This window comes from Somniosus microcephalus, chromosome 2 (genome assembly GCF_052327205.1).
Source record: "Somniosus microcephalus isolate GS21.2 chromosome 2, FLI_Smic_1.0, whole genome shotgun sequence".
NCBI classification, from domain to species: Eukaryota; Metazoa; Chordata; class Chondrichthyes; order Squaliformes; family Somniosidae; genus Somniosus; species Somniosus microcephalus.
The window spans coordinates 55,259,284-55,403,462 of NC_140988.1; positions in this window are offsets into that span (position 1 = coordinate 55,259,284).

Sequence of the window (144,179 nt, forward strand, 5' to 3'; positions counted from 1 at the left end):
AGCAGCGACGGGGGACCCAATTGAGATCATTATCAGATAGTTTACAGGCACTTAAGAGCCTTTTTTCACTTACTTTTTAAATTTCACTGCATGGCCGGGAACCACATCTGTCAACCTGAGGCGGGAGTTGCATGGCCATTGCTCCAGCTGATTACTTGACAGCATCAAATGTTCAGTGAAAGCTCCCACCTGACAGATGATCACTTTCCTCAGGCAGAAGCTGTTGCTCAGTCTATTTCCAGCATGGATTCTGCAGGCTTCATGTTTTTCCCTCAAAGTCTCCATCCAGTGTCACCTGATTGGAAGAACTCTCTCACAATTGCTTCTGTCATCTGTACTTCACCTGCCATCTATTCCATCAACATGGGTGCCATTTATACTGTCTCACCTTGGTCCTCAGAATCCCACCACGATCAGCCCCAACACCAGCAGCACCAGGCACACCAGCAGCACCAACAAAAACACCAACCTTGTCTGCAATCATCTGATAATGTAGATAGAGAGATAGGGATGGGTGGACATGCAAGGTATGTTGGTGTGAGTAAGGATGTGCAGGAGTAGGGTAGGGAAGGCAGAGTGATGGGGAAGTGATGAGAGGCACAGCAGGATGCAGTTGCGTGTAGCTTTGTACTAACATTTCCTGATCTAATGAGATCATTGAAACGTTTGCGGCATTGCACCCAGGTCCTCCTGAACACATCCCTGCTTGTGACCTCCTCTGCAATCTGCAACCAGGCTGTCTTGGTCTCCTGGGGGGGTCTCTTCCGCCCATTGGAAGGGAAGAGGACCTCCCTGCGTACTCTGAATCCCTCCGTAAGCATATGGAGGGGGTCATCGGAGAACCTGGGTGAAGCCCTCTGCCTCTGGGCAGTCATTGTCAGTGTTTGCAGCACTCCAATGCTGTAGTGCACTGACAGCACTATGATAGATTAAACTTCAAATATAATGTGGCCATGGTCCCTTTAAGGATCCTGGCTGAAAACACGTCATGAATGCCATCACCAGACCCGCTCTATCTCATTGGGCCGGGTAACGCGCTGCGTAGGCTTAATAGGCCCCATTTAGGGAAGTTCATTTTCAACAGCGGGATGGGGCCAGCAGTGGGGTCACGACCCGCCATGGACACCGGCCACACCAGACCCGCCCAGGTAGGCAAAATTCCAGCCTTTATCTCAGTTTACTCATTGATAACGCAACAATATATATCTCTCATTTTGCTGTATATTGAAATTGCTACCTGCTCATTATAGTAAAAGGGTGTACACTAACTTTCCATTGTTTAGCTGATAGAAGCAATGGAATATAAAGCAAAGGAAACATGCTCCAGTCACAAGAGCTTAATCCCTGCAAAGTGATTATTTGAGGAGGGACTAATTCATTAATTTTTTTCCTGAAATTTTCCCAAAGCCAATTGCCTTCCCTGATGCAGGTGTCAAGTTTGAAGACCCACTCCCGGGTTTTTTTTTATAACTGGCCACTAAGAAGTATGTGAGAAAGGGCCCAGGGTTTTTGGCCATGTGATTTTACTTTCCACTCTATGGCCACTGTCTCGACAGTTCATCATGGTGACTCTGTTGATATCAGGAACTCATTGTGCCGGGACTCATGGGCGTTCCAACATGTTACCTTATTGGGCTGTCTCTTCCACAAACAACAATTTAATTTATATAGTGCCTTTAATGTGAGGAATATCCCAAGGTGCATCACAGATGGGCATAGGAAATGAAAAGGGACAGCAAGCTAGGAAGTGAGAGATTAGAAAAGATGACAGAAAGCTTGGTTGAAGAGATGATTTTCAAAGGTGGAGTTCCATGGAGGGAATTCCAGAGAGTAGGACCAAAGTTCCACCACTGAGGTTGGGGTGAAGGAAGAGGCATGGATAAAAATCCAGAATCAGAGGAATGGATTGTTCAGGAGGTGCTATGAGACTGGAAGAGCCTAAAGAGGTAGGGTGGGGCATGATCATAAAAGGGTTTATAAACAAAAATGAGGATTTTAAATTTAATGCATTGGGACACAGAGCCAATAATGGTCAACAAGGATGGGTGATGGACAAATGAAATTTAGTGTGGGGCAGTATGCAAGCAGCAGAGTTTATGGAGGGAGGAGGATGGGAGACCTGCAAGTGGGTCATTGGAATAGTCCAGTCTACACATGACAAAGGCATATATAAAAGTTTCAGAGTTGTTTTACCCATTCTCTCAACACTGAATATTGGGATATGGTTTCACAGGCATCTGTGACACTCCAGTACTATGCGCTGGTAATTTCGGGTACAGCAAGATTTTGGTGGAGTGAGAAAGTTTATTTTATTTATTGAGAGTGTTGTGGCCTGTGATTTAGTCCACATTAAGGCTGGGATTTCGCCAGCCATGGTGAGTCCGGTGTGGCCGGACTAGGCAGCGGACTCAAACCCCGCTCCCGTCATTATCCCACCTCCTCCTGGTGATTTTGCCCTGATTGGGCTTGTTAAACCCGCCCTGCGAGGTTCCCAGCCAATTAAAAGGAAACGGGTCTGATGACGTCTTCTGATGACGCATCATCAGCCGGTTTCCTTAAAGGGACCATGTCCGCATCCATTTTGACAGTTGTGCTGTCAGTGTTCTACAGCATTGAGCTGCTGCAAACACTGACAAGCACTGTACAGAGGTGCACGGCTGCACCCAGGCTCTCCCATGACTCCCTCCATATACTTATGGAGGGTGTCACAGCACACAGGGGGGTTCTCTTCCCTTCCAATGGGCGGAAGGCACCTCCTCAGGAGATCAACACAGCCTGGTTGCATATTGCACAGGAGGGCACAAACAGGGATGTCATCAGGAGGACCAGGCTGCAGTGGCACAAACCTTTCAATGATCACAGTAGATCACGAAACAGTACTGCAAAGCCACACTCAACTTCATCCTCCTGTGCCACTCATCACATCCCCATCACCCTGCCTTCCCTACCCTACCCCTACACATCCTTACTCACACCAACTTACCTTGCACCTCCACCCATCCCTCTCTGTCTACATTATCATTCCCCCATTTCACTAGCCACCCCTCACACTCACCCTCATCCTAGTCCAATTATACCAACTAACAACACACAAGGGTAGGCACTTGGGTGTTATAGCCAAAGTTAGTGTAAACTTTCTGTAATGTGTTGTTAAGCATTGAAATCCTAATTGTCATCACGGTGCTATTTATGTTTAATGTTAATGTTATTTGTACTGGACTCATGGGAGCTTGCAAGATCACATTTCGTTGTTCATGTACTTGTGCATTGTACAATGACAATAAAGTTGAATTATTATTATTATTATTATATTTGCCTTATTGGACTGATCTGTGTGCACCTTTGAAAGTGTCTTAGTGAGTTCCAGTGAATGGTGAGATATAATGTCCTCCCCTCCCCCACCCCAATGGTGATGAGTGTGAAAGGAATGGCTTGGACATTGTAGGGATGCTTTATGGTGCTGGTGTGGGGTGGTGCCAACCTGGTGCATCATGTGGCAGCTGGGGTGTGCAGCATCAAATTAAGTAAATCTGGACATTGTGAGGCCATTGCTGGCGTCCTGGGCAGCAATGTGCACAGGTGATGATGCCCTGTGTCCAGTGCAGCATCAGTTGATTGCAGAGAAGGTTGGTGTTGTTGTTGGTGCTGCTGGTGTGCCTGGTGCTGCTGGTGTTGGGGCTGACAATGTTGGGGTTCTGAGGACAAAGGTGAGATTTTTTCATGGGCACCGATGCTGATGGAATAGATGGCAGGTGAAGTTGAGATGACAGAAGTAATCTGTCAATGGTAAGGTAGGTTGTTCCAAGAAAGTGACAGTGGATAGAGAGATTAGTCCAAACACTTCAAAAGTGCATAAAGCTCAAATTATTAATGCTCCAGCTTCTAAGATTGGGAAGTGAACAGCTGTGAAATGGTGGGTTTTAGACCACTTCTTCAGCTTTCACTTATTCATAGCAATCCACAGTCATTGAGAACCCGACATACACAGGGCATCATCACCCTTGCACATTGCTGCCCTGGACGCCAGCGATGGCCTCACCATGTCCAGATTTACTTCACTTGGCGTTGTACAACCTGGCACCACCCCACATATGATAGCCACTCTCCGGGAACCTTGTTGAAAACCTGGTAAAATGGAAAGTACATGGAAAATGGTTCTTAACTACCTTTTAATAAGCTTTTAACTATCTAAATTGGCTGACCCACTGCTTGGTGTCGAGTCTATTCAGGGATGACTGACCCGATACTTGGGAAACTGACAAGGAGGTGGGTTTACAGTGGCAAAATCGTGGCCTAAGTGTTGAGGTCTGTAATGATCAGTAGCATGTCATTCTAGAATGGCACACTAGGTGGAGCTGTATGTATATAAGAGTGGGCTACCCACGATGCACTAGACTACCCACAAGGCAGTAGTCAAGATGGATGCCTGTACACTAGTCCACATGGCAGAATAAATGACTAGCTCTAAGCTAGCTGTTCATAATGAAAACGTCTATTTATTTATGAACATAACATAGTACCAGGATTGGTAAAATCTGCTGAATATTGTGAAATGCGACATGGAGACTTTGAAGCCACCGGAGGGTTTGAAACTCACGGGGAATGTTGACTGCAATTGGCAGACTTTCAAACAACAATTCGAACTCTACATTGCTGCCATCGGGTTCGGTACGAAGCCAGACGCAAAGAAAATAGCGTTGTTGCTCACGGTTGCAGGCCCACAGGCGATAGAGGTATTTAATACATTTGTATTTGATCAAGAGGAGGACAGAGAAAAGATGGACGATGTGCTAAAGAAATTTGATACACATTGTTCTCCCAAAAAGAACGAGACCTATGAGAGGTACGTGTTCCGTTCACGGCAGCAGAATGAGACTTTTGATAGTTTTATGACCGATCTGAAACTGAAAGCACAGACATGTAATTTCTCTGAACTGAAATCATCCATGATTCGTTCCCAGATTGTGTTTGGTATTCATGATAAAAAGGTCAGGGAACGTCTGTTGAGAGAAACCGAACTAACATTGGAGAATGCTGTGAAAATATGCCAAGCCAGTGAGCTAGCTCAAAAGCACGCAAAGACTTTCAGTGAAATTAAAAATAATGCGACTGTAGTGAATGACTGTGCTGCTGTCGGTGCTGTGTCCTATAAAGGGAAGAAACATGGGCAGAACAGAAATGCAAAGCAATCGGAGGAAGGAATTTTAAATTGGAAACGCTGTGGTTGCAAACACCAGTCACGACAATGCCCAGCGTTTGGAAAAATGTGCACAAAATGTTATGGAAAGAATCACTTTGCCAAACAATGCTTTTCAAAAGTAAAAACAAAGAAAGGGCAACAAGTCAATGTGATTGAGGACCCTGATTTAAGTGAGACATTTTTTGTACGAATGGTGTCATGTGACAATATAGAAAAGGATACAGAAAATGTGCAGCCCTCAGGAATGGACAATGCTGAACATAAAGTTAATGCAGTAAAAGAGGACAAATGGATGATCCCACTGCAGGTAAATGGAGCATTAGTTACATTGAAACTAGACACTGGGGCAAAAGCAAACTTAATCAGTATGAGTGACATCAAAAATATGAAAGAAAAGCCCAAAATACAGAAAAAGTCAGTACTACTGAAGAACTATAATGGACAGAAAATAGATAGCTTAGGTGTATGCAGACTTAAAGTGACAGTCAAAGACAAAGTGCATCATCTCACGTTTTCTGTTGTGGCTGAAGGACTTGATTCACTACTAGGTGACAAAGCTTGTGAGGACTTAGAACTGGTCAAGAGAATCTACTGCATAAACTGAGCCATAAGCAGACCAGATGACTCAATGGATTCTGTAGTGAGTAATTTCCAGGATGTGTTCAAAGGATTTGGAGTTCTACCATTCACTTACAAGATCCAGCTAAAGGAGGATGCTCAGCCAGTGGTACATGCTCCATGGAGAGTTCCAGCACCCCTGCATGACCGGCTCAAGAAAGAACTGGACAGAATGACCACACTAGGAGTCATCAGGAAAGTCGAAGAGCCAACAGACTGGGTTAACTCCATGGTATGTGTAAAGAAAAAGAACAATGATCTAAGAATATGCATGGATCCAAAGAACTTAAATGCAAACATAAAACGTGAACACTACCAGTTTCTCAAGCGAGAAGAAATCACCAGTGAAATGTCAGGTGTCAGATACTTCACAAAGCTCGATGCCTCACAAGGATTTTGGCAACTAAAACTGGATGAAGAGAGTACCAAATACTGTACCTTCAACACACCATTTGGCAGGTATTGTTTCCTCAGAATGCCTTTCGGGATAATATCTGCATCTGAAATCTTTCATAGAGCGATGGAACACATAATTGAAGGTCTGGAAGGAGTTTGGGTCTATGTTGATGACATCATCATCTGGGGCTCCACACTGAAAGAACTAAAGTGCTACAGAGCATAAGCCGGAATAGACTGAAGCTCAACAAAGCCAAGTGTCAGTTTGGCGTCCAGGAAGTCACTTTCCTAGGAGATAATCTATCTGGTAAAGGAATAGAGCCAGATATGGAAAAAGTAAACGCCATACTCAACATGCCCTGACCCACTGACAAAAAAGGAGTGCTACGCATCATGGGGATGATAAACTTCATTGGAACGTTCATTCCTAACTTGTCAGCCAAGACAACCTGTCTGCGAGACCTGCTACATAAAACAAATGAGTTTGCATGGACAGAAAGACATGAACAAGAGTGGATGAACCTCAAAGCAGTGCTGACAACCACACCAGCACTCACCTTCTTTGACCCAACAAAGAGAATCAAAGTGTCAACGGATGCATCAAAAGATGGCCTAGGCGCGGTCTTGCTACAAGCAGAGGGTGAAGATTGGAAGCCTGTTGCCTATGCCTCCAGGTCTATGACTGCTTCTGAGTGTCGATACACCCAGATTGAAAAGGAATGTCTAGGCTTGGTAGTTGGACTAGAAAAGTTTCATGGCTACATATATGGACTTCCCACCTTCACAGTTGAGACAGACCACTGCCCACTGGTTGCCATCATAAAAAAAAATCTGAATGAGATGTCTCCAAGGATTCAACGACTCATGATGAAGCTGCAAAGATATGACTTTGAACTGATCTACACACCAGGCAAACACATAGTGTTAGCAGATGCACTATCCCGAGCACCCACAATGAGTCATGTGAGCTCTACTGAAGAAGACATGGATGTTCATGTGAGTATGGTCACTGCTGCGCTGCCCGTGTCAGACACGAAATCAAAGCAAATAGCAGAAGAAACAGTAAAAGATACAGTATTACAAACAGTAATAGAGAACATTCATCATGGTTGGCCAAAAGTTTCCTGTCCAAAGTACTTTCACATCAGGTCAGAGTTAAGTGTCGCAAGTGGACTATTACTAAAACAGAACAGAATAGTCATTCCACAGGCTCTACATCGAGACATGCTCAAAAGGATTCATGAGGGACACCTCGGAATTGAAAAATGCAAAAGGAGAGCAAGAGACACTGTTTATTGGCCTGGCATAAATAAGGACATTGAGAACATGATAGGCATATGTGAGACATGTCAGAAACACCAAAACACAAGAAACTATCCAAGAGCAAATCGATGACAATGCTGCAACTGAATCTTGTGACTCACCACCAGAACAATCTAACACAAACACACATACAGACTCTCATGAAAACACATCAGACTTACCCGTGCTGAGAAGATCCACACGTGAAGTAAAAAAAGCCTGATAGACTTAATCTTTGAGTACAAAGAAAACTATATTGAAAATGTATTGACGGTTGTGAAGATGTTCATGTCGTTATGATTGATTGATATTGATTGATATTGATTTTGTTTAACCTCAAAGAAAGGGGGAGGTAATGATCAGTAACATGTCATTCTAGAATGGTACACTAGGTGGAGCTGTATATATATAAGAGTGGGCTACCCACAATGCACTAGGCTACCCTCAAGGCAGTAGTCAAGATGGATGCCTGTACACTAGTCCACATGGCTGAATAAATGACTAGCTCTAAGCTAGCTGTTCATAATGAAAACGTCTATTTATTTATGAACATAACAAGGTCCTTTTTGGGAGTTTGCTTGTTTGTCTTTTCCCCTCTATGTAGAACTTTGTAGGGTAAGAGTTCTGGTCACTGCTAAATTTCTTAAGGAGGTGGAAGACTTGAAATATTTGGTAGATTTTGATGTTTTCCTTGGTAGGTCTGCAAGTAATTCACTTTCCCCCATAGTGCATCTAGTTCATGTAACAATACTGTTAATAATAACTACATTTTTGTTTTGAATCTCAGATTCTCAACAGTTCACTTTTTTTAGCTTGTTGGTTGTCAACTCCACTGTGAGCCGTATCAGTAGTGTGTTGTGCGGAGGAAAGTTCTTCAGTAAAACAGTTGGCTGTTTTCCAGGAGCTAAGGTTAAATATGTAGATAGTTTGATGAAGAAAGAAAGTAAAGGAATTGATACATTGGTTTATGTGTAGGTACCCATGATATACTGGTTTTATCACACTCCTGTGCAGCGCATTAGGATGTTTTATTTTGTTAAAGGCGCTATATAAATACAAGTTGTTGTTGTCGGTTAGGAAATCTATCCACTTAAAGGACAATTATCATAGAATGATCAGTAAATTTAAGCATAAAGGAGCTATGGTTGTGGCCTGTTTTTCTGCTGGTTGTTGAAGCTTGTGAAAAAGGAACAGCAGGGTCATTGGTTTGAATGAATGGCTCACGACATTGAGTAGAAAAAGAAAACCTGTTGTCTGTTGATAACTAGAGGATATTTTCTGGGGTGGATAAATTATTCAGGAAGCATGGGGTTTATTTGAATCTGCGGGGGGCAAAAAGACCAAATGAGAATGTGAAAAGTACCATTGGGAAGCATTTAAACTGGTTGTGGAAAGAGAAAAACAGTTCGACCTGAAACTAACCTAAAAACGTACGTATTCCACCATGTATAAAAGGTTCAATTGTCAGGAAAATATGGACAAGCATAAAAACAGCTGAGGATAAATAAAGCTGGTATTAGGAATTCTAAAATGGCATCAAACAAAGGCGAGTAGACAACTGCAGTAGGGATGGCAAGGCTTTTTTGAGTTATGGTAGGTCAAAAAACAATTAAAGACTGCATTGGCTCTTTGACAGATTTAATAGTGTAGGTTAGATATGAAGATAAAGGGATAGTAATGAGTTAATTAGAAGCCTTTCACCAGTATTCATTTTTGAAGGCAATATGTTACAGGGTAGATGTGCAGCTAAAATTGCTTCAATAGAAACATCGAAACATAGAAACATAGAAGATAGGAGCAGGAGTAGGCCATTCGGCCCTTTGAGCCTGCTCCGCCATTCAATGAGATCATGGCTGATCATCCAAATTCAGTACCCTGTCCCTGCCTTCTCCCCATATCCCTTGATCCCTTTAGCCTTAAGAAATATATCCAAACTCTTTCTTGAATATATTTAATGAACTGGCCTCCACCGCCCTCTGTGGCAGAGAATTCCACAGGTTCACCACTCTCTGGGTGAAGAAATTCCTCCTCATTTCAGTCCTAAATGGCTTACCCCTTATCCTTAGACTATGACCCCTGGTTCTGGACTCCCCGGCCATCAGAAACATCTTTCCTGCATCTAGTCTGTCCAGGCCTGACAGAATTTTATAGGTTTCAATGAGATCCCCTCTCAATCTTCTAAACTCCAGTGAGTATAAGCCCAATCGACCCAATCTCTCCTCATACATCATTCCTGCCATCCCAGGTATCAGCCTGGTGAATCTTCGCTGCACTCCTTCCATGGCAAGAACGTCCTTCCTCAGGTAAGGCGACCAAAACTGCACACAGTACTCAAGGTGCGGTCTCACCAAGGCCCTGTACAACTGTAGCAAGACATCCTTGTTCCTGTACTCGAACCCTCTTGCTACGAAGGCCAACACACCATTTGCCTTCTTAACTGCCTGCTGCACCTGCATGCTTACCTTCAGCGACTGGTGTACAAGAACACCCAGGTCTCTTTGCACTTCCCCTTCTCCCAATCTATTGCCATTCCAATAATAATCTGCCTTCCTGTTTTTGAAACCAAAGTGGATAACCTCACATTTATCCACATTATAGTGCATTTGCCATGTTTCTGCCCAATCACCCAACCTGTCCAAATCGTACTGGAGTTTCACGACATCCTCCTCACAGCATACCCTCCCACCCAGCTTTGTGTCATCTGCAAATTTGGAGATATTACATCCAATTCCCTCGTCCAGATCATTAATATATATTGTGAACAGCTGGGGTCCTAGGACCGATCCTTGTGGTACCCCACTAGTCACTGCCTGCCACTCGGAAAATGACCCGTTTATTCCAAATCTTTGCTTTCTGTCCGCCAACCAGTTCTCTATCCAAGTCAATACCTTGCCCCCAATCCCATGTGCCTTAATTTTGCATGCTAATCTCTTATGCGGGACCTTATCGAAAGCCTTCTGAAAGTCCAAATACACCACATCCACTGGTTCTCCCTTATCTATTTTACCAGTTACATCCTCAAAAAATTCTAGTAGATTAGTCAAGCATGATTTACCTTTTGTAAATCCATGTTGACTTTGTCCGATCCTGTCACTGCTTTCCAAGTGCTCTGCTATTACATCTTTTATAATGGACTCGAGCATTTTCCCCACTACCGATGTCAGGCTTACCGGTCTGACCACTTTTTCTCGACCACCTTTTTTGAATAGTGGGGTAACATTAGCTACCCTCCAATCCATGGGTACTGTTCCAGAGTCTATCGAGTTCTGTAAGATGACCAGCAATGCATCTACGATTTCTAGGGCCACTTCCTTAAGTACCCTGGGATGTAGATTATCAGGCCCTGGGGATGTATCGGCCTTCAGTCCCATCAATTTTCCTAACACCATTTCCCTACAAATACTGATTTCTTTCAGTTCCACCCTTTCATCAGAACCTATGTTCCCCGGCATCTCTGGGAGGTTATTTGTGTCCTCCTTTGTGAAGACAGAACCAAAATATGTATTTAGTTGGTCTGCCATTTCTTTGTTCCGCATTATAAATTCCCCTGATTCTGACTGCAAGCAATAGAAGCTACTGTAGAAATAATTTTAGCTATTAAAGTACTTGAAGCTAGTGATGTTGCAAGATCCAGTACCATTTATTCCAGAGTGTTAAGGGAAATGAGGGAGGTCATATGTGAGCTATTGGCTTATATATTTAACAGCTCATTGAGATCTGGGTTAGTTCCCATAGAACACTGTCAGACCACAGTCAAATTACTATGTATCTTAAAAAGATAGAATCAACCAACACAGAAACACAACCTAGTAAGCTGTACAACACCAAAAAATCGTACAGATGGGCCAAAAACAGCACGGAAAAATACCAGAAAGCAATTAGCATTGAATCAATTCAAGCTCTATTGGACACATTTCTGGATAACATATACACTCACAATAAAGAAGGCGTAAACCGGGCAGTGAATAACCTAAACAATATTTTTGATAATTTGGCAACAAGGTCAAACTTGAAAGCTCGCAAGAACAAACCCAAAACAAAAAACTATGAAAAATGGTTTGACCCAGATTGCCATAACATGAGGAAAAAACTTAGAAAAATATCAAACCAAAAACACAGACAGCCAGAAAACGAGGAATTACGCCTTACTTATTGTCAGACACTAACACAATACAGAAACACACTCAGAACCAAAAAAGAGCAGTATATTAAGAATACACTCAGCTCCATTGAGGAATCCATTGATTCCAATTGTTTCTGGGACAACTGGAATACATTACACAAAAAACAACATGACGAATTGGCCATTCAAAATGGAGACACATGGGAAAACCACTTTGAAAAATTATACCAGAAAAACACACTAAGGCCAGAGCAACACCAAATATGCAAAAAACTGGAAAAGCTCGAAATGGCCATAAAAGATAACCAAAACCCGCTAGACTCCATAATAACAGAAAAAGAACTAGTTGAAAAACTCAAGGACCTGCGACCAGGAAAAGCTTGCGGTGCAGACGGCATACTAAGCGAGATGATTAAACACACAGACGATAAAATGAAACTGGCTATCCTAAAGCTCTTCAACTTGGTTCTGAGTGTCGGTTACTTCCCTGATATCTGGAACAAAGGACTCATAACGCCCATATACAAAAGTGGGGACAAAGTCAACCCAAATAACTATCGAGGCATCTGTGTAAACAGTAACCTGGGGAAGGTATTCTGTAGTATCATAAACAAAAGACTTATAAACTTCCTTGAGGAGCACAATGTCTTGAGTAAAAGCCAAATTGGATTCCTGCCAAACTATAGAACATCAGATCATATCTTCACCCTACAGACCCTAATTGACAAACACGTTCATCAAAACAAAAGCAAAATCTACGCATGCTTTATAGATTTCCAGAAGGCTTTCGATTCCATCTGGCACGACGGTTTATTCCTGAAACTTATCGAAAGCAGGGTAGGGGGAAAAACATATGATGTAATTAAATCAATGTATACAAACAACAAATGTGCAGTTAAAATTGGAGACAAACAAACAAAATACTTACCATAGGGGCGTGGGGTGACGCAGGGCTCGCCCATCTCACTGACACTCTTTAATATTTACATAAAGAATTGGCAAAACTATTTGAACAATCTACAGCACCCGGCCTCACCCTATATGAATCCAAGGTTAAATTCCTCCTCTATGCAGATGACCTGGTTCTGCTGTCACCAACAAAGGAGGGTCTACAGCAGAACCGGGATCTGCTGGAGTCGTTCTGCCAGACCTGGGCCCTGACAATAAATCCCCAAAAAACCAAAGTCCTTGTGTTCCAGCAAAGATCCAGACATCAGGGACCCAAAATAAATTTCACACTAGGAACAACCAAAATTGAACAAACCACTAACTACACATACTTGGGCTTAAAAATCAGTTCTATGGGAAATTTTCATCTGGCTGTGAATGAACTGAAAGAGAAAGCAAGAAGGGTTTTCTATGCCATTAAAAAATCAATCCAAATAGAAATCCCAATTAGCATTTGGCTCAAAATTTTTAAATCAGTAATTGAACCAATTGCACTCTATAGCAGTGAGGTGTGGGGACCGCTAACACAACAAGAATTTGCAAAATGGGACAAACACCCAATTGAGATCCTACATGCAGAATTCTGTAAAAGTATCCTCCGGACTCAAAGGAAAACCGTAAACAATGCATGCAGGGCAGAACTAGGCCAATATCCATTAATAATCACTATCCAAAAAAGAGCCACCAAATTTTGGAAACACCTAGAAATGAGCAACCCCCAATGCTATCATTACGAAGCCCTGAAATGCCAAGAGAGGGCCATAAAGAAGAATACCCTCAGTCAACTAGTCCTGGGACTCAGTGAAGTAACTACTAACAATAACCAGCCCCAGGACAGTGACAGCGTAACACAAAGAATTCGACCCAACACAATCGTCGCTAAGCAAAAGGAAAAATATCTGTCATATTGGACAGAAACAACAAAAACCCAAAGCAAACTCAATTGCTACTTGGCCCTAAACAGACAATACAACATGGCTGATTACCTGACCATGGTAAAGGATAGCAAACTGAGAAAAACCTTGACAATGTACAGACTTAGTGAACATAGCCTGGCGATCGAAAAAGGTAGACACAGGCAGACCCGGCTACCAAGAGAGGACAGGATATGCTCTCACTGCAGTCAGGGAGTGGTGGAGACAGAGATGCACTTCCTCACAGCTTGTAGAAAATATCAGGGCATAAGGGAGAATTTCTACCCAAAATTCACAAAAATATGCCCGGAATTCAGAAATTTGAATGACGACCAAAAACTCCCATACCTACTAGGGGAAGAGAGAAATTGTGTAACCTTAGCGGCACACTATGTTACTGCTTGCCATAAACAGAGGGACAACCACTAAATATAAGAAAAGAGTATATACAAATTATATGAATGTATATTTATACACTCAGTGATATATCTGTTTATACACTGTATGGATAGATCTGTATTTTTGTGTACAACCATGAATGTTTTTCGATGCTTTGGCAACATAAGATGTACCTTGTCATGCCAATAAAGCGATTTGAATTGAATTGAATTGATTGGAGAGAGGCTCATGTGGTGCCATTATTTCAGGGGAAGAAATTGGACCCTAGTAAATATCAGCCTGTACGTTTGACATTGGTTGTAGGAAGCTGTTGGAAAGCATGATACTGGATGTGATTTATGATCACTTGGAGAGTGTGGCAGTTATTAGGGATTCTTAGGATAGGGTTTTAGGAAATGCATGTCCTGCCTCACTAATCCAATTGAGGTCTTTGAGGAAATAACAAGAATGGTGGATGAAGATAGTCTGGTTAATGTTGCATACCTTGATTTACAAAAGAGCATTTGATAAAGTTGAAGGCTATTAAAAAAATTGGATCACATTGCATTATAGGAAACATATTATGTTGCATAAGTAGCTGGTTGAAATCACTTAAGCAAAGCATTGTTATTAATGGGAATTAATCTTATGGGGACCTAGCAGCAAGTTGAGTTCCACATGGCTCTGTATTGAGAATGTTGCTATTTACCATTTTTGTGAATTATTTCAAGAAGGGCGTAAATGGAACCAATCTTAAGTTTGCTGAGCACATTAAATTGTGCACAGGAATTAGTGTATTTCAGACCCAATTAATAGGTTGCAGGCTGATTTAGATAAGTTAGGTGAATGGTTTTGTGTGGTAATGCCATTTAAAGTGTTGGAAAACTCCATGCATGTTTTACAATGCTGGAGTATTGTTAAAGGATCAAGAAAGAGATAAGGGGGTAATAGCTGATCACTTGTCAAAGGTGCACGAGCAATGTGAGGTGACTATAGGAAAAACAAATAGGATTTTGTCAAGTATAATATGAAGAATACTATATTTAGGCTCATATGGCTCTGCTACGTTCATACTTAAAAGTGTGTCCAGTTTGGGTAGCTGCAATTAGTGAAGGATAATCGAGGCTTTGGAACAGTAAGCTGTGAAGAGGACACAAGGAGCCTGCAAAGGGATATAAACAGGTTAAGTGAGTGGGCAATAAGGTGGCAGATGGACTGTAATGTGCGGAAATGTGAGGTTATTCACTTTGGTGGGAAAAATAAAAAACAGAATATTTTTAAATGGTGAGAAACTATTAAATGTTGGTGTTCAGAGAGACTTAGGTGTCCTCGTATAGGAAACACAGAAAGTTATCATGCAGGTACAGCAAGTAATTAGGAAGGCAAATGGCATGTTGGCCTTAATTGCAAGGGGTTGGAGTACAAGAGTAAGGAAGTCTTCCTACAATTGTACAGGGCTTTTGTGAGACCACACCTGGAGTACTGTGCACAGTTTTGGTCTCCTTATCTAAGAAAGGACACACTTCCCTTAGAGCCGGTGCATGAAGGTTCATTAGATTAATCCCTGGGTTGAGAGGGTTGTCCTATGAGGAGAGATTTTTAAAAATTCATTTATGGGATGTGGGCGTTGCTGGCAAGGCCAGCATTTATTGCCCATTCCTAATTGCCCTTCAGAATGTGGTGGTGAGCCGCCTTCATGAAACGCTGCAGTCCGTGTGGTGAAGGTACTCCCACAGTGCTGTTGGGGAGTGAGTTCCAGGTTTTTGACCCAGCGACGATGAAGGATCGGCGATATACTTCTAAGTCAGGATGGTGTGTGACTTAGAGGGGAACTTGGAGGTGGTGGTATTTGTAATGTATATACCTTTAAGGGGGGGAACTATCTTTTACAGCTCATGTATACTGCAGTACCGGCAGTGAGCACACCTGTATATAACACTGAGTAGTAATCTGTACAGATCAGTTCCCGTGTGAGCCACGTTGAGTAAACACCTGTTGTACCGTTCTCCTGCAGTCTGTGTCTTATTATACATAGACACAACATTGGCGACAAGGCAAGTTCGAACCTACCTGCAACTCTGCATCACCTCCCGGGGATTCGTTCCTGGAGATCAGTGGATTGGAGGTCAAGGCCAGAGACTCGGGCGTCGACCATGGGCAACCGCCCAGTCATCCAGCAGAGACTCGAGGATTGCGGGGGAGGCTGTCGAGACCCAGGCTTGGCTTTCCAGTCGAGGTGGTCCAGCGAAACGGGCTGGGAACAGGTAGTGCGCAGACCCTTCCTGGACAGCGGTGGGCTAGAGCCCGAGCGAGCGGCACAGCAAAGGGCCGAGCAGTGTCGACGGGGAGAGAGAGGGCAGAGCGCACAGGGCGCAGCCAGTGTTCATGGGCCGAGCAGCGTCGAAGAGAGGGAGAGAGAGACACGCAGAAACCCGTGGGGCACCGCCATTGCCATGAGGACCGCCGAGAGCGGCGTTGGCAGCAGCGCAGGAGAAGCGTGCGAAACCTACAGGGCGCCGCCATTGCCACGAGAACCGCCGGGAGCGGCGTTGGCAGCAGCGGGGGAGGAAAGAAAGCGCGGGAGACGCCATTTTAAGCCATTGGGAGACGCCATTTTAAACCACACCCAAAATGCCGAAGAGTGGCAGTATCACCGCATTTGACAATGAAGTCAAAGATTGGACTGCATATGTCGAACGAATAGAGGTATACTGCAAGGCAAATGAGGTGTCAGATGACAAGAAAGCGTCGGTATTGTTAAATTTAATGGGTGCAAAGACGTATGGTTTATTACGAAATCTAGTAACCCCAACGAAGCCAATGGAAAAGAGTTTTGAAGACATAGTAACGATACTACAGGAACATTTAAACCCCACACTGCTGCTGATAGCAGAAAGATTCAAGTTTCACAAACGGAACCAGCATAAGGATGAAAGCAATGCTGATTATTTAACAGAACTGCACAAACTATCAAAAAACTGCCAGTTCGGAGCGGGACTGGCAGATACCTTAAGGGACAAGTTTGTGTGTGGGCTTCAAAGTGAAGGAACCCAGAAACGGCTTTTATCTGAAAAGGACCTTACGCTGGAAAAGGCTTTCAGCATTGCGGTATCATATGAAGCAGCAGCACGGGGCACTGCAGAGATACAACAGGGACCGCAAGAATATGGCACAAACAAAATGTCATATGGAACAGAGAAGTGCTATCGCTGCGGCAGAACAACACATGACCAGAATGATTGCTGATTCAAAGACAAAGTGTGCAGACAGTGTGGAAAAGTAGGACACATAGCACGAGTCTGCAGGTCGGGAAAGAAAACCAGCAATAAGAAACATACCAAAGAGAAGTACAAGAAGGCACATAAGACGACGGAGAATAGTTCAGACGAACAAAAGAGTGATAACGACTCCGAAAGCAGGGAACTGAGTTGTCTGAAACTACATAATGTGATCACAACGGAGGATCACCGAACCATTTGGGTCACTCTCAAGATAGCAGGAGTCCAGGTAAAGATGGAATTGGACACAGGATCAGCCCTAACAGTCATAAACCGACGGGACTATGAGCGGCTATTCTCACACATACCCTTGAGAGGCACAAAAATTATTTTGAAGACGTAAACGGGGCAAAAAGTCTACCCCAAAGGAAAAATAAGGGTGACCGTTATATATAACGGTAAGGAAACACCAGAACTAGACCTGTATGTATTGCAAGATGGAGGACCACCATTACTGGGGCGTGAATGGATCCGGAAAATACAACTGGATTGGCATTCCATACAGGCACTGACTGTGGCTGACAAAAAGGATGACGATGTCACACCTGGGCGACTGTCAAAGATCCTAACTGACACGAAAGAAGTGTTCCAGCAAGGACTCGGAACACTGCGGCAGCTTTAGCGAAATGGCGTTTGCTTCCATGCTGTGCTCTTCTTATGTGAAAACATTCACAAAAACGGGGTCACCAATGTAGGAATTAACGAATTCCAACGAATAACAGAGATCGACACAAGAAAACAACTAAACAGGTCTTTACTCAACGGAGATGCCACGAGGACTGCCTGGGCAGCCCCGTGGTTTGCGACATGACGTCATCGCGTTTGCCCGCGTTTTCCCGCGCTCTTAAAGGGGCCACGCCCCGTACATGCAAACTCTATATACAAAACACAGTAATGCCTAACACAATGGTACAGGTTTAAGCTGGTGTTAGAACATTGTTAAAGAGAATTATATACAGTTAGCCAGAGTCATTCAGTGGTTCTGCCACACATGCCTCTTTTATGGGCCAGAACTTTGCTCAAGGTGAGAGAATCTGAAACTTGGTTAGGATTGTTTTACTTCAATACTGAGTTTGTGTGCACAAGACCGAAGCTGCAAAGTTAAACAATAGACAAAGGTCAGTACTGCTTTAAATTGATCCTTTTAGGCAGAAGTGGCATTTGATACGGATTTGCAGATGTATTTTATTTATGGGTGTCTTTTAAACTTAAAGTAATTGAGGGTGATTTCTGAGACTGTTTACATTTCTGGAGTACAAAAATGGAAAAGGCAGTGCAAACCAAAATATTTTTGACTTTTCCTTATTTCTCAGCATTGTTACAAATACTGTAGTGTAATTGCAAATGACTTAAACTTGTAACTTGATACGGCAACAGATACTTAATGCAGTGGGGTAGCTATTAAAAAGGTATTAACAGTATGAAGATGTCATTCAACACTGCACATCCTCCCATCCATTATTTTGTTTATAATATATCCAGGTCATTTTTCACATTTCAAAACAAGTACACCGACACTGCATTGGGGTGAGCTGAATACACAGATGAGCAGAATAAAGAGAGTGTGAGGACAGAGTTCTGGAAAAGAGTTACACCCAAAGCACTAACTTACTGATCTGCTTTGCTCTGATCTTCATTTCTAGCAGTAACTGTTTTTAATGAGCGTATGACAGTAGAAATGGAAAAATACACAGACACCTGAGATGACAAATGCAAAGCACAGAGGGGCTGAAATTGGGCTCTGTAGCACCCGTTTTTTGGGCGCTCCGAAGCCTCTTAAATTACCAAAATTGCATCCACGACGCGTGCACACACTTCCGATGGGAAGTGCGCTAGACGCCATATTTATAAAGGGGTTTGCGCGTGCGCACACCTAACGATCGCCGGCAGCATGCAGACCAGGCAGATCATGATGTCAATCAGCGTGTAATGCTGATTTGACAGCAGTGCTGCCATTTTGGAGTGTCACGCTGCAGCCTATGCACTCTCTTAACATCGCACAGCTGAACACGCATTCAACGGCATGAAGGACCCCCCACAGGTGCTATTTAAAGGGATCATCAACTACTTTCAGGTTAGTTGCTGGATTAGTTCTTCTGGCTGTTGCTGCAATTCTATGCATTTTGGGTGCTTTTCCATACTTCTTTAAAGTTTCAAGAGTCTGCAGGGAGTGGTCTAGTTGGTGCTGAAGTACTTTTTTGGTGACTTAAAAGTTTGTACACAAACCAGTTGCTTCCAGACATAGGTGGTCTATTACGGCTTCATCTTGGCATTGAATATGACGGGGAGAATAAGCAGAGGCCATGCAGAGGAGGACAAGCTGCTAGAAGAGGGAGGTGGGGAGAAGGGCTCTCAGCAATGCCCCTTCCTGTAATGGCCAGCACTGTCTCCCCATGGCGTGCCTCTTCCCACCCCTCCTCCACCCCTGTTAATGCCTGCTGCCTCCTGTTGTGCACCACCTTCTCCTGCAAGAAAGAGGGAAGTGTGTCAGTGAGTGATGTGCAATATGTTTGGGTGGTGTGGCTGTCATAGTTGAATAGCTGGAAGTGTGTGCAAGCTGTGAGATGTAGGTGTGAGGCTTGCAACAATGCTAAGTATGTGAGGATGAGGTAAAGCAGATGAATGTTAGGTATGAGTCCTGATTGATAGAGATTGTTGGTAGGTGAGTGGTGGGGATGTAGTGAATTGAGCAATGGATGAGGTTAGTGGTGCAGTTGGTAGGATATGGCATTTGTAGATTCACTCACTGACCTTGAAAAGTCATGTGAGATCATTAAACCTCTCCCTGCACTGCATTCAGGTCCTTGGGGATACACTCCTAGCATTGACCTCCACCGTTATCTGTTGCCACTGCCTTCGCAGCATGTGTCTGGAGGGCCTCCAGCTCCCCTGAGGATACAGGACATCTCTCCTTCTTTCCAGCTCTTCCACCAAGACCTCCAGCGCAGTGTCCGAAAATCTTGGTGCTCACTCTCTCCCATGGTCAGCCGTTGTTGAATCTTTCACAGCACAATATTCAGAATGATCTTAGCACCACCAGCAGCCACAATGCACCTCCCCTTTAAGTGGTGCAGGCTAGCTTTAAGTAGTTCTAGGCACTCATGATATTGGGCCCCTGTTCATGCATGCAGCCAATCAACAGCACGGAGAGCACTGGCTGCACGCAACAATGATGGAAATGAACAGACAGCACAAAGTTGGTGTTCTGCCTGCAGAGCAATCAACGGACGTGGGTTAATCATGCATCGCAATCCCTGTGCCTGTTTTTGGGGGTTATCCAATTTAACCCCCAGAGTTTTGTGTTTTCTTTTATAGATTACAGTCTTGTGGTAAATCTGTTAGTATTGAGTCTTGCAAAAATGGAATGAATATATGATATGGCAAATGCAAAACTATAACAGACACACGGGGTTGATTTTGTACTTTCATCACAGTGGCAGTGGGACTGCTAGGGGGTGAAATTCATTATTGCCCAGGAACGGGTGTTAACTTCTGAAAAGTTTGAGATTTAGCGCCAGGTGCTAATGACTCTCGCTGCACGCAAAATTCAGTGTCATCGCTCAAAGAAAGGATGGGAGCGCTAAATCAAGCACGAATGATCTAGCTCAGTAGCATTAGAGTCAAAGTGCTAAGCAATTTCAGGTGCAGTCTAATCGCTAGTCATCATTGCCACAGGCTCTTTCCAGTTCTTAAAGGGGAGGTTCAATCATGCTGCAGAACCCCATTCTCAACATTGCTGGTTCTGCAGCTGTCTCAGCAACAGCAGAAGGCCAAGGAGAAGGAACCAGACCACTGAAGGAGGTGTCATTATGGCAAATCATGGCCCAGGGAGAGAGCTCGCAGATCCTGCGACCAAGCATTGGAGGCATTGGTCTTCGCTGTGGAGAGACTGAGGGCAATGCTGTACCCAACAAGTGGCAGGAGGCCCTCACCGCAAGTCTTCCATGCCATGTGGAGGGAGGTAGCAGGTTTCATAGGAACACAGGAACAGAAGTAGACCATTCAGCCCCTTGAGCCTGTTCCACCATTCGATGAGGTCATGGCTGAGCTGCGACCTAACTCCATATACCTGCCTTTGGCCCATATCCCTTAATATCTTTGGTTAACAAAAAGCTATCAATCTCTGATTTAAAATTAACAATTGATCTAGCATCTGTTGCCATCTGCGGAAGAGAGTTCCAAACTTCTACCACCCACTGTGTGTAGAAGTGTTCCCTAATTTCACTCCTGAAAGGTCTGGCTCTACTTTTTAGACAATATCCCCTAGTCTTAGAATCCCCAACCAGCAGAAATAGTTTCTCTCTATCTACCCTATTTGTTTCCCTTAATACCATGAAAACTTCAATCAGATCACCCCTTAACCTTCTAAATTCTATGGAATACAACCCTAATTTGTGTAATACAAAAGCAAAATACTGCGGATGCTGGAAATCTGAAATAACAACAGAAAATGCTGGAAACACTCAGCAGGTCAGGCAGCATCGAAGAGAGAGAAACAGAGTCAACGTTTCGAGTCGAGGACCCTTCGTCAGGACTGGAAAAGGTTAGAGAAGAGAGATTTTTAAGCAGAGGCAGGGAGGAGGGGAGGAAAGAACAAAGGGAAGGTCTGTGATAGGCTGGAAGGCAGGAGAGATTGACTGCCAAAAGGGATGATGGTTCAAGGCAAAAAGAGAGGTAATGGGACAAGTTAAGAAACAAAAGATGACTCTAGATGAGGTGTAAATGACAATGGCAGAATCATCAACAGCTACCATGTGAGAAAACAAGGTGAAAAAAATATAGGGGCCGAGGTTATAGGCTGAAATTGGTGAACTCCATGTTCAGTCCAGAAGGCTGTAAAGTGCCTAATTGAAAGATGAGGTGCTGTTCCTCGAGCTTACGTTAAGCTTCTTTGGAACAGTGTAAGAGGCTGAGGACAGAGAGATCAGAGTGAAAGTGGAGCGGAGAATTAAAGTGACAGGCGACTGGAAGCTCGGGGTCACGCTTGCGGACTGAACGGAGGTGTTCCGCAAAGCAGCCATCCATTCTGTGTTTGGTCTCCCCAATGTAGAAGAGACTGCATTGTGAGCAGCGAATACAGTATACTAAATTGTAAGAAGTACAAGTAAATCACTGTTTCACCTGGAAGGAATGTTTGGGGCCCTGGACAGTGAGAAGGGAGGAGAAAAAAGGGCAGGTGTTGCATCTCCTGTGCTTGCACGGAAAGGTGCCGGGCAAAGGGGAAGGGGTGTTGGGGGTGATAGAGGAGTGGGCCAGAGTGTCGCGGAGGGAGCGGTCCCTTTGGAATGCTGAAAGTTGGGGGGAGGGGAAGATGTCTTTGGTGGTGGGATCACGCTGGAGGTGGCGGAAATGGCGCAGGATGATCCGTTGAATGTGGTGGCTGGTGGGGTGAAAGGTGAGGACAAGGGGAACCTTATCGTGGTTCCGGGAGGAAGGGGAAGGTGTGAGAGCAGAAGTGCGGGAAGTGGAACGAACACGGTTGAGGGCCATGTCAACCACGGTAGAGGGGAATCCTCGGTTGAGGAAAAAGGAAGACATACTGGTATGGAAGGTGGCATTGTCAGAGCAGATGCAGCGGAGATGGAGAAATTGAGAGAATGGAATTGAATCCTTACAGGAATTGGGGTGGGAGGAAGTGAAGTCCAGGTAGCTGTGGGAGTCAGTGGGCTTATAGTGGATGTTGGTCGATAGCCTATCCCCAGAAATGGAGACAGACAAGCTGAGGAATGGGAAGGGAAGAGTTGGAGATGGACCATGTGAAGGTGAGGGAAGGGTGGAAATTGGAAGCAAAGTGAATGAAATTTTCTCGTTCAACACCTGCCCTTTTACCTCCTCCCTTCCCACTGTCCAGGGCTCCAAACACTCCTTCCAGGTGAAAAAGTACTTCTCGCAATCTAGTGTACTGTATTCGCTGCTCACAATGCGGTCTCCTCTACACTGGGGAGATCAAACGCAGATTGGGTGACCGCTTTGCGGAACACCTCCGTTCAGTCCGCAAGCGTGACCCCAAGCTTCCGGTCGCCTGTCACTTTAATTCTTCGCTCCACTCCCACTCTGATCTCTACGTCCTCGGCCTCTTATACTGTTCCAATAATGCTTAACGTAAGCTTGAGGAACAGCACCTCAGCATTCGATTAGGCACTTTACAGCCTTCCGGACTTAACAGCGAGTTCACCAATTTCAGACTATACCTCGGCCCCTATATTTTTTTCCCTTTGTTTTCTCACATGGCAGCTGTTGATGATTCTGCCATCGCCATTCACACCTCATCTAGAGTCACCTTTTGTTTCTTAACTTGCCCCATTACCTCTCTTTTTGCCGTTCACCATCATCTCTTTTGTCAGCCAATCTCTCCTGCCTTCCAGCCTATCACAAACCTTCCCTTTGTTCTTTCCTCCCCTCCTTCCTGCCTCTGCTTAAAAATCTCTCTTTAACCTTTTCCAGTTCTGACGAAGGGTCCTCGACCCAAAATGTTGACCCTGTTTCTCTCTCCTTGATGCTGCCTGACCTGCTGAGTGTTTCCAGCATTTTCTGTTGTTATTCCTAATTTGTGTAATCTCTCCTCGTAACTTAACCCTTGAAGACCGGGTATTATTCTGGTAAACCTACGCTGCACTCCCTCCAAGGCCAATATATCCTTCCTGAGGTGTGGTGCCCAGAACTGCTCACAGTACTCCAGGTGTGGTCTAACCAGGGTTTTGTATAGTTGCAGCATAACTTCTGCCCCCTTGTATTCTAGTCCTCTGGATATAAAGGCCAGCATTCCATTAGCCTTTTTGATTATTTTCTGTACCTGTTCATGACATTTTAATGATCTATGTACCTGAACCCACAAGTCTCTTTGGACATCCACTGTTTTCAGCTTTTCACCATTTAGAAAGTACCCTGTTCTATCCTTTTTAGGTCCAAAGTGGATGACCTCGCATTTGCTTACATTGAAATACATTTGCCACAGTTTTGCCCATTCACTTAATCTATCTGTATCCCTTTGTAATTTTATGCTTTCATCTACACTGCCTACAATGCCGCCTATCTTTGTGTCATTGGCAAATTTGGATATATGACTTTCTATGCTATCATCTAAGTCATTAATAAATATTGTGAATAGTTGAGGCCCCAACACAGGTCCCTGCGGAACACCACTAATCATATCCTGCTAATTCAACCAATTTCCTAACCAGGTCAGTAATTTGCCCTCAACTCCATGGGCTTCTACCTTAGATAATAGTCTCTTATGTGGAACTTTATCAAATGCCTTCTGGAAGTTCATATAAATAACATCCATAGACATTCCCCTGTCCACTACTTTAGTCACCTCTTCAAAAAATTCAATCAGGTTTGTCAGGCATGACCTACCTTTCACAAATCCATGCTGGCACTTTCTGATCATCTGAAAATTTTCAAGGTGTTCAGTCACCCTATCCTTAATTATAGACTCTAGCAATTTCCTGACAACAAATGTTAAGCTAACTGATCTATAATTCCCTGGCTTCCCTCTCGCCATTCTTAAAAAGTGGAGTGACGTGCACAATTTTCCAATCTAAAGTGACGGTTCCTGAATCTAGAGGACTTTGGAAGATTATAGTTAGGGCATCTGCAATGTGCTCACCTACTTCCTTTAAAACCCTGGGATGGAAACCATCTGGCCCTGGGGATTTGTCACTCTTTAGTGCCATTATTTTCTTTATTACTGTTGTTTTACCTATGTTAATTTTATTGAGTCTCTGTCTTCGAATTAATATTAGTTTCTTTGGGATTTCCGGCATGCTACCCTCTTTTTCTACTGTAAATACTGACACAAAGTCATAATTCAACATGTCCACCATTTCCCCATTGTCATTGACCATATCACCACTTTCAGTGTTTAAGGGGCCAACATTGCTCCTGACCAGCCTCTTTTTCCTAATGTAACTGTAAAAATTCTTCGTATTGATTTTGATATCCCTTGCGAGTTTCCTTTCATACTCCCTTTTTGTAGCTTACTATCTGTTTTGTGACCCTTTGCTGTTCTTTGTATCTTTCCCATTCACCAGGATCTGTGCTATTTTTTGCATTTTTTAAATGCCCTTTCCTTTAGTTTTATGCTGCCCCGAACCTCTTTAGTTGTCCATGGCTGTTTTTTTAGCAAGTAGAGCTCTTGCCCCTAATGTGTGTAAACTGGTTCTGTATCACCTTAAATTATTTTTCAAACATCTCCCACTGATCTTCTGTTGTTTTACCCATTAACAGATTTGCCCAGTTTACTGTGGCCAGTCTCTGTCTCATCCCATTAAAGTTGGCCTTACCTAAATCTAGAATCTCAGTAGCTGTTTCATGTTTCTCCCTTTCAAATGCTATGTTGAACTCGAGCATATTATGATCACTATTGGAAACATGTTCACGCACTGTTAGGCTATTAACTAAATCTGGCTCATTACTCATTGCTAAATCTAATATGCCTTGCCCCCTTGTTGCCTCTCGGACATACTGTTGTAGAAAACTATCCCGGACACACTCAAGAAATTCACTACCCTCTGACAGGTACTAGTCTGCTTTTCCCAATCTATATGAAAGTTAAAATCCCCCATTAAAACCACTCTGCCTTTATTACACGCTTGTTTAATCTCTGCATTTAATCTCTCCAGGGACTTGAGCACATAAAGCTAGGCTGACACTCTAGTGCAGTACTGAGGGAGTGCTGCACTGTCGGAGGTGCCGTCTTTCGGATGAGATGTTAAACCGATGCCCCGTCTGCTCTTTCAGGTGGACGTAAAAGATCCCATGGCACTGTTTCGAAGAAGAACAGGGGAGTTATCCCCACTGTCCTGGCCAATATTTATCCCTCAACCAACAAAACAAAACAGATTATTTGGTCATTATCACATTGCTGTTTGTGAGAGCTTGCTGTGTGCAAATTGGCTGCCGCGTTTCCTACATTACAACAGTGACTCCACTTCAAAAGTACTTCATTGGCTGTAAAACGCTTTGAGATGTCCGGTGGTCATGAAAGGCGCTATATAAATGCAAGTCTTTCTTTCTTTCTTTGCATTTAAACATTCTAGCACTTAAGAGCTGCAACCAGCCGGCCTATACACAAATCCCACTACAGTATTAGATCCTTTCCTATTTCTTAATTCAACCTATAAGGTCACCACTGGCTGCTTACCTCTCTTTCAATCATCTCTTATCATTGAAGTGATTTCATCCCTAATCACTAAGATTACTCCTCCTCCTTTGCCATTTTCCCTATCTGTCCTGTAGACCTTATAACCTGGTATATTTAGTTCCCAGTCCTGACTGTCTTGCAGCCATGACTCAGTAACGGCTACCATGTCATACCCTCCAATTTGAATTTATGCCTGCAGTTCATTCAATTTATTCCTTATATTCAGTGCGTTTTTATAAAGAACCTTATTTGGGCCACACACCCTGGCCTGTCCTTCAACTCTGATGCTTTATTCACTTGTTTCTTATTTCTCTCTCCTGGTTTAATCGCTTTACATCTTTTAGTATTCTCTTTATCTGTAGTGCCTAAAGTATAATTTCTGACTGCTACTCTACTCTCACCTTTCGTTTGTTTTTGAACTACTATTTGTACTATTTGTATTGCAATTTCCCCCTGAGCCCTCCCCCCCCATTTACTAGTTTCATTCCTTATGACCGCCCTATTTATCCTTTCTGCTAGGCCCCTTGTCCCAGACTGGTTCAGGTGGAGCCCATCCCAACGGTACAGTTCCTTACTGTCCCAATACTGGTACCAGTGCCCCATGAAATGGAACCCCTCTTTCCCACACCACTCCTTCAGCCATGTGTTTATTTCCCTGATCAGCTTATCCCTATGCCAATTTGCACGTGGCTGAGGTAATAATCCAAAGATTATAAACCTTGAGGTCCTGTTCTTTAATTTAGCTCCTAGTTCCTGGTACTCCCAAAGAGGACCTCTTGCCTACTCTTCCCTATGTTGTTGGTCCCAACATGGACCACAATGACTGGATCCTCCCCCTCCCTCTCCAATATCCTTTCAAGCTGATTCTAGATGTCCCTCACCCTGGCACCAGGTAAGCAACATATCATGTGAGACTCTCGATCTTGCTTACAAAGGATGCTATCTGTCTCCCTAATTATAGAATCCCCATCAACTACCACATTGCACTTCCTCTCCTCCTCCTCCTCCACCCCCCCCCCGCCCCCCCGCCCAAGGACAGCCTTCTGCTCCAAAATGCCATGGTCGGCATTCTAGGATCAGTTTCTGTGGATCTTCGTACCCTTTCTTACCTGGGTTCCCCTTACTCTGCATATTATCGTTCACACCAAACTCATTCTCATCCTGAACCTCTCGACGAGGTGTGACCAAATTCTGCAGAAAACTGTCCAGATACTCTTCCCCTCCCTTATGTATCAGAGTGTCTCCAACTCGCACTCCAGCAGAATGACTCTGAGGTTCAAGATGGAGACATCTCCTGCAGATGTGTTTGCTCGGGCCAGTCTCGCTGTCCACAAACTCCCACATACTGCAGTCCAGACACACAACCTGCACAGCCATGTCTTAGTCTAACCTTATTTTATTTATTTAATTAGTTCATGTCTTTATTCAACGATTATATATAGTTGTATTAATTAATTTAACTAGTTAAGTTATAAATTTAATAAACTACGTTATAGTTTCCCGCTCCTAGTTTAAACTGCTGTCCCAGCTTAGAGAGAAAAAACGCTAATACTCACCAACCAATCACCTACCTACTGTCCTATGACGTCACTCCTTGGTTTTTGTTGCTGCTGAAATCGTCGGAGGTGCTGCCGCCACTCAGGTCCGCGCTGTCCTCTCCTCTGCTGTTTTAAATCTTGCCGCCTCCTTCAGTGCTGCTGCCCGTCTCGGGTAGCACTGTGGTCCCCGGGACCCACACACAGTGCAGGAAGAAATTTAACAACCTCACTCGGGTGGTCAGGGTGAGTCAATGCTTCAACAAATGCTACATACCACCGTCTGAACTGTTATGTCCGTGTATCTTAATGTTGTGTCCTTCAATAATCAGACAACAGACTGCAGGGAACGATTCAACAGGTGTTTACTGAATGAGGGTTACTCTAGAACTAACTCTACAGATCACTACTCCGGGTTTATATACAGGTGTGGTCACTGCCGGTACTACAGTATACAGGAGCTGTAAAAAGTAGTTCTCTCCCTTAAGGTATATATACATTGCATACATTACAATTCCTCCCCTTTTAGATTAACAGTACCATAATACTCATTTAACAATTAACATTTTTAATATACAATGTTATATGAAAATAGTCCATTCATATATTCAGTCTCTGGGGAGGCTTCCTGATTCTTTCTGGATAACGCCTTTCCCGAGTGTCTCACTCTTGGTGCGGAGGCGATTCTAGCACCCTGTCGTCAGTTGATTCATCAGCTTCCAATGCTATTGTTTCTGAGGTAGATGCGACCCGTACGTCGGGTTCCTCACCAGGTACGTATGGCCGAGACATGGGGTTGACTCGTTCCTGTGACTTTAGGATCCGGTCAGCATGGCATCTCACAATGTTCTCCCCAACATCCACTGTGTACATTAGTGGCCCCTGCCGTGTGCATATCGTTCCTGGTTGCCATTTCTCTGTTCGGTAGTCGTGGGCCAAGACTGGTTGCCCTACATTGAAGCTCCTTGTCGGCTTCTCATTGATGTGCTGGAATTGCTTACTCTCAACATCTCTTCGTACATTTGGTCTGTGCAAATCCAGACGAGATCTCAACCTTCGGTTAAAGAACATCATGGCCGGGGTCTGGTTGGTGACTGCATGTGTCGCATTTCTTAGGCTAACAGGAAATTGTCCACCTTATGCTGCAGTGGAATGTCGTCATCGCACATGGCCTTTATTGCTTTTTTAAAGGTTTGTACTAACCTCTCAGCCAATCCATTTGTGGCTGGATGGTACGGGGCGGATGTGTAATGCCTTACCCCATTCCTTTTCATAAATCTTCGAAACTCTTCGGACACAAACTGTGGTCCGTTATCAGAGCAAATCTGCTCTGGCAAGCCGTTCCTGGCAAAAATGGTCCGTAGGACTGCAATAGTTTTCTCCGTGGTGGTGGAGGGCATTTTGATCACCTCAGGCCATTTCGAGTGCGCATCCACGGCTATTAAAAACATTGAGTCCCTGAATGGACCAGCAAAATCAATATGCACCCGTTGCCATGGAGATGAGGGCCACTCCCATGGGTGTAGAGGGGCATGTGGTGGTGCATTTTGGACCTTCTGGCATCCTGAGCAGCTCTTTGTCAGGTCCTCGATTTGCTGATCGATCCCTGGCCACCACACATAAGCCCTAGCAAGGCTTTTCATTTTCACCCCTCCCAGATGACCTTCGTGAAGCTCATTGAGCACTCTCTCCCTTAACTTGGGTGGAATTACCACTCGGGGTCCACACATGAAGGTCCCCTGGCATACTGACAGCTGTTCTCTTCTGGATGAGAATGCTGGCAACAGTGAGTCGCCATGTGCTGGCCATCCCTTCACCGTCAAATCACATAACCGAGGCAGTGTCGGGTCATTTCGGGTCTCCTTCTCTATACCAGCGTTAGTTACTGGCAAGCATTCAATTATAGTCGAATGAAATATTTTGACAGGATCCACTGCTGGTGCTTCCTCCGCAGTAGGCAGTGGCAGGCGTGATAGCCCATCAGCGTTTCCATGCTGTTTCGTGCCCTTATACTCGATTTCATATTGGTGCGCCCCTAGAAAAAGGGACCATCTTTGTAGCCGTTGCGCAGTCATCACCGGAACGCCCTTCTTTGGATTAAAGATGGAGACAAGTGGTTGGTGGTCAGTCAGCAAGGTGAATTTCTGCCCGTGCAGATAGTGATTGAACTTTTTCACTCCCCACGCTAGGCTGAGGGCCTCCCTGTCAATCTGGGCGTAGTTACGCTTGGCTGAGGTTAGTGATCGTGACGCAAAGGCTATTGGCCTCTCTGAGCTGTCCGAGAATTTGTGCGACAGCACCGCTCCAATGCCGTAGGGTGAAGCATCACATGCCAACCGAATTGGTAATGCCGGGTTGTAATGGGCCAATACCTCTTTCGATGTGATTAGTGTTTTGCTCTTCTGGAAAGCTCGTCTACATTCGTCACTCCACTTACATGGCACCCCAGTTTGCAGTAGGGTGTTCAGTGGGTGTAGTATTGTAGACAAATTTGGCAAGAACTTATGGTAGTAGTTTACCAGCCCGAGGAACGACCTCAGTTGTGATACATTTTCCGGTGCTGGAGCCTTGACTACTGCCTCAATCTTCTCTGGGGACTTATGTAACCCCTCTTTATTGATAACGTGGCCACAATACGAGGTCTGTTTTCTAAAAAACTCGCATTTGGGGCGGTTAGCTCGGAGCCCATATTCCTGCAATCTAGTGAGCACCTGCTCCAGGTTGGCAAGTTGATCACCGTCATTTTCGCCCGTGACCAGGATGTTGTCCAAATAACACTGGGTCCCTGGGATCCCTTGCAGGACTTGTTCCATTGCCCTCTGCCAAACAGCCGGAGCTGATGCTACCCCGAATACCAGCCGGTTGTATTGGTAGAGACCTTTATAGGTGTTGATTGTGAGGTATTTTTTTGATGCTTCTTCTCCCTCCATTTGCAGATACGCCTGGGCCAGATCAATCTTAGTGAAGCGTTTCCCTCCAGATAGCTAGGTGAAAATATCTTCAATCCGCGGAAGTGGATATTGTACGGTGTGAAGGAGCGGGTTCACTGTTATCTTAAAGACCCACAGATGCGAACATTCCTTGGTTCCCCAGGCGTGCTGCTCAACGACTTTTTCATCACAGGGATGATGGGTGTAGCCTACTTGCTCCAGTCTACCTTGGACAGTACACCTGAACGTTCCAGACTCTCCAGCTCTGCTTCGACGGCTGGGCGGATCGCATAAGGTGGCCTTAAAAAATTTTGGGCTTGCGTTTTCTTCAATTTTAATCATCGCTGTCATGCCTTTTAGTGTCCCGAGTCCTTGCTGGAACACTTCTTTCGCGTCAGTTAGGATCTTTGACAGTCGCCCAGGTGTGACGTCGTCATCCTTTTTGTTAGCCACAGTCAGTGCCTGTATGGAATGCCAATCTAGCTGTATCTTCCGGATCCATTCACGTCCTAGTAGTGGTGGTCCTCCATCTGGCAATACATATAGGTCCATTTTTGGTGTTTCCTTGCCGTTATATATAACGTTCACCCTTATTTTTCCTTTGGGGTAGACTTTTTGCCCCGTGTATGTCTTCAAGACAATCTTTGTATCTCTCAAGGGTATATGTGAGAATAGCTGCTTGTAGTCCCTTCGGTTTATGACTGTTAGGGCTGATCCTGTGTCCAATTCCATTTTCACTTGGACTCCTGCTATCTTGAGCGTGACCCAGGTAGTTTGGTGATCCTCCATTTTGATCACATTATGTAGTTTCAGACAACCCAGCTCCTTGCTTCCCGAGTCTGTATCACTCTTCTGTTCGTCTGAACTACTCTCCGTCACCTTATGTACCTTCTTGTACTTCTCCTGTGGAGATTTCTTGCTGCTGGTTTTCTTTCCCGACCTGCAGACCCTTGCTATGTGTCCTACTTTTCCACACTGTCTGCACACTTTGTCCTTGAACCAGCAATCATTATGGTCGTGTGTTGTTCTGCCGCAGCGACAGCACTTCACTGTTCCGTATGCCATTTCATTTGTGCCATATTCTTGTGGTCTCCATTGTATCTCTGCAGCGCCCCATGCTGCTGCTTCATGTGATACTGCAATGCTTAAAGCCTTGTCCAGCGTAAGATCCTTTTCTGATAGAAGCCGTTTCTGGGTTCCTTCACTTTGAAGCCCACACACAAACTTGTCCCTTAAAGTATCTGCTAGTCCCATTCCAAACTGGCAGTGTTTCGATAGCTTGCGCAGTTCCGTTAAATACTCAGCATTACTTTCATCTTTATGCTGGTTCCTTTTGTGAAACTTAAATCTTTCGGCTATCAGCAGTGGTGTGGGGTTTAAGTGGTCCTGTAGGATTGACACTATGTTTTCAAAATCCTTTTCCACTGGCTTCTCTGGGGTTACTAGGTTTCGCAGTAAGCCATACGTTTTTGCACCCATTGAATTCAACAATACCAGCGCTTTCTTGTCATCTGGCACTTCATTCGCCTTGCAGTATACTTCTATGCGTTTGACATATGTCGTCCAATCTTCGGCTTCATTGTCGAATGCTGTGATACTGCCACTCTTCGGCATTTTTGGGTGTGGTTAGGCTGGCTTAAATTGGCGTCTCCCGCGCTTTCCTTTCTTCCCCGCTGCGGCTTAAAATGGCGTCTCCCGTGCTGCTGCCAACGCTGCTCTCGGCGGTCCTCATGGCAAATGGCGTCGCCCTGTGGGTTTCGTGCACTGCTCCTGCACTGCTGCCAACGCCGCTCTCTGCGGTCCTCATGGCAATGGCAGCGCCTCGCGTTTTCCTGCGCTCCTCTCTCCCCCGTTGACGCTACTTGGCCCTTGAACACCGGCTGCACTCTGCTCTCTCTCGTCTCTCTCCCCCATTGACGCCGCTCGGTCCTGAACACCGGCTGCGCCCTGTGCGTTCTGCCCTCTCTCTCTCCCCCGTCGATGCTGCTTGGCCTTTTTCTGTCCGGGAAGGGTCTGCGCAATACCTGTTGCCAGCCCATTTCGCTGGACCACCGTGACTGGAAAGCCAAGCCTGGCTCTCGACAGCCTCCCCTGCGATGCTCAAATCTCCACTGGATGACTGGGCGGTTGCCCGTGGTCGACGCCCGTGCTTCTGGACTCGACCTTCTTCCACTGTTCTCCAGGAGTGAATCCCTGGGAGGTGATGCAGAGTTGCAGGTAGGTTCGAATCTGCCTCATTGCCAATGTTATGTCCATGTATCTTAATGTTGTGTCCTTCAATAATCAGACAACAGACTGCAGGGAACGATTCAACAGGTGTTTACTGAATGAGGGTTACTCTAGAACTAATTGTACAGATCACTATTCAGGGTTTATATACAGGTGTGGTCACTGCCAGTACTACAGTATACAGGAGCTGTAAAAAGTAGTTCTCTCCCATACATTACATGAACCACAGTCTGCACACACTGCCCAACGCAGCACACCCCCAACACTCACCCACCAACAATCTCTACCTACCAACACTCACACCCACATCTCACACCTTTCACACAATGACAGCTATTCCACTGTGGCAGGCACATCTCCCAAACACATTGCTCCACACTCACTCACATGCTTTCCTCTCTCTTGCAGGCCAAGCTCACTCACAACAGGAGGGAGTAGGAGCACACAGGTGGGGGACAACCTGACACCCAACCACTTTCTGAGCTGGAGGAAAAAGTGCTGCTAATCATTGGGCGCCAGGTGATGGGCGCCATGGCCACTGGCAATGTTGACCCCCTTGGGGACAACAGTATGTTCCTCCCTACTCCTTCTTCTCACATCCCACTTCCCCCTCACCCCACAAGCCTTTCGCACTTTCCAGCTAATCATGTTGTATGCATGCATTTCTCCCTTCCTGCTCCCTCCCCTACCTTAGCCCAACTCTTGTGCCTTTATGCTTTCAGATAATGAGCAAGCACCTGAGCAGCCTGTCCCTGAGGGCACCGCAGAGAGCGAGGCGGGAAAAGAGGAGGAGGAAGAAGATACCGCGTCATTGCATGTCTCACCCACAGATACCAGCTCCAATACTGGCACAACGCATTCTTTAGAGGCTAGTATAGTAGCGGGATCTACACAGGGTGATGCACTGGGGACGAGCAGGCTGCAGCAAGGCCAGGGGGAATGGGTAGCTTGGGGGCCAGCTCCCCGGAGGGTGAGTTCGCACGTGAGTTCTGCTGCACAGGACTCAGATGTGGACCTCGATGGCGAGGCCTTTAGAAGAAGGGTGATGGGCATGCATGCGGAGATCATAGGTGCAATGGGAAGGGTGCCTGAAAGCCTCTCAGCAATGGTAAGGAGCGTGGAGGAGTCCACCTCCAACATTGCACAAGGCTCTGCGCACACCATGGAGCCCATCATTTCCAGTCTGCACAGGATGGTAGACTCCCAGAGAGACCGTGGCGACCCAGTCCTCATGCCGCGTGTGATGGGTGATGTTGCAGCTTCCATTGCAGCACAGGTGGAAGCCACACAACGTCTTAGTGCTGTAATGCAGTCTAAGCTTGGTGCCATCGATTCTCAAACTGCCCTCATGCAGTCTCAGCTTGATGCCACGCAAGCTCTGACTGCTGCCATCGTGGCTAGGTTGACCACCATTCACCGGGGCATTCACTGTGTCACAGCAGGCCAGCAATCTGTGCTCCAGCAGATTGCTTGGGATGCTGAGGTGCTGCTCTGAGGGATTGGCAGTGGGTCAGTGGAGCAGGAAGCTGCTGTCCTCTCTCAGGATGACAGCATTCCTGCTCCCATCACTGGCACTCCGCCACTGCCCTTGTCGCTGCCTGTCATCCAGCCAGCCCAGACTACTGCCGTCCATGCTGAGGTGGTGCAGTCTACAGCCTGGCCTTCCAGGCCCAGAGCTGATCGAGGGCGTCCTGCAAGGCCATCTGAAGTCTCCCACACGGACACTCAGCAGCCTTTCACCCGCCGTGCTGCAGCCACTGAGCCAATACTTTGTAGGAGCACTAGAGTAGGCAAACGCACTATAACACGAGGCACTAGGGGATTGCACAAGGGTAAATAGCTAATATTTTTGTTGTAAATATGTGTTCACTGATTATTGATAAATTTATTTATTGGCTTTGGATGATTTTGTGGTGTTTCTCATTTCAGCTTTGTGCTGTGATATGGCCTGCGACAGGGATGGAATGATGGAGATGTGGTGAGCAACGGGGATCTGTGGTTTAATTTATTGGAACCGCAGTCTGATAAGTCGCCCTTCCAGAAGGCCGATTGAATGGCTGTCTCCTTCCTCGCTCCTGTTCCTCCTCCTTCTCCTCCTCCTCCTCTCCCTCTTCCTCCTCCTGAGGTGGTCCTGCAATCCCTGGTGGTCCTCACGATGGCCAATTGTGGAGCATGCAGCAGACCATGATGAAATGGGACACCCGCTCCGGCGAGTACTGGAGGGCTCCTCCCGAGAGGTCAAGGCAGTGGAACCATTGCTTGAGCGCCCCAATGGTCTGCTCGATGATGTTCCTGGTGGCAGCATGGCTCTCATTATATGAGTGCTGAGCACGAGTGCTGGGGTTGCAGAGGTGAGCCATGAGCCAGGTGGAGAGCGGATAGCCCTTGTCTCTGACCAGCCACCCTCGAGCTTGATGTGACGGCTGGAAGATTGCTGGCACACCGGTCTGGTGCAGGATGAAGGCATCGTGGCTGCTGTCAGGATAGTGGACATTGACATTGAGGATTCACTGTCTATTTTCGCACACCAACTGCACATTAAGTGCAGTTGCGGAAGGTCTCAGGATTGTTATGCGGTGCCCACAAAGCCACGTGGATGCAGTCCATGGTGCCCTGCACCATGGGGAATCCCTCTAATCCTGGCAAAGCCACATGCACGTTCGTCCTGCTTCTCTCTGGTAATGGGGAAGGAAATGTAGTCTCTTCTCCTACAGTAGAGAGCCTCTGTGACCTCTCGGATGCAGCGATGGATGGCGAACTATGAGATGTTCACTATATCTCCTGTTGCAGATTGGAAGGAATGGCTGGTGAAGAAATTGAGGGCAATGGTGACCTTGACTGCCACTGAGTGAGCCGTGGGCGCCCTGATCTGAGGCTCGAAGTCTGGTTGCAGGAGATGGCAGAGTTCAGTGACCACCTCCTTGCTGAAGTGAAGCCTTCCAATACAATTCTCGTCACTTAATTGGAGGTAGGAAAAGTGCTCTCGGAATACCCTCAGAGGGCAAGGCCTCCTGTTGAGAGCCTTGATGGCCCTCCTCCTCCCTCTGGCCACATGTTCCAATCTTTCTCGCTGCCTGCGCTCCTACTGCCATAGATCCTGGAGGGCGAGGTCGACTGCCAGTACAGCCCCCATTAATGTAATCAAGTGTAGCACTTTTGAAATTTTGTCAGAATAAATGGAACAAATTTTTAGTAGCTACAACATGGCTGATGCTAAAGAACCTTTAAATAACTGAATTCAACTCTTGCACAATCACAAACTCACCAGGAAGCAGTGAAACAGCACGAACCTGCCAGCTGCGACTGATCCCTTTAAATAGCGCCCCTGGAGCTGCCATCCGCCTCCTTCACGCCTCCTCTTCCTGTTGTTGTTGGGGTGAGGTGCTAAGACAGGGGGCGCTAATCAATTTGGCAGATCGGGTGCTGAGTGAGCGTTGCATGCTCACTGACGTCATGATCTGCCTGGCGCTAAAGGCCCAGACAGTAACTATTAGTGATGAAGCTAAGGGGTGACTGGATTTGGTGTGCGGCGCTGGGTTTGCCTTGCCCCGGCGCTACTTCATTAGCGCCCCATTAGAACCCCTGTCAGGCACTAACGGGAGGCGCTAACTAACCAAATTTCTCCCCCCTGGTTTTTTGCATGCTGCTGTAGGGTTCTCAAAATTCCCACATTCCCCAAAAGTTATGGATAAAGGGACCCTGTATGGACAAGTTATTAAAAAGGGTACCCAAAATGGCTTCTGTAACCTCGTGACCAAAACCGACAGGGTTTTAAAAGCAAGTCCCTGCAAAAGGCAGGCCCTGAAACGAAACCTAACATGCATGAATCTGTAAAAGACTTTGTGAAGCCAGACAGCTAGGCAAACACAGAATATGCATTCTTCATCTTGGAACAGATCAAGTCAGAATGGGCCTAATCTCGAGGCCATTAAGTTTTTGCATACATAATCGGTAACAGATCAACGTGGCCACCGAGCCAGGAAAACCCAATTAAGTTTCATAAATAACAAACAGCCAGGATATCAAAGCCATTAAACACAGAGACAACCACCCCAGAAGTCATTAAAGTAAATGACTGTAATCATTTTAGACGAGCCCGCCAAAAGTTAGACAAAGAACTGACCTGATTTGGCGCGCAGATAAGGGGTGAAGAACCGGGTATAATTGTATGCCCACCGGTAGCCAAGCTGTCCTCTCTTGGCTCTTGCCTCCTGCCTCTCGCTCTTGCTGCATGCCTTGTTGCGGGCTCCCTCCCCGTGCTGCTCGACACCAAGGACGCCCATTACCACACCGGGGGCAAAACGCGGGAGAAGAACGAGACCCGAATCGAAAATGCACAGGACATATTGTCAGGGTTTGGGGAGCCACGAGGCCGTGATCTCCGGGTAAGGTAGGTTCTGGACCCAAGTGCAGAAACCAGGCTAAAGGCAGGTATACAATCTTAAGGAACCGTACTTTATTCATTACTTAACTAGATTCACACATAACTAGGTTCATACCAGGAACACAACAATATACATAGAACTCGAGATAGGAACACCACATCATACATAGAACTAGAAAGAAGAACAATATACATAGAATTCAAGGCAAGTTACAAAAACGACTAGTCAAGAATAAGAACTCAGGACAGCTTCCATGAGGCATCATACTTGTCCAAACTGAGCTGGGATAAGCTTACCACAGGCACAACCAGCTTTGCCGAGACGAGACTCGAGACAAGCTATCACGAGGGGCTGCTGCCGGGTAACAGGCTTCTCAAGAGCTCAAGACAAGCGCCAGCATGGCAACACGCCAGTCCAGACCTTATCAAGACTACGAACAACAAGAACACAAAGTTAGTTACATCTTAAATACAGAACTCGAGAATACATCTTAAACCCAAAGCTCGAGAATACATCTTAAACACAAAGCTCGAGAATACATCCTAAACACAAAGCTCGAGAATACATCCTAAACACAAAGCTCGAGAGAACCATGGCACCCAACTAGTTAAAGTCAGGAGCCACAGAGCAATGGCTAGTCCCTAGTGAGGACTGAGCACAGAGTGAAACAACCATAGAACTTATATACACACAAGAAAACCAGGTGAAACCCATGAACAGCTAACAGGCCGTTTAAGAATTAACACAGGAAGCTAAGGAACAATTAACAAAGGGCTAGAGTCAAAACAAGTGAAGGTGCCATCTAAAGGCCACAGAAGGAACTGACTGGCACCCTCACACATATGGGGCCACAAACGAACAAGGCGAGATGAGACGAGACGAGAAAAACGGTAAAACCGGTAAAGGCGGAGAAGGGCAGCGGAAAGACGCGTTGGGGGGAGGGGGGCAAACGACCTAGTTATCAGCTGGCGTTTGATGCATGGACAGTGAAATCAAGACAAACGGCCTAGTTATAAGCTGGCGTTTGATGAATAAGTTGGCGTTTGAAGCATGGATAGCAAAGTCAATTAATGAATAAGTTGGCGTTTGAAGCTTGGGTAGTAATATCAAATCGACGGTAAAAGCCGCCAACCAAACCCCAACCGCAACAAAACCGTCGGCGGCCAAGTCAGAAGAAGAAAACCCATCGCGACAAAGTACCCAACGAAGACGTTACCGGAGGAAAAGGAGGATGCTTCGCACAAACAACTCCATCACCGCGCCCTGTGACCACGTGACGATGGCGAACCCCAAAGGACAACAAGAGTGAACCCCAAAACCACCACCAGTTAAATCAACAGGTTTTGAATTGGTGAGCATGAATTCCTGGCCCCTTGTAGCTTAATCTAGTTAGGTATTGGGGGTGGGATAAGGATAAGGGGATTTTTAATGTATTTGTTTCCCTCAATGTGCCATGTGTTCCCCATTCCCAAATAAGTGTAACTTTATATGCATGTAAATTATTCCAGTAATTCTCAGTATTGTATTTTATTCAGCCTTTTAATAAAATTTACGGTTTTGTTGCACCAAACCACTTGTCTACTCGATTTTCTGTATCGCCGCCTGTACCTAAGTCCGGTGTCTAGAACCCAGGGGTGTGGGAGCGATTCGAACGCTCAGAGGCAGTCAGGGGCAGAGCTGACTGGGCGCACGCCACCCCCTACACTGTGCTTGCTTAAAGCTGACCTCCTACCATAAAACAAGGTCAGCTAATTAGTATAATCCTGCAGCACTCTCTGTGCACATTGGATGATGTGATGTAAGTACACTGTGTTCAGTGAATGGGAAATCCTGTACCAGCAGCTCATAAAGGGATGCTGATGTCTCTTAAAGCAGGAGTAAGAAATGGTTTCACCAATTGAAAGGAAGTGAATGGCATTGCTAAAAGATACAGTTTTGAAGGAAATTTTTTATAACTGTACCTCTGTAGCGCACTCCTTCAAATTTTCAGACAGAGCCAAAAGCCATTTGGATTCTGTAAAGTGCCTTGGGACGTTTACTACGTTAAAGGCGCTATGTAAATGCAAGATACAGTTTAGGAAGTCCTGCTGCAGGCTGTCTGCTGCAGAACAATATCCTTATTTGGAGTGAAGGGACATAAGAACATATAAATATACAAAACTGGCAGGAAGGAAAAGCCCATTTGGTCCATCATGATCAGACACCCCTGCCCAACACCAAACCTAGGACTTTTTCAGTCTTTATGGCTCAATACCCACAGCCATTTGAGTTGTATTTTTACTAGCATTTGTGCATCTATCTAAAGATGTATGTTGGCTCTTGTACTCAAAGGATTATTTAATCTGCTCTAAATAGGTTGAAGGGAAACTGTTAGGACCATAAAAGCTGGATAAATAAAGCATTCCTAATTAATCAACCGCAACAACTTGCATTTATATAGCGCCTTTAACATAGTAAACGTCCCATGGCACTTTACAGAATCCAAATGGCTTTTGGCTCTGTCTGAAAATTTGAAGGAGTGCGCTACAGAGGTATAGTTATAAAAAATTTCCTTCAAAATTTTGGGCACTTTTTTGGCATTATATCCACCATAAACCTTTCAGCTGGCTGCTAATGTGTTTGAGTAGAACTGATCATGTTCCTGGGTTCTACAGCATAACTTGCCCTTGAGTTCAGTGTTAATTAGGAATAACTTCAGTCTAAAATTGCAATGAGGCAGAGTTTGGGAAACAGAAAACTCACTGGTGACCTGGGAGTGCTTGGTGTTGACGCTAGTGTGAAGTGGAAAAGTGTCCATTTCAGATTTATCGTATTATTAAGGCACCATAAAGAAAGAAAATACCCCTGCTCAGAACCTTGACACATTATTGAGAGATAAGCTAGCTGGAGTCAATTGTAGGGGTTTGATATCAAACAGATAATACTGTACTAGTGGTCTTAATATATAGTGGGAAAATACTGTAAAATAATTTTAAAATCTTACTTAGGTCAGAGGGATTTCGGTCCTAATATTATCTGAAGATTAATGTAACATCTTTTGGAATAATTTTTGGGGGAGAAATTCGGTTACGCCCCGTAATTTCTCGGGAGGCGCTATCATCGCCCCCACCGGGTGATAACCCTTTTGCGCCCCGTTAACGTCCCCTGAAGTCGCTAAAGCTGGGCGCAAATGAGGCAAATTTTGCTCCCTGTGTCACTTTGTCCTTATTTCTATGTAATACCTTGCCACCACAATCTTTATATATTCAGAATAAAGGATAAGTAGGAGGATGTCATCTCCAGATGTTTTGACGGCATCAGAAACCACAAGTTCTTCAATTATCTCCAGAACATGTACAGCTTTTAAATATGACATTTTATAATATAGCAAAGTACCGCAATGTGTTGCTTACTGTGGCTATGAGACAGAAGGAGTAATTGTATGAGTTTATGATTCACATTGAAGTGAACAGTCAGAAAATCGTGGGCTGCACATTCTTGAATGTCAGATACTTGCTGCCAACATGAGTCTCTGCACTGGAAACATGGACTCACAAAACGGCCCCTGGATGTCAAATTAATTATTACTTATAACATGAATTATAAATTATTCTTGCTATTCCCAGGATCAATTAAGTGACTCATGTTTGTACAATTGTTTATGGGATGCGCGTGATACTTTTGTGATTAATATTGTAATTAAATATTAGACAGTTTTTACCCAGCATTATATATAAATTTCAATGTGATCAGCTAATGGAGTTTAGCCTGGTACAATAATGGTTCTGGAAAATTCTGTCCTTGAGTCTCCAGGAATTAAAGATTAATCTCTTAAACAACACGGTGAGAAAAATCATAGAGACATAATAAAAAGTACAGATGAGAAAAAAGGCAATATCATCCAATTGGGTAAGGAAGAGTCTGTTCAATGGTCAGTTGGCGTGGGAAGGCAGGGTGCCGTGAGGATGGATGTGTCAGGCGACCAAGGGCGGGAGTGCAGGGGCGAGGCGGTTGGAGGCAGGTGGTCATGTGATGAAACCTCCTGGAATACGTCCAAAAGTTTCTGTTAGGGTTGCTACTTCAAGAAAAGACCTTCTTCGTGCGACTCATGTTGGCATGTCTAAGCACCAGAATTTCCTCAAAATGAGTTACATCTCTGTTGCCCCTTTTTTTAAAAAGTGTTGCACCCACCAGTGGCCTCTAGAGGGAGTTAAATGTGAGTTCCTTGGTTCTGCTCATTTGCATTCCCATTGGGGCAAGCGTTGGTGTAAAATGGATGTAAGTAGCTGGACTACCTGAAAACTTCTCTGCAGCCTTTAAAAATACAGTTCAGTCTGTACTAATAAGCAGCAGAGTCGGGGGAAATAGATAAGAGAGGAACAGTGCTTGCTCTTTCACTTCACTTGCTAATAACTTCACTGCATGATTTGCAATATCTTTATTATGCTTATACAGAATTATTACTAATCAAGCACCATCTGTGCCAGAGAGCAGCAGAGCATGGTATCAAGTCAGAGAAAATGAAGGCACAACTCACTCAGACTTCTAAGCCCTTCTGGAGGGCACTGAAGCCAGGATGAACAGACTCTTGGGTGTGGGTGCCACAAAATCTCCACGAATTATCACTCATGCCATCTGGAGGGAGATGACATTGGCACTGACCGCCAACTCCCTCATCCCCAGGCCTGCAGGATTGTGCTGCAATAAATTCTATATTTTCAGCAGGGCAGGCAAGGTAACACATTGCACATCTCCCCTCAATTGCTAGCCGTACCCTCATTCACTCTATCTTCTTACAGGACAAAATGGCGCACAATGCCCACCACTGGAAGTGTACTGAAGAGGGCTTCCCCAACCTTAGGTACCTCATCATCTTCGAGGAGAAGGCCCTGGAGCTCATGGGGAGCTAATCTGCTCTTGGGTGGGAGATGGCAAGGCCAGTGGCACCTTGCTGGATGAAAGTTACTACTGACCTACACTATCGTCCTGGCATTTCTTCCTCCTCTATTTCCTTAATCCCAAAGAGGCGATGCTCACCCATTCTTAGCTTCTATCATCCTCTCCAGATCCAACACAGCAACGGGTAGCACAGGAGAAGGATGATAAAGATGATTAATGGCAAGCCACCCAGGAGTTGCAGCTGCATGATGGTGCCGTCTCCCAGAACAGCAGCACATCCCAGGCCGCCAGCCATTCTCCCTCGTAAAATGAACGAGTAAAACGTGGGAGGAGACACCAAGGTGCCAAGGAGCAAGCTGCCAAGAAATGAAATTGTACAACATTGAGCAGCAAAACACTTTCTACGATCCTGGCCCTCGGGTGGCGCCCAGAAAGAGCACGAGAATAGACGCCTACAAGGAATGCCACAGCTGCTTCTGAAAAGCCCTGATTGTGGGTAGGAGTGGAGCGTTGGAGAAGTCCAAAAATCTGCCAGTGGCCTGACCCTGTGAGAAATAATCAGAAGCAAGTGCAGAACGCTGGTTTCAAAACCCCAAACCCAATGAGAATGGGGCATGTCGGGGGTTCAAATAGGGTCGTTTGCACCACACTCCCGCCTGCCGTTAATTTAACTCCAGGGTTTTCGGAGGTGTGAAAGGCATTCGCCACAGGCAGATATAAAATGTTGGGGTCCTATGACAGGATGTAACGTATAGTCACATGACTCTTGCTGAATGCCAGACCTGTCAGAGAAAGCTGGGGGCAAACAAGTTTGGGGCCAGAAGAGGCCCAGGTAAGTGATTTTTTTTTTTTTTATATAGTTTCCTTGTGGGCCGGAAGCGGAGGAGTGCTCCTTTGGGCCCACAAGGAAACCTTGGGCCTCCCATACCCAGGGCCTTGCTCTCCTCCTCCGACAATAATCACCTCCCAAGCCCCCTCTGACTTAACTACTGGAAGATGTTCCCTCAGGTCCCCAGTGGCAATCTCCCGCTCTCCTACCAAAAAGAAAAAAAAGAAAGACTTGCATCTCTATAGCGCCTTTCACGACCACTGGACATCTCAAAGCACTTTACAGCCAATGAAGTACTTTTGAAGTGGAGTTACTGTTGTAACCCTAGGTAGTGATTCCAGCCGGGTTTGGGTGGGAGACACGGTTCCAGGATGAGGGGGTTAACCCTGGCATGGCTGTGTAAGCTTGTCAGTTTTATCATCCCCACTCCCCTGCACCACCCATGATGCACTCACATCCCGAGTTAATATCGTGGCTCAGATGTCTGTTGGTACAATGACAAAAATATTGGCCCAGAAATTCGGGTCTCCACGGGTGAGTACGCATGGGGTACTCACCCGTAGGCCCGATGGAAGTGCTGGTTTCCTGCATGCACTGCGCATGCGCGGGAAACCGGAACTTCCATTCCTCTGAAAGCAGGGGTTCAGAGGTCGAACGCATGCGCGGGTGAGGCAGCGCGTGCGCATCGAACTTACGGTTTTTTTACAGGTTTTTCCGTGAGGGTAAGTCTGCAGAAGTTAGAAATTTAAAAAGCAGGCGTAAGGCCTGCTTTTTACAAGGTAAGTGGTGAATTAATTAAAATTACAACATTTTTTCCACAGGTTTATTATTTTTAAATACTTTAAAGCAAGGTAAGTTTATTTTTAGCCCCATTAGAATATAAAATTATTTTTTTCAAAAATTTAAATTATTGTTTAAAATAGTTATTTAATGTAATTTATAATTTATTTTAAAAATGTGATTTTTTTTTAGTTTATTTGAAGGTTTAGTGCTATTTTGGGGCCGTAGTATTTATAAGTCTTGACAGCACTTCCTGTCAAGACTTATGAATGGAGCATTCCCTGCTCCGATTGGCTGCCCATGGCCCACGTGATCCCAGGGGATGCTTCGAACTAACTGCGCCCCTGGGATACACAAGCACTGCGTGCCGGCAGCTGGACCAGGCCCCAGATCGGAATTCCACGGGGCCCTACAGCTCAACGGCCGGCGCGCAAGGTAAGTGCAGGTCGGGGGCTTGCACCCGCGGGAAGCCCCCAACCCGAATTTCTGGGCCAATGCTTTAAAAATCGTTTCTTACATGCAGAAATCTGAATTCAAAGATCTCCAGATTCTTCTGACCAGCTGATCATCTCAGCTTCAATGCCTTATGAACTGTGTAAGTTACCCACAGTGTAGCAGTTCTAATTCCAGGAAACTGGGAGGTTCTTCACCACTGGTTTTCACTCTGATATATTCAAATGAGGCCAGTGGCAACTTGCAGGAGAGTTACAAAAGCACGAGGAAACTTGGAGAAGTCGTTTAAAGCTTCCATCTGAATTTCCTTGCAAAATAAAGTTTACTATGACATTCCTGCTTGGATAGTGTGCCAGAAACAACAAAGAAATTCATCCCCAAGACTCAATATAGTGCCTTAATAAATTTCGGCAGAAGGCAGTGTTTAACAGAAAACAACTCTGTTGTTGTTTTATTGAGTGGAAGCTAAAGGTGGATGGATGCCAAAATGGTTTATAGTATTACGAATGGTTTAGGAGAAAGTATCCAGAATGAGGTTTCTGCACACAATTCTGCCAGTTGGTGCTTGACTGCTTTGGGTCTGTTGGAAGCTGCTGTTAAACAAACCCTCCCACTCTTCCTCAGGCCACTCCATCTCCAGATCATATAATTGGATCTATTGCTATAATGTCCCAGACTCCTCCATCACCATCCCTGGATATGTCTTGTCCCACCAGCAGGACAGACCCACCAAAGGAGGCAGCACAGTGATATACAGTCAGGAAGGAGTGGCCCTGGGAGGTCTCAACATTGACTCTGGACCCCATGAAGTCTCATGGCATCAGGTCAAGCATGGGCAAGGAAACCTCCTGCTGATTGCCACCTACCCGCCTCTCTCAGCTGATGAATCAGTACTCCTCCATGTTGAACACCACTTGGAAGAAGCACTGAGGATAGCAAGGCCACAGAATGTACTCTGGGTGGGAGACTTCATTGTCCATCACCAAGAGTAGCTCAGTAGCACCACTACTGACCGAGCTGGCCAAGTCCTGAAGGGCATAGCTGCCAGACTGGGCCTGTGGCAGGTGGTGAGAGAACCAACACGAGGGAACAATCAACTTGACCTCGTCTTCAACAATCTAACCATGACAGTTTTGGTAGGAGTGACCCTTGTTGAGACGAAGTCCCGTCTTCACACTGAGGACACTCTCCATCGTGTTGTATGACACTACCAAATGGGATAGATTCAGAACAGATCTAGCAGCTCAAAACTGGGCCTCCATGAGGCACTGTAGGCCATAAGCAGCAGCAAAATTGTATTCCACCACAATCTGTAACCTCATTGTTCAGCATATCCCACACTCTACCATTACCATTAATCCAGTGGACTAACCCTGGTTTGAGCTGTGTAGAAGAGCATGCCAGGAGAAGCACCAGGCATACCTAAAAAAGAAGTGCCAACTTGGTGAAGCTACAACACAGGACAACACACATGCCAAACAGCAGAAGCAGCACGCTATGGACAGACCTAAATTACTTCACAACCAACGGATCAGATCAAAGCTCTGCAGTCCTGCCACATCCAGTCGTGAATGCTGGTGGACAATTAAACAACTAACGGGAGGAGGAGGCTCCACGAACATCCCCATCCTCAATGATGGTGGAGCCCAGCACATGAGTGCAAACGACAAGGCTGAAGCATTGACAATCATCTTCAACCAGAAGTGCCAAGTGAACGATTCATCTTGGCCTTCTCCTGAGGGCCCCACCATCACAGAAGGCAGTCCTCAGCCAATCCGATTCAAGAAACGATAATTTCTCTCATGTTGTGTTCATCTTCCTATTTGACTCATTCTTTTTCTCATCATTTCTCTCAACAACAACTTGCATTTATAACCTAATTTAAAGTTGTTTTGGGGTTAAAAAATTGAATTGTCCAATAATTTGAATTAAGCAATATAAATAACACAGCAGAGTGAGAACTTGGTGCTTAAATTGTTCATTTATCAGATAACTTGAATTACACAATTTTGAGTTAAGAGGAGTAGACTTCTATATAGAATAATGTCCCATGGTGAGTTACAGGAGAAAATGGTGTGGAGGTGGCTGAAGTCTCTACCACCAGTGGTAGGACAAGGCAGGGGGAAATGTACAGAAGATCAGAACCAGACAATGGAATGGTGCGGGAGGAAATGTAAGGCTAGAGGAGATCGCACAGGTAGAGTTGAGGCATTAAGAAATTTGAAGATGAAAATTTAAAATTCAATGCATTTGAGGACAGAAAGTGGTGTGCAGGTGGCTGAAGTCTCTTCCACCAGTGGTAGAGTAGATCAATAAAGATATGGGTCAGTGGGACTTAGCGCATGACAGGAGACAAGTAATTGAGTGTTGAAGGAGTTGGAGTTTATGAAAGGAGAAGACTGGGAGAATAGCAAGGAGGGTGTTAGACAAATTGAGTCCACAGGTGACTGAAGTGTAGATATGGTTTTGGCTTAAATGGGGATGAGGTAAGGGCAGAAGTAGCAATGTTGCAAAGGTGGAAGTAAGCAGGCTTGGTGATGGATGAGATATGAGGTTTGAAATAGGCTCCAGGGGCTGAATGGCCTACACCTGTTCCTATATTCCTATGTAACTCTGGAATGAACAGAATGCTAAGATTTTGCATGCCCTGTTTCACCTACATGAGTGACTGGAGAGGGGAATAGAATTAATGGCCATTGAAAGGAGTTTATGGTGGGGCCTGAAAAATTATAGCTTTGGTCTTCCAGATGTTCAATTGGAGGACATTTTTCACTCATACATGACTTAATGTCTGACAGGCAGTCTGGCAGCAGTGGACGTGGGGTTGGGGAAGTAATGGAAAGGTAGAGCTGGATGTTGTCAGCATTCATATAGAATCTGATCCCATACCCATGAATTATGCCACCAAGGAGCAGCATGTAGATGAAGATGAGGATGGGCCAAAGATAGATAGTTGGAGAACTCTGGAGATAACTGAAAGGGAAGGGGAGCTATTGCTAAAGCTGTGCGGACTGTATTAGGACAGATAGGCGTGGAACCCTGTGACGGCAGTACCATGCAGCTGCTTAGCACTAGAGAGGTGATGGAGCAGGATGGCAAGGTGTTCCGTGTCAAACATTATGGAGAGATCAAGGAAGATAACACACCATAGTCACAGGCACAGAGGATGCAATTTGTGACTTTGGGCAGGACGATCTCTGTAATGTGAGCAGAATGAAGCCAGACTGACGGGATTTGAACAGCGAGTTTTGGGAGAGACGAGCTGAGTAGAGTTTGAGCTGAATAGAGTTGAGTTGAAATAACAACAGAAAATGCTGGAAAAACTCAGCAGGCCAGGCAACATCCGTGGAGAGAGAAATAGAGTCAACGTTTCGGGTCGAAACCCTTCTACAGAACTGTAGAGTTAAGTTGAATTAGTTTGAGCCTTCAGAGAATGATACATTAAATTAGGAGCTCTCGCAGGTAGGAAAGATGAAAAGAACTCCATATATAACATTTAGCTACAAAAGAACTGTGTAGCATACAAGTTGCAAAGTTAGTATATTGTAAATTTATATATGTGTTATATTGCATATAACTCAGTACCACCCATCCACAATCCTGTATGTAACTCAGTTGCTGAGTTTTATTATCCAATATATGGGACTCACTGCTACAGTTTTTATTTGTAGCTGATTGCCCATTTTTCTGTTATTCTATTTGTCATCTATAAGCGTGTTGACCAAAGAAATGATTGACATTCAGCGCACGATTTTAGAGTGTCATTACATAAAACAAAAAACAGGGTGATTTTGTATGTGCAAAATGCAGAGGAAGGAGTTAATGTGCTTCTGAATTAGATTAGAGACTTGGCTTCAACTCATACCTAGACTAATCCTTAGATGAAGCAATTTCCAACTAATATTCTCCTTCTCACCCACTGATGCTTAATTTTCACATCTGCTCCTTGATTTATTGTAAACTTAATTGACATCATGTAGGTACATGAGGTGTAAGTGAAGGGTGAAAATCCCTAAGCCTTAAACATTTCCTGCACTGAATGAAATTTATGAATTAATCTATATTTTACGAGGGTGGTGTGCAATTTGCTGACCCCATTATCTGCTCATTGGCACACCACTGTAACCTACCTTCTTATTTCTTTTCTCTAGATGGAAGAACCTGGGCCCAGTATATGTGACCCTACAGCATTTGAGCCTGACACCATCACTCACTCTATCCTCCCAAGCATTACCTAAGAAACATCCATCATGGGAGATATACAGAATGAGCTAGAGGAGAGTACATTGGGTGAGACACACAGCACGAGTGAGCAAGAGCAGCAGATGGTGGAGCAGGAGGAGGAGGAACCTGCTGTCTGGTGGGCCACGATGTGCCATGCCTCAGCTGATGAGCCTGAGGATCTGGATCTCACGGGCCCTGATTTTAAAAGAAAAAATGCTTATTAAACATCTGGCCTTGTCATGGGCATTAGTGGCCATGCCAGACAGTGCACTGCAGATGGGGGCTTGGGTGGAGGAGTCCCTTACCTGCATGTATAATACCAACACTATGGGCTGGATTTTTCCAGCCTCAGCGGGTCCGTGGCGGGCAATAGCCATTGCGTGTGGGGGCCCACATCTGTCTAGATCCTGGCCTCCAACATGATTTTACGTTGATTGGGCTTCTTAAGCCCGCCCTGCAAGGTTCCCAGCCAATTAATAGGAAGTAATTTGATGACGCATCATCAGCCGGTTTCCTTATAGAGACTATGGCCACATTGATTTTGACAGTTGTGCTGTCAGTGTTCTGCTGCATTGAGGTGCTGCAAGCACTGACAAGCACTACACAGAGGTGCACGGCTGCACCCAGGCTCTCCCATTACTCCCTCCATATGCTTATGGAGGGAGTCACAGCACACAGGAGGTTCACTTCCCTTCCCATGGGTGGAAGACACCTCCCCAGGACACCAACACAGCCTGGTTGCACATTGTACAGGAGGTCACAAGTAGGGATGTTGTCTGGATGACCTGGCTGCAGTGGTGCAAACCTTTCAATGATCTCAGTAGCTCATGAAATGTTACTGCAAAGCCACACTCAACCTCATGCTGCTGTGCAACTCCTCACATCCCCATCACTCTGCCTTCCCTACCCTGCTCCTGCACATCCTTACTCACACCAACATACCTTGCACCTCCACCCATCCCTCTCTATCTACATTATCACTTCCCCATCTCACTAGCCACCCCTCACACTCACCCTCATCCTAGTCCAATCATACCAACTAACAACACACAAGGGTAGGCACTTGGGTGGTATAGCCAATGTTCATGTGAAGTTTCTGTTAATGTGCTGTCAAACATTGAAATTTTTATTTTCAACACTTTGCGTTCTTGGACAGATTTGTGTGCATCTTTGGAAGTGGCTTTGTGAGTTGTAGTGAATGGTGAGACATAATAGTACTCTCCACAATGAGTGTGAAACGAATGCCTTGGACATTGTAGGGATGCTTTATGGTGTTGGTGTGCGGTGGTGCCAACTTGGTGCATCATGTGACAGCCAGGGTGTACAGCGTCAAGTCAAGTAAATCGCCATGGTGTGGCCATCGCTGGCGACCCGGGCAGCAATGTGGTTGGGTGCTGATGCCCTGTGTCCTGTGCAGCTTCAGGTGATTGTGGAGAAGGTTGGTGTTGTTATTGGTGTGACTGGTGTGCCTGGTGCTGCTGGTGTGCCTGGTGATGTTGGTGTTGGGGCTGATCATGGTGGGATTCAGAGGACCCAGGTGAGATTTTTTGAAGGCCGCCGATGCTGCTGGACTAGATGGCAGCTGAAATTGAGATGACAGAAGTGATCTGTCAATGGTGAGAGAGGTTGCTCCAAGGAGGTGACAGTGGATAGAGAGTTTACTCCAAACACTTCCAAACTGCATACAGCTCAAAAGTGTCTTTCAAATCCTGAAGGCTCAACCTTCTGACTTTGGAACATGAACAGCTGTGAAATAGTAGCTTTTATACGTCTTTTGCAGCTCTCACCTATTCACAGCAATGGAGAGTCATAGAGAACCCGACACACTTACCTGATGTGATCCGCGAGCGATGGGAACCTCATGGAAAAGTTGGAAAAATGGCTAGCAGGTAGTAAAATGCTGTTCAACTATCTTTAAAGACCCTCTTAACTATCTCAAAAGGCTGACTCGCCGCTTAGTGCCGGGTTTGCAAAGCGCAGGCAGACCCCGCACTTGGAAAACTAACATGGAGGCGGGTTCAGAGTGGGATCCCAACCCGCTGTCTTTTAGATTTTGACAGCGGACCCGCATCCGAACCCGCCATCTGAGCAAAATTCCAGCCTATAGTTCACCTCTGGGCATGCAGCAACTCCAAGGACATCTTCAGCAGAGCTCCCCATGCTAAGAAATTTAAGGATAGTGAGGGCTACTCCCGTGGATACTCAGGTTACTGCCGTAGAAGCCTATAGGTATCAAAGTGGAATGGACTTCCCTCCCATGACATCCTCTTAAAACCCCTACCCACTACTTATCCGCAAGTCAGCGGGTGGCCAAGGGACACCCAATTTTTCCCTGCAGGCAGCCGCTCTGCACCCTCCTCCCACCCTGAACAGACAGAAAGACGGTGGCATTTAAATGAAGTGCATATGCACAGGGCCTAACGCCTGGTTCCGGCATGGGTAAAGGACTCCTCTTGTTTGTCCTTAACCAATATGGCGGGTGGTGCACTTCCGGTTATAAGTATGCGTATGTTTCCTGCCCGCCATTTTGGGGACTTAGGAGGCTGTGTAGTGCCTGAAAAACTGGTGCTATGTGGCTCAATTTAACCCCCATAATGTCCTGCAGGAAATTCCACATGGTATTGAGGGCAGGAAAGGGTGGAAACCAATTCATGGTATGCAGTCCTCAGTGCAAAGGGTGGAAACCAATTCCTGGTATGCAGTCCTCAGTGCACCATAAAGTTCCCTTTTAACGCAATAGAAGAAAGGTTAGGTGCTTTCTCACAGAAGAGAGGGTTGGGCAAAATTAAATATGTCTGTGACTCTGGCTACTGATCTCAGACTACAGTGGCATTGGTGGTTACCTTGAAAGAGTAATTCAGCCAATACCCTCATGAAGGTACGTGGGACGGGGAGAATATAAAAGAAAGAAATTATTGGCAAAGTAATGCCAGACTCAATATGTTTTGTTTACTGAGACTGGCATCACCTTAAATGTGTATTTATTTTTGTAGGACTTTAACCATCTTCAGGAGCAAAGAAAATAATGACATCCATCATCACTGGCAGTAGCAGAAGAAATAAATGACGCCCTGCACTACACTATCAAATTATGTTTTACTAACGTTGCAATTAATTTAAAAAACAATTTTTCTCTGATTAAGTAGGCGGCTGCAATAATTACTGCTTTGAAATCTGCTGCCATTTGTTAGCAACCAGCTAATGTTAATTCCAACAAAGAATTCAGGGCTCAGACTTGTAAACAGGCACCTGCATTAATACATCAATGCATTGGAGTGCAGGGGGGCAGCCTGAATACGGGAACAGCTTAAAAGACCCTAATCACTCAGTTTCATTAAAGGCGACTGTGCAAATAAAAGTGCACTGTCATATCTACAATTAAAAAGGGTTTGGGATAGAGGTTTGAAACCTGTAATTGACTTCTATTGACTGCAAATGTAAACACATCCCCACCTTTTTCAACACTTAAGGTGGTCCTTTTCTGTAAACAGGAAAGTGACGCCAACACTGTAAAAAGCAACAAAGGTGAGAGATGTTCAGAACTGGGATCTACTTATAAAAGTTTTTGGAAGGTGATGGTGATTCTCAATCTGTGCAATACACACTGGCTGATGTCACACTTGAAAAAGGATCACATTGGAGCAATTTCATTTCATGCTACCTCTGTGTATTTTTTTATATTTATCATTACTTTTTCCATTGTTCCCTTCTCTCTTTCCTTGTCAGACAACATCTAATCATAATGCATTGGACAAATAAAGTGCCACAACAGGTAAAGCTTTGCTAACTCAGTGCAGTCTGGTAATTATACCTAGGACTTGTACTGCTCTGTGCTACACTAAGTTGTGCCCTTATCCGCTAGGCTCCAAGAAGATTAATAAACTTACAAAATGACACGTGAAATTCCAGGTTTCCTGTTTTCAAGAATGCAAGGGGTCTATTTTTCACTGTTCCTTACTTATACTCGTGTACTTTTTTACTGAATATAGCGAACAGGGGAAAATAGCCCTCAAGAGTCCACTGGCCATGGAGTTTAGTTGCCGCATACAACTGTATTGCTTTCATTAGGATTTGCCCATATTCAGTGCAACCTGTCTTAGTAGAGATTATTTGGACCTGGAAACCACCTGTCTATAGTGTGGCCACCTGCCAGACTTGGCAAAACATCAATGATTCTGTCTGGACCCTATATTGTGGGGACCATCTGTCAAGAAGACCACTTGAAGTCAGTCCCAGAAGTGCTTGTTACAGACAGGATTGGCTATATTATGCAAATATGAATATTTAAGGAAAGCACAGCAGTGAATTAATTCATTCTCTAACCTTAATTGGTATTTGTTTGGATAATTTCTTATGCCCATTAGCATGAGGGATGTTAGTTGTGGGATGGAGCAAAGTCCAGCTTGGCCGCTCGATGGCCAGCATCAAACGCAGTTACAGCCCGGCTTAAATGCAATTTAAAGTTCCTTTTACTCTGTCTCAGAAATGTGCCTTAACCAGAAACACAGAAGGTTGGCCACTGCTGAAACAGTACCATGTTTTTATTTCCCATGCCAGCAAACTTAATGGTAGTTTCTTTCAGTGAGAATCCCAAATTAGTGTTAACATGTTCAGAGTTATGCCCAATTTAGGTCTATTTGCAATATTCAGGAATTGAAATAAGAATGCAGTTTTTTGGGGAGCTGGATATATTTCTAGAAGTAGCAAAATCAAAAACAGCAATTCAGTGAGAATGCTGATATTTCTGAATGCAGCAACAATCTATAGATTTACCCTTCCAAAACAATAATAAAAATAATAATAGCTTTTCAGTGCATGATTGCATGTCAACATCTGAAAGGAGAAGGGAGGTTAGTGTTTTCAGATCACTGCTACCTTCAGAGGGGCCAATCACTGGGCAGTCAAAGTGCCTGCCTGATCAGGCATTGGCCCCTTTTAATATGCAAATTGTAATGTATATACCTTTAAGGGGGGAACTATCTTTTACAGCTCATGTATACTGCAGTACCGGCAGTGACCACACCTGTATATAGCACTGCGTAGTAATCTGTACAGATCAGTTCCTGTGTGAGCCACGTTGAGTAAACACCTGTTGTACCGTTCTCCTGCAGTCTGTGTCTTATTATACACGGACACAACATTGGCGACAAGGCAAGTTCGAACCTACCTGCAACTCTGCATCACCTCCCGGGGATTCGTTCCTGGAGATCAGTGGATTGGAGGTCAAGGCCAGAGACTCGGGCGTCGACCACGGGCAACCGCCCAGTCATCCAGCAGAGACTCGAGAATTGCGGGGGAGGCTGTCGAGAGCCAGGCTTGGCTTTCCAGTCGAGGTGGTCCAGCGATACAGGCTGGCAACAGGTAGTGCACAGACCCTTCCCGGACAGCGGCGGGCTAGAGCCCGACCGAGCGGCACAGCAAAGGGCCGAGCAGCGTCGACGGGGGAGAGAGAGAGAGGGCAGAGCGTACAGGGCGCAGCCAGTGTTCAGGGGCCGAGCAGCGTCGAAGAGAGGGAGAGAGAGATGCGCAGAAACCCGCGAGGCGCTACCATTGCCACGAGGACCGCCGAGAGTGGCGTTGGCAGCAGCGCAGGAGAAGCGCGCGAAACCTACCGTGCGCCGCCATTGCCATGAGAACCGCCGGGAGCGGCGTTGGCAGCAGCGGGGGAGGAAGGAAAGCATGGGAGACGCCATTTTAAGCCATTGGGAGATGCCATTTTAAACCACACCCAAAATGCCAAAGAGTGGCAGTATCACCGCGTTTGACAATTAAGTCGAAGTTAGGACTACATATGTCGAACGAATAGAGGCAAATGAGGTGTCAGATGACAAGAAAGCGTCGGTATTGTTAAATTTAATGGGTGCAAAGACGTATGGGTTATTATGAAATCTAGTAACCCCAACGAAGCCAATGGAAAAGAGTTTAGAAGACATAGTAACGATACTACAGGAACATTTAAACCCCACACCGCTGCTGATAGCAGAAAGATTCAAGTTTCACAAACGGAACCAGCATAAGGATGAAAGCAATGCTGATTATTTAACAGAACTGCGCAAACTATCGAAACACTGCCAGTTTGGAGCAGGACTGGCAGATACCTTAAGGGACAAGTTTGTGTGTGGGCTTCAAAGTGAAGGAACCCAGAAACGACTTTTATCTGAAAAGGACCTTACACTGGAAAAGGCTTTCAGCATTGCGGTATCATATGAAGCAGCAGCACGGGGCGCTGCAGAGATACAACAGAGACCGCAAGAATATGGCACAAACGAAATGTCATATAGAACAGAGAAGTGCTATCGCTGCAGCAGAAAAACACACGACCAGAATGATTGCTGGTTCAAAGACAAAGTGTGCAGACAGTGTGGAAAAGTAGGACACATAGCACGAGTCTGCAGGTCGGGAAAGAAAACCAGCAATAAGAAACCTACCAAAGGAAACTACAAGAAGGTACATAAGATGATGGAGAATAGTTCAGATGAACAGAAGAGTGATAACGACTCTGAAAGCAGGGAACTGAGTTGTCTGAAACTACATAATGTGATCACAACGGAGGATCACCGAACCATTTGGGTCACTCTCAAGATAGCAGGAGTCCAGGTAAAGATGGAATGGGACACAGGATCAGCCCTAACAGTCATAAACCGACGGGACTACGAGCGGCTATTCTCACAAATAACCTTGAGAGACACAAAAAATTTTTTGAAGACGTACACGGGGCAAAAAGTCTACCCCAAAGGATAAATAAGGGTGACCGTTATATATAACAGTAAGGAAACACCAAAACTAGACCTGTATGTATTGCAAGATGGAGGACCACCATTACTGGGACGTGAATGGATCTGGAAAATACAACTGGAATGGCATTCCATACAGGCACTGACTGTGGCTGACAAAAAGGATGACGACGTCACACCTGGGCGACTGTCAAAGATCCTAACTGACGCGAAAGAAGTGTTCCAGCAAGGACTCGGAACACTAAAAGGCATGACAGCGCCGATTAAAATTGAAGAAAACGCAAGCCCAAAATTTTTTAAGGCTAGACCGGTACCTTATGCGATCTGCCCAGCCGTCGAAGCAGAGCTGGAGAGTCTGGAAAGTTCAGGTGTACTGTCCAAGGTAGACTGGAGTGAGTGGGCTACACCCATCGTCCCTGTGATGAAAAAGTCGTTGAGCAGCACGCTTGGGGAACCAAGGAAGGTTTGCATCTGTGGGGACTTTAAGGTAACAGTGAACCCAGTCCTTCACACCGTACAATATCCACTTCCGCGGATTGAAGATATTTTCGCCTCGCTATCTGGAGGGAAACGCTTCACTAAGATTGATCTGGCCCAGGCGTATCTGCAAATGGAGGTAGAAGAAGCATCAAAAAAATACCTCACAATCAACACCCATAAAGGTCTCTACCAATACAACTGGCTGGTATTCGGGGTAGCATCAGCTCCGGCTATTTGGCAAAGGGCAATGGAACAAGTCCTGCAAGGGATCCCAGGGACCCAGTGTTATTTGGACGACATCCTGGTCACGGGCGAAAATGACAGTGATCACCTTGCCAACCTGGAGCAGGTGCTCACTAGATTGCAGGAATATGGGCTCCGAGCTAACCGCCCCAAATGCGAGTTTTTTAGAAAACAGCACTCGTATTGTGGCCACGTTATCGATAAAGAGGGGTTACATAAGTCCCCAGAGAAGATTGAGGCAGTAGTCAAGGCTCCAGCACCGGAAAATGTGTCACAACTGAGGTCGTTCCTCGGGCTGGTAAACTACTACCATAAGTTCTTGCCAAATTTGTCTACAATACTGCACCCACTGAACACCCTACTGCAAACTGGGGTGCCATGGAAGTGGAGTGATGAATGTAGACGAGCTTTCCAGAAGAGCAAAACACTAATCACATCGAAAGAGGTATTGGCCCATTACAACCCGGCATTACCAATTCGGTTGGCATGTGATGCGTCACCCTACGGCATTGGAGCGGTGCTGTCGCACAAATTCTCGGATGGCTCAGAGAGGCCAATAGCCTTTGCGTCACGATCACTAACCTCAGCTGAGCGTAACTACGCCCAGATTGACAGGGAGGCCCTCAGCCTAGTGTGGGGAGTGAAAAAGTTCAATCACTCTGCACGGGCAGAAATTCACCTTGCTGACTGATCACCAGCCTCTTGTCTCCATTTTTAATCCGTAGAAGGGCGTTCCGGTGATGACTGCGCAACGACTACAAAGATGGTCACTTTTTCTAGGGGCGCACCACTATGAGATTGAATATAAGGGCACGAAACAGCATGGAAATGCTGATGGGCTATCACGCCTGCCACTGCCTGCTGCGGAGGAAGGACCAGCAGTGGATCCTGTCGAAATATTCCATTCGACTATAGTTGAATACCTACCGGTAACTAACGCTTGTATCAAAAAGGAAACCCGAAATGACCCAACGCTGTCTCGGGTATATGATTTGACGGTGCAGGGATGGCCAGCACATGGCAACTCACTGTTACCAGCATTCTTGACAAGGAGAGAACAGCTGTCAGTGTGCCGGGGGAGCTTGATGTGTGGGTCCCGAGTGGTAATTCCACCCAAGTTAAGGGATAGAGTGCTCAATGAGCTTCATGAGGGTCATCTGGGAGGGGTAAAAATTAAAAGCCTAGCCAGGGCTTATGTGTGGTGGCCGGGAATCGATAAACAAATCGAGGACCTGACCAAGAGCTGCTCAGGCTGCCAGAACGTCCAAAATGCACCACCACAGGCCCCTCTGCACCCATGGGCGTGGCCCTCATCTCCATGGCAATGGGTGCATATTGATTTTGCTGGTCCATTCATGGACTCAATGATTTTAATAGCCGTGGATGCACACTCGAAATGGCCTGAGGTCATCAAAATGTCCTCCACCACCACAGAGAAAACTATTGCAGTCCTACGGACCATTTTTGCCAGGAATGGCTTGCCAGAACAGATTTGCTCTGACAACGGACCACAGTTTGTGTCTGAAGAGTTCCGGAGGTTCTTGAAAAAGGAATGGGGTAAGGCATTACACATCCACCCCGTATCATCCAGCCACAAATGGATTGGCTGAGAGGTTCGTACAAACCTTTAAGAAGGCAATAAAGGCTATGTACAATGACAACATTCCGCTGCAGCACAAGGTGGACAATTTCCTAAATAACAACAGAAAATGCTGGAAAAACTCAGCAGGTCAGGCAACATCAGAATGCGACACATGCAGTCGCCAACCAGGCCCCAGCCATGATGTTCTTTAACCGAAGGTTAAGATCTCGCCTGGATTTGCTCAGACCAAACGTATGAAGAGATGTTGAGAGTAAACAATTCCAGCACATCCATGAGAAGCCAACAAGGAGCTTCAATGTAGGGCAACCAGTCTTGGCCCGCGACTACCGAACAGAAAAATGGCAGGGCCCACTAATGTACACAGTGGACGTTGGGGAGAGCATCGTGAGACGCCATGCTGACCAGATCCTAGAGTCACAGGAACAAGTCAACCCCATGCCTCGCCCATACGTACCTGGTGATGAACCCGACGTACAGGTCGCATCTACCCCAGAAACAATTGCATCGGAAGCTGATGAACCAACCGACGACAGGGGGCCAGAATCGCCTCCGCACCAAGAGCAAGACACTCGGGAAAGGCGCTATCCAGAAAGGATCAGGAAGCCTCCCCAAAGACTGAATATATAAATAGACTATTTTCAGCTAATGTTGCATGTTAAAAGTGTTAATTTTTATTAGTTTGGTATTTAATTGTTAAATGAGTGTTATGGTACTGTTAATCTAAAAGGGGAGGAATTGTAATGTATATACCTTTAAGTGGGGAACTATCTTTTACAGCTCATGTATACTGCAGTACCGGCAGTGACCACACCTGTATATAGCACTGAGTAGTAATCTGTACAGATCAGCTCCCGTGTGAGCCACGTTGAGTAAACACCTGTTGTACCGTTCTCCTGCAGTCTGTGTCTTATTATACACAGACACAACACAAATCATACAGAGGAGCCTGATTGCCATTTTAGGATAAGACTAGCAATAGAGCTGAAGAGGCTCTGTAAAAATAAGTTTTAAACTATTTTTGTTGGGCTAGGAGGAGCAGAAATGTTTCTCGGGCATCACAAAAATAATCTGGGCCGCTGCCACTCCGGCCACCCCTTCCTCCGCTTCAGTGATCATGACCCCCCACAACCTCCGCCGCCCTGCCCCCCCCCCCCGGATTTACCTTGCGGCTTACAGGCCCCTCGATATTAGTCGGCCTGAATCCAGTCAGGTGTAGAGAGATGTCCATTTGCCTCTACAGTTACAACAACACAAAAGTAAAATACTGCGGATGCTGGAAATTTGAAATAAAAACAGAAAATGCTGGAAATACTCAGCAGGTCAGGCAGCATCTGTGGAGAGAGAAACAGAATTAACGTTTCAGGTCGATGACCTCTCTACAGCTTGCTGGTTACATTTAAATAAAGCCAGGGCCTCAAAATGGCTCCGACCTCTTCAGCCCGTAATGGGCAACTGCCAGCGAACTCGGCCAGTCGGCCGCCCAAAAGTTAAAATCAAGCCGCTGGTGTTGTGTACAGGGTTGCATTGAGCTTATCAGTGAGTAGCATATTCGGATACGACTGCTTCTTTGCACAATGAGAGTAAATGCACACACGTCTCCAAACTAGGATTGTTCCCCATATCCCTAAATTACGTGAGACAAAAGCAAGAAAAACATAATTCAAGTACTGCAGAATATGAAGGTACAAGTAGGCTGGGATTTTTGTTGGAGGTGTTCCTGCTCCGCGGCCATTACATTGCCAGAAACCCCATTTATGCGCGTGCATGGGGTTTCCGCTGCACTTCTGGTGAAGTAACGCCAGCGGAGTGAGAACATCTCTGAGAAATTTCCTGGCTATAGCCATTGTTACAATATGAAAATCTACCATCATGTGTAAAAAATTGGTTAGTGGAGTACGAGAATAATGACTGCGAACCCCTCCCCCCAAAAAATCTCAGAGCCGGTAACTCTATCACACAGAAATAACAACAAAAAGTGCTGGAAACACTCAGCAGGTCAGGCAGCATCGAGGAGAGAGAAACAGAGTCAACATTTCGGATCGAACCCTTCGTCAGAACTGGAAAAGGTTAGGGAAGAGAGATTTTTAAGCAGAGGCAGGGAGGAGAGGAGGAAAGAACAAAGGGAAGGTCTGTGATAGGATGGAAGGCAGGAGAGATTGACTGACAAAAGGGATGATGGTGCAAGGCAAAAAGAGAGGTAATGGGACAAGTTAAGAAACTAAAGATGGCTCTAGATGATGTGTGAATGATGATGGCAGCAACATTAACAGCTACCATGTGAGGAAACAAGAGAAAAAAATATATAAAGAAATACAGGGGCCAATTTATAGCCTGTGTTTCCAGCACTTTCTGTTGTTATCTGAGTGTTTCCAGCACTTTCTTTGTTACCAGACTATAATTGGGCCTGAATTTACAGTTGGAGGCTTCCTACGGGGAAATGCCTCCGATCTGCAAATAAAATCTGCGCCTAGCTTCTGCCTCGGGATCCACGGAGACTCACACTCCTGGGCCTCTATGCGTAGGTCAGCGTAGAGGCCCATGTATCCCAGGGGCGCAGGTGGTTCGCAAGCACTCCTGGGATCACATGGGCCGGCCCAACCAATGAAAGAAGGAGATCCCCATTCATGCTTATGGGGATTCTATACCAGGGAAACCCCATGAGCATGAATGGGGATCACATAGTAAACACATTTACATACCAAATAAATTTAAAAAATGACATATTTAAAATTAATTAAAATACAATTAAAACAAACATTTAATTTTTTGAAAAATAAATTTAAATGTTTTAAAGGGACTAAAAATAACCTTAACTTATTTTACAGGTATTTTAATGTTTAAATAATTGATTTTTTTTTTTTTTATATTCATTTAAACCCTTACGCTGGTAAAAGCAGGCCTTATGCCTGCTTTGACCAGGCATAAGAATTTCACGGTCATTCGCTGGGCAGTAGTTGGGCAAATAGCGCAACTCTCCGCCCGCTCCTGAGGATGGCTACGATCTGTCAGATCTTCACAGATTGCAAGTTCCGGGTTTTCACGCATGCGCTTCAGGAAAAGGTACCAAGATACATAGTCGCCTTAATACTGCAAGACATTGTGCACAATGTGAAATAGGTGACATGCTATTGAAAGGGTGGGGGAAGATGTAGCGTGATATGAGTTACAACGTAGAACAGCCCACATTGTGATCAATGGCATTAACTCAGTAAATGCTTTTATGAAAAGGTTGCCCTTTTGAAAATTGCCCAGCAGGCAACCTCATTGTGAAATATATGGCCTACATTCCAATCTCACCTTTAATACCCTGGTTCGTGCACTTTTTTTACTCTGGATATTTCTTAATTCACTAATCCTTGACACCTGGTATAGGTCTTTAAAGGTTTTACCTTAAACTAGTATAAACTGCTGCCTTCTTTTCCCCCTCACAATAGCCTGGGTGCCTGTGTAGTACCAAATGAGCTGCCAAATTTGATTTGGTTATATTATTTGTGAATCACTCAAACAAGTTAACAGGAATCAGGCATAATAAATGAACAGTAAAATACAATACCATCTGATGCTTTGTGCCTATCGGCCTCCCTGTTCCCAGAAGGCATAATGCAGAAAGTGAGAGGTGTGGCTGACATTCTAACAACCTAAATTGGCATTTTCTGCAGCATATGAGTAAATTGAGTATAATAAGGGAGTGTGTCTCAGTAAAAGTGTACAAGACATTTCAAGTGTTCTTGTCCCGTTCTGTCCATCGTTATTGATGTTGCCTCTAAAGCATTACTACACTGGCAGAGCACAAGTAGTGTTCATGTTAGCCTCAAGTGATATTGAAGAGAAAAATAAAGTTGTAAATTTAGCCTTGAAGGATCAGCAAGATAGAGCCGGCATTCATAACCTTTCATCAATCAGAGACCTGCATCAGCACAAGTATATTGTCTGTTAGCAAAGCAAATGTGTGAACTGTAGGCACTAGAAGTTGTATTTCTGAAAAGTGCTTCAAGGCTGTTTATTCTGTTGAATTCTGGCCAATTTACTGTGGAATATTTTGGTAAAATTTGATTTATATATATTTTTAAAATTATTTACTGTATTTAACAGTCTTCTCCCATGAATCGTCTTCTCCAGCCAAGAGCCCAGGATAGTCTGAGCCAAAAATTCAATGTGCTGAGGTGGTGAGGAAATGCTTGGTGGAAAAGATGTGCGGGTTAGGTTGATTGGCTATGATAAATTGACCCTTAGTGTTAGGGAGATTAAATACGTGGAGTTACGGGGATAGGGTGGGATATGTGTTGGTGTAGGGGTTACGGGGATCGGGTGGGATATGTGTCGGTGCAGGCTCGATGGGCCGAAATGGCCTTTATCTGCATTGTGGGGTTTCTGTGATTTCTGTGAAGCAGTGTGATGAGGACAATAACAGTTTTTATTCAGCAGGTTTAGGAGCCCAGCATAACCACATCTAGCCATCATCAAACAATATCCCGGCTTTCTGGTGAACATTAATGCTGTCTAGTCAACTACAGCAGCTTCACTCCCAGCAAATGCTGCCACCAACCCACTGCAATCAGCTTTACAAGAGCCAAGCATTAATATTGCATTTGAAATGACTGATAGTGAGTCTCTCTGATTATTAAGCTAATTATAAAAGTGTAACCTATTTAATTACATTTTTACAATGTGTGGATTTTCGCTATTGAAGTAATTAAAGTGGAAACAATGGAATTTAGCAGCATTCAATAGAATCTGTACAAATTAAGTGAATTGGCTAAAGAATGAGAATAAGATTTTAATTTGGATCAATATAAGGCAATACACATTGGTATTGGGAACATGAAACATGTGCAGCATATAATAAGGGAGCATCCATTAGAAAAACAGGGAGAGCAAAAGGATATGATTGTAATTATTGAAATTATCCAGTTAATATGAAGCAGTTCATCTGCTGGAGTATATCTCAAGAGAATTTGATTAGAAGTTTACTTTGACTGTGCCGTATTTGTTGCTAGGACCAAGTTTCAATATTATGTACAATTTTAAGCACTTTATCTCATTATTGACACATTAGAGGAAATTCAGAGAAAAGCAATAAAAATGCTTTGGGACGTAGGGCTCTAAATTTTGAAGAGATTTGTCATACTGAATTAGTCTCTCTAAGAGAAACAAAGTTTGAAATTAATCATGATCTAGGTCTTTTAAATGGTAAGAGGCATGGATCATGCAGGTATAAGCAAATTATTTAACAGAGACAGTGATTGTAGAACCAGACATTTTAAACATTAACAAATTTAAAATGAAACCAGACTTCAGACCAGTTTACTATACTAAAGTACTTTGTCTTGCTAAATAGGCTTTGTTGTATGAGTATTTTGGGAGTGTTCCAACATTTTTCCATTTTGCAGTTGCTCACTCTCTTACTAAAATACCGGGGGTGAATGTTCCCCTTAATCTTGCCCTTTCTATAATGGGGAACTTTACTTTGCTCTGCACTCCGAAAGCCAAACCCAGACTGGTCCTTTTGGGTATCCTGGTTTCATTAAACTAGAAACTGTACATTAAACAATGAACACATTTTCAAAATTCAATAAAGGTTAAGCAAACATCCCAACCCTCAGTGCCTTTTAGGGGTTCATGTGTTAATAAAATTTAGTCAAATGTAGCAACAAAAAAGGCTAATTACTTTAACAGGAGGACAATAATCGTTTAACTAAAGGTGTCCAGATGAAGCTGTTTGGGCACATCATTTTGAATTTCCAGTATGTGTGAATATACTTTCTTTCATTCACTGATGCAGTTAACTTTTCTTGCCCAAATTTATATTTACTTTCCAATATGTGTTTGATAAACTTTCATATATTTCTCATTTTTCTTCTCTTTATTGTATACTAGCTGAAGTGCCCGGCAGTGCCGAGGGTTTTTTGAGGGCATGTTGTTGTTGGAAGAGAGAGAGAGAGTGACTGGGGGGAAGAGAGAGCAATTGGGGGAAGAGAGAGAGTGACTGGGGGGAAGAGAGAGAGACTGGGGGAAAGAGAGAGAGAGACTGGGGGAGAGAGAGAGAGACTGGGGGAGAGAGAGTGACTGGGGGAGAGAGAGAGAGACTGGGTGAGAGAGAGAGAGACTGGGGAGAGAGAGAGACTGGGGGAGAGAGAGAGACTGGGGGAGAGACTGGGGGAGAGAGAGAGAGAGACTGGGGGGAGAGAGAGAGAGAGACTGGGGGAGAGAGAGAGGGAGACTGGGGGAGAGAGAGAGACTGAGGGAGAGAGAGAGTGACTGGGGGAGAGAGAGAGTGACTGGGGGAGAGAGAGAGAGACTGGGGAGAGAGAGAGACTGGGGGAGAGAGAGAGACTGGGGGAGAGAGAGAGAGACTGGGGAGAGAGAGACTGGGGGAGAGAGAGAGAGACTGGGGGAGAGAGAGAGAGACTGGGGGGAGAGAGAGAGAGACTGGGGGAGAGAGAGAGGGAGACTGGGGGAGAGAGAGAGACTGGGGGAGAGAGAGAGAGACAGCGGGGGAGAGAGAGAGAGAGACGGGGAGAGAGAGACTGGGGGAGAGAGAGAGACTGGGGAGAGAGAGAGTGGGGGAGAGAGAGTGGGGGAGAGAGAGAGAGAGTGGGGGAGAGAGAGAGAGTGGGGGAGAGAGAGAGAGTGGGGGAGAGAGAGAGAGTGGGGGAGAGAGAGAGAGTGGGGGAGAGAGAGAGAGTGGGGAGAGAGAGTGGGGGAGAGAGAGAGAGTGGGGGGGAGAGAGAGACAGTGGGGGAGAGAGAGAGAGAGTGGGGGAGAGAGAGAGTGGGGGAGAGAGAGTGAGGGAGAGAGATACAGTGGGGGAGAGAGAGAGAGTGGGAGTGTGAGAGAGAGAGTGGGAGAGAGAGAGTGGGGGAGAGAGAGTGGGGAGAGAGAGAGAGTGGGGGAGAGAGAGAGAGTGGGGGAGAGAGAGAGGGTGGGGGAGAGAGAGAGAGAGAGTGGGGGAGAGAGAGAGAGAGAGTGGGGGAGAGAGAGAGTGGGGGAGAGAGAGAGAGAGTGGGGGAGAGAGAGAGAGAGTGGGGGAGAGAGAGAGAGAGTGGGGGCGAGAGAGAGGGGGAGAGAGAGAGAGTGGGGGAGAGAGAGAGGGGGGAGAGAGAGAGAGTGGGGGAGAGAGAGAGAGAGTGGGGGAGAGAGAAAGAGTGGGAGTGTGAGAGAGAGAGTGGGAGTGTGAGAGAGAGACTGGGAGTGTGAGAGAGAGAGAGACTGGGAGTGTGAGAGAAAGAGAGACTGGGAGTGTGAGAGAGAGAGACTGGGGCCTAGAAATTTGCTGTCGCCGCGCAGGTCTTTAGCGCCCGTAATTTAGCGCTCGCCCGGATTCCCGTAGCGCCCGCCGGAAATTCAGTTGCAGCGACCCAAGACGGAGGCGGGCGCTATTGCAGGGTTTGGCCACCTCGCTTGGGGCGCTGAAAGTCAGTTTCAGGCGTCCAGCTGCCGCTGCGCCACCCGATGCGGTGCGGCAGCTGGGGTACTGCAGGCCTCCTCCTTCTCTTAAGGAGGAGCTGCCTGCAGCCGTGAGATCGCCGCTGGATTCCCCCGGCAAATGAGCCCGGCACCACGGAGAAGTGCCGGGCTCGCGGGGGTCAGACACCAATGCCGCGGGGGGGTGGTGTGGGAGTCCGGGGAGGAAGGAGCGGCCAATCGGCCGCCGGGAAAGCGGCCGGCCGCCCCTCCACCTTTATGCGCCGGCCTCTCGGAGCTGCAAGGCCCCGTTTTTCAAACGCTGTTTGCGGCCACTACGGCCGAGGCGGCCGCAACTGAATTTGGCAGTCGGCACGGAATCGCATTGGAACCGGGGCGCTGCGCACACCGATGACGTCATCGGTGCTGGCGCAGCGCTACCGGCTAACGCTGATGTTAGGGACCAACTGAATTTCGGGCACTAAAAAACTTCCGGCGCAAACCACTCTTTAGCCAATAAGTGGGCGCAAACGCGACTGAATTTCTAGGCCTGGGAGTGTGAGAGAGAGAGAGAGAGAGGGAGAGAGAGAGAGGGAGAAAGAGACAGAGGGAAAGAGAGAGAGACAGAGAGGGAAGGAGAGAGAGAGGGAAGGAGAGAAAGGGCTGGGGGAAAGGGGTGGTGGGGAAAGGGGGAGTGGGAGGGGGAAAGGGGGGGCGGGAGGGTGGGAGGGGGAGGGGGGAAGGGGGGGTGGGAGGGAGTGGGTGGAAAAGGGGGTGTGGGGGGGGAATGGGGGGTGTGGGGGGGAAGGGGGGGTGTGGGGGGGAAGGGGGAGGTGGGGGAAGGGGGTGTGTGGGGGGGAAGGGGTGTTGTGGGAGGGGGTGAAGGGTGTTTGTGGGAGGGGGGAGGGTGTGTGTGGGGTGGTGTGTAGGAAGGGGGAAGGGGGGGTTGTGAGGGGGGGAAGGGGGGTGGGAGAGGGGGAAGGGGGAATGTGGGGGGGGGAAGGGGGTGTGTGTGGGGGGAAGGGGTGTGTGGGAGGGGGGAAGGGGGTGTGTGGGAGGGGGGTGAAGGTGGTGTGTGGGAGGTGGGGAAGGGGGTGTGTGGGAGGGGGGTGAAGGGGTGTGTGGGGGGGAAGGGTGTGTGTGTGAGGGGGGAAGGGGGTGTGTGGGGGGGGAAGGGGGTGTGTGGGAGGGGGAAGGGGGTGTTTGGGAGGGGGGAAGTGGGTGTGTGGGGGGGGAAGGGGGTGTGTGGGAAAGGGGGGGAAGGGGGGTGTGGGAGCAGGGGTGAAGGAGGTGTGTGGGAGGGGGGCGAAGGGGGTGTGTGGGAGTGGGGGGAAGAGGGGGAAGGGAGAGGGGGAGCCAGCAGACCCTCTCCCCTCTGCCAGTGTTGGTCCCTGTCTGGGCTGGAAGCCCGGGGCTGGAGTTGCGCTGCCGGCCGTTGGAGAAGCCTAGGCCTTGGGCCCCTGCACTGACATGGCCCAGCCTACCTTTTAATACCTTGAAACATGAAACTTAAAGAACTTATAAAACATTTTTGGTAAATCTTTCTATAACATACACTTTACAACCTCACCAATCTTTTTATTAAAAAAGGGGGTCCTCACCTGTCAGTGTGTTGTATCACAAACAACAATGGCCGCCGCTTGCTGTTCAGTTGGAAAGATTAGGCCCCACCCACACACTCGATTGTCTCTCCAGGACCCGATTGGGAGCACTGAAGCCCCACCCACTCTATGTTCCTGTACTAAGATGGCCGCGCATGCACTCTGTTACACACTGAATTAAAATGGCGTCGCACTGAAACTTTTTGCCCTCCTTGACAAAGATGGCTGCTGTTAACCTGGGGCTGTCAGCAGAAGAAATCCCCTCAGCTGCAAACACGGGACCTTCAGATAATTATTCGGGGCTTGCGACCTACCCCAGTTGCTTATGAAGCCTCCCCACCTAGCGACCCCGGAAATGGAGTGGAGGCAGCAGACCCTCTCCCCTCTGCCAGTGTTGGTCCCTGTCTAGGCCGGGAGCCTGGGACTGGAGTTGCGCTGCTGGCGATTGGTGAAGCCTAGGCCCCGGGCCCCCGCACTGACATGGTCCCGAGAAATAAATCACATACTGGACTCATTTATTACATGCAAATTATATAATGAGCTAGTTGGGCTCCTAAGTACCAAATTTGTGCTGGATAAAATCCCCTCCACACACACAGAAAGTGGGAAAAATAAATCAATAGTTAGTAGTTAGGAATCAAGATGGCTGACACTCACCTCGGTTCAGAATGATAAGGCCCACCCACACACGCACCGATTGGTCAACCGTCAGGTCACTGAAGTGTAGGATTGGTCAATGATCCTGTCACTCGACTGTAGGATGGCCCGCCCGCACACACAATGAACCCGCCCCCACTCGATGCAAATGAACGGATAATGAGTGGAATGTTGAACGTTTTTTGGATACCGTCGGCACAATTTTTGTCCAACCAAAAAGTAAATATGCCTACAAGAGTCCCCTAATGATGAGCTTTCTTTTGATATAATATATGTGTAGGTACGCTCTATAACTTTTGATTGTATAGCCGGACAGACAGACAGAGAGACAGAGAGACAGACAGACAGACATACATACTGTTTTATATATATAGATTGCTATTCTCACAAAACTAAATAAATATATTAATTGGCACAAAGAGCTTGAAATAAAATAATCCCATAAAAGCTTTGATGAAATTTAGAACCTATTTAAACATCTGTATTGACAGGCTACCCTAGAAACAACCTAGACCTCTCCCTTCTCTTTAATGGTTGCCGACTGTAGATATGATGTATTTTTACTTCATCAGCCTAGACAAAGGAATGAAGCAAGACCCAATTGTTTAGTTTGAAAGTTATTTTACGATATAATGATGGAGTTCAGAACACGGCCCTGTATAATGTACAGGTAATGTATAAGAGTAATGAGGTATTATACATGTTAGGAAAGAAAGAATATATAAAATATATTTATTCCCTGACTTATTGTCTTCCTACCTTACACTATCATCACATTGCTTTCTTAACAGCGCCCTAAATAAAGCAAGAAAAATTCAATTATTTTACACCTTTTGGGCCTGAATTTCTTGGGGCCGGAGAGGGCAGAAGGGCAGAGAACAGGCACATTGGTCTTTCATTGTGTGTTTAATGGTGTAACACTCCTCTCAGTATAAAACAGCATGTCATGCAGATTACTTTAGACAAGTACACATGGAAGCATACAGTAGGAGACTGAAATTTGTGTGAAACCTGGTTCCACCAGGTTTCTGCCTCATTTAACTGCCATCCTGAATTCTGGTTGATGGAAGCAGGTGAAGCATCCACCTCCCCTGCCCCATGGTCAGGGGGATTTCCTTGCCTACCCTAGGAATTCCATTCCTTACACTCTTGTGAAGCCTCAATATAACCCTTGCTAACTGAGAGCCGGCATGAGTGCTGTTGCAATCATTGGAAAGGCCCCGAGAGCAGGACTTAGGAATTGGGGTGGACACTGCCAATGCTCCCTTACTGCTGACTCTGTCCTGGTAATTTGGGATGGGATCGCCACCCTTCGCTGTGGGCAGATGGAAGTCCTGCTCTGCTGCACTTGTGTCAGCACAGTGGGCCTCCTGAAATTTTGGACCCTTTATTATTATTCTTCCCTCCTCTGCTGAAGATGCTGAGATTCCATTCATGCCAACAGACCTCCAGTACTTAACCCAAGAGGCCATTGTGCATCGCGTCTTGATTTAAATACAGTGAGGATTTAGAGAGGCAGAAGATTCTATAGGGTGGTATATTTAGGGAGTTGAAGGCCGGAATTTTCTCGCGTCCATGCAGGTAGGATTGGAGGTGGGTCAGGAGGGAAATTTGAAATAACTTGGAGCGGGTTTGGAACCTGCTGTCATCCCGCCTCCACGCTCCTTTCCCTCAGGTGCGTTTGCCAGCACAGCAGCGACCCGAGTGTCAGAGGTGGCTGAGCTAATTCAGCTAATTATGAGGTACTTGTTAGACCCTTAAGCATCTTTTTAACCCTTTCTTTCAAATTTCCCTGGATGACCACGGAAATCATTCAGCTTGGGAACCACATCTGTGAACCTGAGGTGGAAGTTCAGTGACCATTGATCCAGCTCATTAGTGCACAGAATGGAAAGCACAATAAATACTCCCACCTGACAGCTGGTTACTTTGCTAAGGCAGATGCTGTTGTTGAGTGCATTGTCAGCACAGATTTAGCTTTCTAGAGGTTGCAAGTGTTTTCAACAAAGTTGGGATCCACTGTCACCTCATTGGTAGAACCTATCACATCATTGACAGATTGCTTCTGTCATCCCTACTTGATCTGCCAACTGACATAAGCATGGGTGTCATTTATATTGTCACACCTTGGTCCTCAGAATCAGACCTTGATGCAACACCAGAAGCACCAGGCACACCAGCAGCACCAACAGCAACGCCAACAACTTTCTCCTCACCAACCTGATGCTGCACAGGAAAAAGGACATCAGCACGGTACAGAGGGCATCAGCGCAGGGCTGCACCGTGCCGGAGGCAATACCCCCATCACAGGGTATACAGGCAGAGCTTCCTCAACATGACTGAGCAGCAGTGCCAAAGGAGGCGCCGGCTATCGCGCCAGGTCATCACAGACATTTGCAGATTGGGGAGACCAAACGCAGATTGGGTGACCGCTTTGCAGAACACCTCCGTTCAGTCCGTAAGGGGGACCCAGAGCTTCCAGTCGTCTGTCACTTTAATTCTTCGCACCACTCCCACTCAGACCTCACCGCCCTCGGCCTCTTGCATTGTTCCACTGAAGCTCAGCAGAAGCTTGAGGAACAGCACCTCATCTTTCAATTAGGCACTTTACAGCCTTCTGGACTTAACATAGAGTTCAACAATTTCAGATCATAACCTCGGCCCCTATCATATATACATTTTTAATCCACAAATTTTGTTTGTGTCTTCTTTTCTTCTCTCCCACATGCAGTTGTCCATCATTCTGCCTGCGCAATTTACACTTCATCTGGAGCCATCCTTTGTTTCTTAACCTGTCCCATTACCATCTCCTTTTTCCTTGAATATCTCTTAATGTCTCTTAACCTCTCCTGCCTTCTATCCTATCACAGACCTTCCCTTTTGTTATTTCATCCCCTCCCCTTTTCCCAGCCCCGGCACTTGCTTAAAAACCTGTTCCACTTCCTGCTTTTATCCAGTTCTGACGAAAGGTCATCGACCTGAAACGTTAACTCTGTTTCTCTCTTCACAGATGCTGCCTGACCTGCTGAGTATCTCCAGCATTTTCTGTTTTTATTTCAGCCTGCTCAGTTCCCTGCTGTGAATACATAGACACTTTTGGCGGACGTCCTCTGCTCCTCCTGTGACTGTGCAGGGGCAGACTCGGCCATCGCAATCCCAGGAGGCATGTGGGGCTCTGACTGAGGATGAGGCAACAGGGGAGAAGTGTGAGTGCTTTGAGAGGAGCCTCCACTCCATGTCCCCTCTCAACGTCATCCCTCTCATGGGCCACCCGCACTTCCCTGCTAGCAAGGAGCTAGAGAGCACCTTGCTGCACAGCATTGGGGCCATGAGGACCCAAGTGTACATTTACATCCCTCCTAGAGAGGAGGTCTATGAGCATCTGCCATCTATTCTCCATAGATTCCATCTGCTCCCTGAGTGACACACTAGCTGCTCCATATAGGTGGCCATTCTTTCCACAGAAGAGTCTATAGTCGCCATCGCCTGCAACACGGTGGTACTCATGTTGGAGATGGACTCCTTCATTCTCTGCACATTTGCAGACATCGCGGTCGCAAAACCTGTCATAGCCTCCTGCACTTCTTGCTGCACCTCCAGGATCGCCAGTCTTCTGGATGGCCCCCAAGGCTCAGCGTCTGCATGCAGCTGAGCAGAGCTGGGAGCATCCTGCGCCCTCCGACGAGGAGTCTCCACTGCTGTCCCTGTCTCCACCATCTCCTCTTGCTCACTTGTGACTTGTGAGACACCAGGTGACAACACTACTCTATCTCACGTGGGACCCACTGAGGTGTGCGACTCTGCACTGGTGCTGGCTGCGCTTATGTCTGGTGATGGTGTACCCTCAGTGGCTGGAGGCTCCTCTGAGAAGTCGTCTTCCTCTTCCTCCTGGGCAGTGAGGGGGGCTCTTCATGGGCCTATGGGAGAGTAAAGAGATGAGTTAGAAATGTCATATAAAGAATGGGTACAGATACCATTATGTACCTGATGACCATTCACTGGCTGCTGACATCAGTCCCCATATGAGTGACTGATGTATGGCATGTGGTTGTATAAGATGTAATTCTGTCACTCCTGAGACTTCCATGGCGACCTCCTCTGCTGCAGTTGAGGTGGCCAATGATGGAGGGCCACCTCCGGTTCTCTCCCTCTCCCCCTTATTGTGGGCTCCCTTCTCCTGCAAGGAGGCAAAGAAGAGAAGTTTGATTGAGAGTGATGGAATGAGTGCATGGAATGGATGGGTAACATCTTTAGAGGGTGACTATGAAGGAGTGTTGTGCCAATGCCAACTGGCCTCCTTGTGTGTTGTTAGTTGGTATGAATGCATTAGGATGAAGGTGAATGTGAGAGGTGGTTAGTCAGATGGGGATGTGATAATGTAGATAGAGAGAGAGGGATGGGTGGGCGTGCAAGGTATATTGGTGTGAGTAATGATGTGCAGGAGCAGGGTTGGGAAGGCAGTGTGATGGGGATGTGATGAGAGGCACAGCAGGATGAAGTTAAGTGTAGCTTTGCACTCATCTTTCCTGATCTAATGAGATAATTGAAGCATTTCCGGTACTGCACCGAGGTCCTCCTGAACACATCCCTGCTGTTGACCTCCTCTGGTATTTGGAGCCTTTGGTCTGCTGGGGAGGTCTCTTCCACCCATCAGAAAGGAAGAGGCCCTCCCTGCATGCTCTCACTCCCTCCACAAGCTTATGGAGGGAGCCATCGGAGAACCTGGGTGCAGCTCTTTGTCTCTGTGCAGCCATGTTTGCCACTCCTTGCAACACTCCAATGGTACCGTGCGGTGCCTGCACAATCCTAGATGAACCTTCAAATGCAATGTGGCCATGGCTCCTTTAAATATCCCAGCTGAAAACACATCATCAATGACCTTATCAGACCCGCACCATTTAATAGGGCCGGGTAATGCGCAGGGCTGCCTTCATAGGTGGCCTTAATGGAAAGTCGATCTCAGGAGTGGAATAGTATGAAGAGCGGGGTCGTGACCCGCCACAGCGACCGCCCGCACCCGACCCGCCCAGGTACAGAAAATTCCAGCCGAATAGTCTGAAGGGTGGTATATTTAGGAAGATAAAGAATCTAGGGTGATATATTTAGGGAGGTGAAGTGGGTAATTTTAACCGCAAAAAAATGGGTGGGTTGTGGTCAGGATGTAAAAATTTTTTAAATCACAAACGTGACCCCAACCCGCCCACTTCCGGTTTTAATGGAGGAAGGGCAGGGGTCAGGAAGCCAACCCGCTCCCAGGAGACGGGTTGGCCATTTACATATTATAATGAGGCTGCATTAACTCATCAGATTTAACTTGTCTACCAGGCTGAACCATGGCAGACCAGGTTTCCCAGGCCTCAGGAAACCCAGCAGCTAAAGGGAGGCGAGGACTTCTTTGTGGAAAATGCAAGTGCTTTTCCGGCACTGCTTGTGGGCCAGGATGATCAGGAATATTTCCTCCTGGCCCACCAAGCTTACCTGCTTCCCTGCTTCCCTGCCCACTATCGGACCTTATCCCTCACGATCAGACCCCCCCTCCCGGGATCAGGGATTGGACCTCCCCATGCAAAAAATCCTCATGTGATTGGCTGCCCCCGGAATCGGGGATCGGACGCCCCTCCAGATCGGCGACACCCCCACCCCCCACCCCACGATCAGACCACCACCCCCTGGGATTGTACCCCGCCCCGAAGATCCGAATCACTGCCCCCCACTGGCAATCACCACTCCCCCCGATTGGACCCTACCCCCAGCGATTGACGACCACCCTCCCTCCCCACCCCCCAGATCAGCAGCCACCACCTCCCCCCCACCCCAACCCTGGATTGGACCCTTTTTCGGTGATTGACGACAACACACCTCCCTCCCCCCACGCTCCCACTAACCCAATTGCAGACTCCCTACCTCTTCCTGTGTTGTGGCCTCCTCCCACACAATCCCCGCCCGACTGGGAGCCATGCCTGTCAATCAGGCTGATTTCTGGGTGGGGAACCTGCTTTAAAAGAAAGACGCACGCTATGGAATCAAAACTCTACAGAGTACGAGGAAACCCGGACTTCCGGCCTGGACAAAACTCCTCCCCCACTCACAAGGCCCGCCCCACTAATTATCGGGGCCGAAGAATCTGTAGGGTGGTATATTTAGAGAGGTGAAGAATCTGTAGGGTGGTATATTTAGGAAGGTGGAAGACTCTGAAGGGTGGTATATTCCCACTCTATATTAAGTGGCACAATAGAAAAAAACTCGGAGGAGTACTGCTTACGGTAGTATTGGTGCAATACTGAGAAACAAGAAAAGCTACAATGTAGTGAGAAAGGCTGAGGCCAGAGGTGATAGAGAGGTCACCTACCTGTTTACATGCTTTTTCTTGCATGATATCAAGGAGTGTTCAGGGAACTTTTAAAAGACCCACCTCCGATATGGGAGCAATATTCATGTTTTGGCTGGATTTGGACTTTATAAGACATTTGGTGAGGGAAAATGAAATGTTTAGTATGAAAGAGAAAACTGAACTTCTTGGAGTCAGCTTTAATAATAGAGGTGATGTGGGAGTTCCATTTGAGATCAGAAGAGACATGGAGACCAAGAATGTCAATTAGATGAAATTCCAAGGCTGGAGCCATTAAAGGTTCTTTGCTAGGTCTGCGAGAGGCATGAAGAATATTTGAAGAACTGAAAGATTTTAATTGCTCCATCAACTATCACTCATTGCAATGTATGAGGACTGGCGATTATGTGCATTCGGCACACCCAATCTGAAGAAAGTTTATGAATGTAGAGTGAACATTCAGCAAATGAGTGGATAGGTTAGATAATGAGCTGTCATGACATCATTGCTATCGATAAAGAACAGAGTAAACAGCTCTGCGGACCCTCTAAATTAATGGAAAAAGAGTTAGAGGATGAGCCATCAGCTTCAGCGCATGTAGATGATTTGAGGGAAAACTAGATCGTCATTAAGGTAACTTTGGTGGGAGGCTATATTAGGTAACCTGTTCAGAATTGTACAATTACGTTACAACAGTGACTACATTTCAGAAGTAATTCATTGTACTATCTGTATCACTGTAACCTCTGCTCGCCCTACAATCCTCCTCTTAATCTGGCCTCTTGCGCATTCCTGATTTTCATCGCTTGTGGCTGTGCCATCATTGGCGGCCATGCCATCAGCTGCCTGGGCCCTAAACTTTGGAATTCCCACCTTAAGCTTTGGAATTCCCTCCCTAAACCTCTCTGTCTCTCTCTCCTCCTTTAAGACGTTCCTTAAATTCTACCTCTTTGATCAAGCTTTTGGTCATCTGTCCTAATATCTCCTTATGTGGCTCGGTGTCAAATTTTGTTTGATACGCTCCTGTGAAGTGCCTTGGGACAGTTTACTATGTTAAATGCACTATATACATGCAAGTTGTTGTTTTTGTTGTATTGGCTGTAAAGCACTTTGGGATGTCCTGAGGTCATGAAAGGCGCTATTTAAATGTAAGTCTTTGTTTTTGTTTTTATGCAAAATCCTGTTTGATGTTGGAAATGGGCTAGGTAATGAACAATGATTTTCCAAGATATAAAAGAGGAGGATAGCAGAGTCATGTAATAATATTACCAGTGGAACAAGCATATTGAAAACTAGTGACTACCATATAGCGCTGGCAGTGTACAGTCAACAATTGGACCATGGTACAGCACAAACAACCTAAAACAGTACAGGCCCCATATAGCACAATACAAAAGTTATGGGGGGAGAAATTCGGTATCGCCCCATTTGGGGCGCAATTATTGGCCAGGTGCAAAGTTAAGCACCTACTGCTAATTATTGGCTCCGACTGCAAACTTGGCTTCTATCGCCCCTGGAGGTGATTGGAGCGCTAAATCAGGCGCTACACACCTCTCTTAAGGCACTAACGCCGAGGAGCGAGGCGCTATCTCAGAGCGCTGGCGAAGCTCATGTGATGTCAGTCAGCAATGGAACACAGACACACCGGCGCTGGCCAGTTCTTAAAGGGGAGGATTGATCTTGTTCTCCATCCACACCATGCTCATTGCAGCCTTGAATCTCAGCCTGGAGAAACCTATACATCAAATCTGCTGGAAAGAACAATGGAGAAGTCCAGGGAAAGAGCTCAGAGTGCAGCCCCCATAGTCTCTTCTAAATTGATGCAAGGAAGATCAAATCAAAATGAACCTGCAAAGTGCTGCTCAGTACCCAAAACTCCTCAACACAGCATTGAATATCTCCAGAAGTCTCTCACTCAGGATGCGTGGTGCAAAAATGTCACCGAAAAAAAGGCAGGAAGCGGTCGCCTTTAAATAGCACTCACCCAGTCCCTTCCTGACTGCAAAACGTTCCCCTCAACCTGTTGTTGCTAGCGGCAGGCGGTAAGGCAGGGGGCACCACTCAATATCTGGTCCTGGGCGCTACCGGGGCGTTTCACGCTCAACTGACGTCACGATCTGCGGGCGCAGGAGATCGTGGCGGTAGTGTTTAGCGCCGCTGCAAAATGTCTGGTCAATTTTGCGAGCGGCACTAACATCGCCGCGCCCGGGCGCTAGTTGATTTGTGTCCCATTAGCACCCTCTTAAGGCGCTAACGGGAGGCGCAAACCAACCAAAATCTTCCCCCATGGTATTTGCATCATTGCGAGATTGTAAAGAGTGTGTTCATGCTGCAAATGCATAAAATGCAATCAAACTGACTTTGTTTTCAGTGTAAGCCATGCGTTAAACTGAATATTTACCAGCTACCCCTCTCATCAGAGTAAAAGTAATTCTGACTTACATATTTGCCTAACACATGAAATTATCCAGGCGACTGAGTGTTTATAAACTGATCCGAGGCATATGCAAAGGGATTAGTAGGCAATGCACAGCTGGTTTGATGGTGGAAAAATCATGAATAAGGAATGAAGAACATTAATGTTATGCATTGATGGGACCAGCCTGGACCTGGTATACACTACCTGAACTTGAGGTAAAGAAACATATTTCCCCAAGGGGATGGTAATTCAAACAGTGGGGCTGGTCAACTGTGTAACAGAAGAGCCATCATCAGAATACTAATAGCATTCAGGAATAATTGTTTCAGGTATTATAAAAGTCAAATAATCCGGGTTTAACTGGAAAAAGATATCACTTGAAGCCTGTATGTAGAGAAAGCTATGTGGCTTTGAACACGAGAATGTGCTTCAGAATCATTACAGACTCCTGACTTGGCCACATTAGAATCGGACATGACATTTCAACATCCCACCTCCCACCCCCACAAACACTTATAGGGGATTGTACTGATTGAGCTTTATGCTGCCAAGCTGAAGTGATACATGCATAATTAATGAATGCCTATTGGATAACCAGAGCTATCTGTATAGTGAATTAATGAACAAAATCATTCCTAATGCTTGAAAAGCAGAGTCAAATCTTTGAATGTGACTTTATGTCAGGGAGTTCTGGCTGTAAAAGATAACAAGATTTCCTTATGACAAATTCAAAAGAGTCAAAAAAACGATGAATTCTACAACATTGGGTTTGTACGATGATTGGCAGTAAAATACTAGATTTTGAATTCCCTTTCTTTTCTTTTCCATCAATTTATTCTCTCCCCACTCCTGTCCGGAAGGCGTTGGCTCCTTACTGGGTACAGCTCCACAGGCAGCAGTTGCCCTCATGTACCTTGACCAAGTGACTTTATGTGTGACCCTAGGCAGTGAATGTTAACAGTGTATTTGACCACAGGGGTCTTCACTGCTGAGCCAGATCCTGTTCTCGCCAAAAATCTATATACACACACAATTGCAGCAAGGATCTGGAATGCAAACCTTGGTCTCCCTCCCCCCACCACCGGCCCCCCACCATCACCCCACCCCCCCTTTCTCTCCCTGACTCAGGGCCCTTGAAACCAATTATAGCATGCCTACTGCCACCTAGCTGAAATCAACTAATTCAACAATGATTAGGGTTCAATGATTGAGGTCCCCCCTGGTCTGTACGCTCAAGAATTTTTCTTGTGCAAAAGATGAAATGCTAGCTTTCCACCTGGAATGGCTTTTGGAGCAGGTCATTCTTAATCACCCGTTGTGATGTGGGTCTGGTGTTCCTATGCTCATGAAGCAGTGGGATTCCAATGCGAAGAATGCATTTGGGTATGTACACAAGATAATTGCAATGTGGTGACAACATGTCACCAATATGACTCAGCTGTGGCTCAGTGGCTCTTGCCTCTAAGTCATGAAGGTTATGGGTTCACAGTCCCACTCCAGAGACTTGAGCACAAAAATCTAGGCTGACACTCCAGTGCAGCACTGTCGGAGGTGTCGTCTTTCGGATGAGACTTTAACCAAGACCCTGTCTGCTCTCTCAGGTGGACGCAAAAGATCCCATGGCACTATTTCGAAGAAGAGCAGGGGAATTATCCCTGGCCAATATTTAACCCTCAATCAACATAACAAAAACAGATAATTTTTGTTCATTATCACATTGCTGTTTGTGGGAGCTGCTGTGTGTAAATTGACTGCTGCGTTTCCTACATTACAAGAGTGACTACACTCCAAAAGTACTTCACTGACTGTAAAGCGCTTTGGGATATCCAGTGGTCGTGAAAGGCGCTATATAAATACATGTCTTTCTTTTTTTTAAGAGTCCTGAAATGGGCAGCTGGAGCACCTGCCTGTTTCAGGCGGGAGGCCATTTGTAATAAGCAAATTGGGGTCCTATGACATACATTAGATCCCAATTGAGGTGCAAACAAGCAGAGCATGTTCAGCACACTCTGCCCATTAGTACTGACATTGAACGGCTTAGCCAGTGGTTCTTAAAGGGACTGCTGGAAACTGCTCAAAAACCGCCACTTTTTTTACCCTTTGTTTTTGAGGACCCTGGTCCAACAAAGAAATACTGGCCAGCACAAGACCCGCCGTTATTCCCCTCCAAGGCTCCGACTGTCAGCCGGCTTTGCGCAAGAGCTGGTCGATTTTTTTGCCCTCCCCAGTTGGTGAGCTGTCTCAGAGCGCCGGTTTGGCACCAGCATCATGTAAATGAGGCCGGCCTCAAAATAGCTTGGTTGTTACAGTGGTAACAGTGGGCAGGCAGTGGGTGTCTTCGCCTGTTGTGTGCCCTGATAGGTACAGTCATTCAGTGGTGGTCACCTATGTCCCTTTCATCCCACATACACATTGTACCAATACTGGACTTACACTGCATATGAAAGCCATGAGTTTTTGCACCATTATAACTCTGGTGCACAGGGATCATATTTCACGAATGCAGTTGAACCCAAGCAACATTCATTGGCTTCATTAGGTGAAAACGAGGAACGCACACAGATGATAAAGTTATAAATCTTGATGAAAAACAGTCTTTGTTTTCCCCCGTAATCTCCCTCCCTCTTCTGAAGGCATTGACTTGTGCTGAAGTACAGTTCTGCAGGTACTGATAGCCCTCCATTACCTATCCCAAATAAGCTTAGATAATGAAGTTCAGAAGACTATTTGACCATAGGTCTGGTGTTTATTGGACCCCAACCACATACACTTTCCAGAGGTCTCTAGTCAGTGATCAGAAGTAGGAATGGTGGCTCATAATGCTGGCTAGCACTTCTCTACTGGGGGAGTGGGCCTTTGGCGTAGCGGTAGCATCCCCGCCGCTGGGCCAGAAGGCGTAGGGTTTCGAACCCCACTCCAGACAGTCCCGGCAAGTGGAGTCGGAGCTCCGGCTCTAAATTCTGGGTTGACATCCAGCGGGATACTTGCGTCCATGGGTGTGGGTGGCCCCCACCTCGTATGGGTTGTGGGAGCCCGTAAAACCCTCCCGCCATAGGACTAACCACCCTAATGGCTGGTACGAAGATGGTTACGGTCACGGAAGGAGCGTTAATCGTGGCCAGAAATCCTTCCACCACTTCATACAGTTCCCCAAAGGGAACAGTGTGAAGACACGTACGACAACGTCTCTACTTAACACAGGGGCACTTTGGCTAATAGTAGAATTCTTACTGCTGTTCTGGAAGTGATTATCTGAATCAGCAAAATTACCAGAGACTGAGGGTAAAACTTGGGATCTTCCTCATATACATGTTTCAATATCACGATTCCATGGCACCTACTCATCAAAGCATGAGGGAGTTTTAGCGCAGCTTTAATCCAGTTATTATTAGACATGAGTCCACAGCACAAAACAAATGCCCATGCTCCCCAATGGCTTAGTGTTATTAAGCCATAGTGACCAAATCTCCTCAGAAACAATGTGTCATTAGATGATCTCAGACAGATGAAAAATTGGGGAGCTATGGATAGCTAAAGTACCTCCGGGCTAGGGAGTGGAAAAATCAGCCAGTGTTCCTGGTGCCAATCACTACCCAGTGAATCCTTTGGAAAGCGCATGTGTGTGCACTTCAGGTGATAATATGGGTGCACTCTGCTGTGATGCCCTCCACAGTCAAATATTTCACTGACACATGAACAATGTTTTGTACTGTAGCACATGTCAGCTCCTTCAACAAAGGAGGGGAGAAAATTGACAAAAAAAAATAAAAGATATATCACAACTAATTGGGTATGATCAGAGATCTGTCCCTGCAACTTTTTTATTCAGACTTGAGTAATTTAGCAACGCCAGCATACCAAGCTCTCCTGATATTTCTAGCAGCAAAGCAGTAACTGTAATTATGTGACATCTTCCATCAGACATCCCTGAATACATTCCATTACAAAACAGCCAGGAAAGACAGTAATAAAGAACCAGGGGAAAACTAAGTAAGTTTCAGGAAATGTAGAGGAACTGGAACCATTACTGACCCATAAGCAGGGAGCAGAGGAGGAAGTGACCTGACTGGACAGTAATACCCAGATGTGTATCGGGAGATATCTGGAAACAGTATGTGGACTGTAGCCAAGCAGAGGTAATAGTTATTGTAAGGGGTTTTAGATCGCAGAGGTTTCTCTCTCTAGAGGCCTCTCTCTCTTGCACAGTAAAACCTTGAGTGGTTCGACCCACTCGCCCCTTAGATTCTATACTCTGGACTTTGGTGCAGGAACTACAATGTAGAGAAAACTCTTGTAGACCAAGTTTGATGAAACAAAATGAAATTTTATTGCATAAGGGAAAATAAATCAAATGCAAGCAGATAAGAGAGTACATGGGAGGGAAAAACACAAACAAATCTTAACGACACAACACTAACTAAGGCAAACACAGGCATCCTATACTCTACAAAGATCATTATGAAATAAGGAAACACACGGAACATCGAGGGACAACAACTCATGTTAATTGTACCCTTAAATCCACCCCCTTATTAAACCTATCTAGATCTGATTGTGAAGGGCCAGAAACATGCTCACCAGTCCAACTAGGAAGTACCAGGTTTTGAAAGCAAGTCTGTGTTTTGATCCCTTCAGGCGCCCCGTCTCCTCGTGGATCGTGGAACCCCTGTGAGCTGCACCACACCTCTCTCCTGAGGTGGGGGTCGGGGCGGCTGGACACCGGCTGGTTCTGGCTGTCGGCGGGGTCGGGGACCGTTGACTCGACCCCGGTCAGAGGAGCCTTGGGCTGGCTCCCATCGTTTCTTCAGTTCGTTTTTGTCTCTTCTCCCGAGTTGGGAGAAGGCCTCTCGTCTTCGTCAACGGCCCGGGGTTGGTCAATGATCTCCCGATGTGCAACCCCGGGGCGGGACGCCGGCTCGAGCGGTCTTCTCGATGGTGGTTTGGTCTTCTTCTCCTTCCTCTCCGTCGATGGAGAGGAGTCCCGCTGATCTTCCCCCGAAGCGAGTCCTCTTCACCCAGCTCAAAAGCTGGGCAGGCCTGCAAGCTGGAAAGCTGGAAAGCCAACCAACTGACTGAATTCCTCTCCAACGACTCAACTGTCCGACAACTGTTCAACTCTTGTTCCACTGCAACTCCGGTCTGTGTACAACTCCAACTCCTCCAATTATACTTTTCCTTCAGGGGCCTCCACTTCCCGCCCAAAATCAGGTTAGTCTTTGTTTAACTTTTGGCAGGCTGGGAGCACAGCGGGGTAGTTATTATATTTTAAAATACTTTAGATGGCCGGTAAAGGCCCATCTCTGGTCTGGAATGACCTTCATTGTTTTTAATGTCCTGCTGATCTCGTTATCTAGTCCTGGGTGCTGTTCTCATGAATATGAAATTGCCCCCTTTTGTCTGGGTCAACATTCAGATGGCCTCTGTCTCCAGGCCAATCTTGACTGGATCTGCATCTAATCCATATGTATATGTGTGGGTCTGGTTTCGTTCTCTCAAAAACGGCTTCCAGAACTTACTGTGGGTTGAATCCACAAAGCTGTCTGAGGTTTCGCAGGTGTTAAGTATGTGTATTGTATTGAACAATTAACACAAAGACTTAAACGTATAACTCAAACAGGCCTTTACTGGTTGGAGGTAGGGACTGCACATAGGTCTTTACTTCATGCCCACAGGCGGGAACTGAGGGGGATCAGTACCCACAGTACTATTTATACCCCTATGGCCAGGAGTGGTACTGCGTATCACTACGCCCAACAAGTAGTGCAGTCCTGTCCATAGGTTCAAAGTAGCACACATATTACATACACAACATTCCTCCCTTCCTAGCTTTACAGTCATCTCCCCATTTAACATAACGTAATAACATATATACATATATAACTTCAGGTTTACATAACAGAATAACATAAATACATAGATAACTTCATGTCAAAAACAGATCACAGATTCAGTCTCTGCGGAAAACAGTTCACAGATTCAATCTCTGTGGTGTAGTCGGTTCACGTTGCTAGAGTGACTCATTCAATAGTCCTTCCATGGATTTAACAGTTTGAACTTCCGAACTGAATTGGCTCCGTTCGGAGGGACCACGTGTGTGATCTGGTAGAGGTGATAATGGTTCAGATGGGTCATCTTCTGTTTTTACTTTTCCTTTTCTGCTTCTTGGAGACTCTCTGGGCTCCATTGTCAGCTGCCACAGCTGCCAGCTGCATGCGCAGTTCCTCCTTCTCTTCCTCCTGTTTCCGTCGTAGAGCCAGCTTCTCCCGATGTTCCGTAGACTTTTGGTGCTCCTCCATGATTTCTGCACTTTGGGAGTCGAAGTTACAAGCTGGGCAGGACAGGACATCGTAATATTCGGTGTCGTCCTGAGCTAGACCAGTGAGAGGGTCGTCTATTTCCTCCATACCTAGCTGGACGTTAGCCAGCTCTTGTTCCAAATCCAGACATCTTTCCTGAAGAGACTTCTTCATGTGTACCTCTGCATCCAGCTTTTTCTGGGCTTTCAGCAAGTCGTTTACTAGTGACCTCATTTGTGATTTTAATACTTCAACTTCCTTTGGAGATTGATTGATCGGACTATGCAATCCCTCTACCGGAGCAGCTGTTTCAGCGGTCTGTTGTTCTACGTTGACGTGAGTCAGCGTACTTTTGGCATCCAAGGGCTGCTCTGTTGCAGTCATCTCAGTCTGTGTTGCCACCTCAGCTCTTCCAATAACCTTTGAGAGCTCCGAACCCCTTTCGTTTGAATATTGAAGTTCATGTTCAAGTTTTTCCCATTTCAGAGTCCTGTCCTTCAGCATATGCAGGAGTTGGCTGACCGTTAACTCCTCTGACATCAGACGTTTTGTGTGCTCCTGCTCCATTTTCTCCATCAGCTGCTTCTGTTGTCTTTCCAGATTCTCCAACTCTATATCAAAGAACTCTTTCGTTGCATTCAACTCTTGCTCAAAACGGCGAAGCATTTGTTCTAATTGCTGTTGTAGTTTGAAATGGAGTTGAGTTCGAGCCCGGTGTCCCTCAGAAATGGGCACATCAGTAGACTTGCCAGACTCAGAATCCACAGTTAAACTATGTTGTTGTTGCTCAGTGGAATTCTGTGCTGAAACTTTGTCTTTTGCACCTGAGTTGGGCTTACCATCATCCGTTCCAGAGTCTGGGCCGACTATCTTCACCGAGTTCTCACTCGTTATTGTTTGTAGGAAATGCCAGTCCATATTCATTTTCCTAATCCACTCCCGTCCTAGTAGTGGAGGACCTCCTTCAGATATCACATATAAGTCCATTATTTGACTGTCTTCGCCCTTGTGGGCCACTGCAACCTCTATTTTCCCGATGGGGTACACTCTTTGCCCCGTGTATGTTTTCAATATAATCCCCGTATCCTGTAGGGGAATATGTTGGAATAACTTTCCGTAATCTTTCTTATTTATGACCGTCAATGCCGATCCAGTGTCCAATTCCAGTTTTACTTGGACTCCTTCTATCTGAAGAGTGACCCAAATTGTCTGGAGGTCTGCACCCTTACCAGCGTTGAGTACTCTTAAGCTAGCCAGTTCATTACAGCTTAAGCTAGCCAGTTCATTACTGCTAGCGTCTGAATCGGACTCCTGTTCGGTCACCTTGTGTACCTTTGCGTATTTTCCTTGCGGTGACTTCTTGTTGCTGGTCTTCTTCCCTGACCTGCATACTCTAGCTATATGTCCAAGCCTACCACAAGTTCTACATTCTTGGTTTTTAAACCAACACTGGTTCTGATCATGCGTTGTCTTTCCACAACGATAACATTTGCCAGAACTCACACCCAATTTGTGTGCACTGAGCTCCGGTGACCGTAGCTGCATTACTGCCGTGCCTCTCGCTGCGGCTTCGTGTGCTGCTGCCATAGTGACCGCCTTCTCAAGCGTCAGCTCATTCTCCTCGAGCAGTCGCTTTTGTGTATCCTGTTTAAATAAACCACACACAAATTTGTCTCGTAGTGCATCTGTCAATCCCTTTCCAAACTGGCAATATTTCGCTAATTTACGCAATTCCAGCAAATATTCAGCATTGCTTTCATGCTGTAGCTGCCTTCTGTCGTAAAATTTAAATCGTTCCGCTAGCATCAGCGGCGTGGGGTTTAGATGATCTTTCAGGACAGTAACAATCTCATCGAACGTCTTATCCGCCGGTTCATCTGGTGATAACAGGTGTTTCAATTGCCCGTACGTCTTCGCACCCATTAAATTTAATAATGTTAGAGCTTTATCTTGGTCACGAATTTTATTGGCCTTACAATAATTTTTTACTCTTTCAACATATATGGCCCAATCTTCGAGGTCACTATCAAAGGTGCTAATATTCCCGTGTTTAGGCATTGTAGATTTGCAATTTCTCAGATTTTCTTTTCTTTACTTGTTATCAAAGATGGCGGCTTCCCGCTCTTGCCGTCGTCCTCCGCCCACAAAATGGCGGTTTTCCCGCGCTTGGCGGTCTTCACCCGTCCCCCGACGCCGTCTCCCTTCAGCCCTCGAGTGCGGCCCTTATCTTCGCCGCGATCGATAGCCCGCGCTGTGCACCGCGACTCTCGCACCTTGAGCTTCTGCAGCCGCCGCGCCTTTCAGTCCGAGTGCGGCTCTTATCTTTGGTCCCGATCGCTGGCCCGGCTGCGCCCCTCACTTCAAAGCGGCCCGGCCCTTATCTGCCGATCGCTATCGCCCTACCTCTCTCTCTTCCCCAGTCCTGTCTTTACTCCGGTTCACAAGCTGATGGAGGCTTCAGGGTCCTAATGCCTGTCTACCAGTCGCTGGAAGCTGTCAGGATTTCTGCTGCCCTTCAGTTTTGAGTGGGGTGTTGAGGATTGAAACCTCTCTTCAACGTCCTGTCTTTGGACGAAGCCGCCTGGAATAACTGCCGCAGGGTAAGAGCCTGACTCGTCGCCAGTGTTAAGTATGTGTATTGTATTGAACAATTAACACAAAGACTTAAACGTATAACTCAAACAGGCCTTTACTGGTTGGAGGTAGGGACTGCACATAGGTCTTTACTTCATGCCCACAGGCGGGAACTGAGGGGGATCAGTACCCACAGTACTATTTATACCCCTATGGCCAGGAGTGGTACTGCGTATCACTACGCCCAACAAGTAGTGCAGTCCTGTCCATAGGTTCAAAGTAGCACACATATTACATACACAACAGCAGGAACCATTTAAAAATGTCCCAATAAGCCGGTCACATGGTACGGCGGCCATTTTGTATGCCCCTTTTTCTGGGCTTATTTTAAAACAGTCTTTAAAATCATGGCCTCTTCTGCCATTTGACCCTTATTAATGTAAAGTTCAATTTTGCGAATCCTACAGTTATGATGGAGCACAGATGGGTTTTTATGCAATACCAGTGTATGGTCTACTTTGTGTGCTTCCTGTGTGATGGGCTTGATTTTTGTTAGGCTCATACATCAAACAGTAATGCATTCAAACTGAAAAAACAAAGAAGATTGTGTACAAAAAAAGCCATACTGAGTTTGGGCTTGGATTATTTTTCCTTCCATTTTAAAATATTTTGAGGGCAATTTCCACAGTTTACGCTGTTTATCCAGAGTTTCTGCAGATCTTGCACTGGCAAAAAATTCACCCACATTATTCTTCCTCTTTAGACCTTCCAGTACCGCATACTTTCTCTGAAGAAGAAGCCAGTTAAGCAACCAGCTTGTGGAATCTACTGCTCTGTGAGGCACAAACTGACTTGGTCTTTGAAAAGCTCCTATTGTCTTCCTTATAGTCTCCCAGAGATCTGGAAAGTTACTGTGTGGAGAATTGTGGGTGCACAATCCACCTCCAAACACATCATGATGCAGTGCATTTGTACCCAATGGCACCACATGAGTGAGGCATACGAACATGGGGAAGCACGGAGTGAGAAAAGACCAATTGCCCCATCAAACTCATTACTTTCAAAGGCCATTTACAATCTTTCCTATCATGGACTTGACGCTACCTCTCAATGTTTATGTTTTCTATTTTCAAAATAGATACTTGCTGCCAAATAATCAAATATTCCTTTTGTCATGCAACTGTTTGAATTTGGATTCAATTCAGTTGGAGGCTACTCATCAGCTCTTCAAACATGTCTGTGTTCCCAGGAAGATCCCATGTTTAATCCTAAATTTGTTCTGAGTTAACAAATTTCCCTCTTTACTCCAATAACACTGAGATCTATATAGTGCTCCAACTACAGATAGTGCAAGAAATCCAAGCAATATTAATAGACTTATTGTTAGCTCCTGGTGTTTTATTTTGCAGTAGCTCATCCTTTATATTTGTGTTAGTCGGACCCTAACAAGGTGGACATTTTCAGCAAACCAAGTTATAAGAACATAAGAAATAGGAGCAGGAGTAGGCCAATCGGCCCCTCGAGCCTGCTCCGCCATTCAATAAGATCATGGCTGATCTGATCCTAACCTCAAATCTACTTTCACTCTCCATCCCACCCGAACCCATGTGATCTCTCGGGAGAGGCGAAAAACCAGATAAAAAACCCAATGGCCAATTTGGGAGAAAAAATCTGGGACAGCGTATTCTGTCCAGAACCCCCAAGACTGCCTCAGTGTCTGACAACATTAACCACTGACAAAGATCCTAAATCCTAAAATGGATTATAGCCATCCATATAAATTCCACAGTGTATATCAAAGAATTATATTGTAGATACTTGGAAGGCTGCTGTCTCCTTTCATGGACAGAAGGTTTGCTTTCTCTCTTTCTTTATAGAGAAGAGGGTGACAGCAGTCACATCAAAGGTTCCTTTCTACTTTTTTAATTAGGTTCTCAAGAATGTACATTTGCATTTTATAAAGCTGTTATACACATAAATGTGCATTCATAAATATAATTTATGAAGTAATTAAGCACATTCACTTATCTTTTCTGAAACTATTGTGCGATTAAGGGTATATTCACAGAGAGGTTTTATGAAACCATTATATATTTAGGTGTATAATCACACACTTTTTATGAGTGTAAATTTCCATAAATATTTTTTGAAATCACTGCATTTTCCAATTGCATGGTCCCTGTGGAAGGAGTGTGCTGCTTTATCAAACTGTTTGCTTTGGGAACAATCTGGTAGGGGCTTGCGCTTGGCCTTGTGTTCTAGGCTTAGTTAGAGTTGGGGACAGTTGGGAGACGTCCTGAATACTGGTTGTCATGTTGATTGGGGTTGGTGCCCCTCACGGCCTTTCTCTCAATGTCACATACAAAAATGTCTGTATGGCAAAAAATCCTGATTGAGTGAAATATCACATTGCAAAAAAAAACAAATCCCCTATTAAACAAATAATACTGATTGCCTCAAATATGACTAGACAGGTACAAAACTGCCAATGAACAACCAGCAACCACCATAAAACCAACCAATCAAATTGTTCAAAAACTTTGCTCCAACCTATTTTGGTGACTATGCTGTTTTTAAGCCGCATTTATTGCCCATTCCTAGTTACCCGAGAAGGTAGTGGTGGACCTTGTTCTTGAATCACTGCAGTACGTGTGGTGAAGATGTTTTCACAAAGCTGTTAGGCGGGGACTTCCAGGATTTTTACCCAGTGACGATGAAGGAATGGCGTACCCTGATTCAATGCCTAGGTCACTGCCAAGAGGTCAGCTCAGATTTATTCTTGTTATTCGTTGTTGCAGTTTTAATAAAACTGAATGACTTGCCAGGCCACCTCAGAGGACAATTAACAGTCAACCAAGTGTGGGACTGGAGTCACATCCAGACCAGGTAAGGACAGCAGGATATCTTCTCTAAAGGAAATTAGTGAACCAGTTGAGTTTTTACAACAACCATGGTCACTTTTACTGATACCAGATTTTTTTATTCTCAGATTTTTAAATTGAATTCAAATTCTCAAACTGCCATGGCAGGATTTGAACTCATTCTCTGGATTATTAATCCTAGTTTTTAGATGACTATACACAAGGAGGCTGTGAGAATTCATCAGGTCAGCTGATGGTCAGGACAGTAGCCTGTCAGAACCAATCAGATTAATTGGAGACCTTGTAAAAACCAATCAGGCCAGTAGGAGGGTGGGACTCAATGCTGTCAAAAGCAGATTGATTGGAGGGCAGGATTGGAGTTTATAGGACCAATCAGATTTGTTGGACAGTGGGATTGGAAGCTGTCAGAACCAATCAGTCAAGACACTTTCTTGCACTGTTGGCTGCCTGCAAACTGGAGACAGAATAGTTTCAAGATGAACTGATGGTTTCTGAGCATGGCAATTACTGCTGTGTTTATTTATGCTTGTCCCAAAAAAAAGTTGGGGACAAGCATAAATAATCTCAAAAAAGTGGCTGCAAGCAGGCTTGAGGAAAATAAACCTTCACGTAAGTTAACAGCTGAGCAGGTCTTAGAAACTTCCTCTGAAGAAAATAAAATGATTTTAGGAGCTATTTTAAGAACGCAGCAGAAATTCTCCCCCATCTCTTTTGTGGGGAGAGACATTAATAATCAATCAGAGCATAAAGACTGCAAACCACTGACTGAAAGCAGTCAGTCAAGCCCAACAAAAATCACAAGATTCAGCTCTCCATCGTTACTTTGTAACTAAACCACATTGACAGGCTCAAAAAGCCACATAGGGTAGAAATTAATATTGATGATAAACAATGGATGAACACTTAATATATTGATATGATGACATTCCTTTGCCTGCTATTTTAATGAAGGCATGAACCCATTTATTCCAAATGGATTCTTCTTTTAAAACTGCAGGCCGAGGAATGTCACACTAACACGTTACATACTCGTCTGCTATTATCATCAGCAGTCATTTCTGGCCTCGCGTGTTTAAGGTTTTAAAAATGTGCACGCAAACTTCCAATGGGCAGTGTGCTGGATGCCATCTTTGTAAAGGTATTTGCACGGGAACCTAACATCCACCAGCAGCATGTGGGAATCTAACATCCACCAGCAGCATGCGGGAATCTAACATCCACCAGCAGCATGCGGGAACCTAACATCCACCAGCAGCATGCGGGAACCTAACATCCACCAGCAGCATGCGGGAACCTAACATCCACCAGCAGCATGCGGGAACCTAACATCCATCAGCAGCATGCGGGAACCTAACATCCACCAGCAGCATGCAGGAACCTAACATCCACCAGCAGCATGCGGGAACCTAACATCCACCAGCAGCATGCGGGAACCTAACATCCACCAGCAGTATGCGGGAACCTAACATCCACCAGCAGCATGCAAAGCAGGCAGGTCATGATGTCAATCAGCGTGTAATGCTGATTTGACGCCAGCGCTGCCATTTTGGAGCTCCATGCTCCGAGCCTATGCCCTCCCTTAACATTGCACAGCTGAACAGGACATTAAATGGCATAAAGGACCCGCCACCAGCGTTATTTAAAGGGATCATCGATTACTTACAGGTTAGTTGCTGGTTTATTTCTTCTGGCTGTTGCTGCAATTTTACGAGTTGTGATGCTTTCTATAGTTGGTTAAAGTTTCAATAGTGTGCAGGGAGTGGTGTGGCAGGTGCTGAAGTACTTTTTTGCTGACTCAAAGGTTTTGGCACAACTCAGTTGCTCCCAGACATTGGTGCACTAGTAGGCCCTCCTCTTGGCATTGAACATGACTGGGAGAATGAGCAGAGGCCATGTAGAGCAGGACAAGCTGCTAGAAGAGGGAGATGGAGGAGGGGGAGAAGGGCTCTCAGCAGAAGGTCATATCCGCAGAGCGTGTTTAGGGAGCAATTCTTGTACGTGAACTTCAGCGATGACCAATGCTTGAGATGTCTGTGCTTCACTAAAGAGGTCATCACTGAAATCTGTCACCTGGTGCAGCCACAACTCCAACTCAAAGCAGGCCAAGGACTGCATTGCCTGTGGGTGTCAAGGTGATTATGGCTTTGAACTTCTATGCATCTGGCTCCTTCCAGGCTGCTGTTGTACATATAAGCAACATCTCTCAGTTTGCAATGCGCTGCTGCATAAGGGAGCTCATGGAGGCTCTCTATGCAAAGAGGTTCATCTCATTTTCTCTTGCCAGAGTCAAGCAGGCAGAGCGAGCATGAGAGGTGTAAGGATTCCAGGCTTCCCCATGGGGCAGAGTGCCACTGACTTTTTTAAAAATTTCGTTCATGGGATGTGGGTGTCGCTAGCAAAGCCAGCATTTATTGCCCATCCCTAGTTGCCCTTGAGAAGGTGGTGGTGAGCCGTTTTCTTGAACCGCTGCAATCGTGTGGTAAAGGTACTCCCACAGTGCTGTTAGGGAGGGAGTTCCAGGAGTTTGACCCAGCGACGATGAAGGAACGGCCATATACTTCCAAGTCAGGAAGGTGTGCGACTTGGAGGAGAACTTGGAGGTGGTGGTACCACATGCGCCTGCTGCTCTTGTCCTTCTAGGTGGTAGAGGTCGCGGGTTTGGGGGGTGCTGCTGAAGAAGCCTTGGTGAGTTGCTGCAGTGCATCTTGTAGATGGTACACACTGCAGCCACGCTGCATCGGTGGTGGAGGGAGTGAATGTTTAAGGTGGTGGATGGGGTGCCAATCAAGCGGGCTGCTTTGTTTTGGATGGTGTCGAGTTTCTTGAGTGTTGTTGGAGCTGCACTCATCCAGGCAAGTGGAGAGTATTCCATCACACTCCTTACTTGTGCCTTGTAGATAGTGGAAAGACTTTGGGGAGTCAGGAGGTGAGACACTCGCTGCAGAATACCTAGCCTCTGACCAACTCTTGTTGCCACAGTATTTATGTGGCTGGTCCAGTTAAGTTTCTGGTCAATGGTGACCCCCAGGATATTGATAGTGGGGGATTCGGCGATGGTAATGCCGTTGAATGTCAAGGGGCGGTGGTTAGGCGCTCGCTTGTTGGAGATAGTCATTACCTGGCACTTGTGTGGCGCGAATGTTACCTGCCACTTATCAGTCCAAGTCGGAATGTCGTCCAGGTCTTACTGCATGTGGGCATGGACTGCTTCATTATCTGAGGAGTTGTGAATGGCACTGGACATTGTGCAGTCATCAGCGAACATCCCCACTTCTGACCTTATGATGGAGGGGAGGTCATTGATAAAGCAGCTGAAGATGGTTGGGCCTAGGGCACTGCGCTGAGGAAATCCTGCAGCGATGTCCTGGGGCTGAGATGATTAACCTGTATGCACATTGCTTTGCATGTGCCTCATATCAACTCTGCCATGTACTTGAACCGAAAGGGATTCCACTCCCTCAATGTGCAGCTGGTGTGTGACCACAGGTAATGCATCATGCAGGTCAATGCCTGGTATCCTGGCAGCAATCATGCTGCATTCAGTCTGTAGCAGTCCTCTGTACCAGCTGCATTCCAACCACCACGGCAAACCAAAGGGTGGCTACTGGGCAACAAGGGTTATCCGCTGATGACATGGCTCATGGCTCTGGTGCGCAACCCACATACATCTGCACAGCAGGCATACAACGAGTCCCATGCTGCCACAAGAAATCTTATAGAGCAGACCATTGGCTTCCTAAAGCAACGATTCCACTGCCTGGACCGCTCTGGCGGAGCCCTGTGGTACGCGAATGAGTGGGTCTCAAAATTTGTCGTGGTATGCTACATGCTGCACAACCTTGCCATCATGAGGGAACAGCCCTTGCCCCCACCTATCAGACAAGAACCTGAGGAGCAGGAGCACGAGGAGGAGGAGGAAGAAGAGGAGGAAGAGGAAGGGAGGCTGCAACCTAGACAGCCCCTTTCTGCCGGGCTCTACATTAACAAATAATTAATGCGCTATACAGTTTCCGAGAAGTAAAGGGAATAAAGGGTTATGGGGAGCGGGCAGGAATTTGGACATGAGTCTAGGTTCGGATCGGTCATGGCCCTGTGGGTAGCGGAGCGGGCCCAGGGGCCGTGTAGCCTGATCCTGCTCCTATTTCGTGTGTCTAATTCTGTAGATTCAGGAGATGGTTCTGTGATAGTAGGTTGGCGGTTAGGATCAGATCAGCCATGATCTTATTGAATGGCGGAGCAGGTTCGAGGGGCCGATTGGCCTACTCCTGCTCCTATTTCTTATGTTCTTATGTTATGTTCTATACCAATAACCTCAACCCCAATTCCCTATTCACCAACAGTCCCACACTCCTTACCTTTTCTCTGTCACTGACCATCACATCGACCTCTTTCCCACAATGCAAAAATAAAAACCAACACAAAGTACACATTCCAATCCAAATTTATAAATTAATTCATATCATGCTGAAATGGAGTGGGACTGTGAATCCACAATCATCTAACTCAGAGGTGAGGGTGCTACCAACTGAGCCACAGTGGGAGCAAAAATGCTGTCATCCTGAGAGAGGACATCAGGTTCGTACTCCATGGCGCTAATGCTACTCTCGGGATGGCAAGCTGTAAGATGTGCATTTGAAGCTTGCAACAGTGCTAAGTGTGTGAGGGTGAGGTGAAGCACATGAATATTAGGTATGAGTCCTGATGGATAGAGATTTTTGGTAGGTGAGTGATGGGGGTATGGTGAATTGAGCAGTGGCTGAGGCTAGTGATGCAGTTGATAGAATATAGCAATTGAAGATGCATTCACTCATGTGAGATCATTCAACTTCTTCCTGCACTGTATCCATGTTCTTGGAGCTATACTCCTGGCAATAACCTCCTTTGCTATTTCTTGCCACTGCCTCCTGAGCATGTGTCTGGAGGGCCTCCAGCCCCCCTGATGGTAAAGGACATTTCTCCTTCTTTCCATCTCTTCAACCAAGACTTCCAGTGCAGCGTCCGAAAACCTTGGTGCCCACTCTCTCCCATGGTTGATTGCTGCACACCACACTATTCCCAATGATTTTAGCACCTCCAGCAACCACAATGCATCTCCCCTTTAAGAGGTGCAGGCTAGCTTTAAGTAATGCAGGCTAGCTTTAAGTAGTGCTCGGCACTCACGATATTGGGCCCCCTGCTGATGCAAGTAGCCAATGAACAGCGCAGCTAGTGCTAGCTGCAAGCAGAAATCATGGTAATGCACAGGCAGCATGAAGTTGGCATCCTGCCTTCATTTTAATCAATAGGTGCGAGTTAATGATGCATCAAATTTAACCCCCAAAACATCTGTCGGCACAGCAGGTTGATCAGCATCTGAAAGATTAAAAAATAGATTACATTTGCGCATGATCCTTCAACAGAACTAGGTTCTAAGATCATACTTAAATGATATCCCTCAAGAACTAACTTAAAAATAAAAACATTGTTTGTAACAGTTAAGAAAGAAAGAAGAAAGAACTTGCATTTAGACAGCACCTTTCACGCCCGTACGACATCCCAAAGTGCTTTACAGCTAATTATGTACTTTTGAAATGCAGTCACTGCTGTCATGTAGGAAAAGTAATAATTAAATCCAAATAATATTTTTCCTGTCTCTGGGTTGACTTGGGGTCCAGGAGAGTTTTGTCTTGTGAATGCAGAATGTCTTGTTAGTTGGGATTATTGTAGGTGAGTGTTGTGAAAGGTCCACAAATTAACACGATGGTCTAGATTACCTGATCATAGTGCCGATGGTAACTCATTCATTTTAATGGGTTATCATCAGCGTTACAATCGGAAAACCTAGGATGATGTATCTGAAGTTAGATTTCAATTGGAAGGAACCCTAACCCTAACCCTAAAAAGTTGTATTGAAATCCTGATAGCTACTTTTATTATCATATTTAAAATATTTGTAGCGCTTCCAGGAGAACATACTTTTGACTTGAAAGGTAGGGGGCTGGGACCTAACAGCACTGGAGAGAGGGGCAGGGGTCCTGGCAGTACTGGAGAGAGGGGCAGGGTCCTGGCAGTACTGGAGAGAGGGGCAGGGTCCTGGCAGTACTGGAGAGAGGGGCAGGGTCCTGGCAGTACTGGAGAGAGGGGCAGGGTCCTGGCAGTACTGGAGAGAGGGGCAGGGGTCCTGGCAGTACTGGAGAGAGGGGCAGGGGTCCTGGCAGTACTGGAGAGAGGGGCAGGGTCCTGGCAGTACTGGAGAGAGAGGCAGGGTCCTGGCAGTACTGGAGAGAGGGGCAGGGGTCCTGGCAGTACTGGAGAGAGGGGCAGGGTCCTGGCAGTACTGGAGAGAGGGGCAGGGGTCCTGGCAGTACTGGAGAGAGGGGCAGGGTCCTGGCAGTACTGGAGAGAGGGGCAGGGTCCTGGCAGTACTGGAGAGAGGGGCAGGGTCCTGGCAGTACTGGAGAGAGGGGCAGGGTCCTGGCAGTACTGGAGAGAGGGGCAGGGTCCTGGAAGTACTGGAGAGAGGGGCAGGGGTCCTGGCAGTACTGGAGAGAGGGGCAGGGTCCTGGCAGTACAGGAGAGAGGGGCAGGGTCCTGGCAGTGCTGGAGAGAGGGGCAGGGTCCTGGCAGTACTGGAGAGAGGGGCAGGGGTCCTGGCAGTACTGGAGAGAGGGGCAGGGTCCTGGCAGTACTGGAGAGAGGGGCAGGGTCCTGGCAGTACTGGAGAGAGGGGCAGGGTCCTGGCAGTACTGGAGAGAGGGGCAGGGTCCTGGCAGTACTGGAGAGAGGGGCATGGTCCTGGCAGTACTGGAGAGAGGGGCAGGGTCCTGGCAGTACTGGAGAGAGGGGCAGGGTCCTGGCAGTACTGGAGAGAGGGGCAGGGGTCCTGGCAGTACTGGAGAGAGGGGCAGGGTCCTGGCAGTACTGGAGAGAGGGGCAGGGGTCCTGGCAGTACTGGAGAGAGGGGCAGGGTCCTGGCAGTACTGGAGAGAGGGGCAGGGGTCCTGGCAGTACTGGAGAGAGGGGCAGGGTCCTGGCAGTACTGGAGAGAGGGGCAGGGTCCTGGCAGTAGTGGAGAGAGGGGCAGGGTCCTGGCAGTACTGGAGAGAGGGGCAGGGTCCTGGGAGTACTGGAGAGAGGGGCAGGGTCCTGGCAGTACTGGAGAGAGGGGCAGGGTCCTGGCAGTACTGGAGAGAGGGGCAGGGTCCTGGCAGTACTGGAGAGAGGGGCAGGGGTCCTGGCAGTACTGGAGAGAGGGGCAGGGTCCTGGCAGTACTGGAGAGAGGGGCAGGGGTCCTGGCAGTACTGGAGAGAGGGGCAGGGTCCTGGCAGTACTGGAGAGAGGGGCAGGGGTCCTGGCAGTACTGGAGAGAGGGGCAGGGTCCTGGCAGTACTGGAGAGAGGGGCAGGGTCCTGGCAGTAGTGGAGAGAGGGGCAGGGTCCTGGCAGTACTGGAGAGAGGGGCAGGGCCCTGGGAGTACTGGAGAGAGGGGCAGGGTCCTGGCAGTACTGGAGAGAGGGGCAGGGTCCTGGCAGTACTGGAGAGAGGGGCAGGGTCCTGGGAGTACTGGAGAGAGGGGCAGGGTCCTGGCAGTACTGGAGAGGGGCAGGGTCCTGGCAGTAGTGGAGAGAGAGGCAGGGTCCTGGCAGTACTGGAGAGAGGGGCAGGGTCCTGGAAGTACTGGAGAGAGGGGCAGGGGTCCTGGCAGTACTGGAGAGAGGGGCAGGGTCCTGGCAGTACTGGAGAGAGGGGCAGGGTCCTGGCAGTACTGGAGAGAGGGGCAGGGTCCTGGCAGTACTGGAGAGAAGGGCAGGGGTCCTGGCAGTACTGGAGAGAGGGGCAGGGTCCTGGCAGTACTGGAGAGAGGGGCAGGGGTCCTGGCAGTACTGGAGAGAGGGGCAGGGTCCTGGCAGTACTGGAGAGAGAGGCAGGGTCCTGGCAGTACTGGAGAGAGGGGCAGGGTCCTGGCAGTACTGGAGAGAGGGGCAGTGTCCTGGCAGTACTGGAGAGAGAGGCAGGGTCCTGGCAGTACTGGAGAGAGGGGCAGGGTCCTGGCAGTACTGGAGAGAGGGGCAGGGTCCTGGCAGTACTGGAGAGAGGGGCAGGGTCCTGGCAGTACTGGAGAGAGAGGCAAGGGTCCTGGCAGTACTGGAGAGAGGGGCAGGGTCCTGGCAGTACTGGAGAGAGGGGCAGGGGTCCTGGCAGTACTGGAGAGAGGGGCAGGGTCCTGGCAGTACTGGAGAGAGGGGCAGGGTCCTGGCAGTACTGGAGAGAGGGGCAGGGGTCCTGGCAGTAATGGAGAGAGGGGCAGGGTCCTGGCAGTACTGGAGAGAGGGGCAGGGGTCCTGGCAGTACTGGAGAGAGGGGCAGGGTCCTGGCAGTACTGGAGAGAGGGGCAGGGTCCTGGCAGTACTGGAGAGAGGGGCAGGGTCCTGGCAGTACTGGAGAGAGAGGCAGGGCCCGGGCAGTAGTGGAGAGAGGGGCAGGGTCCTGGCAGTACTGGAGAGAGGGGCAGGGTCCTGGGAGTACTGGAGAGAGGGGCAGGAGTCCTGGCAGTACTGGAGAGAGGGGCAGGGTCCTGGCAGTACTGGAGAGAGGGGCAGGGTCCTGGCAGTACTGGAGAGAGGGGCAGGGGTCCTGTCAGTACTGGAGAGAGGGGCAGGGTCCTGGCAGTACTGGAGAGAGGGGCAGGGTCCTGGCAGTACTGGAGAGAGGGGCAGGGGTCCTGGTAGTACTGGAGAGAGGGGAGCTGAGGTCCGTGCTTCCTCTCACCATCTGTGCATACTGGTTGGAAGCACTGCTGAAATCAATAAGTAAGGCCAATCCGTTACTGTTAGTTTTTCGACATTGCCCAAATTAAAAAATCTACTACAAGGAATTAGAGTGAAATGAAACATGTGCTTGTCATAAGCTGCAGGTATACCCAACATTCAATCATTTTTACTATATGGAGAAAAAAACCTTAAGTACATAAACCAGGGGAATTTGCAGCAGTGATAGATTCAGAAATTACTGTGTGCACTGATGGCGTGAGACTTATTTTCTAGAGAAGATCCAACCCTCACCTCCAGAAAATGGTGATTTCATCACTTTATTTGGTGTATATTCTGTCATATGAGCCAGCCATAATTAACAACAACAACAACTTGTATTTATATAGCACCTTTAACGGAGTAAAACATCCCAAGGTGCTTCACAGGAGTATTATAAGTCAAAAAATGTTTTCCAGCACTCACAACCAGTTTACATCCAGATATGGTAACAGACCAAGACTGCTTAACTAATCAGTGACCTCATTAGAGAATGACTAGTTCATATCTAGGCTGACCAGCACTGGATGTTTATGACAAAGTTTTTGATTTAATCCAAGCCTAATTGAGAACAGCTGATATGAAAGCATGACAAAGCATTCTCAATATGTGGTATTCCAAAGATCTGGAAATGCTTGTCCCTTAAATAAAAGGGTTTTCATAGGTAGACAGTAGCATAGGTTGTAGTCTCTTTGCTCTTTCAAAGATAGTTTTATAAATCATGACAAAACTTTGTGCCTTCATGATTGACATTCTGAAATCCACCCTTTCTCTGTTGCAAACTTTCTTGCCTTTCTCTATTTTATCAATAGTACAAAGGTTGTTCCTTTTAACTTTCTTCTCTGAAGTTTGCTACTTTTCATCCTATATCCTCACTGTGTTGAAATGAAGACTCGTTGCACAGTCTTCCAACTGATTCTTTACCACCACCTCAAAACTCACCTCTTGCAGTTGTCTCTTCCCTCTACAATATGTAGGCTTTGAAAACCTAAACTTGGTGTCAGCTAGCTATTACTTCTTGTTTTATCTATTTTTTACAATCCTGATGGTGTCCTACATTATGGGCCTTGGCCCTTCTGCTAGGTTTCTCATACAAAAGGAAATGACTAATGTTGTGTATGTACCTTTAAGGGAATAACTGGTCTCAGACTGCAGTACCGGCAGTGACCACCCCTGTATAAAAGGCGCTATCAGCCCTCTGTAGTTTCAGTTTCCCGTTTGTCTCCATTCAGTAAAGACTTGTTATGATCAACTCCTGCTGTCCGTGTCTCAATTACATACGGACATAATATTGGCGACGAGCAGATACGAACTTACCTGCAGTCTGTACCACCTCCTGGGATCCATTCCTGAAGTGAAGTGAGCAGAGGTCGAGGCCAGAAGGAAGAAAGAAGCAGTAGAAACGGGCGTCGACCGTGGGCATCCGCCCCTGTGTCAGCGGAGTTGAAGATTGCAGGAGAGGCTGTCGAGAGCGGGGCTTGGTTCCTGTCGATGGTGCTTCAGCTAATCGGGCTGGTGGCAGGTAGTACACTGATCCTCCTGGGCTGCGGCAGTCTAGACCTCGAGCGGGTGGCTTGCAGCGGGGCCGAGCAGCGTTGTCGGGAAGAGGAGAGAGAGAGAGGGTGGAGCACACAGGGCACGGCCGGTGCTACGAAGCCGGGCTGCGTACAGACCCGAGAAGAGGGAGGCAAGAGTCCCACAGGGTTGTTCCATGACGGGAAAATAATAAAATAACAAAGGAAATATATATAAATCGCGCAGGAAGCCGCGAGGAACTGCAGGTTGCAACGGAAACCGCGGAAAGCAGCGCTAGCAAAAGCGCGGGAAGCGCCATTTTGTTAAACCGGGGAAGAAGGCAAAGCGCGGGAGGCGCCATTTTAGATTTCCAAGATGCCGAAGACTGGCTGTATCACTGCCTTTGATAATGCAATAGAGGACTGGACCACGTATGTGGAAAGAGTCGAGGTATATTGCGAGGCAAACGAAATAGCCGATGAGAAAAAGGCATCGGTACTGCTAAACTTAATGGGCGCAAGAACATACGGCCTATTGCGGGACCTGATTGCTCCAGCCAAACCGAAGGCGAAGAGTTTTAACGAAATTGTTGCTATCCTACAGGAACACCAAACCCTGCACCGCTGCTGATAGCAGAAAGATTTAAATTCCACGGGAGAACTCAGCATAAAGATGAGAGCAATGCTGAGTACCTTACGGAACTACGCAAGCTATCAAAGCACTGCCAGTTCGGAGCAGGACTGGCCGATACCCTACGGGACAAACTTGTCTGTGGACTCCTGAGTGAAGGAACCCAGAAGAGGTTACTCTCAGAGAAAGAGCTGACGCTAGATAAGGCTTTCAGCGTGGCAGTATCGTACGAAGCAGCAGCCAGGGGAGCTGCGGAAATACAACAAAAGCCACGGGAATACGGCACCCACGAAATGACACAGGGATTTGCAAAATGTTATCGCTGCGGCAGAACTAACCATGACCAGAAGGACTGCTGGTCCAAGGACAAAATATGCAGGCAATGCGGAAAGATGGGACACATTGCACGAGTTTGCAGGTCTGGGAAGAAGACCAATGATAACAAAAAGGCTACTAAGGAACCGTACAGGAAAGTACAAATGATGACGGACAGTAGTTCCGAAGACCAGATAGGCGATAGTGAATCCGGGAACAAGAGACTAAGCTGTCTCAAACTTCACAACATAACCGCAAAAGAGGATCACCGAACCATTTGGGTCACCCTCACGATAGCAGGGTCCCAAGTCAAAATGGAATTGGATACAGGATCAGCTCTAACCGTCATGAATCGACGAGACTACGAGCGGCTATTCTCACACATAACCTTGAGAGAGACATCCATTATCTTGAGGATGTATACGGGGCAAAAAGTATACCCCAGAGGAAAAATAAGGGTGCCTGTCGAATACAACGGCAAGAAAATACGGAAATTGTATCTCTACATTCTGCAAGATGGTGGACCACCGTTATTGGGACGTGAATGGATCAGAAAGATAAGTTTAGACTGGCACTCCATTCAGGCACTGACGGTGGCTGGTAAAAAGGATGACGACGTCACTCCTGGACGATTGTCAACAATCTTAGCTGACGCCAAAGAGGTATTTCAACAAGAACTGGGCACTCTTAGAGGCGTAACCGCCTCGATAAAAATAGAGGAGAATGCAATTCCCAAGTTTTTCAAAGCAAGACCGGTACCATATGCAATTTGCCCAGCCGTCGAGGCAGAGCTGGAGAATCTGGAGAATGCAGGCATGTTATCTAAGATAGGCTGGAGCGAGTGGGCAACACCCATCGTTACTGTCATGAAGAAAACATTAAAAAATAAGTCTGAGGAGCCAAGGAAGGTTCGCATCTGTGGGGACTTCAAGGTGACGGTGAACCCAGTCCTTCACACAGTACAATATCCTCTTCCAAGGATAGAAGATATCTTCGCCTCACTAACTGGAGGGAAGCGTTTTACAAAAATTGACCTAGCACAAGCATATTTGCAGATGGAGGTTGAAGAATCCTCTAGGAAGTATCTCACGATAAACACTCACAAAGGTCTTTACCAGTATAATCGACTGGTATTCGGAGTAGCATCAGCTCCGGCGATATGGCAAAGGGTGATGGAACAAGTCCTGCAAGGGATTCCGGGGACTCAGTGTTACTTAGACGACATCCTAGTGACAGGTGAAGATGACAGTGCACAGCTTAACAACCTAGAACAGGTGCTCACTAGACTACGTGAACATGGGCTACGAGCCAACCGCCCCAAGTGCGAGTTTTTTAAGAAACAGATATCGTATTGTGGCCACGTGATTGATGAAGAGGGGTTACATAAGTCCCCTGACAAAATTGAAGTGGTTGTTAAGGCCCCAGCGCCTGAAAATGTGTCGCAACTGAGGTCATTCCTCGGATTGGTGAATTACTACCATAAGTTTTTACCGAATTTGTCCACAATTCTGCACCCACTGAACGCCCTACTACGAACGGGAGTGGCATGGCAATGGAGCAATGACTGTAAGCGGGCCTTTCAGAAGAGTAAGGACCTAATCACTTAAAGGGAAGTATTGGCTCACTACAACCCATCACTACCGATAAGACTGGCGTGTGATGCGTCTCCCTACGGTATTGGGGCGGTAATGTCACATAAATTCCTTGATGGGTTAGCGAGGCCGATAGCTTTTGCGTCGTGTTCGTTAACTTCGGCCGAGCGTAACTATGCCCACATTGACTGAGAGGCCCTCAGCCTAGTGTGGGGGGTGAAGAAGTTCAATCACTACCTGCACGGTCAAAAATTTACTCTACTAACTGATCATCAACCTCTTGTCTCCATTTTCAACCCTCAGAAGGGCATACCGATATACCAATAATGACAGCACAACGGCTACAGAGGTGGTCCCTTTTCCTAGGGGCACACCAATATGACATCGAGTACAAAGGAACTAAACAGCATGGGAATGCTGATGGATTGTCGCGCCTGCCGTTGCCGACGGTGGAAGAAGAAGTTGCAGTGGATCCAAAGGAGATATTCCACTCGACCATATTCGAATGTCTCCCTGTGACGAATGCAAGCATAGAAAAGGAAACACGGAATGACCCGACACTATCCCGGGTCTATGATTTAATGGTGAAGGGATGGCCAGCATATGGCGAACCACTGCTGCCAGCATTCTCGCCGAGAAGAGAACAGCTGTCAGTGTGCAGAGGAACCTTGATGTGTGGATCCAGAGTAGTAATTCCACCTAAGTTGATGGATAGAGTGCTCAATGAGCTTCATGAGGGTCATCTGGGTGGGGTAAAAATGAAGAACTTAGCCAGAGCGTTTGTGTGGTGGCCGGGAATCGATGGAGAAATCGAAGAGATGACCAAGAGCTGTACAGGATGTCAGAAGGTCCAAAACGCCCCACCACAAACTCCTCTACATCCATGGGAGTGGCCCTCATCTCCATGGCAAAGGGTGCACATTGATTTTGCTGGTCCCTTCATGGACTCAATGTTTTTAATTGCGGTGGATGCACATTCAAAGTGGCCAGAGGTAATAAAAATGTCCTCAACCGCCACAGAAAAAACTGTCACAGTCTTACGAAGCATATTCGCCAGGAATGGGCTGCCTAAACAGATTTGCTCTGACAATGGACCACAGTTTGTGTCTGAAGAGTTCCGGAGGTTCTTAAAGAACAATGGTGTTAAGCATTACACATCCGCCCCATATCATCCAGCCACTAATGGATTGACCGAGAGGTTTGTTCAAACATTCAAGAAGGCTATCAAGGCAATGTGTAATGAAGATATACCCCTACAACACAAGGTGGACAACTTCTTGTTTGCCTACCGGAATGCGACACATGCGGTTACCAACCAAACTCCTGCCATGATGTTCTTCAATCGAAGACTACGATGCCGCTTGGATCTGGTTAAGCCGAACATCAGAAGAGATGTGGAGAACAGGCAGTTTCAGAATATGAATGAAAGACCGACCAGGAGTTTTAAGATAGGTCAACCAGTGTTGGCCCGGGACTACCGCACAGAGAAATGGCAGCCAGGAATGATTTGTACACGGCAAGGACCTCTCATGTATACCGTGGACGTTGGAGAGAACATTGTAAGACGCCATGCTGACCAGATTCTACAGTCACTGGAAAACGTCAACTCCACACCACGATCTGATACACCTAGCGATGAAACCGATGTACCAATTGCATCTACCGCAGAATCGGTGATATTGGAAGCAGATGAACCAAACAACGACATTGATCCCGACTCAACCTTGCCAGAAGAACCTGATACCCCAAAGAGGCGTTATCCAGACAGAATCAGGAAGCCTCCTCAAAGACTGAACTTATAATTGTTTAACCTCAACCAATGTATCTAGCAACCGTAATTGTGATTGTAATTAGTTATCATTTAGTTGTTAAATGAATGTTATGTACTGTTCATCTAAAAGGGGAGGAATTGTTGTGTATGTACCTTTAAGGGAATAACTGGTCTCAGACTGCAGTGCCGGCAGTGACCACCCCTGTATAAAAGGCGCTATCAGCCCTCTGTAGTTTCAGTTTCCCGTTTGTCTCCATTCAGTAAAGACTTGTTATGATCAACTCCTGCTGTCCGTGTTTCAATTATATACGGACATAATAACTAAGGGGAACAAAAGAAAAGCATCTGATTTCCAGAAGGCAGTGTACACATTTGAGTTCCCAGGTTGTCCAACAGATGAGGAGGTTTCACCAAACATTTCTTATAATCTAGTGAGGATGCACCTCTCGTGATGAATTGAGTTCCTGCTGCTTTAAGCAGATAGATTTGCACTAACAGATTAACTGTTCATTTATCTTATTGTTGTTTGTGGAACCTTGCTGTGTGCAAGATTGCTTGCTACATTAACTACATTTCAAAAGTAATTCATCGGCTGTGAAGCACTTTGGGATGTCCTAAAGGCATGAAAGGTGTTATATTAAAGCAAGTTCTTCTTTCTTTCCTTCTTTCTTTCTTTACTTCTTTCTTGACTTCTTTTTCTCAGAGATTAGATTTTGGTTCAATTTATAAAAGTTCCTTATAATCCATATTCAAAGGGCAAACTGATTTGTGGCCAGACCCACCAATTGGAGTTAGAAGGTAATTCAGTGAAGTGGTAAAACAGGATTTCACAAGCATTCATACTGTTATCTCTATTTATCTGTATCAGGCCACAACCTAATGTGCACAGCAATTGTGAAAAATTGTATTGTTCCTAGGTTAAAATATGAATCATAGGTTTGTCCACAATAATAATATGTCATGCTGGAGGCATTGAAATCTGCTAATTTTTCAATAATGCAGATGAACAGTTTCTACAGTGACATCATCTGAAACCTACGGCCTTGTAACTCACTACTAGCCATCTGTTATTCTCTTGTTGATTACACAGTAAAGGGAACCATTAGATCAGTGTTTAGTTAAATTCCTATCTGCAAGAATAGTGAGGCCAAGGGCAATGGTCATACACGTGTTACTGGCTTTCATGTGTGCGCCTGTTCCAATAGGCTTTGCAGTAGCATATCACAATAAAAGTTACAATACTTATCATAACAACAAAACTACACATAGAGAAGAGATCTTTAGCATACAGTGGGAGATGGTCTGCAATTTTTGATGATCATTGATTTCTTGGGTTTTAAGCCCTCCTCTGTCCCACCAGCCCATCACACTAGTGTATATCCACTAATTTGTTTTGGTCCCTCTGTGTTTCCATGGTAATGGCAGCAGTACAGCACATACTCTCCAACTCTCACCAGGTCCCTGGGGTTGTCTTGTACAGAATGATGGAGCTGTTCGCAGGCTCTGGCACAGACGTGCAGTCAGCATGTTGGCATTGATCTGTGTGTTTTGCAGGAATCAAATTGGTCACTCTAATTACTCCACAATTCACATCATGGGACCCAAATGTGTAGTTAACATCGTGTCTGAGGCCTCATGTTTCATCAATACGATGCTTTAATGCGTTAGTAACAAAACATGTTAACAGTCAGAAATGACTCCTAGTATTCACTACTATTAAGTCTCCATGCAGTAAACGCTTGATTTAAACAGCTTCCTGCAGTACTCAGGTGTTTCCAAATACTATGATACCTTCTGTATTTTAAAGACAGTACATGATTCTACAAGAAAATATATCCATAGGATTTATTATAGAAAAAGGTCAATATTTTATTTACACTGGTGCTAATGCCTGTGCTAAACGTAATTCCAAAAGAAGAGTTCAACGTCACTGAATAAATATTCATTACCTGATTTAAATAAGTCTCCTGTTTTATGCTGATTCACCTGAATTATGACAAAGTTTTCACCTGACCTTGCCTATTTCCTCTGGAGCCTGGTCTTCATAGTTTACAAATATTTACAAATATATAATGAGGGAGATATTTTCTGTTTCTAGAAATTAGAGTATTAATCTTGTGATTTAAAATAATATTTTAACTGTAATGAGCCAAATTGGCAAAGGTAGCCTTGAGGACGAGTTCATCGAATGTATTCGGGACGGTTTCTTAGAACAATACATTGTGGAACCAACCAGGGAACAGGCTATTTTAGACCTGGTAATGTGTAATGAGACAGGGTTAATTAATGATCTCATAGTAAAGAATCCTCTGGGGAAGAGTGATCATAACATGATAGAATTTCACATTCAGTTTGCGGGTGAGAAACTTGGGTCTGAAACTAATATCTTAAACTTAAATAAAGGCAATTACAAAGGTATGAAGACGGAGTTGTCTAAAGTGGACTGGGGAAATAGATTAAATGGTAAGATGGTAGATAAGCAAATGCAGACATTTAAGGAGATATTTCATAACTCTCAATTTAGATATATTCCAGTGAGAAAGAAAGACTCTATGAGAAGGATGAACCATCTGTGGCTAACTAAAGAAGTTAAGGATGGTATCAAATTGAAAGAAAAGGCATACAATGTTGTGAAGATTAATGGCAGGCTAGAAGATTGGGAACATTTTAGAAACCAGCAAAGGATGATTAAAAAATTATAAAGAGGGAGACAATAGATTATGAGAGTAAACTACCAAGAAATGTAAAAACAGACAGTAAGAGCTTCTACAAGTATATAAAAAGGAAGAGAGTAACTAAAGTAAACATTGGTCCCTTAGAGGACGAGACTGGGGAATTAATAATGGGAAACAAGGAAATGGCTGAGACTTTGAACAAATATTTTGTATCTGTCTTCATGGTAGAAGACACTAAAAACATCCCAATAATAGTAGATAATCAAGGGGCAAAAGGGAGGGAAGAACTAAAAATAATCACTATCACTAGAAAAAAAGTACTAGGCAAACTAATGGGATTAAAGTCTGACAAGTGCCCTGGACCTGATGGCCTGCATCCTAGGGTCTTAAAAAATGTGGCTGCAGAGTTAATGGATGCATTGGTTGTAATCTTCCAAAATTCCCTAGATTCTGGAAAGGTTCCAGCTGATTGGAAAACCGCAAATGTAACACCCCTATTCAAGAAAGGAGGGAGACAGAAAGCAGGAAACTATAGGCCGGTTAGCGTAACATCTGTCATTGGGAAAATGCTGGAATCCATTATTAAGGGAATAGTAGCATATACAATCAAGCAGAGTCAACATGGTTTTATGAAAGGGAAATCACGTTTGACAAATTTATTAGAGTTCTTTGAGGATGTAACGAGTAGGGTGGATAAAGGGGAACCAGTAGAGGTAGTGTATTTGGATTTCCAAAAGGCATTCACTAAGGTGCCACATAAATGGTTACTGTACAAGATAAGAGCTCACAGTGTTGGGGGTAATATATTAGCATGAATAGAGGATTGGCTAACTAAGAGAAAACACAGTTAGGATAAATGAGTCATTTTATGGTTGGCAAACTGTAACTAGTGGGATGCCACAGGGATCAGTGCTGGGGCCTCAACTATTTACAATCTATATTAATGATTTGGATGAAGGGACTAGGTGTATTGTAGCCAAATTTGCTGATGATACAAAAATAGGTGGGAAAGCAAGTTGTGAGGAGGACTCAAAGGGCTGGATTTTTCAAGCCCAGAGGAGGCGGGCATGGAGGTGGGACAGATGGTAAAATCGGAGAAAGTGGGGGTGGATGGTGAACCCACCCCCATTCCACCTCCGTACCCTTTTGCCAAGTGGCGGGAAGATGCGCAGCTTCGGGTCCCGTCTCCTGGAGGCAGGAAAAGCATTTAATCCTTTTAACTGCCTGTTAACAGGTAGTTAACAGGCAGAAAAAAGGATTAGTGCCATTTTACCTTCACAGGTGAAGGCTTCCCGACCTTGGAGAACCCCGTTGGATTGGAGGAGATGTGGAGGAGGTCTGCGGTGGTTGGAGGCACCTGGAAGTAAGGTGTAGAGGTGAGTGATGGGTGCAATGTAGAGTGGTATGTATGTATGGTGAGTGATAAGTTTAAAAAAGTGTGCACTTACCTTGTTTTCTTTCTACAGCCTTTAGCCGCGCTGGATGGGGAGAGCTGACATTCTCCTTGTCAATTTCACTTAATGGCTGTTGGAACCTCCGATCCTAGACACATGTGAAATTTACAAAGTTGAAAGGTTTGATGAGTCCTCACCACAAAGTCTCATCAAACTAATGAGAATGTCCGTGTTTGACTGCTTCACAGAGCTTCACAGAGCTGTCAAATGCTATCATTTCTTCTTTCAAGAAGTCTTGACAGATAGCACGTCTGACGTTGACGTGATCTGTCAGTGACTTCCTCCCTAATTGGCCTGCTGAGCCCGCAGGGCGGGCTGAACAAGCTCAATCAGGGGAAAAATCCCTCTGATTGGTCAGGTGAGGATGGAGGCAGGACATTGACATGACAAACAGCAGTCCCGTCTCCAACTCGCCTCCATTCACAAAATCCAGCCCAAAGAGTCTGCTAAGGGATATAGATAGGTTAAGTGAGTGGGCAAAACTTTGGCAAATGCAGTATAATGTGGGAAAATGTGAGGTTATCCACTTTGGTAGGAAAAATAAAAAAACAAATTATTATTTAAATGGAGAGAGACTACAGAATGCTGTGGTACAGAGGGATCTGGGTGTCCTCGTACATGAAACAGAAAAAGTTAGCATGCAGGTACAGCAAGTAATTAGGAAGGCAAATGGAATGTTGTACCTTATTGCAAGGGGGATGGAGTATAAAAGTAGGGAAGTCTTGCTACAACTGTACAGGGCATTGACGAGACCACACCTGGAGTACTGCGTACAGTTTTGGTCACCTTATTTACGGAGGGATATACTTGCATTGGATGCTGTTCAGGGAAAGTTAACTAGGTTGATTCCTGAGATGAAAGGGTTGTCTTATGAGGAAAGGTTGAGCAGGTTGGGCCTATACTCATTGGAATTTAGAAGAATGAAACATAAGATCCTGAGGGGGCAGACAGGGTAGATGCTGAGAGGATGTTTCCCCTCATGGGGAAATCTAGAACTAGGGGGCATAGTTTCAGGGTAAGGGGTCGCTCATTTAAGATGGAGATGAGGAGGGGTTTCTTCTCTCAGAGGGTCGTGAATCTTTGGAATTTCCTACCCCAGAGAGCTGTGGAGGCGGAGTCATTGAATATATTCAAGGCTGAGATAGACAGATATTTGAGCTACAGGGGAGTCAAGGGTTATGGGGAACAGGCAGGAAAGTGAAGTTGAGGCCAAGATCAGATCAGCCATGAACTTATTGAATGGCGGAGCAGGCTCGAGGGGCCGAATGGCCTACTCCTGCTCTTATTTCTTATGTTCTTATGAGTAAAAATGTCAATTACTCCAGGTTTCTGCTGGACAATTTTACTCTACATGATTTAGTCCATTTTACCAGCAGGAAGCTAACCAATCAGGACATAAATGAAATAATGCTCCATTCATGTCTCTCCTGTTGCTTAACAACCACTTAACCAATCAAGCTCCAAAGAGTAGGAACTGTAGGAAATGAAGCAGGACAGTGAATCGGCAAAACCTGATTCACTGGCACATTCATTTCTGGATTTTTAAAGACTGATCGTTGTCATTAGAAACAAAGGCCTAGAAATTTGATCACGCCACACCCATTTTTCCGGTGTTAAATGGGCACATAAACGGCCAATATGGCAGGCAGGAAGTACACGCTTATTACGAGCTGAAAGTGCACCGTCTGCATATTAGATCGGGCCTCTCCATAGGCATTCAGTGTGCACACCAGAACTATGGAAAACACTGAATGATGATTTCAAATTAGGGTCCCGCGCTTGTTGGGGGAATCTTTCCTGATTTTGGTATATCCCAGTGCCTGACTCGCCAAGTGATAAACTTGCCTGGCAACTCGTGGCGTTAACAGGCAGGAAGGACTCTTCACCAGCGCTATTTAAAATGATAATGTAATACTTACAGGTTAGTTGCTGGTTTGTTATTTCAGGCTGCTGGCTAACTTCTGGATGTTTTTTGACCTGTTATCTGACTCTGAAAGATTTTACTAGTGTTGAACTGTGGTTGCCTGCTTTATAAATTGTTTGACATCAATCATGGGTGCTCTGGTAGATCTTCCATTGGGGCTGGAGGAGGAGGGAGAACAGCAAGGATGGCAGCATGAGCAGCTATGACAAGAGGGAGGAGGGGAAGGGCACTGCACAGGAGGCCATACCCACAACCAATTTTCAAGGATCACTTCTCCTACATGAACCTCACTGAGGAGCAATATATGAGGTGCCTTCACTTCACCAAGGAGACTATCACCAGGCTATGTTACCTGCTGCAGCCACAGCTCGAACCTCATATCAGTGCATGGACAGCACTGCCTGTGACTGTCATGGTAATCGTGGCCCTTAGGTTTTATGCTATGGACTCCTTTCAGGTTGAAGCAGGTGACAACAACAACATCTCACAGTTTGCAGTCCACCGCTGTATCAGGGAGGTTACTGAGGCTTTCTACTCCAGAAGAAACACTTACATCTACTTCCCTATGAGCAGAGCAATGCAGGATGAGAGAACATTAGGCTTCACCCAAATAGCAGGCTTCCTCAGGGTTCAAGGTGCCGTAGACTGCACACACATTGCCATGCCTGCTCCTCAACACCAGTCCCGTCAATCGACAGGGGTTCCAGTCCATCAATGTACAGCTGGTTTGGGACCACAGGCAGTGCAGCCTTCAGGTCTGTGCCTAGTATTCTGGCTGCAGTCATGACTCATTCATCCTGCACCAGTCGCCTGTGCTGCCTTTATGTCAACCAGGCTGTCAGGTTACAGGCTGGCTATTGGGTGAAAAAGACTAATCCCTCCAGACATGGCTCATGACTCCTGTCAGAAACTGAGCACAGCTGCAGAGCTAGTCTACAACAAGAACCATGCCACTACCAGAAATGTTATCGAACAAACAATTGACATGCTCAAGCAACACTTCAGCTGCCTGGACCATTAGGCAGGAGCTTTGCAGTACATCCCTGAGTAGGTATCCAGATTTGTGGTCATCTGCTGCATGCTTCACAACTTTGACATCATGAGGGACCAGCCCTTATTACCACCTGGGCAGTAACTGTGATAAATCCATGTAGGGAAACAAGGAACTCGAAGAGGCGAGATATTAGAATTAGTCCGTGTACTTTATTAAACAACTGCGTAACAAACATACAGGCCTGCATCCTTTCATTCCACCTCCGCTGACCTTAACCCATAGCAGCACTAGCTACAGCACCACCTGGTGGATAACCTTAATCATAACATCCCAGATTACTATATTCCTCCCCCCTTAAGATTTCAGTATGAATTTCATAACAACCAACCATTCCTAAGGGTCACATAAGAAGTCTCTATTCACTATGTTCAATACTTGATGAATCTAACAGGTCAGTACCAATCTCTCTGGTGGCTTGCGAGGCCTTTGTGAATGTCTAACAGTAAAGTCCCTGCTTGTTTGTGGTGAAGCCACCAGCTGCTCCTGAGCAGTGCTCAGAGTATCTGACTTGGCAACGATGGTTCCCTCTTGACGAATGGGTTCCTGTGGAATTGTCTCTGTCCATGGTGGTGGCACCACAGATGCACTTGGATAACTGGGGGCAAACCTGTCCTCAGCCATTGCATCTGGAACCTCAAATTCAATTTCCTCTTGTCTGGTAAGTATCTGATCTACATGTCTGCGTACTACCCTACCATCTCCCAACATGACCTTGTATGATACTGGACCTGTCATTGAGTCTATGAAGCCAGGAATCCACTTTGGTCCATAACTGAAATTCCTGGTAAGGACTGCATTTCCTTCTCCAAAAGTTCGGCTCTTTGTTCTTTTGTCATGGTTCTCTTTTTGTTTGTTTTGTCTGTTTTCCATTTTCCTTTTTAGGTCTGGGTGGACAAGGTCAAGAGTGGAGCGTAGTCTACGACCTAATAACATCTCAGCAGGAGAGAGTCCTGTGGTGGATTGAGGTGTTATTTGTAGTGTCCGAGGATCAATAATACTCAAACTGCAGGAGAACAATGAAACAGGTATTTACTTGAACAGAGGGTAACTTAAGACTGAAATACAGAAGCCTGCTATGGCTTTATATACAGGGGTGGTCACTGCTGGTACTGCAGTATGGAATCAGTTCTTCTTTTAAAGGCACATACACAACAATTCCTCCCCTTTTAGATAAACAGTACATAACATTCATTTAACAACTAAATAATAACTAATTACAATTACAATTTTCTCTGTACTATATACATCAACTGAAATAATCATTTATAAGTTCAGTCTTTGAGGAGGCTTCCTGATCCTGACTGGATAGCGCCTTTCTTGAGTATCCTGTTCTTGCGGCGGAGTTGATTCTGGCTCATTGTCATTGGTTGGTTCGTCAGCTTCCAATACCACTGCTTCTGAGGTAGACGCAATCTGTACTTCGGGTTGATTACCAGGTGCACCTGCTCGTGGTATGGGTTTGGCTTGTTCCTGTGACTCTAGAATCTGGTCAGCATGGCATCTCACGATGCTCTCTCCAACGTCCACTGTGTACATTAGTGGTCCCTGCTGTGTGCATATTGTTCCTGGCTGCCATTTTTCTGTTCGGTAGTCGCGGGCCAAGACTGGTTGCCCTATCTTGAAGCTCCTGGTTGGCTTCTCATTTATGTGCTGGAATTGCTTATCCTCAACATCTCGTCTTATGTTTGGTTTGAGCAAATCCAGGTGACATCTTAGCCTTTGGTTGAAGAACATTATGGCTGGAGCTTGGTTGGTGACTGCATGTGTCACATTCCGGTAAGCAAACAAGAAATTATCCATCTTGTGCTGTAGTGGTATGTCATCATTATGCATTGCCTTTATGGCCTTTTTAAAGGTCTGAACAAACCTCTCAGCCAATCCATTTCTGGCTGGATGATATGGGGCAGATGTGTAATGCTTCACCCCATTATTCCTCAGAAACCTCCGGAAATCCTCTGACACAAACTGTGGCCCATTGTTGGAGCAAATCTGTTCTGGCAAGCCATTCCTGGCGAAGATGGTCCGTAGGACTGCAATAGTTTTCTCCGTGGTGGTGGAGGACATTTTGATGACCTCTGGCCATTTCGAATGGGCGTCCACAGCGATTAGGAACATTGAGTCCATAAATGGACCAGCAAAATCAATGTGTACCCGTTGCCATGGACATGAGGGCCACTCCCATGGATGTAGCGGGGCCTGTGGTAGAGCATTTTGGACCTTCTGGCATCCTGTGCATCTCTTGGTCATATCCTCGATTTCTTTATCGATTCCCGGCCACCACACAAACGCCCTGGTTAGGCTCTTCATTTTTACCCCTCCCAGATGACCCTCATGAAGCTCATTGAGCACTCTATCTCTCAACTTGGGTGGAATTACCACTCGGGATCCACACATCAAGGTCCCCCGGCACACTGACAGCTGTTCTCTCCTTGGCGAGAATACTGGCAACAGTGAGTCGCCATGTGCTGGCCATCCCTTCACCATCAAATCATAGACCCGAGAGAGTGTCGGGTCATTTCGGGTTTCCTTCTCTATACTTGAGTCTGTAACAGGTAGACATTCGACTATGGTCGCATGGAATATCTCAACACGGTCCACTGCAGGTGCTTCCTCTACCGTAGGCAACGGTAGGCGCGACAGCCCATCAGCGTTTCCATGCTGTTTCGTACCCTTGTACTCTATGTCGTACTGATGTGCCCCTAGAAAAAGTGACCATCTTTGCAGCTGTTGCGCCGTCATCACCGGAACGCCCTTCTTTGGGTTAAAAATGGAGACCAGGGGCTGATGATCAGTCAGTAGGGTGAATTTCTGCCCGTGCAGATAGTGATTGAACTTCTTCACCCCCCACACCAGGCTGAGGGCCTCCCTGTCAATCTGGGCATAGTTACGCTCGGCTGAGGTTAACGAGCGCGACGCAAAGGCTATTGGCCTCTCTGAACCGTCAGGGAATTTGTGTGACAGCACCGCTCCGATGCCGTAGGGAGACGCATCACATGCTAACCAAATCGGTAGTGTTGGATTGTAGTGGGCCAATACTTCTTTTGAAGTGATTAGGCATTTACATTTCTGAAAGGCACGCTTACACTCATCACTATATTTCTATGTTACTCCAGTTTGCAGTAGGGCGTTCAGTGGGTGCAGGATTGTAGATAAATTCGGCAAGAACTTATGGTAGTAGTTCACCAACCCGAGGAACAACCTCAATTCCGACACATTTTCCGGTGCTGGAGCCTTGACTACAGCCTCAATCTTGTCCGGCGACTTATGCAACCCTTTCTCATCAATCATGTGGCCACAATATGAGATTTGTCTCCTGAAGAACTCGCATTTGGGGCAGTTGGCTCGTAGCCCATATTCCTGTAATCTCGTGAGCACCTGCTCCAGGTTGGCAAGGTGTTCACTGTCATTTTCGCCCGTAACCAGGATGTCGTCCAAATAACACTGGGTCCCCGGGATCCCTTGCAAGGCTTGTTCCATCGCCCTCTGCCAAATAGCCGGGGCTGATGCTACCCCGAATACCAGTCGATTGTACTGGTAAAGGCCTTTGTGAATGTTTATCGTGAGGTATTTCCTAGACGCTTCTTCCACCTCCATTTGTAGATACGCTTGGGACAGATCAATCTTTGTAAAGCGTTTCCCTCCAGATAGTGAGGCGAAAATATCTTCTATCCGTGGAAGTGGATATTGTACTGTGTGCAGGACTGGGTTCACAGTTACCTTGAAGTCCCCACAGATGCGAACCTTCTTCGGTTCCCCAGGCGTGCTGCTCAAAGATTTCTTCATTACAGGAATGATGGGTGTGGCCCACTCGCTCCAGTCCACCTTGGACAGCACACCCGAACGCTCCAGACTCTCCAGCTCTGCTTCAACGGCTGGGCGGATCGCGTAAGGTACCGGTCTGGCCTTAAAAAATTTTGGGTTTGCTTTATCTTCGATTTTTATCATTGCCGTTACTCCTTTTAGAGTCCCAAGTCCTTGTTGGAACACCTCTTTCACGTCAGTTAGAATTTTTGACAGTCGTCCAGGTGTGACGTCATCATCCTTTTTATCAGTCACAGTTAGCGCCTGAATGGAATGCCAATCCAATTGTATTTTTCGGATCCATTCACGTCCCAATAATGGTGGTCCTCCATCTGGTAGTATATATAGATACAGTTTCTGTGTTTCCTTGCCGTTGTATTCAACTGGCACCCTTATTTTTCCTCGGGGGTAGACTTTTTGCCCCGTGTATGTCTTCAATACAATGGACGTGTCCTTCAAGGGTATGTGTGAGAATAGCCGCTCATAGTCTCGTCGATTCATGACAGTTAGGGCTGATCCTGTGTCCAATTCCATCTTTACTGGGGACCCTACTATCATGAGGGTGACACAAATGGTTCGGTGATCCTCCTTTGCGATCATGTTGTGTAACTTTACACAACTTAGTCTCCTGCTCCCGGAGTCCTTATCACTCTCCTGATCTTCCGAACTACTGTCTGTCAATTTCTTTACTTTCTTGTACTTTTCCTTAGTAGTTCTTGTAGTGTTGGTTTTCTTTCCCGACCTGCAGACTCTTGCTATGTGTCCCATTTTCCCACATTGCCTGCATACTTTGTCCTTAACCCAGCAGTCCTTCTGATCATGGGTTGTTCTGCCGCAGCGATAGCACTTTTCTGCTCCATACGCCATTTCATTAACGCTGTATTCCTGTGGTTTCTGTTGTATTTCTGCAGCTCCCCGTTCTGCTGCTTCGTAGGATACTGCCACGCTGAAAGCCTGTTCTAGCGTCAGGTCCTTTTCCGAAAGTAGTCGTTTCTGGGTTCCTTCACTCTGGAGCCCGCAGACAAACTTATCCCGCAAGGTGTCTGCCAGTCCTGCTCCGAACTGGCAGTGCTTCGATAACTTGCGTAGTTCTGTAAGATAGTCAGCATTGCTCTCATCTTTGTGCTGGTTTCTTTTATGGAACTTGAATCTTTCTGCTATCAGCAGCGGTGTAGGGTTTATGTGTTCCTGTAAGATATTAACAATCTCTTCAAAACTTTTCTCCATTGGTTTAGCTGGGGTAATTAAATTCTGCAATAGGCTGTACGTTCTCGCGCCCATCAAATTTAATAATACCGACGCCTTCTTTTCTTCTTCCCCAATGGAATAAAATGGCGCCTCCCGCGCTTTTCCTTCTTCCCCAATGTAATAAAATGGTGCCTCCCGCGCTTTTCCTTCTTCCCCTTGCTGCCACGCTGCTCCTAGCGTTCTACAGGGTAATGGCAGCGACCTGCAGCTTCGGCGCATATCACTTTTCCTTCCCCGCGTTCTATCCTCTCCACCCTGCCCTGTTCTTGAGCACCGACCGCGACCTGTGTGCTCCACCCTCTCTCTCTCTCTTCCTCCCGACAACGCTGCACGGCCCCTTTGCAGAGCCGCTCGATCAAGCCCGAGCCCACCGCAGTCCGGAAGGGTCAGCACACTACCTGCTACCAGCACGACTTGCTGGAACACCTCGACTGGGGAGCCAGGGCCAGCTCTCCACAGCCTCCCCTGCAACTCTCCGATGGATCCCTGGGCGGTTGCCCGCGGTCGACGCCCGCCGTTCTGATTTCGACCTCCAAGAAGCTTCTCTTCAGGGAAAAGATCCCCTTGAGGTAATGCAGTACTGCAGGTGAGTTCAAACCTGCCCGTCGCCAGTGTAGTGTCCGAGGATCAATAATACTCAGACTGCAGGAGAACAATGAAACAGGTATTTACTTGAACAGAGGGTACTCTTTTATTTGGACCCAAAACAAAAACCAATTCGACTGTAAATAAACAAAAGTTCAACTAAAGCTTAACAAATCAAATTAAAATTTGGTTTTCCGTGTTGATGATGCACTCCAGTCCCCGCGGCGCCCACCGGTCGCGGAAATACTCAAGCGCACCGGCGGACACCGCGTGCTCCATCTCCAGGGCCACCCGGGCGCGAACATGGCCGCGGAAGAGATGCAGGCAATCCGGCTGGACGACCCCCTCGACCGCCCGCTGCCTGGACCAATTGATGGCTCTTTTAGCCAGGCCCAGGAGCAGGCCCACAAGGAGGTCCTCCAACCTGTCCGCTCCCCTCCGCACCGGGTGATCGTTGATCAAGAGCGTGGGACTGAAGTGCAACCAAAAATCGAGGAGCAGCCCCTTCAAGTAGTGAAAGAGGGGCTGCAACCTCTCACAATCCATATAAACGTGAAACACGGACTCCTCCAGGCCGCAAAAAATGCAGGCGGCCTGGGAGTCCGTGAACCTACTTAAAACCTTATTGCACGGGACCGCTCCGTGCAACACCCTCCAGGTCAAGTCCCCGATGGAACAAGGGAGGACTCCCACATAGAGAGCCCTCCATTGGGGACCTCCGCTACCGCCGGTCGGCAAAACGCCACGCCAAGGCGTGTCCGGACGGTAGACGAAGATGGCAAAGTGGAGAGTGTGCAGAAGCAGCCCGTACAGGAAACCCCTCCACGTGGAATGAAAAGGCACGGAGGGTATTTCCTCGAGACGGCTCAAGTTGTGAGGCGCCGGTTCCCGAGGGGAGTTTCGGGGCTGGGCGCCGATGAGGAATTCCGTCCGAACGGGGGTAAGCTCAGACGGGATCGCCCCACGTGCTTGAGCCGCCTCGATACACCTAGTGGAGTCGGGGCCCAGTGCCGCTTTTACCGATTCGATGGTTTCGACCGCGAGCCGGACGTTGGCCCAGGACAGGCGCCGCGCCAGCTCCTCCGGCGCCATCCAGCCCGCTCCTCCGCCATCGAGCAGGTCCCCGACTCTGGTCACCTTGCCAGCCACAGCCCTACCCTCCGCCAGCCGCCCGAACCCGTGTTCGTGGAGGTGCGGATTCCTGAGCAGCGGCTCCCGAAGGAGAGCCGCCGCTCCTGACGGGGGAGAGCTCCGCCTGGAAGCGACGTAGTTCCAAACCCATAGTAGTTCCTGGTAGAAGACAGGCAGCTCCCGCAGGCCGGCACGCCTGCTGCCCACTTTCGCAAACAGGAGCTGCGTGTCGTAATTGAGGCCATGCAGCTGGCGGAAGAAAAACGTCGCCAGCGCACACCATCTCGGAGGATTCTCGACGTACAGGTATCTCTGCAGCGTCTGAAGACGGAAAGTCGCAGCCTGGGTGCGAAGGCACACCAGCGCCTGACCGCCCTCCCTAAGCGGGAGACACAGAACCGCGGCAGAGACCCAGTGCTTCCTTTTGTCCCAGAAGAAGTCGATAAGCTTCTTCTGAATCTTGGCGACAAACGCAGGGGGAGGGATCAAAGTGACCAACCGGTACCACAACATGGCGGCCACCAGCTGGTTTATGACCAGCGCTCGACCCCTGTAGGACAACACTCGGAGCAGTCCTGTCCAGCGTCCTAGGCGAGCGGTGACTTTGGCCTCCAGCTCTTGCCAGTTCGCCGGCCAAGCGTCCTCGGCAGGGCTAAGGTAGACTCCCAAATAGAGGAGGTGCGTGGTGCTCCAGGCGAAAGGCCTGAACTCCTCCGGCAGGGAGTCCACCCGCCACTGACCCACCAGGAGTCCGGAACATTTCTCCCAGTTGATCTTGGCGGAGGATGCGTCCGAGTAAATCTGCTGGCATTCCCGCATCCTCCGCAAGTCAGCGGGATCCGTGACCGTGAGGAGCACGTCATCGGCGTAAGCCGAGAGGACCACCTCCACGCCCGGCCCTTGCAGAGCCAGTCCCGTCAACCTCTTCCGCAAGAGGCGCAGGAAAGGCTCCACGCAAATGGCATATAACTGACCGGACATGGGGCATCCCTGACGCACCCCCCTCCCGAAGCGAAGGGGCGCCGTCAAGGACCCGTTAACTTTAATCAGACACTCCGCGGCGGTGTACAGAAGTCGGATCCGGGCGACGAAATGCGTCCCGAACCCGAATGCGCGCAGAGTCCCGAAGAGATACTCGTGATCCACCCTGTCGAACGCCTTCTCCTGATCCAGGGAAAGGAAGGCGACCGACAGACCAGCCCTCTGGGAGTGGTGGACCAGGTCCCGGACCAGATGGATGTTATCGTGGATGGTCCGGCCCGGGACTGTGTAGGACTGGTCGGGGTGGATCATGTGGGCCAGCACGGTGCCAAGGCGAGCAGACATGGCCCTGGCAAAGATTTTATAGTCCGTGCTGAGGAGGGAGACCGGGCGCCAGTTCTTAAGGAGGCGGAGATCGCCCTTCTTAGGCAGCAGGACAATGACCGCCCTGCGCCAAGAGAGGGGCATCTCCCCGGTCGCCAAACTTTCCCCCAGGACCCGCGCGCAGTCGCCCCCCAAGACATCCCAGAACGCCCTGTGGAACTCCACGGTCAGCCCGTCCAGCCTCGGGGACTTTCCCCTAGAGAGCTGGCGGAGGGCGCCAGTCAGCTCCGCCAGACTTAGCGGAGCGTCAATTTTTCGGCGCCCTCCGGGCCAACCTTCGTCAGGTCCTCCCACAAAACTCTGCGCGCATCCTCGCTGGACGGATCCGGAGAGAACAGAGCCCCATAATAGGCGTGGGTCTCCGCGCTGATTCCCTCCGGATCCGAGACCAGAGATCCGTCGTCGGCCAGCAGCCCCAAGAGCTGCTTACGGACCCCCCGTCTTTTTTCCAGCGAGTAGAAGAAGGGGGAGCCGCGGTCCAGGTCCCGCAGGAGCTGGATCCGCGACCTCACGTACGCGCCTCGGGACCCGACGAGCTGCAGGTCCTTCAGCGCGCCCTTCTTCTCTTCGTACACCTTCCGCAGGGCCGGGTCCTCGACGACCTGACCGAGACGGGACTCCAGGTCGAGCACCTCCTTCTCCAACCGCCCGACCCGGGCCTCCCGCCTCTTGGTCGACCCCTTCACGTACTCCTGACAGAAGAGACGGATGTGAGCCTTGCCCACATCCCACCATAGCCTCAAGGAGGGGAAGCCCCCCTGCTTCCTTCTCCAGTCGGCCCAGAATCGACGAAACGAATCCCGGAACCGTGCGTCCTCCAGCAGCAGGTTGTTAAAATGCCAGGACACGGACCCCCCCCGCGCGCAGCGGAGCGAGCTCCGCCCACACCAGGTGGTGGTCCGTGCACGGCACCGGCCGCATGGAAGCTGCCGGAACGCAGGAGACGAACGCCCGGGAAATGTAGAGGCGGTCGATTCTGGACCTTCGTCCCCCAGACCTCACGCTAGTGAAGGCGCTGGAGTCGGGTTGGAGATTTCGCCAGACGTCCACCAAGTCGAAGGACCCAACCAGGTCCCTCAACTTCTCCATCGCCGCCGGGCTTCGCGGGGGACCCGAACGGTCCCTCGCCTCGAGGGTGCAGTTAAAATCCCCCCCCGAGGATGACGCACTCGCCCACGTCGATGGAGCCCAAGAGAGCGGACACTTCTTCGAAGAAGTGCACTTGCTGCGCACTGGTCTGAGGGGCGTACACGTTCACTAGATGGAGCGGCACGCCCCCCAGGCGAACAGTGACATGGAGCAAGTGGCCCGGCACGTGCTCCTTGACCCCCAAGATCTCCGGCTGAAAATGCAGGGCCAGCAAGATAGCCACCCCGCTGGAATTGTTGGAGAGGTGACTCATGCTGACCCCTCCTTGCCACTCCAGGAGCCACGTGGCTTCGTCTCCCGGAACGGTGTGGGTTTCTTGCAGGAAGCACACCGCATACTTCCTGTCCCGAAGGACCGAGAAGTTATTGAATCTGCGGCGCGCCTCCCTGCTGCCGTTGATGTTGAGGCTGGCTATGGTTATCTTCATGTCAGAAGCATAGTGCAACCTCTACCTACACCTAACGGGGCGAGGAAGCGCAGCCGCTGGTCCGCCGCCACTTCCTCAGCAGCCCAGTGAGAAACGTTGTGAGCCGACGCAGCTCGAGCGGGTTCACACCCTCGTCCGCGCCCAAGATCTTAACGGCGGTGCGGACGGATTCTATGAGCAGCGCCAGCTCCGACCACCTGTCGAGGGCCAGCCGGACCTTATTGCGCTGACCCAGGCACGTGGCCATAAAATCCCGGAGTTCCCTTACGGAAATGAGGGGAGACTTGGCAAGGGGCACGAGGTCATCCATCGCCACGTCGGCGCTGGAGTCCGAATCGTCCTCCGTGCCCATCACCGAGTCCCCATCCTCCTCCAGGGGGTCGTCACCAGCGGCCGACCCGTCCGCCGCGCAGTGCGAAGCGAACGACTCGGCCGCGCCAGCCAGCCCCGCCTCCGCCCGGATCCCACCCCCAGGATCGGCGGCAGAGGATTTCTCCCTGGGCTCCTCTAGGGGTGCCGGGCCAGAAGACGGCGGCGGTTCAGAGCTCCCCTCCGCCTCAGACGCCGGAACGACCGGAGAAACTGGGGAGAGAACAATTTCCAGCTCCTCCAGTACGTCCGGCACCAGAGACGCAGCCAGGGGGCCATCCTCCTCCCCGCCACCAACCTCCGACCCAGCGGACGGGGGGTTTTGAATTAAAAGCTCTACCAGGACGAGCATCCCCTGGGAGACGTCCGGGTCGCATTGGGCGAGCTCATTATCCTCGAGCTCGCCCGACCCAGCCCCCAGGCTGCCCGACCCGGCGAGGGGTAACGACACCGATAAAAGGTCAACTTCAATTACTGCCGCGGGTTGTTCCGCAACCCCCCCCACGGGCAGGGTCTCATCCCCATCCCCGGGAGGCACGTGCTGGACAGACACATCTGCCTCAGCCTCCCGAGGGACAGGCGACCCCTGCCGATCGCTGGTGATGACGACAGCGCTGGGGGGGCGGGGGGGCGCAGTACCCGCGGCGGGCGACGACTCCCCCTGCTCGGAGGGACCTTCCTCCTCCTGGTCCTCCTCCTCATCCAGGGGGTCGCGCCTTCTTTTTAGCACGGAGGGAGCGAGGGAGACCTCCATGTCTGCAAAGGCCTCCTCCTCGACTCCCTCCGGCGGAGCAGGTTTGTCGGGTTCCTCGGGCCCGAGCCCAGCCGCAGGTATTGGCATTACCGCTGCGGCGGTTGCGGCCACAGGCTCGGGCACGGGGCCCCTCCCGCTCACATCTGCCCTGATCAACTCCGCGAGGAGCGCGGGTGTAAGGGGCTCAAGGGGCAAGGGCTCACCATCCACGGGGGGACCTGCCCTAAGGTGCTTCTTTTTTCCCCGCGCCTTCTTTCTGGCCGGACACGCTCCCTCCCCCCCGCCGGAGGCCTTGGTGGCATCGGCCCCCGACGTCAACCGCGCATCAGACGTACTTGACGCGCGGGCAGATCCGGGGGGAAGGGCGGCGGCGGCGGCGCCAGCCTTGGCCGCACGAGATGATCCGGCGGCCTTGGAGGCAGGGCAGTTCCTCCTGATGTGCCCCACCTCCCTGCAGGCATGGCACCTCACACCGTCCGACGTCCAAAAGGCGCGGTAGGCGGTCCCCTCGTGGAGGACGACGAACGCCCCTTCAGTGTCCTCCTCCCGCGACAGCTGGATAAACAGCTGGCGCCGGAGGGAGAAGACGTGGCGAAGGCTGGCCTCCCGGAAGCCGAGCGGGATGGGCGTGATCCCCGACCTCACCTCCCCAAGTTGTCGCAAATGGGGAAGGAGGAGCTCACCAGGAACATAGGGCGGGACGTTGGAAATAATGATCCTCTGCGCGGTGGCCTCGAGAGGATCCACCGGCAGGAAGGTCCCGCCCACGGTGAGCCCCTTGGCGACAGCCAGGGACACCGCCCGCTCCGACCCCAGGAAGAACACAGCCTTCCCATACATTTTCGAGGCCGCGACGATGGCTGAGGGGCCGACAACCCCAGCCATGGCCTTGACGCAGGCCTCGATGGTCATAGTGGGGTGAGTGTAGCTCTTCACCCCAAGCTTTTTTGTTATTAATCGAAAAGGTGACGGGGCAGCAGGAACAGCGGGAGCAGCTGTGGCTGTGGCTACCACTCTCGCATAGGTCCCGGCTGGCCCCGCCACCGGCGAAGACGCAGTCGCCATTCTGGGGTGCTTTTTTTAAGGGCTACACTCACCCCAAGTCACAGGCCTGAAGGTGTTAATGGCCTCGGTGTATATATATATTTTTTGTCCTCTATTGAGCAGAGGGAGCTGATTAAACTGAGGACACACCTCTCTCCTTATTGATTTAAATTGGGAGAGGAGTCCTCTCCCCTCTGCTCAATTGGCAATTAATAAAATAGATGAAACTAAGGTGCCTTAGAAAGACAGGCAGAGAGAGACAAAGAGAGAGAGAGAGGTGGGGGGGTGGGAAAGAGGGAGGCCGCAAAGGGCAGTGTTGCCACTCAGGATGGTGGGTGGGTGTTGGCAGGGTTGCACTCTCCGATGGAAAAAGTCTTTGGTGATGGTGGTCTTCTGGCAGGGGGAGAAGACGTCTTCACCTGGAAAAGCTGGAGAAGCCCAGGCTTAGTCCTGCAACAGGTCTTAATGATGTAATTAAATTAAATTAAGGACTTCACCTTGGGCAGCTCCAAGCTCTCCCAGGGCAGGCAATAGAAGGGATGCTAATTAGTGGCGTGTGTGGCCTAGCTTTTAACAAGAGCACACACACACACACACTACACCCCTTGATGATCCGGCCTTGCTTCTTCTTTTCTCCCCCCACCTAAAATACAAAGTCTTGGGAGAGTGCCCCAAATAACACCCACCTGTAGATGTTCCGGATGAAGTTTTCTTCCCTCCTTTCAAGCAGTTGGTTTCTCTCCCCTCTCTCCCTCTCCTGAAGTGGAGGCCAATTTGGGGAGGCAGTGATAGAAAAGCCTCTCCCCTGGTTGATGTTGATGTAGGCCTCCTTTCTCCTTCTCCTCCTCTGTCCTCTCTCTCCAGGCACCTCAGTTGATGTAATGATGGTGGAGTTGGTGGTGGTGGTGGTCCAACGTTCTCCTCCTCTTCCTGGTCAGGAGACCACCACTTTAATCCACTCTCCAAAGTCTGGCTGCTCCCTCTGCTCGTGCTTGCAGCTGAACAGAGGGTAACTTAAGACTGAAATACAGAAGCCTGCTATGGCTTTATATACAGGGGTGGTCACTGCCGGTACTGCAGTATAGAATCAGTTCTTCTCTTAAAGGCAAATACACAACATTATTCTGTAGCTGATCAGTTCTTCTCTTAAAGGCACATACACAACATTATTCTGTAGCTGAACAGTACCCGTGACACTTTGGCTGCTAAACTCCCTTCTGCACTTTTTATTATCATCTCTTTAAATGTTTGTACAGCTCTCTCCCCATGTCCATTTGAGGACGGATGATATGGAGCCGAGGTCACCTGCACTATGCCATTGTTTCTCATGAACTCTTTTGTCTCTGTACTCACAAAACAAGTGGCATTGTCACTTACCACGATCTCCGGTAGCCCTTGATTACTGAAGCTCTGACGCAGGCAGTCTATAGTCGTAGTGGAGGAAGCAGAATTAACAGGATAAACATCCATCCATTTGGAATGTGCATCAATGATTATGAGGAACATCTTCCCCATGAATGGACCCGCATAATCTAAGTGCAATCTTCTCCATGGTTTATCCGGCCACTCCCTGGGGTGGAGAGGAGCCGCTGCTGGTGCCTTCCTGTGTACCTGACAAGTGCTGCATGTCTTGACTAGATTTTCTATCTCCTCATCTAGCTTTGGCTACCACAAGTAACTCCTAGCCAAGGCTTTCATACGCGACACCCCAGGATGACACTGATGTCGTTGCTCTAGGATAGACTGTCATGCTGGCTGTGGAATAATCACTCGTGCTCCCCACAACACGCAACCATCCTGCACACTCAGCTCTGTTTTCCTGACACTGTAGGGTGTGAAGTCAGTCCCTTCTGGATGCTGTGGCCATCCCCTCACCACATATTCTCGAACTCTAGACAGTACTGGATCTTTACCTGTCCATGTTCTTACTTGCTCTGCAGTCACAAGTGCCGTGTCAGTGTCCTCCAACATCAAAACTCTGTCCTCTGGAGCTGCAAGGATAGGTGTGCCTGGCAGTGGAAGACGGCTCAAGGCATTTGCGTTCCCATGGTACTTGCCCACCTTGTAGACGATGACATACTCATATGCCCTCAACATCACTGCCCACCTCTGGATCCGGGGTGACACCATCCGTGGAACTGCTTTCATTTCATTGAAAAGAGAGAGAAGAGGTTTATGATCGGTGCATATGGGGAACTTCCTGCCATATATGTACTTGTGGAACCTCTGTAACCCAGACATTACTGCTAACCCCTCTTTGTCTAACTGGGAATAGTTTTTTTCTGCTGGTGTTAGAGTTCGGGACATAAAGCCTATTGGTCTTTCCGTTTCAGCTTCCATGCAGTGTGAAAGAACTGCCCCCACCCCGTAAGGTGAAGTGTCACAAGAGAGAATGATGTCTTCCTCTTCATTGTAGTGAACCAGCACATCCGACGACAGCACAGTTTCTTGGACTGTTCAAATGAAACCCCCTGCTCTCTCCCCACTGCCACTGTGTCTCCTTGCGCAGTAGTTTGTGAAGAGGTGCTAACAATGTTGACAAGTTTGGTAAAAACCTGTTATAATAGTTTAGCAGTCCCAGGTAAGCTTTTAACTCAACCACATTGATAGGAGCAGAGGCGTCCTGCAGTGCTTGTACCTTCTCCTTGACTGGATGGAGCCTGATGGCATCCACTCTATGTCCCAGGAACACTGCCTCATTCCCCAGGAAAGTGCACTTACTCCTCTTGAGCCGGAACCCTGCTTTCTCCAATCTCTGTAGTACCTCTCTCAGAGTGCTCAGATGCTCCTGGTCAGTTCTTCCTGTCACCAGAATGTCATCCAGATAGATGGAAACATGTGGAATCCCTTGCAGTACACCTTCGATTGTCCTCTGGAAGATAGCCTGGACTAGATGAGACACCAAATGGTAAGCAGTTATATGTAAACAAGCCCTTGTGTGTATTTATGGTAACATACTTCTTTGATTCGTCATCCAGTGTAATCTGCAAGTATGCATGACTCATATCCAACTTTGTGACTTTCTTTCCTCCAGCCAGGTTTGCAAAGTGATCCTCTGTTTTGGGACTAGGATACTGCTGTAGTTTGGACACCCGATTAAATGTCAATTTATAATCTCCACAGAGTCTTATCGAATTGTCCGGTTTTAGAACAGGTACTATGGGAGCTGCCCATTCTGAACATTTCACTGGCTCCAGTATGTTCTCTCTCAATAGACGGTCAAGCTCACCCTCTACCTTTGGTTTCATGGCATAAGGCACAGGTCATTGCTTAAAAAACCTTGGCGGTGCCTCCTTGTCTACATAAATCTTAGCTGGGGGGCCATTAAATGTGCCAAGTTCCTCCTTGAACACATTCTCATGTTCACTCAACACTTCTTGCAAAGTCAACTGTTTGCCCGCATCTATTTGATTTACTGCTCCCCAATCTAATTTAAGTTCTTTTATCCAGCCCCGACCTAACAGGTTTGGTCCGGTACTCAATACTATAACTATAGGTAGCTGTTCCACTGTGTCTCTGTGTTGCACAGTTACATTAGCTGCACCTAATGTCGCTACTCATTCACCTGTATATGTTTTAAGATGTTGAGAGCAAGACTTTAACTCTGGAACTTTTGCACGGTTCCACAATTTTGAGTGCTCTGTCCTGTTCATTATGGCTACACCGCACCCTGTATCAACTTCAAAGTTCACCTTAGAGTCATTTACTGTCAGTTGCAAGGTGATAGGAGCCACTTTTGGAATGTTCTCTAACATGCTATACATTATGAACATGTCCTCTTCTTCCTCAGCTTCCCCGCTGATGTGGTGTGCTCCATGTTTTTTCACTTCTCTTCCTTGGTTTTGCTTTCCTCCCCCTTTTGGTTTGGATTCCTCCACAGGTGAATTTGCCCTGCATGCTCATTTTATGTGTCTTTGTTTCCCACACTTGTGGCACTTTTCCTCCAGAAACCGGCATTCACTCGCCAGGTGATCGCCCTTGCATCTATAACATGCCTTCACATGCTCATGTTGTGGTTTCTGATGCATGTTTAACTTGTGCACAATAACCTGACCTGCAACTTGCTTAACATTAGCCCTGTCTGAACCCTGTATTTCTTTTACATCTCGGTTCGCTGTCTCTATGGCTTGAGCAAGTTCCAATGCTTTTTCATAAGTAAGCCCAGTCTCGGATAATAATCTACACTGCATTCGGTCGTCCATTATTCCGCAAGCTAGCCTATCTCTCAGCATTTCCTTCAGGTTGTTCCCATAATTGCAATCTTGTGCCAATTTACGCAACACCGCTACATAGTCCATTACACTCTCTTCCTCTTTTCTGTTCCTTGAATTAAACTTGAACCGCTGTACAATCTCACTAGGCTTAGGTTTGAAATGTTCTTTTAGCAAGGCCACTAATTCAACAATTGATTTGTCTCCAGGCTTTTCAGGACTGAGCAGATTCTTCATCAAACTGTAGGTTTGGCTTCCCACTGAACTAAGCAGAATGGCTTTCCTTTTTCCGGCATCATTTATTTCATTTGCTTCGAAGAAATAACCCAACACTTCACAGTAGTCCTCCCAGGTTTGTGCTTGAATATCAAAAGCGGAGACCGTTCCTACCGTGGCAGCCATGCTCTCGTCCAATTGGTAGCTAACTTTAGCTCGTGAGTTTGTTTTTTTAAAAGTCCCGGCAGACTTCTCTTCTTTATTCAGTGTCCTTTTACCTCGTCGCCAAATGTGATAAATCCATGTAGGGAAACAAGGAACTCGAAGAGGCGATACATTAGAATTAGTCTTTGTACTTTATTAAACAACTGCGTAACAAACATACAGGCCTTCATCCTCTCATTCCACCTCCGCTGACCTTACCCCGTAGCAGCACTAGCTACAGGACCACCTGGTGGATAACCTTAATCATAACATCCCAGATTACTATAGTAACAAATTCAGCAGGAGCATGAAGATGTGTGCAGGAGTGACGTGACGTTCTGGAAGCCCCTGTCTACAATGACCTCCAAAGCCAAGATGGAAGCTATCTGAACTTCCATGGCAGCTGTTAGAGCTGTCAGTAGATGCTCCATGACAGTGGCCACCACTGTCGTGTTGATGGAGCTGACCACTCGGTCGATGTTGAACAGAATGGTTTCCATGGTCTGCGTGAAGTCTTGACGCAAGTTGGAGCTGGACCCTACCATGCTCTTAGACATTGTGCGCAAACTCACTGGCAGACTGCCCAGTGCAGTTAACATTTCCATCAGTTTTCTTCGGTAGCCTGGGCTCTTATATTGAGCATCTAAGTCCTCTGCAGCAGAGCTAGTATCCAATTTCACTCTCCGGTGAGCTGGCACCTGTGGCGTCCGATTCCCCTGCCCTAGCTCCTCCACTAGTGCCAGTCTTGTGAGATGTTTAGAGAATGTGCCTGTCATGGTCAAATAGCGGGTAAACAGTGTACCAGATGTGAGGTGTGGGGAAGTGAGGGTTGCAATAATGGCAAGTGTGTGAGTGTGAGGAGAAGGAGATGTAGTAAAGTGTGGTGCAGTGATTGTAGGAGGGTGAGGGGAAGTGGGAAGGGAAGTATTGTGAATAATGAGGCTGCAAGGGTTGGAGGTGTGAGCAGACTGTGAGAAAGCTGTATTGTTACCTTGACAACTCTGGTGAGGTTATTGAAATTCTTTCAGCATTGAGAGCTAAGCTCCTAGCATTGAGTTCCTCTGTGATATCCTCCCACTGGCAATAGAGTTATTGCTTGGAGGGCTTTCTGCCCCCTGGGGGGAACAGCACCTCGCTCATCCTGTGCACTGCCTGGACTAAGGCTTCCAAAGCAGCATCGGAGAACCTAGGGGCATGATCTGTAAATCTTGCAGCCATTTTTCTCTTCAGAAGATTTCCCTGTTGTCTGCAGCCAATGTGCATCTCTCCTTTAAGAGGTGCTGGCTGCCTTTAAGTGGTGTAAGAGTCGCCAGATTTCTGGTCCCCCACACAAGCATGCAACCACTGAAAAGCGTGAGTAGAACTGGCTGCACACCTGACTCAATATAATGAGCTCACAGCATGAATATTACTTGCTGCCTGGGACAATATTAACAGTGACGTGTAGTGTGTTCCCTTACCCTGCACATCCCTTTTTTGCTGCGATCGAATTTCTCGGTCCAAGTATTTTCCTGTGATCAATGCTGTCTTTACAAATCAGAGACAAAGGGGGCAATTTTGCCAATGAGGGCGCGTTGGAGGCGGGACTGCTGCTTGTTGGGTCGTAGTCCTGCCTCCATTGACTTGTGGCCAACCCACGCTATTTTCCCTTGATTGACCTTGTGAAGCCCGCCCAGTGGGCTTAGCAGGCCAATTAAGGGAAAGCCAGTGACAGAGAACATTAACGTATGATGTTTCATCTGTCAAAAATTTTTGACAGATGAATTGTCATCGTTTGACAGCTCTGTGAAGCTGTCAAACACTGACATTCTATGTTGTTTGATGAGTCCTTGTATTCAAGACTCATGAAACCTCTTTCTTTAGCAGAAATTAGATGGTTGTTGCATCGGAGAATACAGTAGCCATCTGTCATCTCTGCCGGTGAGATGCGAGACTCTCCACATCCCCAACTGTTGAAGCCTGCAGGAAGAAACAAAGATAAGTAAACATTTTCTATCAATTTTCACTCACCTCACATACTTACCTCTCCACACTTGCACCCATCACTTACCTTCACAGCACACTTTTGCACCCCGCAGACCCCCGCAGACCCACTGCTCGCCTCGGTGACCCTGGCAGGGTTTCCCGACGTCGGGAAGCCCGTGCCTCTGTTGGAAAAATGGGGATAATCCTTTACTGTTAACAGGCAGTTAAGTAGCTGTAATCCCCTTCCCGCCTCGAGGAGTTGGGACCCGGCGCGGGTCGGCTACCCGTCTCCTGGGAAGATGGCACGGAGGCGGGTTTGTGGCGGGATGCGCACCCGCCCCCAGATTCTGCCATTTTCTCGATGTCCCGCCTCCATACCTGCCTCCCCCGGGCTGGCAAGATTGCACCCAAAGATTAAACTACAATTCAAGTTTTCTTGAATAGTTTGTTTTGACATTTAGGGCTGGATTTTCTTAATGGGGATCTTTTGGAGGCGGGACTCCCACTTGTCGGGTTTTAGTCCCACCTCCATCGACTTGTGGCCAACGCACGCTATTTTCCCTTGACTGACCTTGTTGAGCCCGCCCAGCGGGCTCAACAGGCCAATTAAGGGACACGTGGTTACTGGTGACGTCAGCGATTGACATTTCATCTGTCAAGAGCTTTTGACAGATGAGAAATCAGCGTTTGACGGCTCTGTGAAGCTGTCAAACACTGACAATCTGTCTTCTAACTTGAGTCCTTCTACTCAGACTCAGTTAGAGAGCTCTCCAGACCAGAAAGCAGAGGCTGCAGCTTTTGACAGTTCAGCGGCCATTCTGCTTTCTGTGCCGGTGAGCTGAGGGACTCCCAAGAACTGAAGGAAGGAAGACTGCAGGAGAAAATACAAGTAAGTAAAACTTATTAAAACACTTTACACTTACCTCACCCACTTACCTCTGCACATATGCACCCATGCACAACGGACATCTTGACCCCTCCAACCCCTGCAGACCAACGGTCCACCTCGCTAACTTGGCGTGGTTCAGAGCCGTCGGACAGCCCACACTTCAGGGTTAAAAATAGGGATTAGACAAAAAACTGCCTGTTAACTATCTGTTAACAGGCAGTTAATTGGCACTAATCCCCTTCCCGCCTCGGGGAGGCGGCTCCCAGCACAGGTCGGGTACCCGCCTCCTGGGACATTGGCACGGAGGTGGGTTGGGGGCAGGATGGGTTCCTGCCCCCCGATTCTGGAATTTTCCCACCACTCCCGCCTCCAAACCCGCCTCCTCGAGGCTTGGAAAATCGAGTCCGTGAAGTCTGCACGTGTCAAGTAAAAGAAAGGATTTTCACGACCTCAGGACGTCCCAAAGCTCTTTGCAGCCAATGAAGCACTTTGAAAGTGTGGTCACTGTTGTAATTTGGGAAAAAACAGCAGCCAATTTGTGCACAGCAAGCTCCCACAAACAAAAATTTAATAAATGACCAGATCATCGTTTTTTAGTGAAGTTGGTTGAGGGATAAATATTGGCCAGTGTTGAAGCTGCATTTTTGACTTCAGAATTATTGCACAGTTTCCCATATTTGCCAAATCCACCCCGAGGGAAAGATTTGGCAAAGCAAGCATCTGGCAGAAAGCAGCTCACGTATATAAAAAGAATATATATGCACAACTAACTAACAGTACCGTGAGTATATTTCTAGCACTATTTCCCTTGCTGCACTATCTATTTATTCATCAATATTCATCTGCTATTCTGAAGCCACATTGGCTGCCATACAGGTGACAGCAGCTTTCAATCACTTTATCAAAATGGCCATCCTTCATGTATGGTGTGAAATATTGGGGGCGATTTTGAACCTTCACCCTGTAAGGTATTTGTTGTGTATGTAATATGTGTGCTACTTTGAACCTATGGACAGGACTGCACTACTTGTAGGGCGTAGTGATACGCAGTACCATTCCTGGCCATGGGGTATAAATAGTACTGTGGGTACTGATCTCCCCTCAGTTCCCGCCTGTGGGCATGAAGTAAAGACCTACGTATAGTCCCTACCTCCAACCAGTAAAGACCTGTTTTATTGTTACTGATTAAGTCTGAGTATTAATTACTTGAACAACTCACAGATTTAACACTGGCGACGAGTCTGATTCGGACCCTGCGGCAGTCACTCCACGGCAGCTTCGTCCACAGCCAGGACGTTGCAGAGAGGTTTCCACCCTCTCCACCCCACTGGAAGGCATCCTGACCTCGGAGCCTCCATCGGCGACCGTCAGCTTCTTCTCCAGCTTGGTGGTGGGTAAGCCGTTGTCTGAGCCGGGCAGCGACGCGACAGGCAGTCGACCGCGTTGGCCGCACGAACGGGGCTGGGGGAGCTGGAGGAATAGGGCGCGAGAGCCGCTTCGAGCGGGAGGCGTTTCAACAGAGCGATCGCATCTCCTGATAAGAGCCGAGAGCCGCTTCGCGATCCAGCGATCGCATCCGCTGATAAGGGCCGCACTCGGGCGATCGCGGCGAAGATAAGGGCCGCACTCGGGGGCTGAAGGGAGACGGCGTTGGGGGACGGGTGAAGACCGCCAAGCGCGGGAAAACCGCCATTTTGTGGGCGGAGGACGACGGCAAGAGCGGGAAGCCGCCATCTTGGATAGCAGTAAAAAAAAAATAAAAAAAAATCTGAGAAATTGCAAATCTACAATGCCTAAACACGGGAATATTAGCACCTTTGATAGTGACCTCGAAGATTGGGCCATATATGTTGAAAGAGTAAAAAATTATTGTAAGGCCAATAAAATTCGTGACCAAGATAAAGCTCAAACATTATTAAATTTAATGGGTGCGAAGACATACGGGCAATTGAAACACCTGTTATCACCAGATGAACCGGCGGATAAGACGTTCGATGAGATTGTTACTGTCCTGAAAGATCATCTAAACCCCACGCCGCTGATGCTAGCGGAACGATTTAAATTTTACGACAGAAGGCAGCTACAGCATGAAAGCAATGCTGATTATTTGCTGGAATTGCGTAAATTAGCGAAATATTGCCAGTTTGGAACGGGACTGACAGAGGCACTTCGAGACAAATTTGTGTGTGGTTTATTTAAACAGGATACACAAAAGCGACTGCTCGAGGAGAATGAGCTGACGCTTGAGAAGGCGGTCACTATGGCAGCAGCATACGAAGCCGCAGCGAGAGGCACGGCAGTAATGCAGCTACGGTCACCGGAGCTCAGTGCACACAAATTGGGTGTGAGTTCTGGCAAATGTTATCGTTGTGGAAAGACAACGCATGATCAGAACCAGTGTTGGTTTAAAAACCAAGAATGTAGAACTTGTGGTAGGCTTGGACATATAGCTAGAGTATGCAGGTCAGGGAAGAAGACCAGCAACAAGAAGTCACCGCAAGGAAAATACGCAAAGGTACACAAGGTGACCGAACAGGAGTCCGATTCAGACGCTAGCAGTAATGAACTGGCTAGCTTAAGCTGTAATGAACTGGCTAGCTTAAGAGTACTCAACGCTGGTAAGGGTGCAGACCTCCAGACAATTTGGGTCACTCTTCAGATAGAAGGAGTCCAAGTAAAACTGGAATTGGACACTGGATCGGCATTGACGGTCATAAATAAGAAAGATTACGGAAAGTTATTCCAACATATTCCCCTACAGGATACGGGGATTATATTGAAAACATACACGGGGCAAAGAGTGTACCCCATCGGGAAAATAGAGGTTGCAGTGGTCCACAAGGGCGAAGACAGTCAAATAATGGACTTATATGTGATATCTGAAGGAGGTTCTCCACTACTAGGACGGGAGTGGATTAGGAAAATGAATATGGACTGGCATTTCCTACAAACAATAACGAGTGAGAACTCGGTGAAGATAGTCGGCCCAGACTCTGGAACGGATGATGGTAAGCCCAACTCAGGTGCAAAAGACAAAGTTTCAGCACAGAATTCCACTGAGCAACAACAACATAGTTTAACTGTGGATTCTGAGTCTGGCAAGTCTACTGATGTGCCCATTTCTGAGGGACACCGGGCTCGAACTCAACTCCATTTCAAACTACAACAGCAATTAGAACAAATGCTTCGCCGTTGTGAGCAAGAGTTGAATGCAACGAAAGAGTTCTTTGATATAGAGTTGGAGAATCTGGAAAGACAACAGAAGCAGCTGATGGAGAAAATGGAGCAGGAGCACACAAAACGTCTGATGTCAGAGGAGTTAACGGTCAGCCAACTCCTGCATATGCTGAAGGACAGGACTCTGAAATGGGAAAAACTTGAACACGAACTTCAATATTCAAACGAAAGGGGTTCGGAGCTCTCAAAGGTTATTGGAAGAGCTGAGGTGGCAACACAGACTGAGATGACTGCAACAGAGCAGCCCTTGGATGCCAAAAGTACGCTGACTCACGTCAACGTAGAACAACAGACCGCTGAAACAGCTGCTCCGGTAGAGGGATTGAATAGTCCGATCAATCAATCTCCAAAAGAAGTTGAAGTAGTAAAATCTCAAATGAGGTCATTAGTAAACGACTTGCTGAAAGCCCAGAAAAAGCTGGATGAAGAGGTACGCATGAAGAAGTCTCTTCAGGAAAGATGTCTGGACTTGGAACAAAAGCTGGCTAACGCCCAGCTGGGTATGGAGGAAATAGAAGACCCTCTCGCTGGCCTAGATCAGGACGACACCGAATATTACTATGTCCTGTCCTGCCCAACTTGTAACTTCGACTCCCACCATACAGAAATCATGGAGGAGCACCGAAAGTCTACGGAACATCGGGAGAAGGTGGCTCTACTACGGAAAAAGGAGGAAGAGAAGGAGGAACTGCGCATGCAGCTGGCAGCTGACAGTGGAGCCCAGAGAGTCTCCAAGAAGCAGAAAAGGAAAAGTCGAAACAGAAGATGACCCATCTGAACCATTATTACCTCTACCAGATCACACACGTGGTCCCTCCGAACGGAGCCAATTCAGTTCGGAAGTTCAAACTGTTAAATCCATGGAAGGACTATTGAATGAGTCACTCCAGCAACGTGAACCGACTCCACCACAGAGATTGAATCTGTGAACTGTTTTCCGCAGAGACTGAATCTGTGATCTGTTTTGACATGAAGTTATCTATGTATCTATGTTATTCTGTTATGTAAACCTGAAGTTATATATGTATATAGGTTATTATGTTATGTTAAATGGGGAGATGACTGTAAAGCTAAGAAGGGAGGAATGTTGTGTATGTAATATGTGTGCTACTTTGAACCTATGGACAGGACTGCACTACTTGTAGGGCGTAGTGATACGCAGTACCACTCCTGGCCATGGGGTATAAATAGTACTGTGGGTACTGATCTCCCCTCAGTTCCCGCCTGTGGGCATGAAGTAAAGACCTACGTATAGTCCCTACCTCCAACCAGTAAAGACCTGTTTTATTGTTACTGATTAAGTCTGAGTATTAATTACTTGAACAACTCACAGATTTAACAGTATTTATCTTAACTCTCTGTTGATACAACAACATCAGGGGTGCTATTTTCCTCGGATATTTCAGATGCTAAAGATTCTCCAAAGTGGCCAAAATATGGTCGTGAGCTGCAACGCCTGGTCAGACCACCTTTAGCACAAGTCGCCATTTGGTAAAGAAGTTTAAGTGTGTGCTAGCCCGAGGCTCCGATGACCAATTGGCTCCCAATGCTCATTAAAAAACTGCATGCCATTTTGCTGGCTAGCGCTGCAATTAACAACCTCTCCTAACAGCAACCAACTACAGGAAACTTTTTTTTATCCGGCACGGATGGGACCGACGTGGTGCCGGTTCATCAAAAATTCCGGATAACCAAAAGCTATAGTAAAAGATACGGAGCTGAGAGCTCCGTATAAAGCAACAAACCCTGTTGCTTAGCTTCAGAACAATGGCCACAAGATGCAAGCATCTCTGTAGCTTAGCAACAGCTGCAGCCACACCCTTGCACAGCAACAAATGGAGGAAGGCAAGTAATAAACGTTACCTGAACCTACTCCTGAATTTTGCCAGTTAACCGAGATTTCCAGTTATTTAGGTACCGGTAAATCAAAAGTTTCCTGTAAATGGGTGTAAACAAGTCATTGGTGAGGATTGCGAGCTGTACTTAAAACCATGCTCAGTTTTCACTGTTCACTTGCTGTTGGAGATCGACTGACTACACTACGTTTAAAGAGGACTTTTGAGGCACATCGGGAGATTTTCTGGGGCACTTTGTCAAGACTTCACCAACACTATCAAAATGTATTTATCAACATTTATTTTGCAAATTATCTGAGGTCATCACCTAAAGAGAGTAAGTGCTGTGTTACTGTGCCTTATTGGAGACCTTATAGGAATCACCAGGAGAAAGGGAGTGCCTGGTCATGGGGATCTTGCTAGGGGTCCCCCTTGGTCTGGACGGGGAATGCAGCAGGAAATGGGGCCAGGCAGAGCAGCACCGGCTGCTGGAGAAGAGAGGGTGAGGAGGGACAGGTGGGCGAGGAGGGCTCCAGATTCGTGGTGACTTGCTGCATTCTCCACAATCTGGTGATCATGAGCAACCAGCCATTGCCACCAGCAATTTTGCCAGTGCATCAAGCTCAGGAGCTGCAAGAGGAGGAGGAGGAGGAAGAGGAGGCAGAGGAAGCTTGACCCTGCAAGGTTCTCATCTGGCTCCCCTCAGCAGAACTAGTATGTGACCTTGCTCCCCCCCACCCCGGGAAGGCGGCACCTGTGCTGTCCCTTCCACGCGGCGTGGCTGCTGCCCATTAGTGCCCAGTGCGTCCCACTGTGAGGATCCCTGTTCCACCCTAGCCTCTAAGTTACGCATGGTGCTGGTCTCCGAGCTGGTGCCTGCAACAGTTGTAGCAATTGCCGCAGTGCCTGTTTCCTTGCTCTCCATCTCCTCTTCCTCCAGGGGCGAGGTGGTTCTTCCGCCGCTTCCATTTCCTTCGGGGGGGCAAGTTGGATCTTACTCCTGGGAGCCTGCAATGATAAAGCTGGAAGGGTTAGGGTGCCGTGTGTGTGGCCACTATAGGAGAATGTGTGTAATAAGACCATATGGAGCTTGTGAGTGAGGATAGGTTTAGGGGATTTGGGATCAAGAATAGTTGTGGATATGTAAGGACTCTGGAGTGGCCACATACCTCTAGGCAATATTAAACAAATACTTTGGTTCTGTCTTCATGGAAGAGGACACAAATAACTTCCCAGAAATGCTAGGGGTTCAAGGGTCTAGTGAGAAGGAGGAATTAAAGGAAATTAGTATTAATAAAAAAATAGTGCTGGAGAAATTAGTGGGACTGAAAGCCGATAAATCCTCAGCGCCTGATAATCTGCAACCCAGAGCACTAAAAGAGGTAGCCATGGAAATAGTGGATGCATTGGTTGTCATCTTCCAAAATTCTATAGATTATGGAACAGTTCCTGCAGATTGGAGGGTGGCAAATGTAACCCCACTATTTAAAAAAGGAGGGAAGAGAGAAAACAGGGAACTACAGACCGGTTAGCCTAACATCAGTAGAAGGGAAAATGCTAGAGTCTATTATAAAGGATGTGATAACAGGACACTTAGAAAATATCAACGGGATTAGACAAAGTCAACATGGATTTATGAAAGGGAAATTGTGTTTCACAAACCTACTGGAGTTTTTTGAGGATGTAACTGTTGGAATAGATAAGGGAGAACCAGTGGATGTGGTGTATTTGGATTTTCAGAAGGCCTTTGCTATAGTCCCACATTGGCCTAGAAATTCAGTTGCGTTCGCCAGCCGTTAGCGCCATAAGAGGGGTAGACTTCGAGCGCAAGGCACTTAGCGCCCGGGCGCAGGCCGATCTGCGCCTACGCCCAACTTCAGTTGACATATAGCGCTGGCGCAAAGTGTTTGCGCCCGCTCAGCTGCGCGCGCAGCTTATGACGTCATTTCGTCGTGCAACGCTGTTTGTGCGCCCCAAACCGGAAATTCAGTGGCGCCCGCCCAATGTGGGTGTGGCGCTGTTAAGAACTGTGAAGTGGAACGCAGCAGAGGCCCTGCGGGCCTCGGGGAGCGATACTTAAAGGGCACTTAGACTGAACTATAAAGGCCAGCCATTTTGCTGCAATGACTTTAGTGCTTTGGATTTCTGGACAGAGACCAAGGAACAGACCTTACTGATTTGGGACAACACAGGAGAGGTATTTTTGGCTTCTGGCCAGAGCTTGGAAATTTGACTCATTGTGATTTCACTGTTTGCAAGTTTATTATGGGGGCTGCATGGGGTTCCAACCCTCAGTTCCAGCATTATGTGTGAAGGGCTTGCAGACGCTGTGTGAGAGGGCCAGCCATGCCTAGACGCAGAGGGGCCATCAGGCGTCGGCAATGTAGGCCTTACCCACTCAGGGAATACCGGCAGCAGGTGTCCTATCTCACCATGACTGCCGCGCATTGTGTTAAGAGGCTGCGCTTCAGAAGGGAGGTGGTTGCAGAGATCTGCCAGCTGCTTCACAGAGATCTGCGTCCACAGCTGATGTGCAGGACGTCTCTGTCGGTGGAAGTGAAGGTCACGGTGGCTCTGAACTTTTATGCAAGCGGCTCCTTCCAAGCTGCTGCTGGGGACATAGCGAACATCTCCCAGTTCGCCGTGCATCGCTGCATCCGGCAGGTCACCGATGCCCTTTTCGCAAGGAGACACCAATTCATCTCCTTCCCCATGACCCTAGAGAGGCAGGAGCAGCGTGCAGTCGGTTTTGCCAGGATCGCCGACTTCCCCATGGTACAGGGCGCCATTGACTGCACGCATGTGGCTATGCGGGCACCTATCGACAATGCCGAGGATTACCGCAACTGGAAGGGCTACCATTCCCTCAATGTACAGCTGGTGTGTGACCACAGGCAGCGCATCCTAGCTGTCAATGCCCGCTTTCCAGGAAGCAGCCACGATGCATTTATCCTGCGCCAGACTACTGTGGCTGACATGTTCGAGGCACAGCCTCCACCAAGGGGATGGCTTATTGGGGACAAGGGCTACCCTTTGTGTACATGGCTCATGACCCCGCTCCGCGCGCCCAGGACCCCTGCTGAGGAGGCATACAACGAAAGCCATCAAGCCACAAGGAACATCATAGAGCAAACGATTGGCATCCTCAAGCAACGGTTCCGCTGCCTGGATCGTTCCGGCGGATCTCTACAGTATTCGCCGGATAGAGTCTCCCAGTTCGTCGTCGTTTGCTGCATGCTGCACAACCTGGCTATCTGCAGGACTCGGGCACTGCCACCTCACGTTGGACCACCACCTCAGGAGGACGAGCAGGAGGACCATGAGGAGGAGGAGGAGTACCAGCCCAGGAGGGAGCCACAAGGTCGAAGGGCCGTCCGCCGGCAGCTTATTGAACGACACTTCTAGGCCCCCTGTCAGGGAATGGCTTGTGGCAATGAACGCACCTGAATGCAGCCGCTCCGCAAGCCCTCAGCCGGTTAACGCAACAACCACTTGAAACATGACACCTGGACAAGCTGAATAAATAAAAAGCTTTATTTAACAAACTCAGGGCCCTTCCCACATGAAACAGAAAAACAGACAAGACCCCCAAAAAACAGTCAAAAACATATCTCACTCCCAGAACCTGGGGAGGAATAACAAAACTTGTCCATCCAATTGGCCTTCATCCTCGGCCTAACCAAGACAAACCCCCCCATACAGAACACAAACACCCCCATATAAAAAAACAGTTGCCTTCATCTTTGGCCTTACCAAAATAAGCCCTCCCCATACAGAACACAAACACCCCCATATAAAAAAACAGTTGGCAACACACTCTACTTGGTGTGCCGAGAGGGCGAGTCCTTGTGCAGGCTTCTCCGGCCCCTGCCCGACCTGTTGCTCCGCCTCAACCTGGGCCCTGTGGGTGTTGCAAGGCTGGGGGAAGGCTCCTGAGGGGCACAATGCGGGATGGCAGATGCCCTTGGGGGTCGGCCGAGACGAGGTCCGGCCCTGGAGGGGCCGGCTGCTGACTGCTGCAGCTGTGGCTGGGCAGCATCAGTCTCTGCAGCAGCTCGTCGCAGCTTGGCTGGGGGAGTGGCAGTGGCGGCTGCAGCAATGGGGGCAAGCTGGCTGATGCCAGGCGCTCGCTGGTCGCCAGAGACACTGGCACTCGGCCGGGCTGGCACTGCAGCAAGCGCAGCAATCTGGTGAAGGCCAGACCGCTGTGCTGCAGCAGGGCGGCGGGTGCCCTGGCGATGCCTCCGTGACACAGCGAGTGTGGCAGAAGTGAGTGCCCGAACTGCCCTGGTCTGTGCCCGCATCAAACCAGCCAGTGTCTGCATGGCACCACTCAGGAACTCTCGACTCGCGTCCTGTGCTGCCGCGAGTTGATCGACACCCCTGGCCTGTGAGTCCCCGAAATCGGCCACACTATGAGCCAGGGACTCAATGGCCTGAGGCAACTGTCCCACAACCCCCATGAACTCGGTGTGGCGCCGCTCCGAGTCCGCGGACATTTCATCAAGGAGGCGCACCTCCTGGGCGAGGACCGTCTCTGGACTGGAGGCCGGACTCTCCCTCTGGGGAGAAGGCCGCCGAGCTGCCCGACCCTTCCCGCATGCCTGGACGCCACTGGGCCCAGCAACTGCCCTCCCCTGCAACACTTCCCCCCTCTGGGGAGAAGGCCGCCGTGTTGCCCGACCCTTCCCGCGTGCCTGGACGCCACTGGGCCCAGCAACTGCCCTCCCCTGCAACACTTCCCCCCTCTGGGGAGAAGGCCGCCGTGCTGCCCGACCCTTCCCGCGTGCCTGGACGCCACTGGGCCCAGGAGCTACACCCCCCTGCAACACTTCCCCCTGGCTCTCCTCCAGGCAAGACGTCTCCCCTCCATTGCCATCCCCTGGCGCGGATGAGGGTTCCCCCGATGTGCCGCCTTCCTCTTGGTCCTCGTCGTCCTCCCCTTCCGAGGGACTGGCACTCTCGGCTTCAGGGACCTCCTCCTCATGAGCTGAAAGCAGGAAAGCACAAGAGTAGCTTTAGAGTGAGGACAGGGCGTCAGCGAGGGAGGCATGAGTGGTGGCATTATGCGCATTGGTGGGACAGTGGCAAAGGATGTAGATCTGAAGCGCAAGGGGAACGAGAGAGGTGCAAACGGTCATGTCCTTACCATTGGGGCCCAGCACAGGGTTGGCATCTCCAATAGCTACGGGGCCAACCACCCGGGCACGCATGAGTCGAGCCACGCGCTCCTCCAGGTCATTGAGCTCCTGGAACTGGACACAGCCTCCCCCGGTGACAGTCCGGCTCTTCAGATTCTGCGCCAGCTTGGCCTGCAAGAGAAAGGACGGCCTCTAAGTACAGTGTGGTGCCCTGTTGTTGTGTGCACTGCCTCCCATGGTCGAATAGCTTGGCCAGTGTGGTGCCCTGTTGTTGTGTGCACTGCCTCCCATGGTCGAATAGCTTGGCCAGTGTGTAAAGTGCAGAAAGTGCTATTGATGATCATGCCAGTGCCATAGCTGCGGGAGGAGGGCTGGCCATTAGGCCTTTGAGGTCCCTTTGCCCATAATGTGAGGTGCACATGCAAGGATGAGGAGGACACTGGAAAGGGTACTCACCTTGACCATCCGAGTGAGGTCGTTGTACTTCTTGCGGCATTGGTCACCAGTCCTGGGGACATCGCTGTTGGCTGAGACCCTCTGGGCGATTTCCCTCCAGGCTCTCCTGTACTGCCTCCTGGGAGCCTTCTTGCCACTGTCCGGGCACAAGATCTCTCTTTTCTTTTCCAAACCCCTAAGCAGCACCCTCAAAGCATGCTCTGAGAAGCGCTGCGCTCGTTCACGGGCCTTCTGCATGGCTTCAGGCACTATCTGGGTCCACCAGCAGTGTTCAGGCCTAGCTGCAGGGCTCCACTATCCAGGGCGTGGCAGCAGACAAAGTCGACCCTTCCCCCTTTAAGAGCTGGCCGGCGTCAGGGTGTCTGCTGTCAATCAAAACATGACCGCACCTGCGCTGCGCCCGGCCTCGGCGTTATCAGTCTGCACCGCCGGCTTAGCGCCTAAAGATAGGAGTGCAACGCCAGTTTCAGCGCTCGCCCAAACTCCTTGGCCAAAGCTACTGAATATCGGCGAAGTGGCCTCCACTTTCCGGCGGGCGCTAAATTTAGCGCCCGCCCGACTTTACCGCCCCAAAAGTGGCTACACTGAATTTCTAGGCCAAGAGGTTAGTGTGCAAAATTGAAGCACATGGGATTGGGGGTAATATACTGGCATGGATTGAAAATTGGTTAACAGACAGGAAACAGAGAGTAGGAATAAATGGGTCTTTCCCAGGGTGGCAGGCGGTGACTAATGGGGTACCACAGGTATCAGTGCTTGGGTCCCAGCTATTCGCAATATATATCAATGATTTGGATGAGGGAACCAAATGTAATATTTCCAAGTTTGCTGACGACATGAAACTAGGTGGGATTGTGAGTTGTGAGGAAGATGCAAAGAGGCGTCAAGGCAATTTAGACAAGCTGAGTGAGTGGGCAAATACATGGCAGATGCAGTATAACGTGCATAAATGTGAAGTTATCCACTTCGGTAGGAAAAACAGAAAGGCAGAGTATTATTTAAATGGTGATAGATTGGGAAATGTTGATGTACAGAGGGACTTGGGTGTCTCTGTACACCAGTCACTGAAAGCAAACATGCAGGTGCAGCAAGCAGTTAGGAAGGCAAATGGTATGTTGACCTTCATTGCAAGAGGATTTGAGTACAGGAGTAAGGATGTCTTACTACAGTTATACAGGGCCTTGGTGAGACCACACTGTAGTGTATGTAACTGTTCTACCTTTAACAGAACTATTGTATGTAACCGTCCACCTTTAAGAGAACTATTTTAGGTGTGGCACTACTTTATCCTGGCTGCTGTATACTGTAATACCGACGGTGACCACACCGGTATATAAGTGCTGTGGCAGAATTTATTGGGCAGATTCGCCCTGACCTTCGAATAGTAAAGTCCTGTTTAAGTTACTCTTGTAGTCTGTGTATTACTTCGCTATACAACCCACAGACTTTACAGTGGCGACGAGTTCGATCTTACCCTGCGGCAACAATACTTCTGAAGAAGTAAACGAGCGTCGAGAAGAGGCACCCGCCCTCGTCGGTTTGCTGAGAGAAAACTCGAGTCTGCAGACCAAGAAAGGAGGAAGACTTCAAACACGAAGTCTTCCATCAGCAACAGGCACGGATTGTCCCTTCTGCCACGGTGGTGAGTGAGCCGATCAACACGAGAAGCAAGTCGGCCACGGTGACTGTGAGTAAAGGGAAAATAGAAACAAATAAACGGAGGATAAGGGCGGTGCACTCGACCACGGTCGAGGGGGAAAGGAGCCGGACAGAAGTCGGGCCCAGAGGCGCTGAGACTGGGGCAGCGTGGAGCAGAAGCCGCGGTACAAGCGGGCTGGGGAGCATCGTGAGACGACTAGACCGCGACGGCGGAAAAGGCCGGACAAATACCGCGACCACGAGGCGCTGCGACCGGGATCGTAAGGCGCGGGAAGATATAAACATAAATAAGCCACGGAGAACTCAGCCACAGCCGGGGAGGAAAGCACCGGACTGCGAGAAGCTGGGAGGCGCGATTGGGGTGAAAAAGGCCAGACAGTGACTGAGGCCACGAAGCGCTGCGACCGGATCGTAAGGCGCGGGAAGAGATAAAAATAAATAAACCGCGGAGGACGCAGCCGCAGCCGGGGAGGAAGCACCGGACTGTGAGAGGCTGGGAGGAGCGATTGGGTGAAAAAGGTCGGACAGTGACCGAGGCCACGAAGCGCTGCGACCGGGATCGTAAGGCGCGGGAAGAGATAAAATAAATAAATCGCGGAGAACTCAGCCACAGCCGGGGAGGGAAGCACCGGACTGCGAGAGGGCTGGGAGGCGCGATTGAGAGCCGCGCGAGCGGGAGAGACAGAGCCCGAGCGAGAGCCGCGCGAACGGGAGAGACAGAGCCCGAGAGAGAGCGAGCGAGAGCCGCGCGAGCGGGAGAGACAGAGCCCGAGGAAGACTGAGCGAGATCCAGCCCAGCGGCTGAAACTGTTCACCGTCAACAGGTTGTACCCAGCACCGGAGAGACAGAGCCCGAGCGAGGGAGACTGAGCGAGATCCAGCCAGCGGCTGAGACCGTTCGCCGTCAATGGGTTGTACCCAGAGCCGGTTGCCCGGCCGAGAGAAGGGAACGCGCTGAAGCCGAAGCGCAGGCTGCGAACCCCGAAAGCCAGCGGCCGTCGCCCGAGGGAAAAGCTTACCCCTCCTGCCAGGGGAAGAAAAGCGGGAACCGCCATCTTGAAAGTGGGCGGGGAAAGAAGACAAGCGCGGGAAACCGCGGGAAGCCGCCAGTAGGCGGAGAAAAAGACAGAAGCGGGAACAGCCATTTTGAAAGGGGCGGGGAAAGAAGATAAGCGCGGGGAAACCGCCATCTTGGAAAAAAAAATTAAAAAAAAAAAAAAAAGTTAAAGAAATATTTCGTTGTTGTTTATCAGGGAGGTGAAGATGCCTAAGTGTGGTAACATCAACGATTTCGATTCCGAGGTAGAAGATTGGGCCACGTATGTAGAACGCATTGAGATATATTGTGAGGCCAATAAAATAGAGGATGATGATAAAGCTATAACCTTTCTAAACTCGATGGGGGCGAAGACATACGGGCTATTGAAGCATCTTCTAGCACCAGTTAAACCGGCGGATCAAACCTTCGATAATATTGTTGCTGTTCTGAAGGATCACTTGAACCCCACACCGCTGATGTTGGCGGAACGATTCAAATTTTATGCGAGAACGCAACGGAAAGAAGAAAGCAACGCGGAATACTTGGTCGAACTGCGTAGGCTAGCGAAATACTGCCAGTTTGGAGGAAATCTGACAGAGGCATTGCGAGACAAGTTCGTGTGCGGGTTGTCGAAGGAAGGAACGCAAAAGCGACTGCTCGAAGAGAATGACCTTACACTGGATAGGGCTGTCCTTATTGCAGCATCACACGAAGCCGCAGCGAAAGGAACTGCGGAAATGCAGCTGAAGGCAGCGGTCCTCAGTGTGGATCAAATTACTTCGGGTGCAACAAAATGTTATCGTTGTGGGAAGACAACTCACGACCAGAACCAATGCTGGTTTAAAAACCAGGACTGTAGGAAATGTGGCAAACTGGGTCACATAGCCAAAGTATGCCGGTCAGGGAAGAAGACCAACAACCAAAAAAAAAGCCATCACAGGAAAAGTACAACAAAGTACACAAGGTGGTTGAGAAGAGTTCAGATGAACAGAATTCGGATTCAGACCCAAGCGGCCAGGAACTGGGTAGTCTGAGAATTCATAATGTGAGTAAGGAAGCTGACCTACAAACTATCTGGGTCATGCTAAAAATAGCCGGAGTCCAAGTGAGAATGGAATTGGACACTGGATCAGCCCTATCAGTCATAAATCGAAGGGATTACAACCGGCTATTCTCACATATACCCTTGAGAGATGCCAAGTTCGTATTGCAGACATACACGGGGCATAAAGTATACCCCATGGGAAAGATAAGAGTCAAGGTGAGAGACAGGGGCAAAGAACACCCCGGAATGGACTTATACGTACTACCTGAGGGAGGACCACCACTTCTAGGACGGGAGTGGATCAAGAAAATAGACATGGAATGGCACTACCTCAAAGCAATAACGAGTGAGGACTCGGGGCAGACAATCAGCTCAGACTCTGAAACGGATGACGATAAGACCAGCCCAAGCATGAAAGACAAGTCTAAAATGAACTTGCTGACTAAGGTTGGTAGAACGAATGTGGGCATAAAGGCTTATGCTCCAGAGGAGAACAAAGCGTCAGAACAGAATTCCTCTGAACAACAACAACATAGCTTGACAGAGAATTCTGAGTCTGTTCAAGTTACAGACATATATATTACTGAGGAACATCGAGCTCGAACGCAAACTTATTTCAGATTACGACAGCAATTAGAACAATTGAATTGCCGTCTCGAGCAAGAGATGAAAGCAATGAAAAAGTTCTATGATACCGAATGGGAGAATCTGGAAAGACAACAGAAGCAGCTGGGGAAGAAAAGGGAGCAGGAGCACACAAACCGTCTGCACGAGGAGGCCAAACGATTCAAAGCTGATTCGGCTTCTGAAGGGGCGTGCTCCAATCCGGTGGAACAAGATGTGCCGCAACTGAAGGCGCTGGTTAGCAGGTTGCAGGCAGAAAAAGCTGAGTTGGTCGACATGACTTCCGAGCTCCTACTGAAGTT